This window comes from Lygodium microphyllum, chromosome 29 (assembly GCF_053477565.2).
Source record: "Lygodium microphyllum isolate KBCC chromosome 29, Lygodium_microphyllum_v1.1.10, whole genome shotgun sequence".
NCBI lineage: Eukaryota > Viridiplantae > Streptophyta > Polypodiopsida > Schizaeales > Lygodiaceae > Lygodium > Lygodium microphyllum.
In genome coordinates, this window is record NC_141163.1 from 69,967,339 (window position 1) to 70,111,517 (window position 144,179).

General features: G+C 41.7%; 1 protein-coding gene and 1 pseudogene across 3 annotated transcripts; both read right to left on the bottom strand.

Annotated features, from left to right (window-relative positions):
• Positions 1-29,773: 29,773 nt before the first annotated feature.
• Positions 29,774-118,515, bottom strand: LOC148010763 (beta-glucosidase 4-like). Of its 3 annotated transcripts, none has more exons than XM_087672239.1 (15): positions 118,435-118,515; positions 118,010-118,311; positions 95,788-95,854; positions 95,553-95,611; positions 95,404-95,479; positions 95,230-95,304; positions 95,040-95,127; positions 94,664-94,901; positions 90,342-90,457; positions 48,611-48,765; positions 48,274-48,432; positions 48,133-48,164; positions 47,434-47,536; positions 47,215-47,323; positions 29,774-30,111 (listed from the first exon to the last, which is right to left on the bottom strand). In XM_087672239.1, exons 2-15 carry the CDS (start codon positions 118,085-118,087, stop codon positions 29,913-29,915), a joined length of 1,554 nt encoding a protein of 517 aa, XP_087528365.1. In that variant the 5' UTR covers positions 118,088-118,311; positions 118,435-118,515; the 3' UTR covers positions 29,774-29,912. The 3 variants fall into 3 exon arrangements, with proteins under 3 accessions (XP_087528365.1, XP_087528366.1, XP_087528367.1); XM_087672240.1 differs by lacking the exon at positions 118,435-118,515 and having other exon boundaries at positions 118,010-118,149; positions 118,255-118,428; XM_087672241.1 differs by lacking the exons at positions 29,774-30,111; positions 47,215-47,323; positions 47,434-47,536; positions 118,435-118,515 and adding an exon at positions 47,558-48,007 and having other exon boundaries at positions 118,010-118,428.
• On the bottom strand, positions 63,181-65,222 carry LOC148010764 (uncharacterized; annotated as a pseudogene).
• Positions 118,516-144,179: the final 25,664 nt, after the last annotated feature.

Consider the following 144,179-nt stretch of genomic DNA (forward strand, 5'->3'; position numbering starts at 1 on the left):
GGTTGTGTCAAAACTTCTCCAAGGCAAACACCATTGCTAGGCACTCAAGCTTTGTCATTGCATAGTTTCATTCTCTCTCAGTTACTTTTAAGCTGTCAAAATAGATAGGTTGATCTAACTTCAAGGAGCCTTTTTGGCATAGGACTGCACCTAGGTCTTCAACTGACGCATTACTATGCACATGAAACTCCTTTGTCCAATATCATAAGGCTGTAGGATGGGTGCTTCAATCAGACACAGCTTTAGGGTGTTAAAGGCATTGTCACACTCAATAGTCCACATAAACTCTATATATTTCCTCAGGAGCTTATGCAAGGGGGATGCCTTTGTCCCAAAGTGTGCAATGAACCTTCTGTAATAGCCCACATGGCTAAGGAATCCCCTCAATTGTTTAAGGTTGATTGGCATTGTTAGAGCTATAATCTTCTCAATCTTGGCAGGGTCTATTGCTATCCCCTGTGTGGAGATAATATGGCCCAACAGAACTCTTGAAGAGACTTTGAAGACACATTTCTTGGGGTTGAAAGAGATCTCATACTCTCGACAAGCACTACTCCAGGTGTCCTCAATGCTCGCGGATTAGGCTATTGACACAAAAGTCATCTAGGTATACCTTAACAAAATCATGAAAATGGTTTGGGAATGTGACCATCATCACTCATTAGAAAGTAGCAAGAGTATTATAGAGCCCAAACGGTATCACTTTGTAAGCATAGGTTCCCCATTCTATTGTGAAGGTTTCTTTGGATTGATCTTCTTTAGCAATCTGGACTTGGTTATATCCACTAAATTCATCCAAGAGGGAATAGAGTTTATGTCATGCCACTGTGTCCAACAGTTGGTCTGCGAAAGGAATAAGGAAATGATCCTTCTTAGTCTTGGATTTTAGCTTTTGAAAGTCCACACATAATTGCAGCTTCCATTATTCTTAGGTACTACCATGATGGAAAAAACCCATTCACTATTGGCCACTGGATAGATAAAATCGATTTCAAGGAGCTTCAACAATTCAGCTTTCATGAGGGTGGAGTAATTTGGATTCATATGTCTATGTATTTGCCTCACAGGCTTGGCATCACGTTCTAGGCCAATGTGATGTTGGCACACCGTGCGATCAATCCCCTTTAGATCTTTGTATGACCATGCAAACATGTCCAAGTTATCCTTCAATAGGTCATGCAGGATGACCAACAACTCCTCTTCCAAAAAACTAATTCCCACCTTCAAGTGACATTCAGTGCCATCAGCATCCACAAACGTTAATTTCTTTTCACCTTCCACTTCGCGGATGAAAGTCCCACGGACTGCTTTTGGGTATAGATTTCACTCCTTCAAGGGAGTGGTCTCCTCTTCTTATACTCCACTGGAACCATCTTCCTCTATCAATGAGGGCTAAGATTGCTCCTTGGGATACTGAAAGGGTATTAGGGGGGTTGTTTTGGGTTTGGTTTGGGAATTAGTTATGTCTTGGCTCGAGGGCTCGTCTTACGAGGATGCCTCTAGGAATGTCACACAATAGGAATCTTCAAAGGTCTGTTTGGGCTAACGTACTAGTGGTTGTTGGCAAGGTGCTGTGTCATCATCCTCTCTTGAGAAGGGTAGATTCAAGTGACAAGAGCCACTACTAAAAGAGGGCTTATCCTACTTAATCCATTTCTTATGGATCTTTTTCATATGATGTGACTCATTAGCCAGTCCAAATGATACCATCGTCACCAATAGCATGGGATCTTCTGCTTCTATAGCCTTTGGAACTCCTCATTTGTGCCTTCTATGAGTAGAATATATTCTTCCAGGTCACTTTCATAATCTTCATCTTCACTATCATCTTCGTCCTCTTCAAACTCTATCTCTACCTCTGTAAGTGCTCTGTAAGAGAAGAAAAATACTCTGTGGTATCCTTTGCCTCTACTTTTGCATCTGTCTCTGCTCCTGTCTCTGGCCCTATCTCTGTCTCTAGCTCTAGTTTTGCTTTTGTCTTTGTTATGGCCATATAATAGGGAGAAGAGTATATCCATGCCTCTATCTCACTATTAGAAGTGATTGCAAAAGTCATTTCGGGTTCAAGACAGAAGGTATTTACCCATTTACAAAGACTTTTCTTCTTTCGGGAGTTGGCTTACAATGCCCATTGTTAGGGACTGTGCCTTTATTTTCTTAGGAAACATCTGTTTAATAGCTTCTTCTTCTCCTGATGTGCCATCTGTAACTTCATTGGAGGAGTCTATTATGACTTCAATGGAAATGGATCCATTACCTTTTTGCAATCCATACAGCTTCAGTATCACTTTGTTGGGTCCTCTACCAGGGGTTAGGGTTTCTTTAAACCAACCCATTTGTGCCCTTACTTTCAAAAGCCATGGTCTTCCTAATAGAGCAAAGGGTATGAGGTCCCGTAGAAATTTGATTTTACCACCAAATAGGTCAACCAATAATCTCTTCTTGCAAGGGTTGTCTTTAAGTATGGGAAATTTTCCAAAGGCTTAATTCTGCTTTGGTCTGCCACTCTAATAAGCCACTACATAGGCTACATACCTTGTAAGCCTCTGATCCTTCATTGTCACATCTATCATTATGTTAACTAAGGAACCTCTATCAATCAATGCGTTGTTGGAGCACTTGGGGTCGAAAGTCTACCACGGGGGTAAGAGGTAGCATGGTGAAGGGAGATTTAGAGAGATGTAGAAGAATACTCATAGAAAAAAATAATAGATGTAGAAGAATACTCACAGAGGTAAGGCTGTCAACTTGTTACTGCATTATGAGAAGATAAATCTCTTGCATAAAATAATACCTTCATCTATGCTACTCAGATCGCCAATCTGATGCTTCCACTGGCTCCAAAAGGGGGTAAAATACCAAACACTTGGCCAAAACTCTGCCAAATCACTCCTTCATCTCCTAGTTTGGAGTGTTGTTCACTGCTTGAAAACTACGATCGTGCATTGCGCGATTTCGCCAATCCTTCTTTTTACATAAAATCCTCCTGGCTGAAAGCTACATGCTTTCTTTTATATGTCATCCTATTCCAGAAGTTTTCTACAATTTTCGGATTTTTTTACAAGAGATAATATTTAAAGTATCAAAAATTGGCTAAACTTATCCAAAAATCTAATATTTTAAAACCATCCAAACTACAAACACTAACATTAATGAGTAATATGGCATTGGCTCTCTAGATCAATAAGAAAGCCACACTCTAGAGTTTTTCACATTGTGTGCGCATAGCAACACGACATCCACCCCCTCCTAACCTACACATCCTCCGGCATGTGCCAAAGTCTTACGAATCTGCAGTGTCAGAAGAAGTATCTTCTGTCATGTCAATGTCTTCATCTGCTACCTCTTCTTCTTCCATATTCTCATATTTATGCTCAACAAACTCTTGAATGGCTTCATACATCTCTAAAGGGTCAACATAAATAACCTCTTTTTCTACCTTGTTTTCAGCATTAATTGCTACAAAAAATTCAGTCATTGTATCAACATCAACCAACCTTTAAAAAATCCCTGAAATACCTTCATTTGTAGCCATCAAACCATATGTCTTCAACTCTTTTTCAGCCCATCCTACATATTTCTTTTTAGCCCTGCACATGGCTAAAATATTCTTCAAACTACCAAGACTACATGATGTCCATTCCTACAATCCAAACACAAACACTGTTTTCCCCTTTCATGGAGGCATAATTATCTTCCTAGATACATTGCCATAGCCTTTACTTACAGCAGTGCTGTCTAAAAACACTTAAACCCTCGTGAATTAGGTGGCATAGGATTATCCCGCAGTCTATCTCGATTGCGGGGATGATTCACACAAATAGTGAGAAACTGTACTGCCTTTGTATTGTCTTTACTCTGAATCTGAGCATATGAAGAACCATCATCCAAGGCTTTTGTTTCCATCCTTGATTCTGAAATATAGGGCTGCCCCAAAATCACCAGATAACTACATGAATCTTGCACAAAAAAATGATATTCATCCCTAACATCTCCAATAGTCATGGGTACATTCAAACAAGCTACATCAAGATCCTGTGATGAATTGTTTGCTACCAGCATGCACCATCCCGGATCCACATCAATCGGCCAACCTCCATTCTCATACAAGCCGCATGCCATAACATTGATTTCGGAACCATGATCCAAGAGAGCTATGCAAGGCATCTCTCTTTCTCCCACTTTAACAATTGTCTCTGTTGTAGCATGAGCCTAATGCGTTCATGGAATAAAATGAGCATCTTCTTCTTCATGTGCTTGTTGATGGACATTCCTATTATACATAGCCTTCTCTCTATGCTTAGTGTTGCACATAATACCATTTTCAGTCACAAGCTTGCTGTCTACACTTCCATTTAACCCATTTTCAGCATCAGTCTACTCCAAAACAACATTACGTTCATCATCATATTCCCTCTAAAGATGTTTCTCTATGTTTTTGTCAACCTGCATCAATGCTTGTAAAACTTCACCATCAAACTGTCTTTTTCGTTTCAGCATATCAATGATTGTATCATGAAATTCACGCTTTGCGATTCCAAGAACTTCGCTAAGTGTGAATTCCACTCTATTGCCAAGTATGCGATCTTCCAAGATTTTTTAAAGGTTCGTGGTAGTCTCAAGATCTGATTGTAACCTGTAACTTGGGGCTACTTGCCCCTTTTCTTCCCTTCTTGTTTCTTCTCTTCGGATGTATCCTCCATAATATGCTCAGGTATGCCTTTTCATCCTCTTTCTGCTGCTCCATTTTACTTCGTGTTATGCATTTAGATGGGCCTGAAGAGAAAGGACCAGCAATGTCCTCATCTCTTCTTCTCTTTTCTCCCACAAGAGGTTCTTGATTATGAACCTCAGCCAAATAAGCATAGGCTGAAAATGAATCCACTAGTGCACTCCATCATGTTCTCCCTTGTATACTTTGACTTGCATTAGCCAATTCAAACTTTGTTGTTTTTCCCTTTTCCAAGCAATCTAATGCTTACATCCAAATGCAAGATTTTGCTTCAGCCATGCCTCCTTTACAATCTTCATCAACCCTTTTAATTCTCAATCCATATGCGGCTGCATCTATGGCAACAAATGTTGTCCTTGCAGCCATATCTTCCAACCACTTCTGGCTCTATTGGAAGACCACTTTCTATTGCATGTATTTTTCCATCTTTCCAAAAGACTAATCTTTTTGTTTCTGCTTCACTGTAGGCTGTATAGTCTCACTTTTCATGCTGTAAACTATCACACTGAATGCATCTCCTCTTGTATCCTTCTCTATATAGACTTTGGGCTATTGTTACCCGAGCCTTCTCTTCTACCTTAGCATCCAACTTTTTGAATTTTGCATAGAGTTCTATCAAATTCAGCCTCAAATCATGCATGCCTTTGATTAATTCATCCATAACACCATCTTTAAGAGTTGGATCAACAAGTATAGCCGGTTGTTCCACCATAGCTATAGGCACCTCGGCTACAATTTCAGCCCCCTTCTAAGCACTAGCAAGTGTGGTGCTTGTACCCCATCTTAATTTCATCCACTCTCTCTTTACCAACATGTGCACTGCTTCAGTTACATTATCCCAATCTGATTTTAGTCCCATTTCAGAAGATGCATCTTCTAAACTATCAGTTAGCTTCTCCTGCAAAACAAGATTTGTAGCCTTCAGAAACAAATCAATTTTTTGATGCTCCAATGATTGCTACTCATCGGCATCCAACTACGCATACCGACTTTCAAATTCATGGAGCAAAGTTGTAGAAACCCTTTATTGGGATTTTCAATCCAAACTATAAATGTATTTTTAGTTACGAATCCTGCATCTTCCAAGAAAAGCTCTTCTCTCAAAGCTTTCTTGAAAGCTACCCAATCAGCATCTCTTCTACGTAACTCATCAATCCAATCATGCAATGCATGCATAGCCAAACATGAGAAATATCAACTCCATGCATACTACAGTACCCCATGAAACAACATCTTGACCCTTATGCTACAATTCTTGTCCCACTGCCTACAATGCATTCATAGCTAAGGAATCAATTATTTCTACTTCATATCGAGTTTGCATCCACTATTATAGCAACAACTGTTGATATTGTTGTTGCTGCAATAAAACAATCATCTGTTGGTAAAGCATCACCACCACTTGAACTTGCAGAACTCCCCATCTTTACACACATGGTGCAAAATACCAGCACACCTAGCTAGAACTCTACCAGATCACTCCTTCTTTATCTCCCATGGCTAAAAGCTACATGCTTTCTTTTACATGTCATCCTACTCTAGAAACTATCTACAGTTTTTGGATTTTTTAAAACAAGAGATAATATCTAAAATATCAACATTTGGCTAAACTTGTCCAAAAATCTAATATTTTTGAACCATCCAAACTACAAACACTAACATTAACGACTAATATGGCATTGGCTCTCTAGATCAATAAGAAAGCCACACTCTAGAGTTTTTCACAATGTGTGCGCGTAGCGGCACAATAGCATCTACAAAAAAGTAACCTTCAATCCACATGCCAATCTCTAAGGTACTAGGATCCAAGAAAGCGTAAGCTACATCTACTTCTTTCACTGGCTATGGGGCTTTGTTGGACTAGGTTGCTATTGAGGGAGCAATTCTTAGGCTGCATCTTCTTGTAAGTATGCTTTTAAATTACTTTTGACAGCTAGGAGACAACATCAGCAAAATGTTGAAATGTTAGGTTTGGTTAAAGGTGTCTAGGTCTTTGACTGAGTCATATTCTTTGATAGGATCCACAAGCTTCTCCAATCGTCTAGGAAATAGAGTAACCCCCACTTTTATCTTCCCTCTTTCTTCTAAAAGAAAAAACATCTACATTTCTTCCACTACTGGAAGTACTTCTATATCCTCCATCTCTTGGACCTCTGGACTTATCTCTATTACTCTCTCTGTACTGCTGGATGGCTCTCTATTGAACTGTCTTTGGGAAGATTAAACTTCACCATTTTGATAGAGGGAATGTTCTCTTTTGGAACTATGGGTTCTCTAACTTTGAATTCCATCAAGTTGGAGGTAGGTTCTTGGGTCTTCTATTGGGTATTAGGGGTAGCTTTCACAACAGCTAGACTAGAATAGTCTTTTGCATTGTGGTCTTCCTTTGCATCTACTGCATAAGGATTTGTAGTCCATAAATCCTCTCCAGTTTGGGCAGTTTGGTGAGATATGTCTCTTTTCTCCACATCTGACACTTGACTTCTAATCTTTGACCACTCCCGTCGTCTCCTCGGTAACTTTAAGAGGGAAACTTCATTGGGCTGAAATTAGGACCAAACTCTCTAGGCTTTGGTCTAATATCCTAGGTAGTCATCGTAGATTCCAATAAGTTGAATCTTGCTTCTTCGTCTTTATTCCTTCTTTCATGCATCTCTCCCAAAGAGAAAATATCCTCTTTATGATTCTTTCTTAAACAATATAAATATAAGGCTCCAGGAATAGTTGGTTTTCATGTGCATTCAATGGCTAAATGTCATGCTTGATGGAACTTTCCACACCATGTATTAGATCGCATCACATCTCTTCCACCTCCCATATGATTGGATATGTTGGCGATATTCACCTTTAGTGTCTGCAGCTATTCTGTAATTACATCCATCAACTTCTTCTTGATGCTTGCGATTGAATTGAACAAGTAGTCCTTCAAATTTTCTCCTCCTAGAGTACTTGCAGTAGGGTTTTGGGAAGCCTTTGTAATCACTGCATATTTCAAAGCTCCTATTGAGAATGATGGTTGTTGGTTCCAATTGGTAGGGTTCCACTATTGTTATTGAGTCGCCATTGGGGGAATTGTTTGAGGCCACTGTTGTTGTGGTTGAACCATCATTACTTCTATGGTAGTCGATTTAAAATTCAAAGTGATCATAGGGTCCTAAAGTATTTCCTTACTCAATCAAATCTCACTACTAACTAGTGTAGGTGGGTAGCCACTTTGCAAAATCATGATTTTGACATCACTCATACGAGGGAAAAAGAGAATGTGGTATAGCTTATTCTTTTTCTTGAATGTGGATATGTAAAGTTTCAGCTATGATTGAGCTACATAGTATTGAGATGACAAGCTCAACACATGCAGACATTAATGATGGACCGCCTGGTTAGATGGGTCCACACATCTACACTTAGCACGTCGGTGGTCATTATGACTCTCACATGGCCACTGACTCATTACTTATTATATTCAGGTTGTTACACCTATTTACAGCTAGCATAGTTATAGCGCCAGTTGACTAATGTAGTCGGTTATGCATTGTTTGACTTAGTAGGCCACTTTCCTTTATGTTTTATCTTATCTATACTTTGTGTACATTGGAAAGTATATGGAAGAAGAAGAAGAAATCAACAAGAAAACGTTTTGGCCTCCATCTCTCTTCTTGTCTCTTGAGTGAGCTTCTCCTTGTGCATTCTATATGTGTTCGGCAGCATCTTGAGCAAATCCCCCCACCACGTGATTCGTGACATGGTATCAGAGCTGCACCACTGATTGAGGCTGGTTTTGAAGGCTAAAGCAAAGGAGAGGAGCCAAGGATTCGAGCAAGCAAGCAACGGGTAAGAAGCTCTTCCATTCTCTACTTCTTCTCTAGACAGTGCTTGTGGAGGCACCGGAAGTAGGGCAGAGCAAAAATCTTAGATTGCAGTGAGATTTGTGTGCGCAAAGAGCACTATGTATTCTGTAGATATGCCCTTTAGGACTAGCCTACTGCTGTTTTGGCCATCCGAGGTCATTTCAGGCTCTGTTTTAGGCTCGCAAGGTTGCGGACAGCAGTTCGAGGTATCTTGCAATTTCAACTGTGTCTACCGTATATAGGTTCACAGGTTACAGATTTCAGATCTGTAAGTTCAAAGGTGTTTATCAACGAATAAACACAAGGTTTATCTACAAACTGGTGCAGATTGCATATATTGTTGAGCAGACAGTGAAAAACGTTGTCTGATGTATTGCTGTGCACTACTACAAGTCAAGGGTTGCAAAAGATTTGCTTGTTGTTTGGTATTAGTTTTGTGATAATGGCAGAGAACAGTGGAAATCCCATCATTGAGAAGCTCGACAAGAACAACTACCCTTCATGGAAGTTCCGTTTCATGAATTTCCTTATTGGAAAAGGCCTCTACGAGTTTGTTTCAGTTGAAGAAAAGGAGCCGGAGGTGAGTGATCCTCCAACTCCAGAAGAGAAAAAGGCATGGAAGGAATGGAATGCAAAAGACAAAAAGGTCATGTATTGGCTGTCTGCAATAATTGACAATAATATATTGGGACATATTAGAAATGCAGAGAATTCATATGTAGCTTGGATCGTACTTGAAAGTATGTTTTCCATAAATACAAAGGCATAAAAGATTCAACTCAAGCAAGAGTTGAATACATTGAAGAAAGGGAAGATGTCTATCAATGAGTATGCACTGAAGGTAAGGAGCATTGTAGATGCCTTGGCAGCGATTGATGCAATGCCTGATGATGATGATTTGGTGTCGTCTACCTTAGGTGGACTTAACAATGAAAAGGCTTGGAAGTCTTTTGTAACTTCCGTATATGTCAGAAAGCCATTTCCAGATTTCAATGAGTTGGTCTCCCTTATGAGCATTGAAGAGATCAACATGCAGAGTGAGACATTTGAAAAAAGTGGTGAACAGGTCCAAGCTTTCTACTCTAGTTCAGGAAGGGGACGTGGTAGGTCCTCTTCAAGAGGCCGTGGTACAGGACGTGGTAGTGACAACCAGCAAAACAGATTGAATCAACAATTTGGCGATATACAAGTTTCAGGAGATCGTGGTAACTTTAGAGGCAAGGGAAGCTTTAGAGGAAGAGGTGGATGGCAGAACAGAGGTTCTAACAACTCTGGTATTGTGTGTCACTACTGTGGCACAACAGGTCATATTGCAGCCCAATGTTATGCTAAGAAAGATGATATTCGCAGTGGTAAGTTGCAGCAAGGAAACTATGCATCGTCTTCATAACAGAATGAAGACAAAAATGAATGTATGTTTGTTATGCAGCATATGCTGAATGCTGTTACAGGAAAGGGAACACATGATGATGTTTGGTATGTTGATTCAGGTGCATCCAATCATATGACCAGCCATGCAAAATGGTTTGGAGAGATGCAGGATTTGCAAAATACGGGTTATGTGCAGACAGGTGATGATTCATGCCACCCAATTTCACACATTGAAAAAGTTCCCTTGTCCTTGCATGATGGTAAGACAAAGATTCTTTAAAATGTATTACATGTGTCATCTATTACAAAGAACTTGGTGTCAGTCGGTCAGATGGTAGAGCAAGAACTGCAAGTCAGATTTAATGCAAAGGACTACTTTTTAGAAGACTTCAATGATAAGTGCAGGTTGGTTGCAAAGGGAAGTAGAGTTGGACGTATGTTTACTCTGGATGCTGGAATTCCTACTATGAATGCTGCTATGTATGCTAAAGGAAAAGGTGTTGTTGCAAATATTGAAATTTGGTACAAATGCATTGCACATGCAAATGTACAAAGGCTGAAATTAATGCAGTCCAAAGGGTTGGTTACAGGTTTGCCTACATTTAGAATTGCAGAATTTCATAAGGTATGCGAAGCATGTCAGTTTGATAAGCAGGCAAGACAACCCTTTTCACATGACAGAGATGTAAGCAGAAATATCCTTGATATTGTGCATACAAATATTTGGGGGCCTACACAAAATGTATCTCTTGGAGGCAGTTCATACTTTGTCACATTCATTGATGATTGTTCTAGAAAGCTATGGGTATATTTTATGAAGGAAAAGAGTGAAGCGTTTGAGCACTTTAGAACTTTCAAGGCTGCAGTTGAAAGAGAAACAGGCTTGAAAGTAAAGTGCTTGAGGCAAGATGGAGGGGGAGAGTACCTCTCAAATAAGTTCAGTGATTTTCTGAGGTCTCATGGGATAAAGAGACAGTTCACATGCAGGTATATCCCACAGCAAAATGGGGTTGCAGAAAGGAAAAACAGGCATATTGCAGAAGTTTCACGTGCCTTGATGACTGAAAAGCATATGCCTAAGCATTTTTGGTCTGAGGCTGTTCATACTGTTGTTTATATTATGAACAGAACTCCCACAACTGTAGTTCATGGTATGACCCCCGAAGAATGTTTTACAGGTAAGAAGTCTGATGTCTCACACTTGAAAGTGTTTGGTTGTATTGCATATGTTCATGTGCCAGATGAGTTGCGGAAGAAACTGGATCCAAAGACTGAAAAGTGTGTCTTTGTTGGATACTCTTCAGAGCAAAAAGGGTATCGTTGTTATAACCCTGTCACATGTAAGTTCAGAGTGAGCAGAGATGTCATCTTTGATAAAATGAGCAGCTAGTATGCATCTAGTGGTGATGCATTAGATAATGATGATGATCATGACACTCATGTGCAAGCTGAAAAGCAAGAATCACGGACTCTTAGTGGACCAGAGATATCATCTAGTAGTCCTTGGTCTGAAAAGCAAGAATCACAGACTCTTAATGGACCAGAGATATCATCTAGTAGTCCTTGGTCTGGGAGACTAATGAGTAGCTCTTTATCTTCAGGTGCATCTAGTATCACTACATGTAAAGACAAAGGAAAGAATAAAGTGTCAGATGGCATTGATCAGTTCTTGATGGAGACTCCAGTGGCTCAGAGAGCTTGGATGATGAGCTTGGCATTCCTTTAGTGAAGACTCCAGGTGTGCAGAGAGCACGCATCAATGCAAAGACTCCATTGAGTGATCCAGTGGTACGTAGGTCTAGCAAGGTGAGATACCCTGTTAACAAATTTGGTTTTGAAGGTTATGCAACTCACTATTATGCTTATATGGTGAAAGTGATTGAGGATATTGAGCCCACATGTTTTGAGGAGGCTGTTGGTCATGCTCATTGGGATGCAGTAATGGATGAGGAGATGGCTGCATTAGAGGCCAATAAGACTTGGGATCTAGTATCATTGCCGAAGGGCAAGAAAGCTATTGGATGTAAGTGGGTTTATAAGATTAAGCACAATGCAGATGGTTCTATTAGTAGGTACAAAGCTAGGCTGGTTGCAAAAGGCTATGCCCAGACATATGGCATAGATTATGAAGAAACCTTCAGTCCAGTTGCTAGGATGGCAACTGTCAGATATGTGATTGCTTTGGCAGTAGCCAAAGGTTGGAGGTTGCAGCAAATGGATGTGAAGAATGCCTTTCTGTATGGTGATTTTTAGGAAGAAGTGTATATGGATCAGCCAGCAGGTTATGAAGATTTAGAGCATCCCACGTATGTGTGCAGGTTGAAGAAGGCGCTCTATGGGCTGAAGCAAGCACCTAGAGCATGGTCTAACAAGATCAGAGAGTATATTGTCAATATTGGCTTTTATGTTTCTGATGTTGATCACTCACTTTATATGAGAAAGGGAGATGCAGGTTTGATCATCCTAGTCATCTATGTGGATGATTTGATTACTACAGGTGATAGTGATAGTGGGATTGCTGAAGTCAAGGACTTTTTGAAGAAGAAGTTTGAGATGAAGGATTTAGGTGAGCTAAGGTACTTCCTTGGCATTGAGGTGATCAAATGTGATGATGGTATATGGCTGTCCCAAAGACAGTATGGCTTGGATATGTTGTCCAAGTATGGTATGACAGCATGCAAACCACTTTCAGTCCCGTTGGAGCAGAATGTAAAGTTGAGTGGTGATGTTGGGGATGAGATAGAAGACCCTACTATGTTCAGGAGGATAGTGGGGAGTTTGATCTACATGACCATTACAAGGCCAGACTTGAGCTACGTTGTTAGTCTTGTGAGTCAGTTTATGCAAGTACCTAGAAAGCCACATTTGGATGCAATCAGACGCATATTGAGATATGTGAAGTCCACATTACATTATGGACTTTTCTATGAGGCAGGTACAGATGTACAGGTGTTTGGATACATAGATGCAGATTGGGCTGGTAGTATGTCTAATAGAAGATCTACCAGTGGATACATGTTCTCTCTTGGTAGTGCAGCAATTATTTGGAGCAGCAAAAAGCAATCACAGTTGCTTTGTCGAGTACAGAGGCTGAGTATAAAGGTGCTGTTGTTGCAGCATGTGAGGTAGTATGGCTGCAAAAGTTATTGGCTGATTTAGATGCGTAGGTGGAAGGTCCAGTTGTCATTTATTGTGACAACATGAGCAGTATACAATTGGCTAGGAACCATGTGTTCCATGCCAGGACAAAACATATTGAGGTACACTACCACTTTGTGAGAGAGAAGGTACTAGCAGGTGAGATTGATTTGGTGTATGTTAGCACACAGGATCAGATAGCTGACATCTTCATGAAGGCATTGGGTACAGAGAAGCTTCAAAAGTTTCGAAGCTTACTTGGAGTTGCAGAGATGCAGTTGAGCTTGAGGGGGAGTGTTGAGATGACAAGCTCAACACATGCTGACATTAATGATGGACCGCCTGGTTAGATGGGTCAGCCCCACCCTGCGATTCGTGACACATAGTGATTGGATTGAAATTTTACAAGAAGTATATCTTTTGGATGAAGAGCTCAGCCATGTTTTTCAAAAATTACAATAAGGTCTCACGAAGGAAAGCTCACATTATCAGCTTAAAAATGGTCTAATCTAGCTTAATGGCAAGATTATTATTTCCTCTACTTCTTCTTTTAGATAGAAAATTATAGAGGAGTTGCATTCTTCGCCTTCAGCAGAGCTTGACATTTTGGGGTTTTTAAAACCTATGATAAGATTAGCAAAAGCTTTTATTGGAAAGAACTGTGGAGTGATGTTAAGGATTTTGTTATGAAGTGTATGCCTTGTCACAACAAAATAAGGACAACACCCATAAACCATGTGGTTTCCTGTAGCCACTACCTATTCTTGAGGGCAAGTGGAAAAACATTACCATGGACTTTATTATTGGTTTATCTACTACCAAAAAGAAGTGGAATACTATCTATGTGGTAGTGGATAGACTCACTAAGGAAGCCCATTTATTTTATTCCTACCAGGACACAGTTCATTGCTTCTTCACAGGTGGCTAATCAATTTATGGAGCAGATCTTTAAATTACATGGATTACTACTGCAAGTGATTGTACATAACAGGGATTCAAAGTTCATGAGTAACTTTTGGCAGGTGCTATTTAGCTCCATGGATACTAAATTGGCTCCTTCTACAGCCTATCATCCACAAAAAACTGATGGGGCCAAATGAGAATTACCTTCCCTATTTCTATCATGATGTGTAGCATGCGTACAATTCTTGGTTGCATTTGACTGAGTTTGCCTATAATAACTCCACTCATGCTAGTATTGGAATTTCACCCTTTGAGGCTATGTATAGTTATAAGGTGCCTTTATCCATAGTCATTTTCAATGAGAAAATCAATCCTCATAAGAAAGAAGAATTGGAAAGAATCCTAATCCTTCTTTAGCAGTGTAAGATGAATCTTAGGAAGGCCCACGTTCAAATGAAGATATATATAGATGAGAAGAGGTGATCTTTAGAGTTCCAAGAAGGAGAAGTAGTTTTTTTTAAGTTCCCAAGTCCCATTACTCTACCTTGAAGGATGGATCTAGTAACAAGATTTCTCATAGGTTTTATGGACCCTACAAGATCCTAAAGTGCATTAAAGGCTTGGCATATAAATTGGAACTACCCTCTTCTAATAAGATTCATAATCTATTCCATGTTATTCAACTAAAGCCCTTCCATGGTACTCTTATGGATACAATTGATGAGATGCCACCTATAGATGAAGAAGGTCTTATTCAATACAACCCCAGGACAAATATAAGAAGAAGCTTCTTGTTCTATCTTTATTGAATTTTTTATTAGATGGAGAGGTTTGCCACCCGAAGAATCTTCTTGGAGGCTTGAATCTATGTTAGATGAGTTTCCTTATCTACAAGATGCATTGGTGTGGCTAAAGCATAACTATAGTGGAGCCAATTATGAAGCATACAACGTCCTGATAATAGTCTATTTTGGAATAGTTTTATTCTACCAAATTTTTAAAAATATTTCATCTACATAGTGTCAAAGTACTCTTCAAAAGTTATGTTTTGACATGTGGCATGCTTTATTTAGACACTTCTACAAAAAGTTATGGAAGATTTTGATCAACACAACCTGTTTCTACAACAAGCTATCCTCTCATTTCTTGAGCTTATTTCTTGAAGACTTAAAGGCTCCAAACTCTTTTGAAGACATCAAGATCATGTATACATATAAGGCTTACCTTAACATCTTCATTTCAATCAATATATCTTCAATCTTTTATTCGTTTTCCACACTTTGTATAGTTGAAATCAATGTAATACTCTGTTTCATCCATCCTTTCCAGTCATTGTAAGTTTATTTTTGTGGGAAAAAATCTTTGGGAAGGGATGGATTACAAGAAGCTAGGAAGAAGATATATTTTATTGTGGAATTATTAATAATACCTTGCCACACTGACATAGGTGCAAAAGGGGTGAGACATGTAAATTTTCATATTTTTAACATTAATTTGTCTCTTATCTCACCTCCTTGTTCACAGCTTCTCTCTCTTCTTTCCTAACTTTCTAGTATTTCTCTCTCCTCGTGACTCCTTTCTCTCTCCTCTACTCTTATTTCTCTCAACTCTCAGTTCTCTCCTTTTGATAGAGGGCTAGTAGCTCATGTATCTATCATTGTCATCTCAAATATGCCCTTGAGAGGCTATCCTCTATTAGCTCCCCTATCATTATCATCATCTACACCTAATTTTATCTGATCTAACATCTTCACACTAATATAGGTGTGCTAATATAGGTGTGGCTATCTGTGAGATGAAACTCATGACATCCCTCTATACGAGATTGTGCAAGTAATGAAGAGAGAAGATAATGTGCAATACTTATATACTGGGAAGATCTCAAAGGGATAGTGCAAGTAATGAAGAGAGATGATAATGTGCAATACTTATGGATTAGGATACATGCATGAAGACCACAGGACATATTCATTGTGCAATATGCTACTTTCCTCTTGCAAAACTCTACCTATGTCACATGGGATGGATCTCCCTTTGATGTACTTTACGAGGATATCATGAGATATGCTAGCATTGGGGACATATTATTAGTAGGAGATTTCAATGCACGCACTGGAGATAGACAGAGTGACTTTTATATGCATGATAATGTCATGTTCAAAGAGATCAACATAGATGAAATAGGCCTATGCACAAGAGAGCCCAGGATAAAGAAGTGAGTACCTATGGGACACACATATTGGCTTTGGAAAGTGCACGAAGACTAGCCATCTTTAATGGTCTACCACAATGGCTAGGATCTAACAATTTGACATGTTGGAATCACAAAGGAGGGGCAAGTACTGTGGAATACTTGATGGGCTCACCAGCATTGATACCAAACATCCAAAGCTTTAAGGTAACTAAGAGACTAATGAGCGTAGCAATGATCATGGTATTTTGACATTCATGCTCTCTTGTGGACATATAAAACATGAAACACCATGTCTCCCTAAACATCCCAAATACTACTTTATAAAAGACACCTCACACATCTATAGTGGTTCTCTACAGACTTGTTTACATACATTGGACTTTAGCAGATCGTTGGAAGAATGTACTAGGGATTTAGCAGAGGCCATACATGTATCTCATGAGACACCTTACATGACACACCATGGCGTCCGTCACATTGGATAGAGCCATTTTCCTTCATCAAGCATGATGACCCCATCTACTAAGACCATGTTCGAGGACGTTGCACCACAGTCAAATCAAAGCCATTATCATGAGACATTGAAGACTCACCACTAGGCATATCAATGAAGTAGTTAGGGACCACATCATAGCTAAGATCATGTGTAGATCTTGAGATCAGCTACAACCTATAGTCTCCACCACATTATTGTACATGGTTCTATTAGTTCTGGTCCTCCTTTTCTTTTCTTTTCTTTTCTACCACAATGGGACAACACTACACATGGTTCAACCCTAGTATAGTCCCATCGTATAGTTATTCTTAGCATGGTTCCATAGGCCACCCACTTATTTTTAATGTTATCTTTATCCTACTGATGAGATGATATTTGACATGGTTGTACTCTGGATTTTGTCTCATAGGCCACACAGTGGCCTTATGTAGACGTTAATATATATATATATCTACATGTGTGTGTGTGTGTGTGTGTGTGCGTGCGCATGCGCGTGCGCACGTGTGCTTGCACACACACATTGACACACACACCCTATAAATTATGCCCTGCAATGGACTTCTTTACACATACATTTAGAAATTGAACCTAGAGTGTTGGTTAACTTTCATCATGAACTTCTATGCCCTTCAAAATACATCATTCTTGTAAAGAATGGCTTCTTTAATGCCATTGCAAAGCTCTTATACTCAATATCTTTTGAGAATGAACACATTTATAGCTTAATGAATGTTGTGCTAGATTACACATATATTATTGCATAATGTAAATCATTTTGCTTCACAACTTTTAGGACAAACCCTTGTCAAAATTTTCACCAAGTTGAGCCTTTCTGCAATCACATCACCATTCCCTCCTTGTCCAACATTGAAAATTTTCCTACAACTCCTTTTTTATCAAGCAAGTGGCCCTCACTTGAGCTGCAACATAGCCAAGCCTTATATATATAAAGTGACAAGTCAAACTTTTGACGGTGCTCTATAGATACCCTAACTAATACATAGGCCGGGTTGCATCCAAATTTTGAACACACATAAACAATTTGCACTAGGACCACATGCCAAAACATTAGCACAATATATTACATTAAAAAATTTTGTTATTTTACAAAAAGAGAAAATTAACAGAATGCTCCTAAATTTTAGTGACATTTTCAAATGCACCTAAAATTGGAAAAAAAAGTAAAATGCCCTTGCATCTCTTTTAGTTGAATTGCTTTGAAATGTTTCTAGATTCTTTCTATAACTAGGGTCTATTCTTAAATCAAAATCAACACAAAAAAACTCAACAAGCATGATATGGTCTCTATGAATCATAAGATATTTCAACTCATAAGGGCATAATACCAATAAAAAAGCCTCACTCTATCATCCTATTTTGCAAAACATGATGCGATATTTATTAACATACTTCTATGAAATTCATTTAGCGCTACATTGGAAACTTTGGTAAAGTTTGAGGTGCATTTTTAGAATTCCAATCAACTTAAAGCAACATTATTGGGAATCATGACCAAACAAAAGAGTTATTTTAGTATATTCTAAAATCCAAGGTCTTTTAATAATTTCCAAAAAAGGTAGAGGTATCCAAAAAATTTCTCAAAACTATGTAAAGTGCACATATACCCATTATGCCTTACTCTATTTTTTGCACTTCACAATTCACTAGCTTTGTAGTAATGGGTTACTTATACATTTGTAGATTTTGTGCCTAATTTATGATAAAGAACTTCTTTTTCATAATGTTAACATTGTTACTTGACATTTAAGGAAACTTTCCTTTGCTTCTAGAGAGTCATGTAGATAAAGCAAACATTAAGCTATCAGCTTACCTTTTAGATAGATAGAGAGATATCATTGGGCTAAAGCAATCTCAATATCAAGCACATGCCTTAAATTCTTATGATATTAAAGAGGGAAACAAGTCAAAGCTATTGTTACAAGCTACAACCCTCGATCTCTCTCTATCTCTCTCCTTCCTCATATTACTATATGACTATAAATATAGACCTAAGACTTACACTTGCAATCTTCTAGTCATTGCGTGTTCAACCTACTAATAACTAAGAGCCATGCCACACCCAAGTATATATGATCTCAGGACTTGGAGTACACATGGCACATGCAAATCCAAGTTGTAGAGAGAGAATACAAAAAGAGATAGTAACCTTGTAGATAACTAGTGACAAAACAAGTGAAACAACTAGAAGGATTATCTCAAGTTTATTACATGCGAGAGAAGGCCTTGTGTAGTTGCTACTTCTGGATGCACAGATTCTTCTACCCATTTCTTTAGAGCTTGCTAGAGCATCAAGCTCTACTTCAATAACTTTCCTAGTGAGGGAGACCAAGGTATACCATTCATCATTATGTCTCCCATGCTCTTGATTTGGTTGATTTGAAGTGATTGTGCTACATGGATCAAGAGATGGAATTTATGGGGTCTAAACATCCTATTAGTAGATGAGTTTAGAGTGAGGAGGGATGTCTTCTTTTTTTAGATGAGCAATTGGCATGCATCTAGTGCTAATGCATTGGATGATGATGATGATCATGTTAGTTAAAAGATACGCTTGTGCCTCACTTACCTTACTTCTAACCTTGTGGATCTCTGTGTTCACTATGACCAAATGCTTAGAATCAAGATATTCTCCAATTTTTATGCTTTCTTTCTCCTTCATCTTTGGAGCATATATTTTTGCTTCCACATTAAACACTTGTTTTCCCTTCACCAGATTTGTAGTGCTTCTAGTCTTGAGTGAAAGTTTTGCATCAGCTCTTTTCTTTTCTTCTTTTGATTCTTTTTACCTATGGATGATGTGTTAAGTATTGAAATTCCATCTTGTTTCTCTTAGGCTCTATGTTGAGAGTATAGGCATATGGACCCTCCTTATGTAGGACTGGATAAGGGCAGGCAGGTGTGAATGGCAGTAAGGGGAAGGGGAAACCCTAACCCTAGCCAGTTGGGGCTATATAAACAACCAGGGTCTACATCAACTTTTGAGTGAGAGTGACCCAAGTTGTACTTTCATGAGCAACTGAATAAGCAAGACTTGTTCTTGTACTTGTGAGCTTCTCTCTCCCTCTTGTGCACACTTCAATCATTGCTTCCACTCTGATTTTCCACATGGTATCATATCCATCCCTAATCCTTCAGCTTCTCTCAGCCTCTCTACACACCTAAGTGCACAAGAAGAAATCTTGTACTCTTATTTACCTTCATTTCCACCATAGCCAGCTTGACCCACCTCTGTTGGAGGACTTGGGGAGAGCAAAGGAGAGCATTTCAGCTCCTAATTTCTTTTGGAGATATTCTCTTCAGCTCAAGATGATTCGGTGTGGCACATCAGAGGCTGACCTTAGGCGACGTGGAGGGCAGCATTACAGCAAACGTAGAAAACAATGCAAATCTGCAAGTGACATGTTCCAGAGCTCCGCGCTTGTTGATGATGGCACAATCTTGGTAGCTATCATAGGGCTTTGTTAGTCCCCCCAATCTTGGTAGCTATCATAGGGCTTTGTTAGTCCCCCCTAATGGACCATCTCCCTCTAAGAGGGTTTGAAGAAATTCCTCCTCTACTGGCTATTGTGAGCAAAACCCTAGCAGTGGGTTTCTGGCAACCATAGCCAAGAAGCTTCAAGATTCCTATTTTTTCAATTTCTTCAATCTGTAATCAATAACAGTGATTCTAATCACTAAAGCATATGCTCTAAAGTGTGTTCCTGATTTGTGAGTAGCTCCAACACTCGAGGGACATCATAAGTTCACTGAGAAGCGTGCCTTCAACACCGGTAATGAGTCAAGTGTCTCACCAGGCTTGACAAGGTAAATACCTAAACATCTCAATATTGAGATGAGTGCTTCTAAGTGCTGAAAAGACATTTAGTGACATCAGTACTACTACCCTATGTCAGAACATGAATATTGATGTGATTGAAATCTCCTCAGTCTCTTTACCAAGTGTCGAAGTCATTAATCAACCTTGCTCAACTAAATGCTGGTACACTAAACCACAAGGTGGGGAGGAGCCGGAAGTCCAGCCAAAGTTCACCTCATTGAAACCTAGAAAGATAGTAAAACTTAAATCAAGGGTTGTTCAAAGAACAGGACCACCAAAATCTTACCTTGAGATATTACATATGTATAATTTCCAACCTTTTTCATATTTACAGCTTCAAAGTTGGTTATCATTTGTAGGGCTATCAATTCTACTATTTGGTTTGTACTTGGCCACTTGTAAAGGAATAAACACTGCCATTGCCTAAGGCAATAGGTAAGACCTTCCTATAATGGCCATGGCCTATGCAGATATAAGGCCTTAAATTTGCAAGTTCAATGGAAAAGACTTTCATCCTTGGCAAGTCCTGGTAAAATATAAAATGATGTAACGAAGCTACTGGCCCTTCACAAAAGGGACCAAAGTTATTGACCCATTAAATCCCCTTGATGTAGAAGACGATGAAAGAGCTCAAGCCATCATTATGCTTCATTTGGATGAATCTTTAATTCATCATATTGACCAACTCTCCACTGCCAAGGAGAAGTGGGATGAGCATGAAAGGCTCTATGGTGCTACAGGGAAGAAATCCAAGATCTTTCTAAAGATTGAGTTTTTTAGCTTGGAGTATAAACAGGGAGAAGATCTAAGTAAGTTTATTTCACATATGAAGGGGCTTATGGCATAGCTGGCCTTCGTTCAAGCACCAATTCATGATGAAGATGCCATTGCCATCCTTCTGAAATCTGTAAAGAAGGTCTTTCCAACCCTTGTCAGCAGACTTACTAATATCCCAAACCCAACTTTGGTGAGTACCATTCATTCGTGCCTAGATGAAGAGAACACAAACCATAATGAAGCCTCTTTAGTGTTTACTTCCCGTGAGCAAGTGTTAGTCCATACAGCTTCTACAAAGTGCTCCTTCTGTCATAAAAAATGCCATATTGTAAGTAATTGATGGAAGAAGTATCCCGAAAAAATGAAGTGCAATAAATGCAAAAAGACTGGGCATGTCACTAGTATGTGTCCTAGTATTCCAAAAGTTCCTAAGGAATTGGAGGCCAATTTTGCCTCCCAATTCATAGATGATTGACTCTTTTGAGTCTTGTATCCCTTCTGCCTATAACCATCCTTGTAAGCCTATTCTATAAAGGCATCCAATTTGGGTTAAAGGGGGGCATTCTCTTATGCTTTGTATTCCAATGCCACATGGCATGGGGGGGGGGGGGGGGGGGGGGTGTTGAGAGTATAGGCATATGAATTCTCCTTATGCAAGAGTGGATAAGGGCAGGCAGGTGTGAATGGCCTTGAGGGGAAGGGAAAACCCTAACCCTAGCCAGTTGGGGCTATATAAACAACCTAGGGGTCTACATCAACTTTTGAGTGAGAGTGACCCAAGTTGAACACTCATGAGCAATTGAATAATCAAGACTTGTTCTTGTACTTGTGAGCTCCTCTCTCCCTCTTGTGCACATGTCAATCCTTGCTTCCACTCTGATTTTCCACACTCTAGTCATCACGTTCAAGAAATTTGGAATAGCATCATCATCAGGTGTCACGACACTAAAAAGTCCAAGTGGTACTGATGGGACGATTATTGTGATAGTGGAAGGTTTTTGTCTAGGGAAATTTGCATATAAGTGTGTGACTCTACACTTTAAACAATAAAAAGGGAAAATGTGAGTCTTTGAAAAGTTATACATGACTGTGTGTGTGTGTGTGTGTGTGTGTGTGTGTGTGTGTGTGTGTGTGTGTGTGTGTGTGTGTGTGTGTGTGTGTGTGTGTGTGTGTGCACAGAGAGAGAGAGAGAGAGAGAGAGAGAGAGCCACAAATAAAATTTTCAAAGGCTCACATGTCCTCTTTTTATCACATCATATCACCCTTTAAAGGAAAACCCCTCTTCATTTCTTATAGGGGTTTTCTTTTAAAGGGTGATATGATGTGATAAAAAGAGGACATGTGAGCCTTTGAAAAGTTTATTTGTCTCTCTCTCTCTCTCTCTCTCTCTCTCTCTCTCTCTCTCTCTCTCTCTCTCTCTCTCTCTCTCTCTCTCTCTCTCTCTCTCTCTCTCTCTCTCTCTCTCTCTCTCTCTCTCTCCGGATATGAATTTATTTTAACAATTGAACATGTTCATGCAATGCATGCATACTCTAAAAACACCCACATGAATTTTCATGATGTTAATATTTTAATTATTAAACATGTACATGTCATGTGTGCATATTCTAACACCACCCACAAATTTATGTATACTATAAAAGCATGCACACAACATATACACACGCACATATGTATGCATGCACACATATGTGTAAACATGTATACTCATATATGCACATATGTCCATATAATTGTAAACATATGAGCAAGAGAGAATGGAGAGAGGGAGGGGGAAAGGGATTGAAAAAATCAATGAGAAAGAGAGAGATAACTATGAAAAGGAGGAGAGAAAATGGATACTAACTTAAAAAACATTCACATATATACATGCATACATCCACGCATAAACACATCCTTACACACATATAAGAGATGAGAGACAAGGGACTCAAAAAAAAAAGGAGTTGAGAGAAAAATGATGAGAGGGAGAGGGAGGACACATGCACATATGAGACCACATAAATGGAAACACGTGTATTAAAAACACACATACATATATCTACATACATACACACATGCATACATACATGTGTGTACACATGCAACACAATATGCATACGCATGAGGTGAAAAAAGATGAGAGACGCGGGACTCTCCAGAGAAAAAAAATGAAAAACAATGAGAGAGAGAGAGAGAGAGAGAGAGGAAGCATACACTTATGAGACCACAAAAATTGGAAACACAAGTATTAGACATACATATACATATACACATACGTGTGCATATATAGAGACACACATACATAAATGTGTGTGTGTGTGTGTGTGTGTGTGTGCATGCGTGCGTGCGTGGAGAGAGAGAGAGAGAGAGAGAGAGAGAGAGAGAGAGAGAAAGAAGAAGAAGAAGAGGGACAAGAGAGTGAAAAAGAAAGGAGAGACAAGACAGAGAAAAGAAGAAGAGGAGAGAAAAATGATGAGCTTATGAGACTAGATGAATGGACACATGCATATAGATCACAAACATACATTTACACACATTTCTCTTTTTTATGACTTAACTATCCATGAACCTTCTGCATTAGGATGTGGAGCAACTATTGGGCCAATAAAGTGACGTTTGAGCTTGAAGGGTGGGCACCCCTTTGTTTGCCTTGGCTACAACAAGAAGGCAAGTGAATTTCATGAGAATGGGAGGTGGGCTCAGGGGGTTCACGACATGTATATCCTCTATATCAAGTGCATTCAACGCCTATTTATAAATACCTGTATATGTGAATTTTCTCTAAACAAAGCACAACCCTTTTCTATTCAATTTTTAAACAACCCCTTCACATAGCACCCTTTTGTACATAAAAAATTGGCAAAAATAGTATTTTAACAATTGCTTATGCTAAACCTATGTAATATACACATATATTTATGAGTGATCCTTTAAGGAGGTTGCTAGGAATAGTAACACTAGGGATATCGTTGGCAATTAGAATTTCAATAGTACAACAAAACAGTTGATGCGATGAATGTAACACTTATCCCGCACTTGACCTTGAGCCATCTCATTATATGATGTCAGACTTATGTATTTTACATGACCAAGGATTGGATTGTGTGCCAATTTCTTAAGCACTTATTTAGATCCATCCAAATCCTTTCCATTATACTTTCCCTTCTTCTCTTTTGCCAATCCACATTCTTTACATGGCACATTCCTCTTATCATGATGCATATCTCTGATGATCCTCTTGCCTTCATCTTAGAAGAGATAGATCCCTACTTGAGCCCCTCTTTTGTCATTCTTTAAAAGGTCTAGCAATTTGTTGGTATGCCACAAGCTCATTCAATGGCTTATGATTTCTCTTCCTACAACTTTAGCATCCTTTTCCTATTTCCATGCATGCATAACTGCATAGGAGAAAGGGCAAAATATGGCTTCAGAAACTACTCCTATTAAGGTCTTGGAATTCATCATTATCATCTCTTATTCAATAGTTTGAAGGCTGATAAAATATTGTTGAACCTTTAGTAGGAAACTTGGGTACCAATAAGACTATTTCTAGGCATAGGTTCATAGGTTATACATCGAATAAGTTTTTCCAAAGGAGATATGCCTCAATGTGGCACTTACATAGCAACCATAGTTATGTGAATATGTATGCAAATGTTTATATAGAGAAAGTAAACAAATATGTATGTGTGTGTGCATATGTAGGTAAAAAGAATGCATGTAAGTTTGTATTCTCAAAGCAATGCAAAGTTGCACTATGTGTGAATGCATATGTTGAGCTAGACTAAGTAAGCATCTATGTTTGCATGTGATTCGAGATTGCAAGGCTTTCTCAAAAGTCACTTCGTCCACCCGACAAAATGAAAGTTCCACTATCTTTCTTAGGGTTTATAGGGAATATGGAAATATATAGGACTCTCCTAAGCACATCAATTGTAGCCGCAAATAGGTGTGTTGCCTTGGAATGATACCCAAACCAAGCATTCTTGCAAAAACAACCATGTTAGCAAAACATCTAATAGACCATGGAACTTGTGCACCAAGTTTACTTGGGACCCAACATAGGAGCTAAGGTTCTAACGACAAACCCACCAAGACCTAAAATATCCCTTTTCTAGAAATCCTAAGATGATTAGGTTTTAATGGGGCTAAAATATTGCTCCAAAACACTTTTAGAATTAGTCCTCTACCAAGTAGACATTTGATGAAGCACATAGATGCGTGTAGCAGCAAAATTCTAATACCTTGCCTAGAGAGTCAAATTGAATAGAAAGAAACTTGGTGAACTACTCCAACACAACTAGAACACCCTCCCTTCAAGAAGCATTGAGTGACTACATGTGAGCAATGTAAGAGCATGCACTACACCCTAGAAGTTGATCTAGTTAGCTTTAACATGAGTTGCACAAATGTCTAAGTCCAAAGAGGCATTTGTTATATTTCTAGAGCATGTGTCAAAGGAGTGTTTCCCAAGCATGCATGCTTAGCATGCAACACAAAAGGCCTAATGACACAATCAAGCAACAAATGTTCCCACTAAGGCCAATTTCAAAATTGTGCACCCCCATCATCATTAATGTATGAAACCCCAAAATTAATCATAGAAAGATGTGAAACTCTCTTCCCTATTTAAAATTATTGTCTCATTATGACAATTTTTATGTACACTTTTTTAACTTTGTATTTTATAGAGCAATAAGACCTAGTTAGATAGTTCATTGGTGCGAGCACTCGTGTATTGAGTTGATTTTCAATGCGGTTAATATGAATTGGTCCCAAGTTGCCTTGGGACCACTAGAGATTGTGCCTTGTTCATATGTCATCTATGAACTTGTGCACCAAGTTGCCTTGGGACCGCTTGAGATTGTGCCTTGTTCGTATGTCATCTATGGATTTGATTCCAAGTTCTTGATCATCTCTGAGTTCTCTATGTTTATGTTCGATGATCTCTCTTTTGTTTTTTGTTGAGTACTCTAACATGATATCAAACATCTAGAATCCTAGGTTTTCGTGTCGTTTTATTTGTGTTTTGTCTTGTAGTAAGTTTCATATAAGTACTGTAGAAAATTTTGGAGACAAGTAGATATTTTATTATGCCTTAGGGGATTTAGGGTGGAGGGTTTGAACTCATGTGCATGGCATATGAGTGAAGCCACTGGCACCATGCCATGATTGGCTAGTGTAGAAAATTTTGAAGAGAAAGACAACTTTGAAGTTTTTCCTTCCACAGCCTACTACTCTCTATGTGGGCGACTTGCTGGTATGAGTGGAACAATAGCATGTCATATTTCCTTCTCTGTCTCTACTACGTGTTTGTCGGTTGAGCTAATGTACCAAGGTTCTCTCATGTCGTCTAGTGGTGGGCAGCCTGACTTGTAGCTAGGCGGACTATTCCCCAGGCTAGCCACATGTTTCATCCTCTCGACCTGCTACCCACATCCAGGTTTTGGCTATTGCACTACAGTTTTCGGCTAAATGGCGCTCATGATCACCGCTCCCTCCTCTCCTACACCCTGTTTATGGCGCCTTCGGGTACTAACTGCAATAACAAGCTCCATGGGGGGTGCTGTCATGAAGACTTGGGTTGCACAGAAAAGACTTTGTTGTGTCCCCAACCTCAATGACCTTCTTCCACTACCTGCTAGTTGGGCGAAGACATCTTTGAAGAATCAGTCAATGATGATGGGGACCCAGGTGAGGCTACAACATATGCAATGCTTCTCTGTTGCATCTCCTCTGGGCGGTTACCTCCTCCTGTGAGATAGCTCTAACTGTGTGGATCATACTCCCAGCCTTTCCTTATGGCATATGATTCATTTCAAGGCAATCCTTTAATTCCAATGGGTGAACCGATGGATAAGAAGTGGGGGAAGTGCTACTTGTATGGAAGAAAGAGGCCTCTCCACAAAGACGAAGAAACTATCAACAACAAATAAGAGGAGGCCAAGGTTAAGGATGGTTTCACCTTTTCATCCGACTCTGACTTTGATTTTGGCCAAGTAACTATGGTTTCTACGACCACAAAGTTTGTATTCTATCCCTAGTAAGACTATCACTCCTCATGAGTTCGCATGCTAGAGAGGACTATGAGGGTAGTGCTAGTAGGGTATTGTGCCCTTAATCATATTGTTCATGTGATGGACCCTTGATTTATGATTTTCTACGCGCATCGGCTCATTTGAAAGTTTTAAAATCTTTAAGCTACTGTGCCTTCAAGACCATATTGTTCATGTGATGATTTATGATTTTCTACATGCATCGGTTCATTTGAAAGTTTTGAAATCTTTAAGCTATTGTGCCTTCAAGACCATGATGTGAGTTCAACAATGAGGTGACTTTGCTTCTAGTTGGTTCTTACATGGGAGACTCCTTTTGGTAGAATGATTGAAGGCCATGAACCCACGATCATGGCTTCTAAATGGTTTTTTATGATTACCATATAATTATCATAGAGATTACACTACATGGTTTTTATTGACTACCATACAACTATCATAGAGATTACACTAGTTTTACTTTCTATGATCTAGATTTGAGTATGATCAATGTCAACATTAGCTTATTCTTCTTCAAGGCACCTTGGCATTGGCTTGACAACCTTAGACTTGGACATCCATGGCTCCAAAGTTATTATTATTATAAGTAGTATGATGTTACATAATTCTTGCTCACTTATTGCTATGGTATCAAACATGGCAGTGGTTCTTAAAGACTTAGAATGTTATCATCATTGTATATTTCGTTGCACTACTCACCCAAAATCTAGGAGAGGGTATTAACACTTATTTTGTTGTACATCTCATGGGTTGGGTATGTCTTTTAGTGGTGGGCATATTTGCTCAGTAGGTGACATTTCTCTATTTGGGCAACTGCATTCTACTTGGACAACCTAATTTTAGGTTTCTTTAAATGCCAACACTATTTGTAGCTACTTATATATAGCCCCCACCTCCTCCATGTGATCTTGGCATCATATTGTAGAGTGGAGGGAGAGACTAGACATATGGTAAGGGGACCAATTGTGAAACAAGTGTCAAAAGCTCAACACCTTGGAGCTAGTGATGTGACAAAAAATAAGGAATGTATCAACAATCTTTCTTTAGGCTTCACTCCTTGATTTCCTAAAAGGAATATGATGAGAATCTTGCTTTAGGCATCACTCATTGAAAAGTGTTACATTACTAATTGTCAAGTGTACCATTATCTCCCAAAATTGTAATTTTAAATTTACATATACTACTACAAAAATAAAAATTTCAATATTGAACTCATTCAATTCTTCTTAATATCCCCTACATGCTCATATATTCAAATCTCAAAAAGACAATATGCAATTTCACTTAAGTGATTGTAAGCTTAGGTATCTTCTCTTGATAGATAAGTTTTGGTTTTTTTTTAGTCTTCACAATTGTCTTGGTTCTTGACCCACATCAATATTTGGGTCTTTCTTTTTCTCTTTGATTTTGCTAATACTTGGATTATGACCAGTGGAGGTAGTTGTGTGGGCATTTTAGGCATCCAAATCTCTCAATTTCTTGTATAATACCCTTTAATATACAACAATGTTTTCTTAAATTGAAGATACCTCTAGGACGAAGCACATCCATATTTAAGATTCAATTTGCTAGGGTGTAAAGCTTATCAATAAGTATTATATGCCTACAAGATGAAGAAGCGCATCCATATTTAAGGTTGAATTTGCTCGGCTATAAAACTTGTCAATAGGAATAATACGAAACAATAAATCATCTCATTCCATGAGTCTACAAGCCATGCATTTTTCTATGTTACAAGAGGATTGGTATGAAATATAATAATCGTATATTATTAATCAACCATGGGTCATGCTATGCCTCTTAGGTGTAGGAGGAATAGAACTAACATCCATACACAAAGCCAATTGTGTACCACTTCTACTCTCTATGTTTTTGTTCAAAGCCAATTGCATACCACTTGTATTCCCTATTTTTAACTTTTCCAATATTATGGTGGCTACCTCTTTTGTGGTTCATGATGTTTGTGCAAATATAAGATAGATTGAAGAGGTTCTTCAACCTAATCTAGTCATGTTAATTGAAAAGAGAGTAAAATTTGAGGGAAGACCCTGTCTCCAACCTCCTAAGCTTGAACAAAGATATGCCTAATCTTCTTACATTAAGAAAAGATATGGTTGGCAATACTCTATCCAATTTACCTTTCTATTTAATGGGTCTAACTCCAAGCAAAGATGGGTTTGCAAAATGAAGTGAAAGCTTCTCTTCATTACTAAATCCCTCCATCACTTGCTTCTAGCATCATATTTATAGCTTTTATCCTATTGTGAAATGTTAATATTTAAATTTTAAAGACTATAATTCATTTATTCCAATATTTTTGAGGTGGAAATGATGATGACATTGAATATTCTTTACCTTCATTCAATAAGAACTTTAAAATGCATCTCATTTCACTAAAACTACAATTGCAACTAAGGAGAATTCAAACACCCAAAAAAACAAACCAATTTGGTCTTCCCTTTTGCAAATGAACAATTAAATTTAAACAAGAATGTGCAACTTAAAGTACGAGCTCTCCCTCCCTCTCTCTCTCTCTCAAACCTTTGTGGACTATCCGAGTACAAGGTTTAGCATATCTCAAATAGACGCATCTAATGAATGATTTACACCATCCTTCAAAAATTGTTGGAACCACACTGCTGAGTCTTTGGGATAGCGTTTCAGTCCATCTTCGAAGTCCACAAACACTATGCCAAAGCGGCTAGTGTATCCAAAGGCCCATTCAAAGTTGTCCAAGTAAGACCAAGCAAAGTATCCCCGCACATCTGCCCCCTCCCTATTTACAACACACAAGTTCCAACAAAAGCCCACCAGATATTCAGCATAGGAACACAGCACTTTGATGTACAAAAACGGTATTGAATGTATTATTTAGATAGATACATATGTTATTTGTTCAAATAGCACATATGGAAGTCATGTAGCTTTGATGACCTAATTTTGTTAGCATTGCCTTAATGTATGGTGCACTTCAAGGTTGGGATTGTGCATTATCAGGATTAGTACCGTTAACTCCTGTTTTTTGGTAATATTTATATCAAAACATGAGCTGTAAGAGGCGCTCCCAGCCAAACACTTTTGGCAGATTGCGAATCCTCTCTCTCTCTCTCAGCATGTGCATACACATTTTGTGGGAGGACAACCATTTTACCTAGCAGTTAACCTGCATGTAGCCTCATGCTTTCAGGAGACGATCATCCACGCGCATATATGTGCTCCTAGTGCTCGTTACCATTTCTACCAAGGAACCTCCACAGCTTGAACAGGTTTTTACAGGTGTTACTGTAACGCATAAGTTGTGTTTCTTCAACCTTTCCTCGACCTCCCATGATTGCCATGTCAAAGACTGCTTCAATTTTAGCCTTTCACCCTCTAGCTCTTTAGAACGCACAGGCGAAATATACTCCCCATAGAGCCTTTATTGAAGCATAAACTGTTTTTAGGACGCTCTTAAATCCTCGCACTATTCCGATTCTTAGGATGTAACATTGCAGTTGTACCGTAGGAGGTGTTCCAGTCTCTGGAATTCGCCAGCGCTGGGGGGGGGGGGGGGGGGGCGCGGGGGCGCGCGCCAGATACAGGTATAAGACAGGGCAAGTTCGGGTCAGAGTACGTCTTGGCAGAAAATAGCAATCAGTTCGACGAGCAGAGTTTCCAAGTGGAACAGAGAACCTCACCCTGCCATAAGGGTCCGAAGATCTTCAAAATTTTCAGTCTCGTGGCACCATGTAATGGCAAACAAACAGCATCTGTCAAGTCGGGTTTTCAGCCCTTCACCAAAACTGAAGACTTCTGCGTCCACTCCTAGAGACAAGTCTTCAAGAATTCAAGTTTCAAGAACGCCACAGGCTTTTCGTGAAGTTAAGAATTCCACTCAGCTACGGCAAGCAGATAAGTCAAAGATTACGATGCCTAAAGACTATGTGAACAAGTTTTGGCTCAGTATCTTGCAGTGATGCTCCTGTGATGCATGCCAGGATTCGGTTTCTCTGAACAGAGGAAGGATGTGCTCTGACATCAGGTTTTTATCAGGATGATGAAGTGTCCAGCCATTGCAATGCTGGACGCTTTAAACATAGGTGAAAATTGCCATCATATATTGACATCACATAAGATGGCCAAGGAGGTGGGGTGGCAGACCAGCAGGAGGTGGGTGAAGCCCACGTTGGGGTGGTGGGCTTGCAGGGCCACTATGCTCTCCAACAGACTGGCCAGCACCTTGGCTGTCTTGTGGTCCGCAACTGTATGCATTTTAGGTAGCCTATGCAACAGCATGCCTTCTCAGTTGTGCTTCTATGGCGGGGTGGATCAAACCTCAATTGGATCACCTGCAGTCCAGCTGTATCAGGGAACCATCAGTGCTATTTGGGTTCTTCCCATTAATACTGTGCACACCAGAAAGTTTCAGCTCTTGTATGGAGCTACCATGTGTAGGGAAGTTTTATGGCCTTATATGAGGCATCCAAAGCTTTCTCACACCCAAGTTTTGCAAGTAAGATTTGCCACTGTAAGGTTCTTTAAACACAAGTTTACTACTTGTACATGTTGGATCAATGCTCAGCTGCATTCACACGCACCTCCCCGCCCCCTGAGTCCCATGGACAATGAACCCTTCTCTAGCTAGAAGATCATATCCACTAATGGCACAATGATAAAAATAAGTGGGTTTTCACACAAGAGAGAACCCTTCTCTAGCTAGAAGGTAAAAAGTGCATGTGGATAGGGGAGCATTCACATTAGAACAACGGAGGAACATGGTAAGTGTAACAAGCCTGTTGGAGTGAATGATATGGATGCATACAAGAAATGTGATATCAATCCCCAAATGGTAGCAAGCCTAAAGCTTTGCAGAAGGCTTCAGACTTGTCTCTCAAAAGAGCCTTTGTGAATACATCTGCCAACTTGTCCTATGCAAGGATGTAAACCAAGTCAATCTCCCCCGCATGGAGCCTTGCTCAGGCCCAATGACTGAGTGCCTTTGAGACATGAAAAGACACATTTAACTTGCCAATGCTTAGTGCCAAGGTTGTGCATGAAGTCTGCCACCAAATGTATTGCACAAGTACAAAAGACAACCAACTGCCTGCTGCTGATAGAGATAGGTAGTATAAACATGTGGCCTGTCTCTCAAGTGGACTAGAGATAAGTCTTGTATCTAAAAATGCTCAAGGAGCTGTCGGATGAACTTAAGATTGTCTCAAAACAATGCCCCCCTTGCAGGGAACTGTATGCCAAGATAGTAGTGCAAATGGCCAAGATCTATAGCATCGAATGAATGCTGTAATTCAGGCTGCAATATGCAGCTCATGGGACCTACTCAATAGAATATGGTCCACATGAAAAATGAGGATCAACACATCTCCATTCCTATGGACATATAATGTGATCTCCATGTGTGAGTTACTGAAACCAAGAGCAATCGAGTGACCATGTGTTTTCTTGTACATGCCCTAGGTGCTTGTTTCAAACCACACAAGGGCTTAATGTAACCGGCACACCTTGCCCTCTTAACCCTTTTTGTACAAAGCTAGGAGGTCAACTAGCATAGACCTCATGTAGATCACCATTCAGAAAGGTAGTCTTTACATCTGACTCATGCAAATGCCACAATCAAAGTGAATAGCCAACATTCGGCTGTCCCAAAAGAGAATTCAGTATCTTCAGATTTTTAGAGTAAAATCTTTATAGGAGCACTTTAGTCTCAAGATCCTAGATATGTCTTTTCTTCTTGAATCCAATATCATTTGGACCTTGCTTTTGCAAGTAATAACAAAGCTCAATTTTGATTTAAAGCTAATATGTTTCCAAAGCTGGAGAGCATGAATAGAAAGTTAAAAGGCTTAAACAAGGGATTTAGAATATTATTTGAATGTATTGAGCATAAGAGGCTGCTTGATCCAGCAAGGTGCTAAATCTACCATCTTTTTGCTAGTCAAAGCTGCCCAAAGCCCCATTTCATCAGATGAGTTGCTTAGCAGCCATCCTCACTCTTGAAATAATTATACTCATCATCACTCCTAAAATAAAATTCTACACTATTCTCTCTCTTACGTTCAGTAAGGGCTCTCAGCTAGATTATCTTCTAGTGATATCATTAGGTGAGGCTCTCATTCTTTCATGTTCATCGATTGAAGCTCGTTCTTGACTAGCTGCTTCGTTTGTGCCAAGCAAGGCTGTTCAGAGTTGTTCCACACATTTTCATTATTCCTTTCAAAAGCTTAGTTTCAAAACTAGTCTTCTAGAGCCATGCTGACCAGCCTATTAGAATCTAGGGTCTTAGATCATCTATTAGGGAGGGCATTCTGTTTGAAGCAAAGTTTACCAATGGAGGCCCTCTTGAGTAGAATCTCTTGCTTTGCATTTTATTCATTGCTAAGAATTTTGGCAGGGTCTTGGAGACTAGTTTCTTTTAGCCATCACCCAGCCATTGTTAAAGATGAAGTCATGGCAGCAACTTAACCGTTCAAGATTCGAGTCCAGGCACACCACATGGCAAAGAAACCACCCTTTTGTGAGGGAAATTTCCCTCTGCTGATTGCTGCTGTAACAGGGGAGTGGTCTGTTTTTCTAGACCTACCAAAGGACACATAGAGATGGATGCTGCATGAAACCAGCCTTCCTTCTTGGAAACGGTGGTGATAACCTGACTTGACTCAAATTACAGCAAGAATTAAATACACAAATCTGAAAATGCACACTTTACCACTTAATCTTGGACAGCCAATACCCAATTGGCCCCAACAATTACTGCCCCTTGCAGTGTTTCTTTATCTTCTTGTATTGGTATAAGGTTGAAGTAAACTGATATATAGGCTGATCTTCTTCAATCTTCAATGCAAATGGCTGTCATAAATGACCATTCTAGATCAGGTCAATGGCCCAAAATCCACCACAGCTCTCCATACTAAAACCCCCATACCTACTAGTGTTAATTGTCACTTGGTGTTGGATATTCTTCTCATCACTAACTCTCGTAGCCCATGAACCTCAATAGAGATTAACGAGTATACAATTAAGAGAGCTATAGTGGATGGCAGCCCAGGAGCCAACATAATGCCTAAGACCACACACTATACCCGCTTCTTTTTCCATTCACATAGTAGATATCTGGGAAGTGTAACCAATGAAATTGGTTGAAGGGGTTCTGGTACATGTACAAGATGTTCGATTCATTATGCCCTTCCTCTTAGTAGATATTCTTGCCATGGAAGGATCCTACCCATTGCTCATTGGTCGTCCGTGGTTGCACATAGCTATGGAATGTCAAGATTGGGGCACGGACGTGAAGCATGCGAATGGGCTAACACCACTACAATTAGAGAAGGGGTCAAACTCCTCTTCTATTATGGTACCTATTGTGGAAGTTGCCATGCCTACTCAACCAACCAGCCCCCTGTCAGATGATGATTCCACCCTCTTAGATTGGCAAGGGGCATTCTCAAATATGGTACAAATAAGCGACCTCCCCCTTGCCACTCTACCTAAAAAAGCAACCATCTCAAAATCTGAAAAACTCAACCAGGATAGAGTCTTTGTTGCAAAACACCAAAGTCCTCAAATCCAATTTTTGTAGATGTCTCTAGCAACCTAGAGCTCGATACAACAAACGTAGAAAATCAAACAAGGCAAACAATCACTCAAAGTAAAGGATTCAAAGCCTCAGATTTAATTGTCTTAATTAGTTTAAATAAAACAAGCCTTTATGATTAGCATTGTTGTTCATCTCCAAAGGGGGAGTCTTATAAGCCCCTTTGTCTTTATCAACCAAACCAAGCCTTTCTAATGCTCTAGCAACCAAGCTTATATTAAAAGCCATAAAGGCTTAATCTGGACAGCAGAGGGCTACCCTTTGAGCCTCTAAGGCTTTGGGCAATGCTTACCTTTAAGCTTTACTAACTTAAGTATGCATCAAATTCCAAGTAGTTTTTTCTCTTCTTGATGCAACCTGAATGCATCAGCCTCCTCAAGGCTTAAAACAGAGCCTATATTTTGGCCACTCTCAAAACCTTCTGAGTGGCTATTCATGCAAGGAAGAACAAAATCAACAACGATCCACAACTCAAAGTCACAATGTTGCTCTCTATAGTTAAGTCTAGAGTCTTCCTATAGAGCTGCTTTCCAAGTACTATAACTTAAGGATTGTATAAACACAAAAGTTTTAGCCTTTGATAAGATCTTAAACTCTTATTTGACACACTTACTGCAAATTTTGTTAGTGAGTTATTTCAGTCCTAAGGTGACACTAAATCCATATTTCACAATAGTAGAAAAAATTTATATTTGGGCTCTGTTTAAATAATCTTATCTTTAAAATTAGCAATCCATCATTACGAAATGATTTATAGAACTTTTCAATATCTATAACTCTCTAGTTGTCATCTTAAATTGATTCTACACACTTAGAAAGTTATTTGTTTCTAATGTACGTCTCCCAACAATTGCCGCAAAGTCAAATTTTCAAGTTTAAATCAATATAGACTCAGTATAGACACCTGGCTTTCTAACAAAGTAACTTTCATTCCATTCAAAACTTGAATATACTATAAAAATCAAAGGTTTAGCATATACAAAGTTCTACAACTTGTACTCCAAATAGTTTGGGTCAAATATGCATAGTTTTGAAGTTAGTTGTAGTCAAAGTTAGCATCTTAGTCCGATTCTGTAATTTTGTGCAAAAATATGCTCTCGTCATTTTTAAGTACTAATTTGGTTATTGTTACTTGTATTTAGAGCAACTTAATTGAGTATGTTTTGTAGATCATTATGAGATCTGGAAATTTCATTTGATGTATATTTTTCCACTTGTTAGTGATTCTTGAGATATTTTAACCCCCAAGATGCCCATAGACTCAAATTTTACTTTAGTAATCTACATATTACGATTTGATCATCTTCACGCTCCAAATTAAATGCACTTATGCCAGAATTAGCTGTCCTTTAATAGAACACTCCACAATGCCCTAGCAACAATCCATAGTTGGCACATACTTACAACTCTTTAGTTATAATCTTTGTCTAATTCTACACCATACAGAAGTTATATATATTCATAATAACACGACTCCCGACCGACACGCCATTGCTCCCGCCCCTGCCATTGCAACCCGTCGAACCCCCCTGCTAACACAACACGTCCCCCATCTCTCTTGCTTGTTGGCCACCATTGCGTTCTTTGGGCCGCCGACAGCTCCCGCCATCGCAGCGACAGTTCCCCCCCCCCCGCCCCCCGTAGCGCAGCAGCGTGTTAGGTAGGTTCTCGGCAAGGACGCGCAATGGAAACCTCTGGTGAGACGCCGGCGCATTTTGCGAGTGCCCCCCCAGTTAAACACCTTGCGCATCATCCTCTCTGAGGAACATCTCTCAGCCGTCCGTGCCACAGAGCTGGAGTTGAAAGAAACAGCATTCTTCGGTCAGGTCGTTGGACACTCCCCATTGAGGGCTCAGCTGCCGGATTGGCTCCACTCCACGCTGCGCATTGGCACAGCGCAGATCATGGAGGCAGTCCTCATGGGCCAAGGGATTTTCATGGTTCGACTCACCTCTACGGATGCAGCTCATGAGTTAGTGGAGAGCTTGCCCTATGCTTCCACGAAAGGTGTCATCAACATGGTTCCTTGGTATAGTGGGCTTTACGATGGAGACATTCGCGCTCCACAACAGATTTCGTAAATACCCAGTCACTCTACTTTTCCCCGAACTAGCGGTAGAGTACCGCCAGTTAGTGGAGGACTTTGGACAGCTCTTCGGCACAGTTCTTCCTGCTTCCTTCGCAGATGCAGTGACAGTTGTAAGAGTCCCGAAGGTACGAGTGGCCGTGAGAGACACAAAGAGTATACCTAGATTCTTGGAGATTGAGGCAGGAGGTCACTCCTTTAAGCAATAGGTCATTGTGATTGGGCAACCAGGGCAGTGCCAGCGCTGCCACGACTTTGGACACCAGGCAATAGATTGAACACGTTTCGGAGCCAAGGCAGCTCCGTCGAGAGGCCCACAGGTGGACACTGACGGCTTTACACAGGTCCAGAGACGACAGAGAGGGAGACAACAGGGGGGGGCCGCAGCCAAAGCCGCAGTCGCAGCCTCGATAGCAGGGTACAGGAGGGCGAGCGACGCCCCCTCGGCAAATCACTCCACAGCCCCCCCTGCCCGTCCTACCCGACAGGACCGAAGTCCCCCACAGCCACCACCCGTGCCACAGACTACCCCACTTGAGATCCCACAACCCCTACACCCACCCTCCCCCACCTCCCAGGTCCCCCCCACTGACCCTGGCCCACAATCCCCCCCTTCCAGGGCCACCAGCCCCTCCCCCACACCCGCCACATACCTTCGACCATCCCTCGATCCTCTTCCCCCCCACCATCTCCCCTGTCGAGCACCCCCCTTGATCCGCACCCGTGTCAGGTGATCCCCCCCAGTCCCGCTTCCGCTCCTCCCATAGGAGGTGATGACCCACACATGCCTATATTCTCCTCGCACAAACAGTCTTCCCCCTCCCACACAGCCACCAACTCATCTACCCCTGCTACCCGTCACACCTTTCCAAGACAAGCACAATTGTTGCCGCAGGAGTTCTTCCGCAGTGGCCCATGGTTCTACTTGAGAGTTGCGGAGCGCGGAGTGTTCCCACTACCTCTAGAGGTGGGGATCTTCGTGGTTCGCAAGTCAAGGAGGGGCAAGGTCCATCTACTAGCACCACCGGATGGACCAAACTACTCCTTTTTCTTTCAGTCCTCACTCAGGGGATTGGACGACGACACAAGCAGAGGAGGAGTTGAAGAGTCAGGTGGCGGACCACATCTCCCAATGGATGGGAGAAGGACTAGCACTGATTCCACAGCAGTGGCCTGGTTGCATGATGGACATTAACTCGTGGGCTGGGGCCGAGGTCCCACACTTGAGCATTATCTTTTGAGCCCCTCCACAATGGAGGGCTCCGAGGGATGTGATTGAGTGGCCCTTGGCACACACGGCCCGTTTCTACCAGTGTATGGAGTCACAAGTCTCAGTATGGCTTATAGATGTATTGATAGTACCACCTGGAGCATCTATCAACCCTATGGTCCTGGCTGAGGGCCCCGATGGGGAACTAGAGTTCGCCGTCCAGACCTGCAGCAAAGCGTACTTGCATGCCCCTTAGTTTCTCATCCTCATCAGCCGCCTCCACACCGAACAGATGTCTGTTCGGTTAGTCGCAGGTTTCCCCATGAGCTTACACCTTGCATCCTGGAATGTGAAGTCTCCACTACAGTGGGGCACGTGGTTCCAGGAAGTTGATAGTTCGGCAAGAGCTGCAACCTACCCTTGCCAGACGGATAGACATTTTACTTTACAGGAGCACAAGCTCACTCCCTCCTATGCCCAACAGGTAGGGAAGGTACTCTCGGGCAGCTTGCACACTTACTGGGAGCACGCCATAGGTGCCCACGGCAAGAGTGGAGACGTATGCACCTCTATTGGCATGAGTCTCACCACCTGTGTACGAGACCACGGGACGATAGTGGCAGGGAGGGTTCTATGGATTAGATTGGATATTGGGAACTCGTGCCTTGGAATCCTCAATGTCTATGCCCCTACGGAGATTACGCAACAGGTTCTGGGTGGAGATCACGGATGGATTCCCAGAGATGAACTCCGAGATCGTTGGAAGAGACTTCAACAACTTGGAGGCTTTAGAGGACCAGCAAGGCAGAGGTAAAAACTATCAGGGCATGGCCGAGGAGGCACAGGAGGCATGGGAGGTATCTCTATTGGCAGTAAGTGCACGTGATGCCTGGAGAGACCATGCCTTCCACAGGAGGGAGAGGTCCCTGGACTTCTCTTGGGGATACATGCGGCTAGGTGGAGTCCTGCTGGAGCGGTTGGACAGGTTTTATGTGGGAAAGTGGGGAGGCTCTTGTGGAGGACAAATTGGACAGTTGATAGGGGGCACCACGTCGTCCGATCATTGCCTGATTCTCCTGACACTAGATTCCCCAACATCTGCCCTAGACATTCGATCCTGTAGGATCCCTGACTCGATCTATAGGAGAGAGCAGGTGACGAGACAGATAGATCAACTCTAGACTAGGGAGTGGGGCAAGAGGGACCACATCGCAGAGGAGGTTGCAGAGGTCCTAGCCGAGTCGAGCAGAATCTGCCAAGAGGCAGCCATACAGGCTAGGGAGCAGAGCTGGGAGGAGGAGAGAGCGCTCCGGCGGGACCTTGCAGCCACCCAGAGATTAATACAGGAGGCACCAAGGGATCCCACCCTCCACGCACAGGAGGTGCAAGCGCGAACAACCATTGCTGGCCTAGAGGACAGGCGCTTTGAGTTTTATTTCCGCACCTCAACAGCTTTTGGGAGCGGAAGAGGGACATGATGTGTAGGGAGTTTTTCCAGGTGCACCAGCCTCGCACCTCACGAGAGCAGATACACAGTCTTCGAGATCAGTATGGGAGGACTCGTTCTAGCCTAGACGAGGTGATGGAGATTGCCATTGATTACTACAGACGCCTTTTCCAACAGGAGACAGCCTCATCTAGAGGACAGCGATGTAGGCAACAGGTCTGGGATCACATCCCGTCCCTTGTCATAGAGGAGATTGGATGCTCCCTTCTAGCCCCCTTCACAGAGAAGGAACTAGAGGAGGCTTTCCATACACATGATGGGCAGAAATGCCCAGGAGAGGATGGCCTCTCTAAGGCATTCTTTACTACCTACTGGGAAGTGGTGAAGGACCCCCTACTAATGGCCTTCCAGGAGATTTTCACTTCAGGACAGATGCTAGGGAGCCTTTCGGCAGGCCTTATCAGTCTTCTCCCCAAAGGGGGAGACCAATTGGAGCTTTCCGAGTGGAGACCGATCACCTTATTGTCAGTGGCCTATAAGGCATTGGCAAAGATGATTGGTAGGCGACTACACCCCGTGTTGCTAGACATCATCCATGACACACAGACACGCTTTGTCCAGGATAGGAGTATCCTAGACAATGTATTCACCTTCTTTGAGGCGACAGAGTAGGCTTAGCACAGTGGGTAGAGACTAGTCGTACTACTCTTGAATTTCGAGAAAGCTTATGACAATGGATTCGGATTTCCTAGAGGACACCATGGTGAGGTTGGGTTTCCCCCAGGCATGGATTCGCAGGGTTGTCACACTTTACAAATCGGCCACCAGCAGGGTTCTCATAGGTGGTAGGCGAGGGGAGGAGTTTCGGCTGGAGAGATCGGTCCGGCATGGCTGCCCCCTGGCCTCGTACCTGTTCCTACTCTTTATAGAGACGATGTCTCACTTCCTCAGGTCCCGTGTGAGTGGATTAGGTGGCCTCCAACTTCCCGTGAGAGAGGAGACTAAGTTGCTAGACTCAGAGTATGCAAATGATACAACACTCTACATAGAGGACGATGAGTTGATGCTGGAGAGAGTGAGACTGGCTCTTGAGGTGTTCTTGTTTGCAGCGGGAGCGAAAATCAACTGGCAAATGTCGGTTGGTTTCCTCACAGACCTAGACTCTAACACGGAGTGGGGCGTCCACCTAGGATTTAGATGGGTGAGCAGAGAGCAGACCGTCCGGTACCTAGGGTTCCAGGTGGGACTCAACATCTCCTACCCAGCAGTTTCTTCCTGTCCTCGATTCTATTCGGAGGAAGCTGACCTACTGAAGCACGGCTCGCCTCTCACTAGCCGGCCGAGCGCTGATGGTTAACCAGGTCCTTCTAGCGACGGCTTCATACATTGCCTTGTGTCGGTGCTTCTCCTCATCCTACGTAGTGTAGCTTCGCCGCCTAGTGCGGAATTTCCTTTGGTCCGAGTCAATAGACGGCTCCAAGGATTCCCGGACCAAGGTGGCATGGGTAACCATCACACAGCATCGGTCAAAGGGACGGCTTGGGATCATAGATCCAGAGTTTCAGAGTATGGCCCTCTTGGGAAAGCTAGTTGTCCAAGGCCTCACATCAGGAGGGCAGACCTGGAAGGTCCTATTGCAGAAGGGTCTTCAGGATTATAGACCGAGACTTGGCAGTGAGTGGAGGCTGTCCCTAAGATGGATCTTCACGTCAGCCCAGATCACCTTTCCTACGCAGCTTACTCCGCATGTGGCACGGCCTCCGTAAGGCCCTAATCCAAAGCCCCCCACGCTGCCAGGAGAAGGTAGACCGTTAGACAGTGATCTGGAACCCCCACGTCAAAGATCGTGAAGGGACATAGATTGGCCAGCACCCCCACATCCAGTGGGCTGGTTGGAAGGCCGGCCCGGCTCGTACCATCAGGACAACGGCGGGAGGTGTACAGGACGGCGGACGAGGAGGTGTTGCAGCAAGAATCAAGCTGCCAAAGAGAAGTGGAGTTGAGGCGAAGGGAGATAGACGCAGCTATACCTCCGGAGTGGCTTGCTCCCCCCATAAGAGTGCCGATAGTGCCTGGGTAGGTATAGGCCACCAAGTTTTCACCAGCAAGCATCCCCCTACAGATAGTAGGTAGAGTGGGCGGCACCCCGCAAGGGACTTTCTTCACCGTTCAGGAGGGGGGGGCATCAGGCCTTTGACAGAGGGCAGCAGGATGAGGGGATAGCTGCCCTTTCGTGGAGGAGAATTCGGGTGGTGGGCCTTCAGGGGAAGACATGGCGACTGGACCCATATGTTTTCTAGAAGGAACTAAAGGAGTGGCGCCTTTGGATCTGGGAGAGTAAACCACTTGATGAGCTGAAGTGGGATCCAGGAGAGTGGCTATGGCCGACCACTGCAGTCGCCAAGAAGCCACCGAGGTTCCTGGAGTACACTGCCAGGATTGGCAGACATGTACTGATACAGGAGGATATGGATTGGGCACCGTCACATAGCAGGCACTAGGCGGAGCACAACATCACGGAGCCGTTCCGACGGACCTTCTGGTGCCGCCTATGGGATAGCTGGAGGCCGAGGAGGGTATCGTATTTCTTATGGATGGTGGCACATGGAGGCTTAGCGGTGGGAAGTTGGCTTGCCCAAATGCAGGAGGGAGGTTGTAAGCGTTGCCCATAGCAGCCTTTGGAAACCCAAAGCACTGCCTTTGGTCATATGAGGAGGCGCATCTCGTGTGGAGAGGAGCATGCAACATCCTTTGCCGTACAACACCTAGCCTTGGATGTATCTCATGGGGAGCTTTTTGCTGCCAGGTGGTCAACCAGGGCCATCACCTGCTGTATGAGGTTGGGATGCAGGACACGATATTCATCATTGAGACAAGGTCGTGCGCAGTGGTTGGTTTGGAGGTTCTACCCATCCACCAGGTACTAGAGCCCACAGCAAACCGCTCTGAGGTATGGGAGATCATGGGGAGTCTTACTGGATAGCATATCTGGAAGGCACAGTGTCAAGAGACTTTCAGTGGAGAGAGACTTTCAGAACAGGCGACCTTAGCAGAGCTTTGGACCTCCATCATTCACTCCCTCCGCGGCCGTTGGGATCAGGTGCAGGGTGAGTCCAAGGCTCGTCAGGAGCTCCGTTGTCATTTCATGCATACCTGGGGCGGCCAGGATCTGTTTTTCATGATGCAGGCAGCTAACCCCAAATGGCGATACACCCCCCCTCCATGGCTTCTTGTCCCCCATCCCCCCCAGACCGCCTTGAGAGGCTTGTATACATGATGTATTTGTGTTTCTGCATCAGCTCCAGCTAGTCTGTTGAGCATGAGCACTCCATTGTAATCAATTTCTTTTGAGTAATATAATCAGCCACATTTTATTTGCTATATATATATATATATATATATTCATAATATACCTTTTACCTCAATTCAAACTTAGCTAACCATACCCCTAGTTTTTTTTCTTTTTCTTTGAGTGTGTATATAGTATGTGACTAGTTACCAACTAATGAATCTAATACAATGAATTAAATCAAGCTTAATAAATCATACAATATTAAGTATATTTATTGTCTTTATTGATCGAAAAAGTTATAACTATAGAATCTATTTTAACTAATTGGTTGTCAAAAATAACTTACTAATATAGCTTTAGCTTCCAATATATATCATATCTTTAAATATATTTCTTTAAAATTAGATCTAGGGCAACCATAAATTCTAAAGCTTAGTTAGATTACTCAACATTATATATATCATATAATGCATGTTAGGAATTACTTTAGATTGGTTTCATACCATCATTTTTAGCATATTTTATCTTTTTAGTCATGATTAGACACCATTTTCTTTATCTTTAAAGCTATAGTAATACATTGTAACACCTCATTTATAGTTGATCACTAATGAATATATATTCTTAATTGCATTTAAAAACTATAAGATTATTTCTTACATTGTTGAATGTTAGGTTAGTAAGCTTGAAACATCATTATCTTACATATGCTTCTAATCATGCATAGATATATCTATGTATTTATATATATAAACATAGACCTTTCAAAATCACTAAGAAGATGATAATGCATTTAGACTTATTTAAACGTAACCTACCTTTACATTGGAGTATTCACAACATATTTCACACCAATCTTCCTAGATCTTCTAATAGAGAAACTCTATTGGTTCACCCAATTTATGATTAGGCTCGTTGTTAGAAGAATACCCTAAAATTTTAGATTCCAAAACTATCATTGACACTCACTAAATAACCACTAGGGCTGGAAACACATTCTAGATATTTAGTCAAATTCAACAATTGCCATGTTGAGGAATTTCAATGGATGACAACCCACGCTTTGTGCTCTTATGCCACTTTATTTCTACACATCCTATCATGGGCAATAGAGGACAGTTGCTTCTCCTACCCCGCGAGTATTTTGCCATGAGGCACTAGCTATAGCCTCAAATGGTTCTCCTCTATCCATTGGGGCACATTCTCAAGGGCATAATGGCCTTAGATGGTTCTTCCTTGCATGGAAAGTTGACAGAGACTTCTATCCTTTTCAAGTATGAAACTCACTCCCGAGACATGGACATAAACTCATCCATCTAATCTGCTCTCATTGTCCTGACCCTGTGAGTAGATTGTCTCTCTATCTCTCCACCATACTCTAATCAGAGAAATGCTGAGATGCCTTCAAAAGAAACTCCAAATATATCAAGAAAAACCATCAACAATCAACATGAGATTTATGGCCTTGCCCAAAGTTGCAATGCACACAGGGGCTACACATAATCCATGCTGACAACCTGAAGATTCACCCTGCTGATTGGCTCATATGCATCTAAGACAAGGTGCCCTTGGGGGGTAACCCCTCAACCAAATGCATACATTGGCTTATGGTCACAAGTACTAATAGTCAGCGTGGGTATAATGGACATACCAAAGAAGGCTGTCTCTGAGAACATCATCGCTGCAAGGACCATGAGCCTATAAAGCCCACCCCCTATATACCAACCCAAAAAAGCTCTCTTGTAGCCTCATCCTCCACCCAAATGACTTGGGAAGTGAAGATAACAAAAGTCTCTAGCTGTGCAATAGCATAAACAGAAAGGACATTAAACCCCGAATCTGGCACATTAAGGACCTCGAAAGCTGAGATGTGGCCCCTATGGTCTTGTGATAGAACTATGATGCCCACACCATGAACTAGCACTGCAAACTTGTCACCAATGGTGACCAATCCCCTCTATCATGATCCCTATGCAGAGACATGTGAGTACTCGCTCCACAATCCACCAACCATGACTTTGCTTCTGAACTTCCCAAAGCAACCTATTCCGCATCATAAAGAGTAAAAAATAATAACTTGCTGGCTGGTGTCACTGCGGAGGAAGCATCCTTTCTGTAGTCTCAGACCCCTTCGATGGATGAGGGTGAGAGTACTTGTGTCAACATTGATCCTATGCATGAGTGCTTTTTTTTGCAATAAGACATTTCTTGCCATCCTTCTTCTTTTCCTTCCCTCCTCTTCCTTAACCTTCCCTTTTTGCTTCCCTCCCCCTCTAGAACCAGCTGTAAAGGTCTTGATCATCATCGCAGATCCACCAAAAAAATCTGAATGCAAGTCCCCCTGCTCTAAAACCATAGGGGCCAACTTCCTCCATGTCAGAGTCTCACAATCCCATGAGGTAGTCAGCAAACTGGAATAGAAGACAGCGTACCTAGGGGAGGGAAGGTGTTTAAGCAAAGGTCACTCCCATATTTTCTGAAAATATAACCTTCCCCAGGTAGCCAATTGATTCCAAAGCTGCTCCATCTTACTGGTCTGATCACTCATGGTAAGAGGATTGGAAGGGGATAGCTGCACAACTATATCTCCAATGGTGAGCCGATGAAAGAATGTTTGAACCTCAAAGAGGATTTGGAAGCTGGTCAAACCTAGCTAGCAATACAATGATCCTTTGCATGAACCAACACATTTCAGAACAATTTAGAACGAAAGCCAACATTCACTCCATTGTCTAAGAGAAGATGGTAGATGATCTGACTTGTTGTCAATGTCTTTTCTATTTCGAACAAAGCAATGTCAAATGTATGAAGAGGATGCTAGAGCAATCAAAATAGTATGTTGTACCCAATATGGGTAATGTTATATACAAACTGGGCTTTCCTTGATCTAGCTGCAAGATGCACTGATTTGAATGATACGACACAGTGCAAACTGCATACATAAAAGCTTGTTCCGTCCTTCTGAACCCATAAGCAAAGCCAACAACAAAGAGAATCGGCCACAAAAGCTGATGGTAAGCCTTGCTTTTCCTTGCATTGTTGATAATGATGACAATTGTTTTATCCTAGTTCACTCTACCAATCATAATGGTGCTGTCACAATGTCCAAAGGTTGTACTTGTCCTAGGGGGGGCAGGCCGTCAATAAAGATGGCTGGCCATGGGATGGAGTGGTGGTTATGCTGCTGGTCGTGGACTGAGGTGATGGCACAGGTTGTGCGTAAACTTAATTAGTGCATATGGCTTTGGTGGGGGGCATGCAGACCATTGATGGTTGCTTCAAAGCAGTCTAGACACCACCCATAGCTTCTCTCTCATACTAGCTAAAAAACCACAAAAAACACAACCCCGAGGATGCATCAGAGTGCCACGAACTCCACAAGACCTGAGATGTTGTCAAAAGCAACATTATTAAGCCCAACAAGATTTTGCAAGCTCCCAAGTTGCCCCAGTCTTGCAACTGCATTAATGCCAGTGTGACACTGTCGTGAGCAATCATTGGTTCTCCACCCATAAATTCTTTTTACAATCTACCATACTAATGCTTCAATTCCACTTTGCAAAATAGCCCACATGTAGTCACACAAAGCATATCCAAAAGCCCATCCCACTGAGGCACCCTTCAACCTCAACCCATGCCTACAAGTGTCCATCCCCTGGTCTAATTCCGACATGGACCACCATGCTTACTCAGCCTCCTCCACTATGGTTCACATCACGTATGTTATGCCACATCATATATAACATTTTCACCTCTTAACTTTCTTCTTTAGATTCTCAAATAGAGAGAAAAAATGACAGCTATTCACAATAAGTTTGAGAATCAGGTATTCTGTCACTTGCATGTCGCTAAGCTGCAAAGAAACTCCCTTGCTATCAATGGGTCATAGAGCCAATTTCCTAAAACTCTATCAAATTTCTCATTGAAGACCTTTCAATATTGAATATACTGAAATGAAAGATTTTAGCAACCTATTTGGATAGATGATTTTCCCTTAGCATTTTATCTCCCAATGATTGTTTGAAAGAGTCGAAACAATATCACAAACCAAATTGTGAATCTCCTGCTTATGATATGCAGTAAACTGGAAATTACAGTGTTCAGTTTTGCTCATATTTTAGATTGTATCTTCTCAAAGGATCAAGCATTGTTTCATCCCAGTGCAAAACAAACCAGACATTCTAAAGTTTTGCAAACTTGAATACAAGCACCAGAGCCACTTCATCCCTTTAAATTTAAATGATGAAAATGAATACCTTATTGACTGGGCAACATAGAAGAGATAATCTTGAATGTATGCCACTCGTTTAGTGTCATGTAGAAAGTCGATCTTTGAAACTGCTGGGTCATTGTCATCATCTATACCTGGACAATGAATTGAATCTCTCTCATGCACTACAGCTTGGTTAATTGAACAATAGATAAATCTCATTAGTAATTTTGATAGTGTCTGTTTTGCTAAGCTGAGAACTTACCATTTTCAGTTACAAAAATGGGTGGCCTCTTGTACCGTTCAGTAATCCATTTTAGTAGTTTCCCAAATCCCCAAGGAACAATGTACATCCACGGTGAAGCACCCTTTGAACACATTGAATGGAAAGTCACTGCTTTTGATCACAAGAATGAACTACATATTTCTAGATTGCAATCTGATCTATAGAGTGATTTAAAAATTTTCTATGAAGCAATCAAGTCATTCATCTTCCAGATAGGCCATGAAATTCGTGCCTTTCACCCACTTTTTGGTTGAATCTTCATCTACAAATAGAATGTGCACTAGGTCACTTGCATCCATTGTCACCCCAGTCCATTCTGCTAGAGAATCTCCTTTAATGGTGCTCCTAAAGTGGTCCTCGGGAACAGATCTTTTTCAATCCTCCTTCCAGAGCTTTACCCCACCTTTCTCAGGTAGAGGATCCTTCCAGGTCTCAATGCCACCTTTTACAGGTTGAGGATGGTATAATTAAGGCTTTCCCCTTGCAAACTACTGCCCTATGATCAGCACAATCATGTGGTGGGATATTTCCCTCACACAAGCAAAACAGCAATCTGCAGCATTAAAAGTCTCTACATGAGGAACGAGACCTACCCAAATTTCGACTACGCTTCCCAAGAAACATTTTCAATCTTAATCAAGATTTCATGGCGCAAAGGAAAGAAATTTGGGTAATTACCTTGTCTCCAATCAGTTTCCCATCTCTTTCAACTGTACAAGCCCCAAACAAGTCATTAACAAGGAGAAAATTTCACATGAACGCAAAAGAAAATAAAAAATATTGCAAAAGCTAGTGCAACAAAGATCTTCAACAACATACATGATATTCTGGTGTTGACATCACTAAACCATCCTCTAACATCACCAGAAGCTTTACCAAGTTTGGCATGGTTGTGACTTTGTAATAGGGCATCACTGAGAGGGCCAGCTGCAGAGGCATCTTTTGAGTCCGGAGACATGCTTTCCTGACAATTCTTAGCTGCATCAAAAATTACATGTTTGAGTTGCATGAAACATATTACTTCATCCAATAGCTGATTACATCAGTTGGTCATATAAAACAAGCTATAAGTTAGGACTGTTTATGATATCCCAAAGTTAAATGCACATTATGCCATGTTCTAGATGTGTCATTTGACATTTCCTGTACGGCATACCTGTCACATACCCTGAGAAGTAATGATTGATCCCAACAAAATCTGTTGATCCTTGAACCATTCTTGCTTGCTCTTCAGTAAACCGGGGAAGCCGATCCCCCGCATTTTCACACATTGACTTGGGATACTTCCCAAAAAAAATCGGATCCAAAAACCTGCATATTCATGTCCTTATCAGCCACACAGAAAACAAACACCTTTGGAAAGAAGTGCACTGCTCTATCAAAGACATTATTAATCCTTAGTGTCTGTGGTCTCTCTGGTACCTACCTCACTCTAAACCAGATCTCTGTTATTCAATTAGTGCAAACATCTAAAATCCAGGAACACTGCTGGGCCTTTGCTGCGCTGCCAATGTCTCTAAAACAACATCTTCAAAGAAGTCTCCTAGCACTGCAAAGGGGTTGGGCCTCAGATGCTCAAGCTCACGAGGAGGAAGGCCCATCTGTAAGGTGGGCAACAGAACTTGGATACTGGCGATCCCATGGCGTGATGACACAACCAGTTGCATCAAAAGCCAGCTGAGCTGGAGGATCGCGTGCACAATGTGGCTGCTGCTGGTTGGGGGTTGGTAGGCCCTTGGTGGCAGTAGGAACTCAAACAGTAGGTGCCTCAGAGGACTTGTCTCAGTGACGTGAATAAGTGTGAAGGGGATCCTGCAAAGAAGAAGGATCAACAGGTACTACAGGCATAGTAGCCTCCTTCGCTTTGCCTTTGTTCTATCGCGCTTCTATCCATCCTGGTGTCTCCACGACAGGTAGAGGGGCGGGTTGCTTGATCTTAGATTGGCTAAGTGAAACAATCTGCTGTTCTACAAGACGGGGTGGCGCACTTTGATCCTTATCCATGGGCTGATCCACCAAAGTACTTTTCCGGTCTGGACATTCTGCCATGTAATGGCCTTGTTTACCACAGGAGAAGCTGTGGCCAGGGAAAGTACCCCAGTTAAGCTGAAACCAAAGAGGCCTCATACCACTGCAACTGAGGTGCAACCATTTAGGTGTCTTTCTGGCTGTGAACCCAAAGCATACACAGCCGATTTCTGTTGGTTGCATTCAGACTGGGGGTCACAAACAGTTGACCCATTGCAGCCATGGCATCCTTGAGAAGGGCCCAATAAACCGCCAAGCAATGTTGGACTTCCACCCACACCGGACAAGCCCACTTAGGAAGGCACTGGAAATCCACCATGGGATGCCACGAAAAAATGTGCACCAATTTTTTATCACAAAAAAGGAGCTGCTATGCAAGAAGAAAGTCTCATGCTAAGGGAAAATGGAGCACAACCTCGTAGAAACCATGCAGGCCAGCAAAAATCTCCTCCACATAATCAGCCTGAAGAAGAGATATCAACCACTGATAGATCCTGGTGAGGATACGTAGCTTGCTAGTGAAGAAGAGGATGATAGCTCTAATGACGAAAAAAATGCCATTGGTCATGACGAAGAAGGTATCTGGGGTTTTGAAGACACCAAAGAACTACAAGAGGTGGTCTCTCGAACCTAACTAGTGGATGGTGGGTTGGGAAAGGTGAAGCTCACGGAGAGCTAAGGAACCTAGGGTGTTGAAGATGTCAAAGAACTCCAAGAGGTAGTCTCTCGAACCTAAGTAGTTGAGGGTTGGGAAAGGTAAAGCTCGTACAGAGCCAAGGGTGAGCAACAGTCAGTGTCTCTCAATGGAGTGGACTTCGGAGCCAAGGTAATGGAAGGTGTCGAACAGCCACTGTCTTGCGAAGAAGCGAACTACTAAGGGAACAGTATCCAACAATCACTATCTCTGGATGGAGCGGACTGCAAAGCCACGGGTTGTCGAGGTGGCATTCCTGAAACTCTAGAAGAAGTAAAGCAATCTTCGTAGCACCTTGCGGTGGTCGCAAAGAGGCCATGGCACCTAACGATCCTCCTTTTGCTCGAGAGGACTTAGGGCGCATTGGATGCCCCTTATTGCCTTGAGTATAAAAAGCTGAAAGCCAATGCAAAATAAACAGTGTGGCCTAAAAGGGAGAGGTGGCACAATGAGTGCTTGCGGGTAGACACATATACTCCAGCAATGTAGGGAGTAAAGGTCCACGTTGGCAAGCATTGGTGGGAGGTTAAGTGATGCCAAAAGAGGAGCACCCAATGGTCTGTCCATTTTGCTGTGGAGAAGTCATAGCACCAATGTCAACTTGCAAAAGGGAGGGTGGGTGGGAGAGAAAGAGAAGAGTATCTTTGTCTCTTGGTGATGCAGCAAAAGGGGGGAAATCAGTAGATGATGCCAAATCTGCAACTTGTCTTTGCCTTCTCTAATACAGAGGATCTTCATGGCTTACTAAGCGCCTCTGGCTCTGATACCATATCAAAAAATGGCTAAGAGAAGAAGGCTCTTATACCTGTCAAAAAAAAGATTGAGAGACCTGCGATACTGTAGGATTTTCCTTCTCTGATATAGAGGATCTTCGTGGCTTACTGAGCGCCTTTGGCTCGGATACCATATCAAAAAATGACTAAGAGAAGAAGGCTCTGATACCATGTCAAAAAAAAGACTAAGAGACTAAAGAGACAGTAGGGTTTGCAAGGAGAAACACAAAGTGTGTACGAAAAATATTGAGAGAGGAGAGAAACTCAGAAACACATGAACACGGTGATAATGCATTGAATCATGCGTCCTATCTGAATCAAGTGGTAGAACCTATGGGAATCTATACAATGAAGGGAGCAAAACACAGTCCTCCGAGCAGTGGGCTATCGAAGTAATCACTGGAAGGTGAAGAATAGTTGTCAAGGGAGTGAATCGCAGTCCATAGTTGCATTCTATACTATGTATAGACTCGTTCGTTCCGTACGATTCCATACCAATTGTACCAAAAAACAAGTTATTTTTGGTCTATGAAGACTAGACCACACAATATCTTCCAACTCCTAAGCCTTATGTTTATTATCATAATTTCAAGTCTCTCTCACACACTCTCTCCCAACTTTCAAAATGAATATGCAATTCCAAGAGCATCCCCCCCCCCCCCCCTCTCTCTCACACACATACAGAAAAGAATGAACAGCCTCTTTCTCCATCCACCCTACACTTTGCTTTGTTGTATGATGTATTACGCATACACTCCCATCTGTCTTCTAGTAGCGCGTTGGGCATGTTGTGCATGAGTTTTTACCTTGTTACAATCATGTATTCATTCTATCAACTCAAGTGACATTGCTAATTTAACTCTAAACAAGTGTTCAATTATCTATAATCCAAAATAACCAAGTTTTTTTTTCGTACTAGTATCATACCGTACCTTATAAAATCATAAGGTACCAATTAGTACCGTATTTCATCGTACCATATTGTATTGTACCTTTCGTACCCTGACAACCCTACCGCACTCCTTTGGTGCCATTGAAGATGGGGAAGATGATCACACCAGCTGTTGAGGGAGCGAACTGTAGTCCTCAAACGTTGGGGAGATGGCCTAAGCACCAAAATACGAATCCCAGAGTGTGTCACAAGTGTCAAACATAAGGAGAGCAGGCTAGATGCTGACCCCAGGTGGAGTATGATGACCCCAGAGGTAGAGATCTCCCAAGCTGCAAAACGCATATAACTAGATGATGATGAGCTGACCCCAAGAGAGAAAGCTAATGCTTGATGATGAGGATGTTGCCGCTAGGTGGAGAACAATGATGCCAAGTGAAGAAGCCCCAAATGGAGACCATTTGATGGTTGCCAGGTGGGAGAGAATGTTGCCAACTGTGTAGGACTGACGCTAAGATGTGGGGAAGCTCCAAAACGCGAAACCTAATGATGGAACAAAGCACCTAAAGCAAAGAGTGAAGATGGAATACTCAGCCACAAACCACCAACCGCAATGTCCACTGGAGTGGGTGTGAAGGCAATGAAAGGGTTGGAGAGAAGGGAAGAATGTCAAATAACGAAGGAAGAGGGGTGAAGAATGATTGAAGTGGAGTGTAGAATGAATGAAGTGACGGTCTATTTATAGGCATACGTTGTCTAGGGTGATGCACCACTAAGTGGGTGCCCACTGACGAAATGACCAAAATGAGGACACCAGCCCTTTTTGGGGCTATCACTATGAAACCCTAAATGAAGTGTGTAAACTAAAGAAGTAGTCTCAATTGACGGATCTCGAGTGCAGGAACAACCAGTCGAAGTAAAGGCTAATGAAGAAAAGTGTTAAACACACAAGAACGACCTAATGTAGATGATGGAACTTAAATCATCAGCAGTAGTAGGAGGTTGGGCAACAAATGCAGACCACGTAGCAGCAGTCGCTAGCGGAAGAGGGCTGATGTGGTTGAAACGTGCAAGACAAGGATGGGGCTGAATGGTAGGCAGCCTCTCTATTTATAGACGTAGAAGGACCCTCCCAAATTAGGGTTTTGCATGTGGCACATAGAAACTCTCTAGGACCACTCTCCGTTTAATGAAAAGAGCTAATGAATATGGAATGATTTTTTAGCTCCACACCTTGTTCCTTTACCTACCCTACCCTCACTCCGCCCGATCCTATTGTCTCGCCTTTGTAGGTCCCGCCCCCACCCTGGTTTGATCTCACCTCGACCCTACCCTGACCAGATTTCACCCTGCCCTCCTTACTTTGTAGGCCTTGTTTCTCCACCTTGCCCCTAGTCATGGACTTGCTCCTAGACTCGAAACCGCCTCACCCTACATCAATGACCCGCCCTCCTTACCTTGCGGACCCTAGTTTCCCGCCCACCCCAAAACCTAGATCCGCCCACACATTTGGGCCCACCCTATTTTTCCACACCGTCTCTAGATTTGGCTTGCCCTATGACTCAGCTTGTCTTCTTCGGGAGCAAGGGGAACCCAATGAGACCCCCTCCCCACCCAAAAGGGAAAAAAGAAAATAAAAACTCACAAATGTGTGCAAGCTTCGAACAAATGAACCACAAGAGGGAGCTATGAGAGAACCTCTCCCCCAAGTGGACACATGGGAATGACCCCCTTGCCAACCAAATTGGCCATCTACATCAATGTAGATGGGCGGGGTGCCCACAAAGGTGGTCTAAGGGTGCCCATAAAGATAGCCTCCCCCTAAGCATGCAAGGGTAGCCCTCAATTTCTAAGGTGCATAGAGGAAGCCCAACAAAGTGGGAGGCTTCTTAGTGGAGCCCTCTACTTCGAGAGAGAGCTAAAGGAGCAGAAGGAGGGAGTCCTCAGCTTGCACTATCTTGCCCTGCGATGTTTCTTATTGCCCCCAACCTCCATCCATACAAGCCCTGCATAATTGCTGAAACCATGGATCTCCCAACCTAAGGGAAGGGGAAAAAAATAGATATTAAAATTATCACAAAGAGATGGTAAGATTGGATGCAAAGCTAGACACACTGGAGAAAGCATTGAAAATGCTAATCAGCAACACCAGAAGAACCTTGGACAACAACATTAATCAAGTGCCGCATGGCCTACTAAACAAGATCACAAAACTTGAAAATGAAGCCGAAGAATGGAGAAATGAGAAAGCACCTTGTTAACGAAAATCCAACAATTAAAAGAGGAGATTTTGGCACTAAAAAGCTGTGGATGAGAGGAAGGGGAGATCCAAGAGGACACAATCACCACTATAAAGGAGGAGATCACCAAGACTATGGATGTTAAGCTTGATGCTACGCAACAAGGATGGGTAGAGGAGCCTAGAGAGTTGGGAAAGAATCGCAAAAGTAGACATTGATCCTTAGATTCCAAGATGAGATGGAGATGGCCTTCCTGAAGAAATAGGCCGTGCTACACAAACTCCCAAGGAATCTTGTCATATGGACTATGATCTTACTAGGATGCAAATGGAGCACAAGTGCGCAAGTATGCCCAAAATAATCAAGGCCAAAAAGGAGTGCAAGAAGGTAGTATATTGAGATGGCCGAGTCATCATTGATTACAAGGTAGTTGAATAGGGACGCATAGCCTATGAGACAGACACCTTAGAGATATGAATGACATTACAAAACTATAATGGCTCATAATGGACACACCTAGGGAGGATGTAGGAGATGATGGAGAACCATGAGCTGATTTTGATCAAAGAGACACCAAAGTCCTAGAGAAGACTGCCTAGAGGAGGTGGATATGTATGGAAGTCCACATATAGGAGCTCCACAAGACATTCAGACACCACCCAAGGATCAAGAGTAGTGGTGTTGATTAAATAAGAGCTACAAGATAGAGTCTCCATCATGACACGAGACCCCTAACACATGATACACGTGGCTCAATGGAGATCTCCCACAGTCGAATGCTATGAATTGCCCTTTGTTATTTTCCCCTAAGGGGATTGCAACATGCTACCAAGAAGCCCCAATAGCAAGAGAGGGAGATGGAGAAGTCCCCTTTCACACACCTATTAGATGAGCTTGTACACTACTCTAGACTCGGAGAGATCCTTTTGGCAAGAGATTTTAACACAAAGACGCAGACCAAACAACATGACACATATGATTTTGAGGATCTAGGGAGGCTATATATAATGGATATAGAGGAGTCACACACAGGTAGAGTATCAACCAATACTTGAGGAGATAGTGTTCATTACCGCCAATACCTACTAGAGCTAGGGCCACGACACCATCTACTTATTTACAACAAGATGCAACTACGTGAGAATAAGAGAGAACTCTTGCAAGTACATAACAAGCTGAATAGATTGATGTGATAGATGTTGATAAAAGTACAATGGTTAGGACCTCATTATATAGACCTAGGGGACCTAGCATGACAACTTTTGAAAAAAAATCGCTCCCGACCAACGTGCCGCTGCCCTCGCCCCCGTGCCCCGTGAACTACGCCGCCTCCTCGCTATTGCGCTGCCCCCCCTGCTCGCCATTAACGCTGCCACCCATCACGCTTCCCCCGCCTCGCCATCGCATCACGCTACCCTATGACCCCCGCCATCACACTATACTTGCGCCTCCCCCGCCCTGCGCCCCCCCCTCCCCCCACCCTGGGCTCCCCCCCCCCCCCCCCCACCTTGTGGACCCTGCCATGTGGATCCCACCCCCCCCCCCCCGGCCCGGTGCACCTTTGACCTTTCCCGTGTTCTCTCCTCTCTCTTCCATCCTGCGGCCACCTGCCTACACTACCTACACACCTCTCATGTTGTCATCCATGGCGCCCAGCGCCTCTACCGGCATACAAAAATAGAATCCAACCCCCCCCCTCCCCCCCCGGTTGCTCCCTCCATTTGCAGCAACTCCACCCCCCCCCCCCCCAGCAATACAACAGTGTCTTTGGTAGCTTCTCAATAGGGAAGCGCAATGGAAACCTCTGGTCAAACGCCGGTGCATTCTACGACTGCCCCCTAGTCAAACACCTTGCGCGTTGTCCTCTCTAAGGAACAGCTCTTGGCCGTCCATGCCACTGAGCTAGAGCTTAAAGAAATAGCGATTTTTGGCCAAGTAATAGGACACTCTCCAACCAAGGCCCAACTTCGGGACTAGCTCCACTCCATGCTGCACATTGGCACAACGCAGATCGTGGAGGCGGTCCTCATGGGCCGTGGGATCTTCATGGTTCGTCTCATCTCCGTGGACGCAGCTCGGGAGTTAGTGGAGAGCTCGCCCTATGCCTCCATGAAGGGGGTCATTCACATGGTCCCCTGGTACAACGGCTTCACAGTGGAATCATTTGAGCTCCACAACAATTTTCTCCAACAACCAATCACTTTACTTTTTCCCGGACTGGCGGTAAACTATTGCCAGTTAGTGGAGGACTTTGGTAGGCTCTTCAGCACAATTCTCCCTGTCTCCTTGGCGGATGTAGTGACAGGTGTAGGAGTCCCCAAGGTATGACTGGCCATGAAAGACACAAAGAGTATACCCAAGTTCCTGGAGATAGAGGCTAGAGGTCACTCTTTTAGGCAACAAGTCATTGTGATCGAGCAACCAGGGCACTGCCTGCGCTGCCATGACTTTGGGCATCAGGCAGTTGACTATACGTGCTTTGGAGCCAAGGCGGCTCTGTCAACAGGCCCACAGGTGGATGCTAGCAACTTCACACGGGTCCAGAGACAACAGAGAGGGAGACGGCAGGGGGGCCGCAACCAACTCCACAGTCACAGCCTCGTCAACAGGGAGCAGGAGGATGAGCGATGCCCCCTCGGCAAAGCACTCCACAGCCCGCCCCACCCGGCAGGGCCGCAGCCCCCCACGTCCACCACCCGCGCCACAGACTACCGCACCGGAGAGCCCACACCCACCGTCCCCCACCTCCCATGCCCCCCCCCTTCCAGGGCCACCAGCTCCTCCCCCCACCCGCCATGCACCTCTGACCATCCCACCATCCCTCAATCTTCTCCCTCCCCACCACCTCCCCTGTCGAGCAACCCCCCCCCCCCAATCCGCCCCCGGTTCCGGTGATCCCCCCAAGTACTACCCTCCCCCCTCCCACAAGAGGTGATGAGCCCCACACGCCTACATCCTCCTCGCACCAGCAAGTCTCCCCCTCCCATACAGCCACCAGCTCATCTGCCCCTGCTGCCCCCGTCACACTTTCTTGAGACAAGCATAGTTGTTGCCACAAGAGTTCTTCCGCAGTGGCCCATGGTCCTACCTAAGAGTTGCGGAGCGCAGAGAGTTTCCACCACCTCTAGAGGTGGGGATCTTCGTGGTTCGCAAGTCAAGTAGGGGCAAGGTCCATCTACTAGCACCACCCGATGGACCAAACTATGCCTTCTTCTTTCAGTCCTCCCACTTAGGGGTTTGGATGACAACATAGATAGAGGAGGAGTTAAAGAGTCAGGTGGAGGACCACATCTCCCAGTGGATGGGAGATGAAGGACTAGCACTATTCGCACAGCAGTGGCCTGGCTGCATGATGAATATTAATTGGTGGGCTAGTGTTGAGGTCCCGCACTTGAGCATCAATTTTTGAGCCCCTCCACAATGGAAAGCTCCGCGGGATGTGATGGAGTGGCCCTTGGCACAAGCGGCCCGTTTTTACCAATGCACAGAGTCACGACTCTCAGCATGGCTGATTGACACATTGACAGTACCACCTGGAGCATCTATTACCCCTATGGTCCCAGCCGAGGAACACCATGGGGGACTGGAGTTCTCCATCCAAACCTGTGGCAAAGCGCACTTGCATGCATCATAGTTTCTGCTCCTCATCAACAGCTTCCACACCGAATAGATGCCTATTCGGTCAGTCACAGGTTTTCCCATGAGCCTACACCTTGCATCATGCAATGTGAACAGTCTCCACTACAGTGGGGCACGTGGTTCTAGGAAGTTGATTGTTCGGCAGAAGCTGCAGGTCTGCCCTTGCCGGACGGATTGACATCCTACTTCTACAATAGTACAAGCTTACGCCCACCCAGGCCCAGCGGGTAGGAAAGGTACTCGCGGGCAGCTCCCACACTTACTGGGAGCACGCCATAGGTGCCCACGGCAGGAGTAGAGGCGTATGCACCTCTATCGGCTCGAGTCTCACTACCTATGTACGAGACCACGGGACGATAGTGGCAGGGAGGGTTTAATGGATCAGACTGGACATTGGGGACTCTGCCTGCGAGTCCTCAATGTCTATGCCCCTACGAAGGTTAGGGCACGCAGTAGGTTCTGGGTGGAGATCGCGGAGGGACTCCCAGAGGTGGACTCCTGGATCGTTGGAGGAGACTTCAACAACCTGGAGGCGTTGGAGGACCAACAGGGCAGAGGCAGAAACTACCAAGGCATGGGCGGGGACAAGCAAGAGGCATGGGAGGTATTTCTACTGGCAGTAGGTGCACACAATGCTTGGAGAGACCCCGCCTTCCACAAGAGGGAGAGGTCGATGGACTCCTCTTGGGGATACAGGCAACTAGGTGGATTCCTACTGGAGCGGTTGGACAGATTTTATGTGGGAGAGTGGAGAGGCTCTCATGGAGGCCAAATAGGGCAGTTGGTGGGCACCACGTTGTCCGATCACTGCCCGGTTCTCCTAACACTAGACCCCCCAGCATCTGCCCTACACACACGATCCTGTCAGATCCCTGACTCGATCTATAGGAGGGAGGAGGTGACGAGACAGATAGAGCAGCTTTGGACTAGGGAATGGGAAAGGAGGGATGAGATCACAAAGGAGGTTGCAGAGGTCCTAGCTAAATCGAGCAGAATTTGCCAAGAGGCAGCCATACATGCCAGGCACCAGAGCTGGGAAGAGGAGAGAGCACTCCGACAAGACCTTGTAGCCACGCAAAGATTACTACATGAGTCACCTGGGGATCCCACTCTCCACGCACCTCGGGTGACTCCTGTAGTAATCTCTGCGTGGCTAAAAAGGAGGTTGCAGAGGTCCTAGCTGAATCGAGCAGAATTTGCCAAGAGGCAGCCATACATGCCTGGCAGCAGAGCTGGGAAGAGGAGAGAGCACTCCGACAAGACCTTGTAGCCACGCAGAGATTACTGCAGGAGTCACCCGAGGATCCCGCTCTCCACGCACAAGAGGTGCGAGCGCGAGCAGCAATTGCGTGCCTAGAGAAGAGCGCTTAGAGTTCTCCTTCCGCACCTCAGCAGCTTTCTGGGCGTGGAAGGGGGATATGATGTGCAGGGATTTCTTCCAGGTGCTCTAGCCTCGCACCTCAGGAGAGCAGATACGTAGCCTCTGAAATCAATATGGGAGGACTCGCTCTAGCCCAGACGAGGTGATGGAGATTTCCACTGATTGCTATGGTCACCTTTACTAGCAGGAGACACCCTTAGCTAGAGGACAGCGATGTAGACAGCATGTCTGGGATCACATCCCATCACTCGTCACAGAGGAGATGGGACGCTCCCTCCTAGCCCCCTTCACAAAGAAGGAACTAGACGAGGCTTTCCATCATACACAAGACGAGCAGAAATGCCCGCAAGAGGATGGCCTCTCCAAGGCCTTCGTTAATACCTACTGGGAAGTGGTGAAGGACCCCCTCGTTATGGCCTTCCAGGAAGATGCCAGGGAGACTTTTGGCAAGCCTCATTAGTCTTCTCCCCAAAGGGGAAGATTGATTGGAGCTTTCCCAATGGAGACCGATCACCTTATTGTGAAGTGGCCTATAAGGCACTGGCAAAGATGATTGGTAGGCGACTACGCCCCGTGCTGCCAGACATCATCCATGACACACAGACATGCTTTGTCCAAGATAGGAGTATACTAGACAATGTATTCACCTTCTTTGAGGCGATAGAGTAGGCTCAGCACGGTGGGCAAAGACTGGCCATACTACTCTTGGATTTCGAGAAAGCTTATGACAGGGTGGACTCGGATTTCCTAGAGGGTACCATGGGGAGGTTGGGTTTGCCACAGTCTTGGATTCACAGGGTCTCTGCACTTTATAGATCGGCCACAACAGGGTTCTCATAGGTGGTAGGCATGGGGAAGAGTTTCGGCTAGAGAGATCGGTCCAACAGGGCTACCCCCTAGCCCCATACCTGTTCCTACTCTTTGCAGAGGCGATGTCTCATTTCCTCAGGTCCCATGTGAGCGGTTTACGCGGCCTCCGACTTCCAATGAGAGAGGAGACGGAGTTGCTAGAGTATGCAGACAATACAGCACTCTACATAGAGGACGATGAGTTGATGTTGGAGAGAGTGAGGCTGGATCTTGAGGTGTTCTGTTCAGCAGCAGGAGCGAAAATCAACTGGCAAACGTCAGTTGGTTTCCTCACAGACCCGGACTCTAGTACACAGTGGGGCGTCCACCTTGGATTTAGATGGATGAGCAGAGGGCAGACCGGATCCCGTACCTAGGATTCAGGTGGGACTTGACATCACTCCCGCCCAGCAGTTTCTTCCAGTCCTCGATTGTATTCGGAGAAAGCTGACCTACTGGAGCATGGCTCGTCTCTCAGTAGCCGGCCAGCCCTAGTGGTCAACCAGGTCCTCCTAGTGACGGCCTGATACATCACCTCATGTTGGTGTTTCTTCTCGTCTTGCGTAGTGTAGCTTTGCCGCCTTGTGCGGAACTTCCTTTGGTCTGGGTATGACGGCTCCAGGGATGCCCGGGCCAAGGTGGCGTGGGCGGCCATCATACGGCATCGGTCAGAGGGAGGGCTCGGGATCATAGACCCAGAGTTTCAGAGTATGGCCCTCTTAGGCAAGCTAGTTGTACGCGGCCTCACACTGTGAGGACACACTTGGAAGGTCCTATTGCAAGAGGGTCTTCAAGATTGTAGACCGAGACTTCGCTCTGAGTGAAGGCCGTCCCCGAGATGGATCTTCATGTCAGCCCAGATCACCTTTCCTACGCAACTTACTCCGCATGTGGCAGGGCCTCCGTAAGGCCCTAATCCAGAGCCCCCTAGGTTGCCAAGAGGAGATAGACCATAAGCCAGTGATCTAGAACCCCCACGTCAAAGATCTGGAAGGGGCACATATTGGCGAGCGCCCCCACATCAAGTGGGCTGGGTTGGGAGGCCGGCCCGGCTCGTACCATCACGACATGGCGAGAGATGTAAAGGATGGCGGATGAGGAGGCGTTGCAGCAAGTATCAGGCTGCCAGACGAGTGGAGTTGAGGCGAAGGGAGATAGACGCAGCTATACCTCCGAAGTGGCTTGCTCCCCCGATACGAGTGCCGATAGAGCCCGGGTAGGTATGGGCCGCCAAGTTTTCACCAGCAGGCATCCCCCTACAAGTAGTAGGTAGAGTGGGCGGCGCCCCGCAAGGGACTTTCTTCACCATTCAAGAGGGGGGGCGTCTGGCCCTTGACAGAGGGCAGCAAGATGAGGGGATAGCTGTCCTTTCGTGGAGGAGGATTCGGGTGGTGGGCCTTCAGGGGAAGACATGGCGACTAAACCCCTATGTTTTTTGGAAGGAGCTCAAGGAGTGGTGCCTTTGGATCTAGGAAGGCAAACCACTTGATGAGCTGAAGTGGGATCCAGGGGAGTGGCTATGGCCGACCAGTGCAGTCGCCAAGAAGCCACCAAGGTTCTTGGAGTACACTACCAGGATTAGCAGGCATGTACTGATACAGGACGATATGGATTGGGCGCCGTCACATACCATGCACTAGGCGGAGCATAGCATCACGAAGCCGTTCCGACGGACCTTCTGGTGCCGCCTATGGGATAGTTGGAGGCCGAGGAGGGTATCGTACTTCTTATGGTTGGTGGCACATGGAGGCTTGGCGGTGGGAAGTTGGCTTGCCCAGATGCAAGAGAGGAAGGCCATAAGCGTTGCACACAACAACCTTTGGAAACCCCCAAGCACTGCCTTTGGTCATGAGAGGAGGCGCACCTTGTGTGGCGAGGAGCATGCCACATTCTTCGCCATATAGCACCTAGCCTTGGATATATCTCATGGGGAGCTTTCTATTGGGAGGCAGTCAACCAGGACCGGCACCTTCTGTATGAGGCCAGGATGCAGGACACGATATTCATCTTCGAGGCGGAGAGAGACTTTCAGCACAGGCAACCTTAGTAGAGCTCTGGACCTCCATCGTCCACTCCCTCCGCGGCCGTTGGGATCAGCAGGTGCAGGGCGAGTCCAGGGCTCGTCAGGAACTCCGTAGTGATTTCATGCATACCTGGCGTGGCCAGGACCTGTTTTTTGTGATGCAAACAGACAGCCCCAGATAGCAATACACCCCCCGTACATGGCGTCTTGCCCCCATCCCCCCCAAACCGCCTTGAGAGGCTCGTATTCATGATGTATTTGTAACTTTGCATCAGCTCCAGCTAGTCTGTTGAGCATGAGCACTCCCTTGTAATCTGTTTTTTTGAGTAATATAATCAGCCACATTTTATTTGCAAAAAATATATATATATAGACCTAGGCTCTCCCCCAAACCTTTGACCCTTATTAAATGTTAGGAGATGTGAAAGGTGTTCACACCTTTGACACACACACAAATACACCTAGGGTGTGATCACACATGGAGCAATGTATAAAACTAAAAACCCCCCTTTGGGTCATGGATGGCTAACCCGTTGACTCAAAACACACAAAGAAATAAAAATACAAAGGTCTTAGCTCAAAGAGGCACTGTCTAGCCCTATACAATGATTCTGAAAAGGAGATGCATAAGTGAGAGAGGTGCAACGTGAGGATGATATAGTTTACCGAGAAGCTTATGGACCTGAAGGAAGACATGGTTCTGTGATGCTTGTGTATGGCTCAGAGGCTTATCAAAAGCTAGTGTGGCTTAGAGGGATTGGGCATATAGTTGATAACATACGTCTCATACTTCCATACGTGTACGGGTATAAAAGTATGATTGAAGTATGATTCAAACCCCTGGGCTAAATCATACGTTGCGCTAATTTTCTTCTTAAAAGACTAGAAAAATATAAGAATGTTAAGTTGAACCTTAATATGAATTATAGACATTTCAAAAAAGCTTACACTTTGAAAAACAAGTATAAAAGACATTTAAGTTTCACAAGGGGACTATGAAATTTGAGATTATAATCAACCCACAAAGATCACAAAATGTCATGACTCATTGACTCATAAATTATAATCAGCCCACTAAGATCACAAAATGTCATGGCTCATAATACATCATACTACTCTAGACTCTATAGAGGCCACTCAAGAGACTAAAGACACAAGGGCCAAGACTCCTAATTGTAGGCTTACTGTGGCATGTGCTACTCAAGTTGACTCATGAATCATTTTCATCTCCAACATCCTCATCCTCGTCCTCATCCTCCTCACCCTCACCCTCACCCTCATCCTCATCCTCATCCTCCTCATTCTCCACCTCATCTTGTGGCACACTAGAGGTACCAACACTTGATGTACCTACTATTACAAGATCTGAATTCTCATCATCTTCCTCTCTCATTTCCTGCAAAGCAAGCAGCCTTTCATCGTCCTTTTCCTTGTTTAGCATTTCCAAGGTCACTTCTATCTTCTCAAATCCTCTTTCTTTCAACTTGCTTATGAGATGCAAATTGGTGTGTATAAAAACAAGCTTCTCTGTATTCTTTGGCTTAAGCTTGTCCGTTTTCTTCATATGAATGAGAGCAAAAGTGCTCCAATTTCTCTAACATGGTGAAGCACAAGTGCCTCGAGGCAATATTGTAAGTGCCAAGCACTATAAATTTGGTGTCTTTGCCCCAAAAGTTTCCCACCACTTCACACCTTGATGCATCCTCTTCTCATCCTTTGCAATAGGATGTGCAAATGCATCTAACTCAGACTTATACTTATCCTGTTCATCATATAACTCCCTTTGAGCACTTACATCATAGCACGTTCAACTACATCCAAATAGGATAAAGCAAAAAAGATGCAACATGCAATGGAGAGTGCATCATGTTCCATCGGTCTACACGAAGTGCCTGGACTTGCTATAGCTTGGAAGCATCAAAAACCTCAAGATTTTCAATCTTTCCTATCATGCTATCAATGAGCTCATACGCCAACCCCATAGTGGAACCCTCTCTATCAGCAAGACACAAAATCTTTAAAATTGGAGCACATAGCTTCACAATCATCTTGGAATTGGTCCAAAATGAAGAACCCAAGACAATAGATGAAACTTGAAAAGTCTTGGTACTTCTACTCACTTTCTTTCTACAATACTCATCACTAACAACCATGCAGCGCAATCCATTGAAGACTCTCTCATCCAACATGTTTGCCAAAATGATAAACATATATGCAAACTGAGTTTGTGATGGTTTAAGCAATTCTTTTGAACTTAACTTTCTATATAAAGCAAGAATTGTATTTTTTCGTGCAACAAATGTCACAACCTAACAGCTTCTTCCAAAACAAGCCTTAGCCAAGAAAGTTCTCCAATATCCACAAACCACAAATCAAGGCAATGGCATGTGCAATGGGTGTAAAAAAGGGTTGACCACTCTTGCTCAACCAAGTGACCAGTATGAACACAATTGGCTGCATTATCCATGCACACTTTTACTACATTTTGAGGTCCCACTTCAAGAATGGCACTCTTAAGAATTTCAAAGATGTATTCTCCTGACTTCTACTCACCACTTGTATCAACAACTGATCGCAAGAATGTGGAACCAAACATGTATGAAACCATTACATTGATAATGGGTCGACGACATGCATCAGACCATCCATCACAAACAATGCTACAGCCATATCTTTTCCGTTTCTCTTTGAGATCAAGAAAATCTCTTTGCACACATTTGACCTCATCATCCAATTCTTTAGTGCACAAGTGATGCTATGAAGGGGCCTTGAAGCTTGGGCCAACATTTCCAATTGCCTTCACCGTGTCAAGAAAGTAAGGACTCCTCACCTTCCAACGAGCAATGTCCTCTACATAAAAGAACCGACAAAGGGCAATTGATGCCTCTTTCCTTGCTTGTATGTCCCAACTTTCAAACAAGGGGCCTTCCCTAGCATTAGCTTTGCACTTTTTAGGCACTCGCACCAGCACTCCTAATGCATATCCCAAATCAGAAACCTTTGCATCCAATGCATCCTATGAACTCATGGGAGCACTTACATGCAATCTACAAACTGCATCTTTTACATCTTGGGGTGCATTAGAGCATTTATCAACCCCAAATCCCTTCACCCCAGGATGTGGGCACAAATACGAGCAGGGCCACCATTCCATGTGTGGGAACAATATTAACATTCAATAATGTGGTGTCCATTCTTCAATTTCTGCAATTCAATCACAAATTGCCACTCTTTTCCTCGCTTTCGAACCATGCTGACATGGAAAACTGAGATCAGAGAGAGAGAGGATGGGGTGAGTACTCAGCAGTGATCACACTACAGTCTGCACACGCTGCCCTCTCATGAAGCTCAATTTCTGCACACACGTGTGAAGCTGAATTTCTGCACACACTGATCACTGAAGTCTGAATACTGCCGGTTGCACACATGCAAGGTGAGAGCTGACCACACAGGCTGCACACGCAGAAAAAACACAGAAAACTCGAACGAAAACTGTCGCAAACAAGGCACCAGGAAGAAATCGTCAAATTGGGGTAGTCATGGCAATTTTTTTTAAATGTGAAAGAAACATCAAGAATGAAATGGCATTTCATACATTTTCATACTAGACGTTTTCAAACGTCTAGTATGATGATTCATAAGCATCTGAATCCAACTATGTGATTGGGCACATGACCAGAGGTCAAATACATGGATATAGCTTTCGCCATTAAACTCAAAAGGTCATGCGTAAAGTGGTTGCAAACCTCCCCCAAAATAGAACTCCTAATAGAATCGTGAAAGGAAAGTACAAATCTTTTTGGATAAAAATCTAGGCGGAGTACCCCACACATTAAATAGATGTGTTTGGAAAGGTCATACTACATGCATTAGCATGGTCAGTGTCTAATTCCAAAACACATTATTTATTTGTTTATGATTTAATTCAAAACTCATATTGAGAGGGTTCATCAATGTCAAGGGACAATGATTGAAAAGATCCATTAAGAGCCTTGTCAGCACATAAGTATGAGTTGAATCTTTGTCTTCCAAATGGAGAACCCAACGCCCGAAAATTTTTCAATTGTGATGCCATATCTTGACATCCCAATGGTAGATACCATGAAGAGGGCTCAAATTGAACAAGCCCAAAATTTTGTGACAATAAAATCTTCAGAAATTTTTAAGGGAAAAGGAAATTGGGATAAGATTTGGTAAATTCAAGTGATTTGAAGTGAGATTTGATGGTGCTGTAAAAAGACCCAAATTTTATTGACAAAATTTGTGAAATTTTGACCCCAAATTTTTTTTTGAAATCCCCAAATTCATGTGAACAGCCCTTAAGAAGCACAGGTTTCAAGTAAAATTAATTAAGGTTTAATGTCAAAAACCTTAAGTGAATGTGGAAAAGTGATGAATCCTAATGTGCCAACGGCCAAGATTATGTGGCAAGTTGTGACGGTGATGGGATGAATCTGACGAGACAAGAGCTATCATCCATGTGGAGCGAAGATGTGACACAACAGGTCAACAGGTGCGGCAGATTGAGAGATCAGCGGCAAATGGCTGAGGAAGGTTAGGCACATTGCAGCCAGCAGGTTGATGTGGCAGACAGGTAAGCACAGGCCCATCGTTCGCTGATGTGACCAGTCAGAGTGACAGGTCAAATGGGCAAGAACTGTCGCAGGTGGCACGGCAGTCACATAGCAGGGCAGTCAACAGATCTTCCTCCTTTGGCTTCTTCTCGTGCTGGTCTGAGGCACATAGGGCTGCACTCAGAACAGGAAGAATTTCTTCTTCTTCTTCTTCTTCTTCAGCTCATACTTCTTCTTCTTTTGCTGAAAGTGGTCCTGCTAGGCTCGATTCTGCACACAAGCTAGAGTGTGCATGCAAGCAGTGGCAACGTGGCAAAGGATTGAGTGAAGTATCAGGGCAGCACAGATGTCTGCTACTGAAGGCAACAACCACATGTATCTTTTGTGAGGATATGCTAGGGTTTGCACCGAGGAGACACAACATGTACGACCAAGACTGAAACACAAAGACTCAAACAAGGACAAGCAAAACTCTCCTAAACACAAAACGCAAAACACAAAAACTCAAAATTGAAACACAACGACAAACACAAAGAGAAGAAATTCTTAAGTGAATGAATGTTGTAAATAAATGCAAGAGTGTATAGAATGCCCAAGGGCAAAGCAATGCACTGTCAGAGAGTGACGTCCACCAGCAATGGATCCTGAGTGCTATAACCACTAGTCAAAGATGAGAGAGTGCTAAATAATGAAGGGCAGCATATTGGTCACCAAAACACAGCAGTCCGAGGCTGAAATCTGGTAAACATAGTAGTATGCCACCAGAGAAGGCTGAAAACTGATCACTCGAGGCAGAGAACTATCAGGCGACAACAGGAAAGGTGTTTGATGATGTAGATGACTTGCTAGACAACAAAAACACAAGTATTGCAACAGTTGCCTGGTGGGAGAGACAGAAACAGCCTGTTGCCCTGGAACTAGATGCTGAAAACACAGGCTGATCAAGTGCTATAATGACACAGTAGATGGAGACCTCCAAACAACAACAAAGAAATGGCTAAAAACAGGACGGCTAGGAGAGGCTACAATCGATGATGGCTGGACAACAAATGGTAGATGGCTAATGGCTAAAATTTGCACGGTGAGAAACCTACACAAAAGATAAGGTTGAATGGTGGGCAGCTAGTCTATTTATAGATGTTGAAGGGTGTCCCAAAAAATAAGTGCTTTGGGGGACCATTGAAACTCTCTCAAATTGCTCACCAAATTTACATTTTTCATTAATTAAGTATATTTTGGAGCAAATTTAAAAATATTAATTAGTTGTAAAGCGTATTTTAGCTCAACATTCCCTCTCAGGCCCAAAAATTAGCCTAAAAGGAAATGCTTGAAATGTTTACCTCAAGACGTCCCACCCCAAAGCAACCAAGGCATCAGACAAAGGGTACACATAGACTGCCCAATGGCCTACCAAGACTACAAAGGCAATGGTTATCTTACCAAGGGAGTCCAAGTAATCACCCTCGAGAGGACACGACATCAGACAAAGGGTGCTCATTGGCTACCGAGTGGCCTACCAAGCCCTACAAAGATGGATGGAACCACATTAAACTTTTTTCTTTTTTTTCTTTTTTAGTAGAAAGTTAATTTTAGGACTGGCGTCCGATTAAGTAACAATGACCAAGAAGACGGCAATAGGGATCACATACCCAACACATCACAAAATAATACAAGCATACCCAACTACTCTAGGATATTGATGACAAGGGAAAGATGATGAGGTATCATGGAAAGAAGAATGGTCTTGTAATCCATCAGCGAAAACAACTTAGAATCCGTCCAATGATGCTCTACACAATGGGATGCATAGTATGTTGCATGTTGAAGAATGTTCATGCAGCAAGTGCCACTTAGATAGTGTTCCTCGTAGGAAATTTGTTCAATTGCCCAAGCGCCCTAGTACAAAGATGATGAAATCATGCAAAGCACGGGAAAATATACAACAGGAGGGAAAGGCCGATGTCAAAGATAAGTGCCGAAACATGTAGAATACCAAGAAGGATAGGAACCCCCTCTCAACCTAGATGTCGATGCTGAAGAAGGAAGAGGAGCCTAAGGATGTCGATCTTCGTATGGTGCTGAGAACCATGTGGATGAAAATGATGAAGCATCCCGACTAGAAGAACAAGGATAGAAGACACCTCCATGATAGCATCAAGAGAGATGCTGCACGATCCGCCGTGGGAGAGAGAGCCTCCATGCTGGTAGGAGAGCAAAACTCCAAGTAGATGGAACCATGAAAAGAACAGTGTGTATCGCCTATCTCCAGCTCAAGAATGACTAGTGCAAGCCTGTATGTTAGCCCTACACTAAAATACAAAACCTTACAAAAGAAATCAAAATTTGCAAGTACTAAGGTAAGTAGTGAGATGCTCCAAAAAACAAAATTGAAAATAAAAAAATGCAAAGCTAAGTGCAATGCAATGACTATGTAAATATGCAATGGAAGTTTGAAAAGGGAAAGGCTAAGTATGTGGCCACCATCGCATATGGTGTAGTGGAAAAGGGGTCCAAGAAGGTACAATGGATGCCCTAGGAATGGACGCATAAAATGCAATAGGTGAGCCACTAGCAAACCAATCAGCCAATCCTTCAAGAGTAGTGAAGGAGATAGGCTGCTGAGACTATCTATATGCCACATAGCCAATAGCCACTAGGGCAAATGGAGCACATAGTGCAGTAGCAGGAGATGTAGTCCCACTGGACTCGCCAGCCGGAGTGGAGGCAATCGCAGTGGTTTGCAGTGGTTTTCTAGGAGGAAGACCCTAAACCTTGATACGACATTCCTTGTCCACATGTCTTGACCTTTGGTAGTGTGTGAAAAACTTGTTTTTCTTAGGAATTTGTTGCCAAAGGGGTCGTGCTTCTTTGGTTCCGTCGGAGGAAGTAGTGTCACCCTTGTTTTGGCTTGCCTTTGCATCTTGCAAGTTTTGCCATTGGTGGTTTTTCCTCCTAAAGAAGAGACAACCAACCCTCGCACCTCTGAATGGATGTCTATGGAGAACCTATGGACTTTATCGTGCAACCTCGCATAACGCAAGAATTGGTACTTAAACTCGTAGAAGGTTAGAAATCTAGGTAGTGAGATAATATGTTGGATAAAATGGAAGTATTTGATGGGTAACTTGTTCAAAAAGAATGTGACCATCATCTGACTTCGGGGAGCTGGTAGTGGCAAACTTGAGGAGTAACCGCCGATATTCGACCAACTTGACTTTCAGATCATCCCCTTTCTTAATGGAAAACTTCTGAAGCTCAAAATCAAGATTAATACATCGAGTACGATCTTGAGCCACATATCGGTCAATAAGGTGACTCCAACACTTGATGCAAGGGAAAAATGTTGTAATTGAGAGTGAAACTCAGGAAGCAACCCCTGCATTACCTCAACATTGGCTATGGCATTGCGGGCTCTCCATTGATGGATGTGATCACGGTGAGCTAATCGAGGGTACCAACGATGAGATCCCAAAGTCCCTGAGATTCAAGCACTTGTTATATGAAGTTCGACCAAGTGGTGAAATTCGACCCATTAAAATGAGTCTTATCCATAAAGGCATTCTTGGGCAATTGCAATAAGAATAGTAGTGCTAGGAGATGAAGGTGTGTAATGGTGATAGAGTGAGCATAGTTGCACTCATACATTGTACGGTACCGATCGTACTATACTATACCGTACATTACCATACGAAAAAATTGGCCTTATTTGGCTGCCGTGTCTCCCCATGTTCTACCTGTGCGTTCCACTTACATGTGTATCTTGCGTGGCACTTTTGGAGGGGTGGGAAGCCTCAGATACCTCAGCTCACCCCCTTTTTCAGCTATGCACTCCTCCCCCATCCCCCTTTGGATTCCATCCAGATAGCAACCATGTTTGACTCTTGAACCCTCTTTGACTGTTTGACCCTTCTCTCATCTACAAAAGGTGTTTCTCTCCTCCATGCTTCCACACCAATTCAGCAAGCATTTGCCATTCTCATCTACCTCTCTTGGATCTTGAATTGATTTGTGATTCGTGAAGCTCTAGCCTCTCACTCTCTTTTCCCATCCCCTCTCTCTCACTCTTGCTCTTTCAACTTTAAAGTTTACCCCAACCCTCTCCCTCTCTTTCAAGTTTCAAGTTTCAACTTTCAAGAGTCGAGACTCAAGCTCTCTCTCTCTCTCTCTCTCTCTCTCTCTCTCTCTCTCTCTCAGAGTTAGGGTCTCATTATATAGGCCTAGGGTGTTGGGAATAAAGGGCCACTGTGCCTTTTATATGTGCACGGGTGTGAACGTACCCTTAGCACTTGTACTTTATATATCTATCTTAAAAACCTAAAAAAGGTACTCTATTGTACCCACACATCGTGCATCTCTCTCACTCTCTACTACTCTGCTGCTGCTCACATTTTTCTCCCTATCAACCATCGCCATCGCTATCGCTAACCATTGCATCCCCGTTGCGTATCACTCACTTCAAATTGATATCAGAGCTTTGGTTATCACAAGCGCACTTCCCAAAGTCTATTCGAGCTATGTCAGCTCGTCCCACACGAAGAAAACAACTTTCAAGTCACATTTTCAATTAGCGATAGCAGGCGACAACGTTTTTTAGTTAGGCGACGCCTTTTTTAGGTTAGCACAGGTCAAGTGCAGCCATTCCAAGTTAGGCGCAAGTCATGCAAGTCAGGCGACATGTAGCGAGACAAGGTTCATCCTTTAGGGAAAATTTACGGATTGTCAACGCTGCGAAGCACAGATTGAAGAATCTCAAAGATTGTGCATGTATTTACTCCCGGAATTTGGGGCTTTTGATGTATGCTCGGAGATTTTACTCGATTGAGTAAAATTTGTAAAATAACGTTCAGGTCTCAATAAGTGGGGGTTTTTCATGTATTTGTGGAAATTGCATAGTGACAAGTACAATTTCTTGAAGTTTTGGCACATTGGACCTCGTGCAATTGGGAGCTTTTGCAAAGTTTACAAAATTTGTGTCAAATTTGGTCTTAAAATGCACTTGCAGTACAATTTCTATGCAAATTGAGCACACTAAACCCCGGGCAAATTTGGGTTTGTAGAGGAATTTTGAGTGGATGCATTTGGAGCAGAAATTGCAGCTAAATTTTGGGTCTTTCACATGCAATTTGATGTATTAGCCCATGGAACAGCTGCAATTACTTGTGGTGTGCTGTAGCATACATTTTCTAACTCTGAAAATCGATTTGCAGATCTGAAATTTCTGCAATTACCTAGTTTTTCATTGTTGATCGGTACTTATTTTGTACCTTGGTCATTTGTGTGCAATTAGGCTTGTATTTGTTGACTTTTGAGTCATTTTTTGGGTTGTAAATCATGGCTGGTAGAAGTGCTAGCAACAATCTTTTGCAAATCAAGAAGCTTGAGGGTGCACACAACTTTGCTATATGGCAAAATCATTGCTATAATCTCTTGGTGCAGAAGAAACAGGGTGAAGCCCATAAAGACAAAAGCAGTAAGCTCTACTATAGAGCTTTCAATGTCAGACACTGCTATTTAACATAGAGAAATTGAATTCTGCTTATGATATGTGGCAAAGACTTGAGGAGTTATATGCTCAAAAAAGTGCAGTAAGCAAGGTTTACTGGTTGAAGAAATTGATGGGCATGCATATAAAGGAAGGTACAGCCATGTCTGTACATTTGAATGAGTTTAACTCTATCTTCAGCTAGTTGATTGCTTTGAAATTCAACATTGATGAAGAGTTCAAGGCAACATTTTTGCTATACACTTTTGCCTGAAAGTTGGGACACATTTAGGACAACAATGAGTAACTCCAATGCCATGTTATATTCAGATATGGAGAACTCTTTACTAATAGAAGAGCTAAATAGGCAAAATAATTCAACAAGCAAGTCTTCCAATGCATTGCATACTAGAGGCAGATCCCAGCAAAAGTGTAAGTCTGAAAACAAAGCACGAAGCAAGTCTCGTGGAAAAGATGTAGAGTGCCATCATTGTGGCAAGAAAGGGCACTTCAAGCAGGATTGCTTACGTGGAAGAAAGAGAAAGGCAAGGGAAAAAGCACTGACGATAGCAAAGATGAGAAAAAGAACAACCAACATGCAAAGAAGAGCAATGCAAAGATGGAGGAAGTCAATGTAGTCTGTCACACAAGTGACAGTGGTAGTGATATACTCTTTGCTTCTTCTATTAGTGCACAGTCATTTATTGCAAATTCTCATGATGACATGCACACTTGGATTCTTAATTCAGCTCCTTCATTCCATGTGACATCACAACATGAGTGGCTTTCTGATTACAATGGTGGTAGACATGGTGTTGTCCACTTGGGGGACAATTATGCATGTGATATTGCAAGGATTGGCAGTGTGTAATTGACATTTTAGCATGGTTCAGTGTTCATCTTGCATAATGTGAGGCATGTACCCTAGTTCAAGAAGAGCTTGATAAGCACAAGTCAGCTATGTGATGAAAGCTATCACACCACTTTTAGGGATGGCACATGGAAGATATCTAAGGGATCTAGGATTGATGCTAAAGGCTCTAAGAGTGACACTTTGTATCCATTGCATGCATCTAGTGTACGTGACCATGTGGTCGCCATAACCGAGCAACCGAGTGTGTCTTTGTAGCATAGCTGGTTGAGACACATGCGTCAAACTTAAGTGAAAGTGCTTTCTCATTTGGATTATCTACCGTGTTTGAGGTATGTTGATTTTGACCATTGCGATTATTGTATATTTTATGAGCATGCTCAAAGGTCACATAAAAAGTCTCTTTCATTGAAGTCTTCACCCTTAGAGTTGGTACATTCACATGTATGTGAGATGCCACAGTTGTCTCTAGGAGGAAAGAAATATTTTATTATGTTTTTCGATGATGCCACACGCAAAGTATGGGTTTATCCAATCCATTGTAAAGACAAGGCATTAGACAAGTTTAAAAATTTTCTACCACTTCATGAGAATATGACCAGCAAGATATTAAAGTGTCTTTGCTTTGACAATGGTGAGAAATATGTGTCAAAATCCTTCCAAGCCTTTCGTAACAACAAAGGGATAAAGAGAGAGCTCACTACCCCTCATAATCTACCCCAAAACGGTGTGGCAAAGCATATGAATAGGACTATTCAGGAGAAGGTATGTACCATGCTGTCTCATGTTGCATTACTCCATGGATTTTGGACGGAGGCTATTATGACAACTGAACACTAGATAAATTAGTCACCGAACAGGTCTTGGAGGCGAGAGTTCCTCAAGAAATGTGGTTAGGCAAGCCACCTTCACATGCACACTTGAGAGTGTTTGGCTACAAGGCATTTGTGCACATACGCAAGAAATAACACAGCAAATTAGACCCAAAGTCCTGTAAATGCATTTTCCTAGGATATGGTAACAAGGGTGAAATAGGGTATAGATTATGGGATCCCGAGAAAAGGAAAATTGTACGCAGCAATGACGTCATCTTCCAAGAAGATCACATGCATAAACAGCCTAAAAAGACTAAGGAAGTCCGAAGGATTGTGTTCCGAGAAGAGAAACCTGTAGAACAACAAAGAGTGCCCGCTGTACAACAGCAAATACTTTTTGTAAATGACCCTATAAATGCAGGGAATGATGCTGAAATTGATCAACAAGAAGTTGCCCAAGATATACCATAGCTTCAGCAAGAAAATGTGCCATTAGAACGGTTGGAATAGGCAGGACAGCATGCTGAACCATTTGAACAACAAGCTATTAATGCAGATTTGCAAGCTGAACAGTTAGCAAACACTGATCGTTGGGTCTATAGATCAATCAAAAATACAAAACAACCTAATAGGTTTGTTGCTAGTGCAAATTATGTTACTGATTACATCATGTTAACGAATTGTGGTGAACTATTATGCTTCAAGGAAGCAATGGACAGAAAGGGCAGCAAGAAATGGCATAAAGTTATGCTGTCAGAGATGGAATCTCTAAAGAAGAATGGCACTTGGGATTTGGTGCATTTGCCCCAAGGGCCAGAAAGTCCTATCATGCAAATGGGTTTACAAGATGAAGGTCACTTCTGTTTTTTCACCAAAGTACAAAGCACGGGTTGTTGCAAAGGGGTACAAGCAAAAACATGGGATTGATTTTGATGAGATCCTCTCCTATAGTCGAGATGACTACTTTGCGGACCATATTGGGCTTAGTTGCATGTGGGGATATAGAACTTATACAAATGGATGTAAAGATGCTTTCTTACATGGTGATCTGGATGAGAACATATATACGCAACAACCAGAAGGTTTTGTGGCAAAGAGGAAGGAAAAGATGATATGTAAACTCAACAAAAGCTTGTATGGGCTTAAACAAGCACCACGTGAATGGTATCATAAGTTTGATACATTCATGCAATCTCAAGGATTCAAAAGGAGTCAAGTGGATCACTGCTTATATACCAAGAAGGTAGCAGGTGGTATCCTTATTATGTTGGTTTTATATGTAGATGGCATGTTGATTTCTGGTAGGGATGTTCATGCTTTGGACACATTGAAGTAGAACCTACACAGCAGTTTTGGTAAGGCAAATCACATTCTTGGCATGTGTATACTCAGGGACAGATCAAAGGTCTTCTTTATCTATCACAGTAAGAGTATGTATCCAAGATTTTGCATCATTTCAATATGGAGGGGGAGGGAAGCAATTGGCGTATCATTGTCTCCATATATGAAACTCAATGCAAAGGACACCCCTATATCTGATGATAAAAAGACTAAAATGGCCAAGATTCCATATGCTTCAATTGTGGGTATCTTGATGTAAGCTATGGTTGCTACACAACTTGACATAGCATTTGTAGTGGAAGTGGTTAGCAATTGTGTGGCATATCGTAGCAAAAAGCATTGGGAAGCAGTGAAAGGTATCATGAGATATCTTAAGGGCGAAGAATTTGTGCATCTACTTTGGAAAGCAAAAGGCATGTGTCATTGGCTTTACTGATGCAAACTATGTTGGTCATGCTAACTGCAAAAAGTCTACTTTAGGGTTTGTATTCACCTTCACAAGGGGAGCAATTTCTTGAATCTCCAGACTACAAAAGTGTGTTACATTATCTACTACAGAGGTAGAGTATGTGGCTACCACTCAGGCATGCAAGGAGGCTTTATGGCTTTCACGTCTAGTGGGAGAGCTTGGCATTACTAAGATCCCTGCCCTCCATTGTGATAGTCAGAGTGCTATCATGCTAGCATGGAATCTTGTCTTTGCAAAGATGAAGCACATACAGGTGAAGTATCACTTTATCAGGGATGTAATTAACAGCAAAAGCATTGAGCTTATCAAGGTACATACCCTAGAAATCTTCTCATGAAGGATCTTCCAACATAGCACTTTGCTCATTGCCACGACACATGATGGGAATTGGATAGTATGTGTATTTCAGTTTTGTACATACTTAGACTTAGCTTATTCTTTTCCTCGACCTTAAGGCACACTACCTTTAGGTGGGAGGTTGTTGGGAATAAAGGCCCACTGTGCCTTTTATATGTGCATAGGTATGAACACACCCTTAGCACTTGTACCTTATATATTTATCTCAAAAACCTAAAAGAGATACACTCTATTGTACCACACATTGTACATCTCCCTCACTCTCTACTGCTCTACTCCTTACGTTTTTCTCTCTATCTACCATCGCCATCACTAACCATTGCATCTCCGCTACATATCATTCACTTCATAGGGTTTACCCCAAACCTTTGACCCTTACTAAATGCTAGGAGGTGTAAAATGTGTTCACACCTTTTATGCACACACTTACACACCTACGGTGTACTCCCACACGAGGGCATGTATAAAACTAACAGATCCGGACACTAACTTGCTTCTAGCCCATTGACTCCAACACAGCGGAATATGTACTAGGCTCCATTGCAACGACCGAACTGGTTAGATCATTCACCATCCCTCCTTGTCCAATCGGAGCAAATCATACCTATTTGTCCCTGACTCCCTTACCATATCCTTCTCCCCATGCCCATAGGTATTAGCCACTGCCCACATCTAGTGCACCACTTTCCATTTCACACATGAGATAGTTGGCTTATATCGTCATCATGTCTATGATGGGCTTACATAGTTTGAGCATACTACTCTCCTAGGGACACTCATCTTACTTAGCCGCTCTCTAGAGCTTCCCGCACTCCACACACTAGCGGACGTATACAACATGGGACCACGCTCCAAAAAATGTGGTATGATGCTAAGTGCAAGAAGCTATATAGGCACCTTTAGATCCAAAGAGGACTTGGATCTATTACACACACACACACACACACACACAGAGGCCCGCATGCAAATGAGGACCTTGACTCATCGTAAATAGTGGGCATATGGAGAGGCATAGTATTGGGATCCGTAGCATTTATTCATAAGCACAAATATAGCCACAGCATGGAGCATATTGCGGAAGCCATGCCACCCCACACCCAACTAGTGATCCAAAGGCATAGTACTATATGATGTACCACACCAGCCACCAATTTCTTACCCACTGAAGCCCTGCCCTACCATATCCACCTTCTTTACACATGATATGTTGAGGAGAGCGATACAGCACCTACAACATGGACAAATTCATTGCATCCACTGAGAGATTCCCCATGGCATGGGATGCCAGAGATTGATTCACATGAGAATATGGAGCATTGGCCATAATGGAGAGACAATGCCACTAGGCACACTTCCAAGAGCCTTGAACAAGAAGGTGGCTATTTGACACATTGTTCACACCAGCCATGATGTACGGTGCACCGATTTGGACCCTTGGCTTGGCTACATATCCATGGACATAGATTGAGAGACCACAAATCATCATGCTCTCATGGATGATCCGCAACAAAGCATTAGTACCACATGAGATTGTAAGAGCCAACTTTGCTGCAACCTCCATGATGATGGAGGCCCTTTTTCACACCATCAGCTTCATACACAAGGTATGTGGCATGTAGCCAAATAGACTACCTAGGAGAGCCTTCAAGGCCTCTAGGTAACTAGCTCAAGTAGGACATGAGACTTCATGGTACGCACAGGTCAAGCAATGGCTCACAAGATACGAGATCAACATGGAACACCTCCTCCCCTTTCAGTATGACCCTGATTGCCCATTCATACACCTCCCTCACGCACAGGACCTTGGTCATGCGGTAGGACCTTTACCAGCTATACATACAACATACATGGATTTCACCCCGGCAGCCCCTTCCCTCGAAGATCTCATACTACAAGGACCACTTCATGAAGACTACAGCAGATGGCTTCATTGAGAGACCTAGATACCTGGATGTATACATGCCACATGAGATGTAGGTAGCCATTACCTAGCTGAGGGTATCCTCTCATCAGCTTGAGATCAAGACTGAGAGGGCAGCCCATATTCCCAGAGCTGAACGGATCTGCAAATTATGCCAAGAGGAGGGGGAGAGCGAGAAGCACTACATCTACAGATGCAAAGTCTATAGTACAATCTGAGTTAGATACCCCACCTCCCTCAAACTAGTCATGGAATCCCTAGACCAACACCACTTGGGTCAATTCCTAGTCAAGATTCAGAGGCTCCACCAATTATTACTACAGGCTAGCACTATAAAGAGAGGGATGTCATAGCTCACCAACTTCTTCCAGACAGTGACCACATGACCACGTGACAACTACACAGAGAAGGGTGATAATTCAGAGAGCTTAGCAGATCAGAGCAGCATGCCAATCGCAGATACTGGGATGCCAAACACAAATGCTACATCAGTGATATGCTGTGAAAGAACCTAAAGTTCTGTACAGGACAAAGACTGGGTCATCTACGAATGATGTGTTAAACCTGAAAATTGTGTGTGTGTGTGTGTGTGTGTGTTTGGGGGGGGGGGGGGGGGGGGGGGGCGGGGGGGGGGGGCGGGGGGGGGGGGGGGGCGGGGGGGGGGGTGCGGGCGGGCCTTCTACTGATTTCACACACTCCAAGACTCTGAAAGTATATACTCGCAGCGAACAGTGATCTAAGGCTAGGATATCTACAATGATGCTAACCTTGAATTCTTGGGAGGACCACCACCCATCCTGATTTAGGTAGAATCTATCCAATCTCGCCACTCTCCAATGATTGCCTTGGTGGTGGTTGTGCCAAGTGTAAGCCAGTGTCTACCTTTGGTGATGTTGGCCATGTCCTACAATCTATAGGTTACCTGCAGGTCATTCCAGCCCTCCTTTTCTATGCCAATGGTGGTTGACCTCCCTCCCTGAGATCTGTCTTCATTTTCCACAATCATATTCCAATCCAGACCAAGATTGTGGGGCTAAGGTAGCGATTATTAAGCCATTCTCCCCTACCCACTTGATACAGGCTACATGGACTTCTAGCATATATGTCTATCATATCTACATGCAAAGGTTTTCCCACGAGCTCGAGTATTAACGTAATTGTACATATACTCAAGTTTGCTAATTCTTCCTTACCTACTAATTACTATCATGGGGTCACAAATTGGGCAAAATATATGCCTCCATACTTGAGCCTGAGTTGAGCCACTAGGCAAAGAGAGCGATATCAAAGCAAATCAAGAAACCAGAGTTAGGAGAGGCTTCTCTGCACTAGATCATATCCTTACATTCTGAGAGGTTATTGAGGAGGGTAATGCTCATATGAGACAGATTTATTAGTGCTTTGTGAATTCCCACAATGCTTTTGATACAATTCTAAGAGCGAGATTGATAAACACGCTATATGGCATGGGAGTGCCTAGGGAGCTCACTTGGGGGATTATGGCACCATGTGAGAATTGGCAGAGTACGGTCATTTCAGGACCTACCAGCACTTTTCATTCCACCAAAGGGTTAAACTAGAGATGTCCTCTCTCCTTGACACTATTTGGACTAAACATTGATGAGATCTCTAACCATATATCTCTCAGGGAGGTCATAGAGGACAGAAACCAAGATAACTCAACTAGTAGGTACTTCGACTACCCTTAAAAATCGCAATTATGGTGTTCAATACCACAACACACTAGTGTTGGGTAGAGAAACTTGCAAATGAAGACCAGTGTCTAAGGCAGATCGAAATCCATGGTGCTAGGGGGGGGAATTAAGGTTTGCTAAGGTTGACAACAGGATATGAGATGAAACCATGTATAATGATAATTGTCACTAGACATCAAAGTGTGGTATGCTAAATGATGACAATGACATATAGTGAAAAGAAATATAAAGTGGCATACAATGCAATGCCCATATAGGGATACAACAAGAAGAGGATGGGGTGGTGTACGGAGTGATACATGGCTAGTTGTCTGAATAAATGATGACACACTAACAACTAGCTCCATCCGATCATGATTAACGGCTGTAGCATATTACTGTCATCCCTCTCCATCATGCAGATGTAGTATCTGTGGTCACTATCTAGAAAAAATTGTTGAGTTGTGATTGTCGCCCCCTCTCTGCAAAGTGCTTGCTTGTAGTAATGATATGTTGAGCCTTTGAATCTCAAGTAGGAACTAGCCCAAGTGGTGCTGGTGTGGGCACTCCATGACTAGTCTAAGATGGGTGTCTCCTATAGATAGTATGCGGTGTCTAGGTCAAACTATAATGTAGGGCCTCCATCTACAAATGTAGTGCTCCCCACTCTCCATCTCCTCCTAGTATAGTCTACAGATCTTCTCTACTATAGGGATGTGGGCTACTCTCCCTATCTCAATCTTCAACTGATGAGAGGAAACCTTAAGTTGGTCAATGGCTACTCGCATCTCATGTGGCATGTATATGTCTAGGCATCCACGTCTCTCAATGAGACCATCTGCCGTAGTCCTCATAAAGTGGTCCTTGTAGTACAACATCTTTTTTTTTTTTTTTTTTTTTTTGGGCAGGGGGGGGGGGGGGGGGGGGGGGGGGGTGTTGGGGGGGTGTGGTTTTAAGAGGAGAGAGAGAAAGCACGGAGCAATGGCAAACCTACGCACGTGCCTTCCTACCTGCGGATGGACCTGTTTCCCCTAACCTACAACACTGTTTACCTGCTCTACGTGCCGCCTAATTTCCTGCCTCACACTAGTGCAGGGTCCCATTTCTCCCTGCCCAACACTTCAACTCCTACCTTTGCTTTTCAGAGGTTTGTCTTTTGCCCTACTCATGCTACGTCCGTCTTCAGCTTGCGCTACGTCCATCTTCTGCCCTGCTCAGGCTTTGTCCCAACACGTTTGTCTATCATCGTCGACCTGATCTGACATTTCTGTGGTGCCCTGCTCTACATCTGACTGCGAGGGTTTGATGACCTACTCTAATCCCGGGTAAGACAGAGTGTGAGTGAGAGAGACTGTAAAAGGTATGTACAAATAGTAGAGTATAGATTGGCGCAGAGGACCTGAGGTACAACATCCTACAAAAGGAGACAAATTCAGTTTTGTGCTGTGATAGACAGCTAGGGTTGGAATAAACTCTGTAATAAGCATAAACCTTGGAAATGGCGAATTTGCAGGAATCTAATGGTATTGATATGGCCTTTCTAGACCAGCATATTGGAAATGGGGAGGATAAAGATTTGGTAGAATCAGATGGCGATTCGTCAACTAAAGATTCTGGGCAATTAATGGGAGGGGATGAGATGGGTAAATGTCATAAGATGTTGGTCGAAGAACCGGACTTGTATGCCCTAAATTTGCCTCAGAAAAATGTTCATGCTTTGTGTTCTCAAACTAATGAGTCTTTTCAGTTTATGCTGCCACTACCAATCATCTGATGTCGGAATATGCTCAAGTCAATGAGGGTAAAGCGAGTTCTTTACCAAAAGAGTAACATGTGGTTGTTGTTATGGTGTTGATCTGGTTCTACAGCAGATTAATGCCTTTCATGAGAGGGCAGCCATCTTTTACTTTACTGAAAGGACTCCTTTGATCACTAGAATTTGTGCATAGTAGTCTATGCTTGTCAATGTGGAGATGTGTCAGGATGATGGTTCAGGGCAAGAGCAAGCTCCCCTTGTGGAAGAGATTTATGATGGCCCAAGGGGTTTTTTTGAGGTTCTTTTCCACTCCCCAGAAGTGCGTGCTCATATTATGCAACAATATCCCATTGTTCATGGATGGTCAGTTAGTTCATATGGTTCCATGGAGGCCTATGGCGGAGTTTCAGGAGGTACTTAGGCAAGCATGTCCAATTTGGGTCGAGGCGGTTGATTTTCCTGCACATCTTTGGCGACATCTTCCCTTGGTTTTGAGATCTCTTGGTGAGGTGTTGGTGGAGCCTCGATTGGCCTCACATAAAAGGAATAGGGCTTGTATGCTTTGGGATACAGGGAAACCTCGCCCAACCAAAGTTCGTTTTGAGGTTTCGAGGTTGCAAACTTTGGTTTATGAGCTAAAATGGGGCACATTTGCTGGACACTGTTTCAGATGTGGACAATTGGGACATTTCATTTCAGAATGTGATAGAAGCCAAGAGGTATTGCAGCAGTCTATGGATCCTGATTTGGATATGCATGACCATCTTCCCCAATAGACGGTTCAATAGCCTGAAGCTATTCAGGCGATTGTCCAGCAAGGACAAGTAGATGGAAAGAAGGTTGCTCCTCAAGCTCGTATTCAACGTTTATCGCTTTCGGTGGGTCAGAACTTGTCTCCTCAGGATAATCCTTGGGTTACGGTGGTTCTCCGTAATGCTAGACAGGAGCCTCGGTCAACTCCTATTCACCCAACTCCGCAAACTCTCACTCAGACTTTACAACGCCAAGGTAGGGGGTTCAATATGAAACCTCATCCTACAATTGGTGCGAATGAAAAAAGGGTTTCCGATACTGCTCTGCACTTTGATTCGCGAGGGAGGTTTCTACCTCCTCGAGATGTTTTCTATGCCCAGCAATAGCAACTTCCTTCTCGTAATTCGATTGCTAATTTGCAAAGGGCATATCTAGTAGATGTTATTCGAAACGAGATGGAAAGATTTCAAGCAGCCAAAGCAGTTGATGTAAAAGGGAAAGGGAAAGTGGGGGTTTAGTAGTTTCCTTTTCTATAATCCGTCATGAGAATTGCTTTATGGAATGTTAAAGGCATTTCTTCGCGCAGTAAGCAGTACCGATTGTGGAAAGTTGTGTTAGCCGGAAATTGGGATGTTTTTTGTGCTATGCGACATAAACAACATGCTTTGGCACGATCATCTTATGTATATAAGGATTATTCTATTTTTTTCAATGGTCATGTTCCACATAAAACTCGAGTAATGTTGGCCGTCAGATCTCCATTGCAACCATCTTTGATTTCTCAGGACCATCAAGACAGATTTATGATTTTGGAAATCCTATATGAGGGAGAGGTTTTATGGCTAGTGGGTGTGTATGCTCCTTCTACTACTCGTCAACGTCGTCAGCTTTGGGATGACTTGCATTGCCTTGCCATGGCTCGTCAAGGCTTTGTAATGGGTTATTTTAATGCATATACATCTTTGGATCAGACGACTTCACAGCACTCAAATATGGATGGTCTTGAGCAACAGGCTTGGGATGCTCTAGCTAGTGTGTCTTTGAAACACGACATGTGGTCTTGGATGCATCCCTCTTGGTCAGGATATACTTATCGTTGTCTTTAGCATCCAAACACATGGGCCAGACTAGATAGGACCTATATTTGTCAAAGTGATTCTTTTCTCCTTGCAATCATTGATATGTGGATAAAGCGATACCATGTTTTGTCTGTTCACTATCCTTTGATCCTGGAAATGACACACCGACCACTTCATGCCTATAAGGCTCTCCTGGCTCGTTTACCTCTTCGTTTCAATCAATCCTTTCTCCTGCAAAGAGAGAGAGAGAGATTAAGGTTTGCTGAGGTTGACAACCGCCTATGAGACAAAACCATGTACAATGATAACTGTCACTAGACATCAATGTGTGACATGCTAAATGATGATTAGTGGCATACAATGAAAAGAGATATGAGGTGATGTACAATGCAATGCAAATATAGAGATGCAACAAGAAGAGGATGGGGTGGATGTATGGGATAATATATGGCTAGTTGTATGATTGAATAATAACACATTAATGACTAGCTCCATCTGATCACAATTGATGGGCATAGTATGTCAAACATCCCTAATGAGATAGTGTGGGCGTATCTGGACTAATCCCTCATCTCGGTCAGGTACTACTTGTGTTATTGGCAAACCTCCCTCATCTCTCTTTAGTGTAGCCTGTGTGTCTCAAGATCTTGGTTTTTTAGATTCCCAAGATGAACTATCAATCTACATTGTATGTACAAATCATGTAGAGCATGGAGATGTCATTGTAGACCCTCTTGACACAAAGACTCAGACAATATTGTTAGTATAAAGCATAATAGAGACCAATGTACCTACTATGTCCACCGTTTCTCCTACTCCCCATGTGATGTAGTTCTATATCTTGTTGGTATAGAGTCCAAACATTATTTTCAAGTGGAATTGGGGGTGGGGTGGGTGGGAGGGTTCTTTGGTGCTTCGTGATAATGGCTCTAATCCAGTTGTGGTGCAGTCTCCTCGAATGTGGTCCTCGTGGACGGGGTCATCATGCTCAACGAAGTGAAATGGCTCTATCCAATGTGACTCCACGGCATGGAACGGGAGGTGTCTAGTGGGGCGGCTCTGTCTCTGCAAGGCTAGTAGTATCAATAGGGCCGGATTTGTGAAAAAAGTCTATTACTACTCTCTGTGTGGATCCCTCTGGATGAGCTAGTTAGTCTCTTGTCTCTCATTAGTGTTTTGCCGAACCTTTAGAGCTCCAAGAGGAAAAGACGTAGGCATCTCTGGTCCTTATACTCTATGATACAACAAAGAGATCCAAACCCATCACCAAAGAGGCAGCGGTATTGTCCTCGTATGTCATAGTATATTGTACATCTATATTATGTAATGCTCCTGTGTCTTACGCTCTTGACCACAAAGCTAGCAAGTCTCTCTACTAGAGTATCTATCTATCTACCTATCTCCATCTATAGCCTATGAAAGGCGGTACAAATCTGTCTGATAGCAGCTCATATGTTGTGGGAGAGATGGGTGTCCATGTATGCTGGCCAAACACTGAATCCATCATCAAAGAGACACAAGAAGTGACTCTAGAACTCCATCCTCGATCCTAGACGGAGTGGTGGGTGGATCCATTTCGTTGCTGTCTCACTCCTCAAGATATCAACTTTAATCACCTAATTCAGCTCTGATCAGCTAAGAGGAAGTGTAGGAAAGTCAACACTATAACCAAAAGGTGGAAGGTGGTCAATATCCAAAGCATGTAGGCTCATCCAGATAGTCATTTGTGAAAATCAACAAATATTCTCGCCCTCTGCTGCTAGTTGTCTAGATAAAGTTAGTGCCAATCTAGAGTATCTATGGCGCAGCAGATCCCATAATCTGTGCCAAAAGATCACTACCTTGAAGAGTGCCTCCGTAACTATAGGTGCTGCCCACAGCTCTACTCTGACAATGGGATGTGGGGTGGAGGGCTTACTCCTAATCTTATGTGCTAAAATGTGTGTGTGTGTGTGTGTGTGTGTGTGTGTGTGCACGCACATGCGCGAGCTCTTGCAAGTACACAAAACTGAATAGATAGATTGATAGGCCTAGGGATTACTCCAAACCCCAACTCTAGACCTATACACACCAAGGTGTGCACACATACCACCATGCATACTAAGATGTGTTCACACAAAAATATGGTGTAACTAACATGTTCACACACTATATGTACAATAAGGCATGTTTACAAATGGACATGGTAGATAACTAATGTGTTCACACACTAGCATGCACACTGATATATACTCATACACAGAGGTGGTAGATAACTCACAAACCCCCTTCGGATCATGGTTGATTAAACCCATGACATGAAAAATAAGAAAAAGGGAAAGATGGGAACGTCTTACTTGAACAGATTCAATGGCTAATCACTAGACACCTACAATAGATTTTGAAGAGGAGATACACAAGTGAGAGAGATGCAATGGGAGCTAGATTACAACATGGTCTACCAGCAAGGACCTGAAGTAGAACATGATTCAAAGGTGTCTATGCACGGCTCACACACTGATCAACGACCAACATGGCTTAGAGGCCATGTGCACATGATGATGGGCATGATGCAAAGTTGTATGTGCATAGATCAAATGTTAATCAAAAGCCAGTGTAGCTCAAAGACACAGTACTCGTGACTAGATGCCCAAAATTCAAATATGGCTCTAGGGCTCAATGTAGAGACCATGGAAAAGGTGGTTTAAAACCCCCTAAAACATAACTTCCGATAGAATCATAGAAAAAGAAAACACAAATCTTTTTGGATAAAAATCATCTTAGATATGTGTTGGAAAGGGTACACCTAACATATCTCAACATATGCAAACAAGCAATCCAATGTCACATTTTTTGCGCATTAAAATATTGACTAAGCAATGAAACTGAGAATGCAAGGTCTATCCTAGTGTGTATCAACCAAAGATCTTCCCTATCCCCAAAACAATACATGTGCTCATCGAAGGGCTATCCATGAGGATCCTTAGAAAGCTTTACATTAGGATCAAGAGGCATGGCCATAGGTCATGTCTGATCAGTGGTGGAATACCAATCCACTAATTGAAGACTATATTTTTTACTGAGATACAAAAGACCTCATCCCCATGTCTACCTACCTCCATGCCCGAGAAATAGGGCAACTGACCGAGGTCAACCATCCCAAATATCGAACAAAGCTTGGCCTTTATATTTGAAATGGTCGCAAAATCTAAGCCTGCGATCAAAAGATCATCTACATATGGTGCGATATAGCTAACTCCCTCTGAAGTGGTTTTGATATATAAGTTCAAGTCATAAGGGGTAGAACAAAATCCGTGAGTTCAAAGGAACTCATCCATTCTATGAAACTAGGATTGTGGTGCTTACTTCAGCCTATAAATAGCTTTTCATAAAGCAAAAGACCTTATCTTTATGGTCTAAAAGAGAAAAGCCAAGAGGCTACTCCATGTAGACTTCCTTCTCCAAATAACCATTTAGGAAGGCACTTTTCATAGTCATCTAATAGATCAGCCGACTATGGTGAGCAACTAGTGCAACCAACACACATAATAATATCAACCGCACAATCGCACAAAGGTCTCTTCATAATCAATGCCTTGCTCATTTCAAAACCCTTGTACCACAAGGCAAGCCTTCAACTTATCTAAAATTCCATTAGATCTCATTTTTTTGCGAAAATACACTTAGTCCAATGATCTTCTTGGGACACGAACAATCCGCCAAAGTCCAAATTCTATTCCAGTTAATGCTCTCAAGCTGCTCTTCTATAACTTGACACCATTGGGGATGTACAAAGCCTCACGACTCAAAGTGCGCTATATAATCTACTGTAAAGACAGATACAAATGAAATAGTAGATACAAGCCTACCAGATCTTCTAGGTCCCTTCAAGATGGAATTCGATGGAAGGATCCCAGACTCCTACATAGTCTACTAGTACCAACCAAGTAATGGATCCCTTGGAGGGGGCCCAAGAGCTAAAGCCTATGCGGGTGGGTCAAGAGCACATAGTAGCCGAGCTTAGATGGCACTATCTCAGGTAATGTAGGTGGAGAATATTGGCCTGGAAGCAAGTGCAAAGGGCTCCAAGATATCCATCTTGTCAAAGACAACATCTCTTTGTATAATGGCATGGTTTGTTTTAGGATCAAACAACTCGTATGCTTTAGCCTCGAAAGAGTAGCCTAGAAAGAATTAGTTTCCTATCTTGTCATCAAGGGTGTGCATATATACACAACTCCCAAAGACTCTAAGGTGGGAGATAACAAGCTGAGAGCCAAAGAATGCCAATCGAGCTCCAATTGAGGATGTACATCGAAGTGTTAATAGTCTCATTTCATAGGCACTCACGGAGCTCTACTACAAATGGCATAGAGCTTACTTCGGTTCCTATGCTCTACAACTCCATTCTGTGAAGGGGATTTAATAGAGGTGAGCTAGTGCTAAATGCCATACTCATAAAAGAACTCAAAAAACTTCTAAGAGAGAAACTCACCATCACTATCTCGCTTTATAATTCCTATACACACACCTCTCTAATTTTGCTTAAGGCACAACAAGTGGAGAAATATGCGAAGGCATCAAATTTATGCTTTAAAACTTAGATCCACATATATCTCGAAAAGTCGTCCACTATTAAGAAGTATGACGTACCATTAATGGTGGTGGTGGATATTGGCCTACAAAGGCCAACATGAATCAACTTAAGCAACTCTCTCACCTCAATGAGTAGACTATCAAGGAAATGGTGTGTGATGTTGTTTCCCAAACTAATAACAAGCTTTACAGTTGTCCTCCGACAATTTCAGCCCAAGTGGGAAAATATGTGAAGGCATTAGATTTATGCTTTAAAAAGTTGATCCACATATATCTCAAAAAGTCATCCACTGTAAGAATATGAAATATCATTAATGGTGGTGAAGGATACTCACACAAAGGTCAACATGAATCAACTTAAGCGACTCTCTTGTCTCTGGGAGTAGACTATTGAGGAAATGGTGTGCGGTGTTGTTTCCCAAGCTGACAAGCTTTATAGATATCCTTGGACAATCTTAGGCGTGGAAGGCCCTTAATCATCTCACAGTGTAACAACTCTTAAAGAGAATCATACCCAAGATATCTCAAGCAAAAATGCCAAAGATGCTCATCGTTCATCGGCTCCCTAGTAGTGGCTACAACATGAAGCTAATGGAACTCAGAGCCCTCAAATGTTAGTTGAGAGAGAAAATATATCATATAAAGGCAACTAGGTTATACCTCACCACGAGCAATCACTAGACCAATCTTGGTATCAAGTACCTCAACTATGGTCGTTGTAAAGAAGACTACTCCCTCTAATTCACAAAGTTGTTGGTTGGATAAGAGATTCGTCCTAAGCTAGGGAACATAATAAACATCGTCCAATGAAGCAAGATCAAGGCCTCTGTCACTATCTAACTTGACCCGACCGAGACCCTCAATCTTGGCTAAGGAGTTATTTCCACATCAGCCATTCTCAATTGCAAGGGCTCCAAAGATGAAAATGTCACTGATGGGGGTCATGTGATATGTGACTGTGGTATCCCAAAATCCAAGCAACTGCAGAGCCCTCGGCCATGTAGAGTGGGCCTCTACAATTGCTTCGTCAGGGGGCAACTCGTGTATATGGACCAAGCTCTCAACCTCACATGGCTCTACAAAGATGAGCTGAGCCTAAGGACTGAAGTCCAAACAGACCAATCAGACATGTCCTCTAGAATTGAGAATGGTACAAACTCTAATGGCTTACTGGTGACATTTTGATTCCAAGATCTCGGTTGCCTTATAGCCACTACCCTACCTCCCCTATTGAGGTACACCTTTGTTCTCTATGCCAGCACTTGCTTCACATGGCACAATATGCTTTTCAATCACAAATTCCTTATTATGGAGAAACCTAATCAAGCTTGATAATTCGTAAGAAAAAAATAATAATAACCCTTGTGAGAAAGTTTCAAAAAGCTTATGCTAAAACCAAACTTAAAAGAATATGTTTAAAATACTTCATTTAAAAGAATCCTAAATATTTTTTTTAAAAAAACCTTAGCTTTAACAAAAACCTAACTAAAATAAACATAAACATGTTTATTAAAGATCTTGTTTTTATGAGTGAATGCTGAATTAAGGAAGCAGATATGTACAATGGGCTGTGGAATGTATCCCTGCCAAAGATCTCTCTCGACCTGCAAATTACAAGTGAGAATGACCAGTGGCAGGCCTCCCATAAATAGGCAATAGAAAGTAGCAAAAAATGACCGGGTCAGCCAATAAAAAACTGGCCGGTAGAAGTAACACCCCAAGTCTTTGGATTCACTTAAGATACAGTCATTTCCAAAGAAGGCTTATCTAACTTTGGTTAAAACCTCTCATTATATTCAGGAATTTTTTTGCATGTCCTTGCACCAATATGCCTTTTTGCTTAATTCTTTTAATGTTGCGTAAGATGTCATCTACTATCTTATCTAGCCAAACTAAAAACTTTTGCTTCAAATCACCATTCTCATTATAGTGGTCAAATCTGTACCCATTGCCTTACTATTGAATGTTGTTGTAAACTATTATTTCTTCACATCACCACCATACTTGTTCTCATATCCACTTGCCACCCATCTTGTTTCCAACTGGTGCAATATGACAATCAGGGTCTTGTTTCTTTCTCCCTAAAAACTTTGCACCATTGATGGCCAAACAAAGATAGTGGCCAGCCACTGTGGTACTACACTAAGCACACTGATATTAGCTAGCTGCTCCTTGGAGTCCCGGACTCTAATCAAGTATGAACCCAAACTATACCCCTCATTCATTTTATTTGCATCAAATTTGTTATGTAAATAAGACATCAATGGTGTTTTATGTCAGCTGAAAGAAAATCATATTATGCTTTTCACTTTTAAGAGTTGTTATTCTTACAATGCACCAAACCCTTTTGTAAATCAAGCACTTTCTTGCCAATTATAGAATCCCTTCAAAGAAGAAGATGCATACGTGTCATTTTGTTAACCACATTGTTACATTCCATCTAAGACTGGATCTTTATTATTGGATCTAAGAAAGGTAATTGATATATATATATATGTGTGTGTGTGTGTGTCCACAAGGTCAAATCTGAAAAACATAAAGTGAGAAAATCCAACTTGCAGGTTACATATCCACAACCCCCCTTGTGTCTGATGAATCTAGAGTTTGAAGTTCTTCATGCTAGTAATAAGCTCGAAAATCATAATAATTTACAATAGATCTAAATCCAGAATAGACAACTGTACCAGCTTAAACTAAACTCTAGATGTCTCTGAGCAGCTTCTTTGTCCTCTGTGGAACTAGTTAGAGGTTCTGCCCACTCACTATCAACAGCTATGCCAATGATGCCACCCTGTTTATCCTGCCACAAAACAGGTAGTTTAGGCTAAACGTCAGATTCTTCTCTATGCAAAAGTGCCATAAAACTGTATCTTTTGAGAATACATAAGACTGTACCTGCAGAGCTCATCCGATTGTAAGAGCATCCTAGTTTACATCCATACACTGATAGCAAGTCTACATGTACTTACACAGCAGGAAACCCAAGGAAACAGCAGATGAATAACTCTGAAGACAGCCAATATTGGCTGTGATGATCATAAACCAAAGGAACACAAAGGGATAATCACCCTATACTAGTGACTGGTATACTCCCTTCCTGAGTACATGGACCTTGTACAGTACACACCCTCTACTAGTGAATGAAGAAGCCATAGCTTTCCAAGCTCGTGCAAACCAAGAAAATGGTCAAAAGGTGGAACTAAAAAGAACGGCCTTATATACACCATGCTCAACCCTAAAAGGCTTCCCTCAGGCATGGATCTGGGGGGTCTCCGCACTTTATAGATCGACTATCAGCAGGGTTCTCATAGATGGCAGGAGGAGGGAGGAGTTTTGGCTGGAGAGATCGGTCTAGCAAGGCTGCCCTCTAGCCCCGTATCTGTGCCTACTCTTTGCAGAGGCGATGTCTCACTTCCTCAGGTCACGCGTGAGCGGGTTACGTGGCCTCTGACTTCCAGTGAGAGAGGAGACGAAGCTATTAGACTCAGAGTATGCAGATGATACAGCACTCTACATAGAGGACGATGAGCTGACGCTGGAGAGAGTGAGACTAGAAAATCAACTGGCGAAAGTAGGTTGGTTTCCTTACGGACCCGAACTCTAGCACGAAGTGGGACATCCGCTTGGGATTCAGATGGGTGTGCAAAGATCAAACCATCCATTCCCTAGGGTTCCAAGTGGGACTCAACATCACTCCTACCCAAAACCACAGCAATTTCTTCCACTCCTCAACTCTATTCGGCAGAAGTTGACCTACTGGAGTACTGCCCGCCTCTCCCTAGCGGGCAGAGCCCTGGTGGTCAAGCACGTCCTAGCAACGGCTTGGTACATTACCTCGTGTTGGTGCTTTTCCTCATCCTGTGTAGTTCAGCTTTGCCGCCTATTGCAAAATTTTCTCTGGGTCGGGTCAGACAATTCCAGGGACTCTCGAGCCAAGGTGGTGTGGCCGACCATCATCGAGCATTGGTCAGAGGGAGGGCTTGGGATCATAGACCCAGAGTATCAGAACCTGGCCCTTTTGAACAAGCTAGTAGTCCGCGGTCTCACACCAGGAGGGCAGACCTGGAAGGTCCTACTACAGGAGGGTCTCTAGGAGTGTAGACCGAGGCTTGGCGATGACTGGAGGCCGTCCTTGAGATGGACCTTTACGACGGCCCAGATCACACCCCCCAGATTGTCCTTCCTACGCAGCCTACTTCATGTATGACAGGGCTTCCATAAGGCCCTAATTCAGAGTCCCCCCAAGTTGCCAGGAGGAGATAGATCGCCAGCCGATGATCTGGAACCCCTAGGTCAGAGATCGGGATTGGTGAGCGCCCCCACATCCAATAGGCTGGTTGGAAGGCCGGGCCTGCTCTTACCATCAAAACACCGGGAGGTGTACAAGATGGTGGACTAGGAGGTGTTGCAGTAAGCATCAGGTTATCAGAAAGGAGTTGAGCTGAGGAGAAGGGAGATTGACATAGCAATGCCTCAGGAGTGGCTTGACCCCTCGATACAAGAGCCAATAGAGCTTGGTGAGGTATGGGCCGCTAGATTTTCACCAACAGGTATCCCCCTATAGGTGGTAGGTAGAGTGGGCAGCGCCCCATACCGGACTTTCTTCACCGTGTAGAAGAGGGGGCGTCTGGTCCTTGACAGAGGGTAGCAGGATAAGGGGATCATTGTCCTTCCATGGAGGAGGATTCGTGTGGTTGGCCTTCAGGCAAAGACATGGCATTTGGACCCTTATGTGTTCTGGGAGGAGTTCCGGGAGTGGTGCCTCTGGATATCCTTGGTTTTGGCCAATCCCCGTCCCCAATCCTGCTCCCGTCCCTTGTCCCTTGTTTCTATGATCTGGATACCCTAAACTAGGTCTCTTACACCTTATATACCCCGGTCAGTGTGACTAGGTGTCTAACCTCTAGTTCGTGTATATCCTGCTCATTACAAGGTTGACCTAGATAACCTTCCACACACTAACTAAAGTCAATTTAACTAACTCTAGGGCCTAATGTCACCACATTAAAGGCCTAAGACACAAGTGTCCCTACCACACGAATTACATCAAGCAATACCTAGAATTGGCAAATTCTAACAAGAAAATGTCACGTGCTTTAGAGCATTGAGCATGTGAAAGAATTTAGAGTAGGAGAATGCTCGTGAAAGGTGTGAAGGAATAGGCAAAGATACACCACACAAAAAATGAAAGTGTCAAGTGCAATAATGATCCACATGAAAGTACACAAAAAAAGATAACTCATTATAGTGACGCACATATTCAAGAAGGTGAAAGAAGTGAACAAGCAATTGAGGGAACTGACGAGCATGAACTGCTGAACAGAAATGCCTCGGTCCACTGACACCACTCTGCCCGTCATCACATGCCACCCTACCTTCTCCCACCGGTCAGCCTTGCCGCCCTGCTTGACACTCAACCGGCTCACTCAACATCCCCCCACCACCCTACGTACAGCCACCCCGCTACCTTACTTGCCCTATCTACCACTCAGCCTGCCACCCTGCCTACCACTGCCACCCTGCTTGCCACTCGGCCCATTGCCCTGCCTACCACTTCAACCTCACCACCCTGCCAATCAATGTCACGTCCTACCACACTCAGCCACCCTGCCTACCACTATCCCCGCCACACACATCCACCGGCCTACTTGCCACCCAACCTTCTCCCGCCGGTCAGCCTTGCCGCCCTGCTTGACACTCAGCCTGCTCACTCAACATCCCCCCACCACCCTACCTACAGCCACCCGCTACCTCACTTGCCCTATCTACCACTCAGCCTGCCACCCTGCCTACCACTTCAACCTCACCACCCTGCCGATCAATGTCACGTCCTACCACACTCAGCCACCCTGCCTACCACTTCAACCTCACCACCCTGCCGATCAATGTCACGTCCTACCACACTCAGCCACCCTGCCTACCACTATCCCCGCCACACACATCCACTGGCCTACTTGCCACTCAGGCTCTCGTGATGGAGAAGGGCGAAGACCTTGGGCACTGTTTTCCATAGCTCCTCACAGAAACATGCGCTGCATCTCCAAGCAATCAAAAGCAACACTGGACATTGATTTGTACCTCATTAAAGCCACCCTAAACTTCAAAGTGCAAGAATCTGAGCCATCTCCTTCTAATAGGGATGTCATCTCCATCTTTCTTGTCAAACAAGGCATAATCCTTCATCAACTTGCCCTCTGTCTGTAACCTTGTGTTCCTTCTTCTTCATCTCTGAGAGAAAACTAGAAGGCCAGCTAAGTCAGCAACAGAGCCCCTGCCTCAACAAATGGGTTGGATTCTACATTTTGTTCTTGATCCCCAGGACCCAACAGCAAATGCAAGAAAAGGAGATGGGCATGACTTCTGAAGAGAGGAAAGAGAAACCTTACGGGAAGGGATAGCATATCATGTACCACCAGGTTAAGAAACTCCACATAAAGCTATTCATCGGATCCACTTATAATTGTCATCAATGGTTCAACTTTTCATGACAGGTGTTGATACATGAGGGAAAACTATCCATAGGATGTCCATACATAAGCCATGTCCATTACCTCATATCAAATTGGGCCTCAAGTTTCTCTTCTAAAACACTCCAACTGCTCAATGTTATAGGACATATGCCAAAAAAAAAAAAGAAGTGCTGCTGCTCTGGTTAATGCTGTTGGACAAACAGACCTACCCATAATAACTGTCAGAAAGTGCATAAAAAATAAAATATCTATCATCTTATTTGTTCCGAGGTCTAGACTCTAAACTGATTCTCATACCATCTAAATTATTGAATCCTGAACCTATTCCTCTATCACTCAATTCAATTGTTGAAGAGATCAACATTCCACCTAGAACCTAGGATCAACCATCACCTTGACTTCTAACAGAAGCACACTCGACATCAGTCAGGAAGCTTAAGGCACATTTCCTATATTCTCCTTCAAAGATAGCTTGCAAACAGGAATCTTGTACTTGTCAGGAGCTAAGAAAAAAGATAAGCCAGATTACTAGGTACCTTGAACTTCCTCTTGTAAACATCTACAGCCGCAGCATGGGCTAGCAAGGCATTATGTCCAACAACATAAGCCTCTCCATCAAGGCATGGCATGCTGCTGGATGATCTACCTGGTGCATGTACTCCAAGTTCATACCCCAATGTTGCGAACCGGAGAGGCTCATTCAGTGTTATCCAGTGTTTCACACGATCTCCAAAAGCCTGAAAGCATGTTTCTGCATAGACCGCAAAATATTTCCTGGAAAAATAGTAATAATGTTCACATTGAAATCCCTCTGTTCGGAGTATTTAATAGAAATGTAAAAGTTCCCTGATGAAAGAACACAAGCGTGGCACTTCAAAGAAAGTCAGCATGGGCTTCAAATGCTGTGCTTACGCTATTTCAGGGCGTAGCCAGCCACCTATCGTATCATGAAGTACCTGAGGAAGGTCCCAATGATATAAAGTTGCGAAAGGAGTTATCCCTGTCATAAATCCAATAACAAGGGCCACATTGCAATTTTCTAAGGCTTTGAAAGAAAGAAAAGTGCACAGCCTACAGAGGTTGTTTGGACAGGATACAGTACCTTTTTCAATAAGAAAATTTATAACATTGTTGTAAAACAGTATGCCGTCTGGATTAACCACACCTGTGAGGTCATCTGCAATATAACAGGCATTAGAACCTGGTTCCAAAAAATGACAATGCCAGCATCTGCACATAATAACCCAGAAAGATGCAAGAAATATCTCAAACCCACCAAGCATAATGCGAGACCAGGATATCGAAAACCGATAAGCATTAAATCCCAACTCAGCCATCAGGTTTATATCATCCTGTCACAAAAAGCACCAATAAAAGGGTAAATATATGCACTATAAATATACACAATAAGGGAAAAAAGAGCACCTTGTAGCGATTGTAATAGTCACAAGCAATAGCAGCATTGCTTTTATCACGAACTTTCCCTGTAAATACATCAATAGCAGTTAGAACAACACTAGAACTTTCAAAAAAAAACCAATGTGAGTTTTCAAGAAGCTGCAATAACATCACATCAAGCAGATGATACAATAAAATTGGTCCAATCTAAAGCAATAAATGACAGTATCTCCTGAAGATAGTCATTACAATTCCTACTTACCAGGTATCTCCGTAAAAGTATCCCATATTGAAAGACCCCTTTTGCCATCACATATGGCACCCTCAACCTGCCAAATACTATGGATTAGTCACTCAATTGCAATTTAAAATGAATTCTCATTATACATGTACTACATTTTTTCTTGAATTTCTATTTGCAGCAGATCAAGTTGTTTATAAACCAACTCAAACTGCAGCAGCCCGCCCAACTGCACAGCACCTGATACGTCTTCCCAATCTTGAGACTGTGTGCCAACTGAGTTGCCTACTGCCAAAGACTAACTAAGCACTCACCAGGAGATATACTATGCAGACTATATCTACTAGAAACCTCACAGGCACAGCACTCAATATCAAGAGACCTGCCCCACCCAGGCTCAAACCACCTCCGAGCCTGAAGATTTTAAATGCCAGGCATACCAGTGACAAACCAGTCGGTTGCATAAGCAACCCCTCGGAGCAAGTGCATGTATGAAAGTTGCACACCAAGTCCAAACAGGAGTTAAGAGCTCCATTGGCTCATTACTAAGCACAGATCTAAGAAATAAAGGAATGCACTAGAAAACAACTGCCTCAGCCACTCCGCACACAACAACTCACAATGAAGTAGAGATATATCTATAAGTGGAATCCCAATTGCAGCTGTGAAAATCTGTACCAAAACTACAGAAAGAGTCAAGACCTCCAACACAAGCCCCTTACAGCCCTCATGTTAAAGATCACTACTAAACAGCTGACTACTCCAGCACAAGATGCACTCACGCCAACTGATGCTGCCAACTAACAAAAGCAAATCTATGTGATAGGAATGTAGTCCAAGAAAACTCCTAACGTCATAAATAGATGTTAGCTTTCAAAATCACCTCAGCTTTCTAAAAGGGTGAGCAGAGCCAGAGAGAAGAGCACAAGCAGAAGTAGGAACAAGGGCTTTGGAGGTTTGAACTCGAGAGAGTAAGACTGGTGTGTGACAACTCCAACAGTCACAATGTGTGACCTACCTTCCCTTTATAATTCTATCATAGTAAAGAATAAAGAATAAGATGATAGTGAGTGTGGCCACAAGAAGAACGCAAGGTTTTAGTAGAGCATCGTAAAACTGGCTGTGGAGCCGATATATAACTTTCCTAGCATACAAATCCGAAAGACAATAGCCCATCTCACTTGCATCACCATATCCAAGAAAGATGCATTTAACAGACTTCAAATCTAACTTGTTGCGCTCATCTTTGGGAATATAGCAAAATACCTCACATCCAAAGACTCTCAAGTGTGTATATGAAGGAGATTTACCAAACCATACCTCCTCTACAACTCTATACCAACAGCACTACATGGAAATTTGTTAATTAAATGAATTGCATTACTAATTGCCTCAATCCAAAACGTATGGGGTAAGCCTACATGACTGAGCATACTACTGACTCTCTCCTAAATGGTCAATTCATGCGCTTGGTAATAACATTCGGAGTGGGGTATAGGGAGCAGTCAACTAACACTTAATGCCCTAATCATCAACTGCTCAAAAGCACGTGATACATATTCACCCCCATTATTTGATCTTAGACATTTTAGCCTATACCCAAACCGATTCTCAACCAAAGCAACAAAGCGCTGAAAAATAGCTAAAACCCTTGATTTTTGCTTTATGGAATAGGCTAAAGCTTTATGTGAAAAACCATCAATAAATATAACAAAATACTTAGCACCACCCAAAGACTAACAGAGCATGGCACAAATATCAAAATGAACAAGAGCCAACAAATCACCTATATGGGTAGAGCTAGACTTCTTATGAGCATTACAAGTCTGCCTAAGAGCCAAACTTCGTATGGCATTACAAGCCTGTCTACCATATAAGCAAAGATCACAAGAATCAAAACAAAAATAGCCTAAGGGCGGAAGATATTGCAAACAAGTCAAAATTTTCATTCCTTTATGTGACATATGCCCAAGGCGATGATGCCAAAGAGATACATGAGGAAGATCAGTGACGACCCATGATCAGTAGATCTGGAAACAAGCAAGGGATAGAAACTACTAACCTTTGGCACCTCTACCAAAAATGAGATTGTCACAAATAATCTTCCAAGCAGAATCACTAAAAGAGACATAATATCCAGCATTATCCAACTATCCAACAGAGATAAGGCTTTTCATCAAAGCCGAGACATGACAAACATCATGCAAAATAAAAGAAGCGCATGTAGGAAACTACAAGTGAACATCACCGATGCCAATAATGTCACATACATGATCATCTCCCAATCATACAAAACCTAAAATGGTACAGTGGGTATCAAACCAACTACGATGCAGGGTCACATGAAAGGAAGTCCCCGAATCAAATAACCAACACTGAGAGAATGAGGACTGACCATCAACCAATTGTGTGGCACCAAGTGAAGAAACAAGCAATACTCCAATGCATTAATCTCTTCAATCTTGACAGCGAATTTAGTGAAGCATTGATCATCCGATGATTTAGCATTATCTTGAATTTTCCCTTTGTCTTTATCACGCCTATCCTAGAGCACCTTATGGCACTATGGCTATATATATTCCTGCTACCTGCAATAATGACACTTTACTAATTATAAAGATCATATATCTTTTTCCATAACTGCCATGCACCACCAGTAGTCTCAATGACGATAAAATCAACTTGCTTAGACAAAGATAAAATAACCATGAACTTGCATAACTCATCAAGCTCCTCCCAAACGTCAATACAAAAGTCTCTTGGCTTTACGTCTTTGCATTTCAATGGCTTGACCTACTTCTTTTGGACCAAGAATTGCCAAACTTATATCTTTCAACAGTTAAGGTTGTTGCCATCCAACTTGTCAATGTTAAAGATAGCACTATCCCCAGAAGCACAAGAAGCACCGGCCATAATGACTACAAAGTAAAGAGAGTATGGGCTGCTGTAATTTCAGTAAAACAGCCCCAAAACTTAGCCAAAAGTGTATGCAAGAGCAGTACAAAGCAATGTACTATGTCTGCAAAATAGAAACACTAAAGTGCCTGAAACTGAAATATAATAGTACTGTCCATAAAACTGCGGTAAAAGACAACTCAACTATAGACGAATGTCCAAAATAAATTGCTCCCACTGCAAAGAAAGTCTGGATAATAACTGGACTTACAATGCAACTAGCAGTGACTCATAAGTGAACCTCAAACGGTGCATTGGCAGGCTGTCCAGAGGATACTTCGGTATTTGAGGGGGATGTCTGATTTAGGGATTCATTATCCAGCAGGCACAGGTGGTTCAGATCTTGTTCTTGCAGGTTGGAGCGACTCGGATTGGGCTGGTGATGTGGACCACAGGCGGTCTACTACAGGTTCCTGTTTTACCTTGGGTGCAAGTGTTATCTCATCGAGTAGCAAGAAGCAGCCCACGGTAGCCCTTTCATCTATTGAGGCGGAGTATCGGGCCGCGTCTTCCACCACATGTGAAGCTGTGTGGCTTCGGAGATTGTTGGAGGAGCTTGGCTGCCCCCAGACTTGTCCTACTTTGCTGCAATGCGACAATGAGAGTTGCATTGCCTTGGCACGGAATCCTGTTTTTCATGTCCGGACAAAGCACATAGAGATCTAGTACCCTTTCATCAAAGAGAAGCTTCTGGATGAGACCATCATCGTGGAGTACTGCAAGACAGAGAACAATCTTGCAGATTTGTTTACCCCAGGCTCTACTTCGTAGACATGCTAGATCCCTCAGGCTTCTGCCCCGCCCAGGCTCTGAGAGGGGGTGTTAGCAGATCAGAGACTGGCCATACAGTCATAGTCGGACTGTACAGTCAAACTGCCACGTGGCAGTCCGACCTGTACCAGTACAGTCGGCTGCATTTAATGCAGCCGACCTGCCTATTTGATGCGCCCTGATTCTGGCTACTTATAGCCGAGTTTTCAGCCTTCTGCACATATTCTTCTACTCGCAGATTACAGGCTGGAGGCTCGCGCAGATTCCGTCTCTGTTCGCAGATTTCAGACAGGAGATCGTGCAGACTGCAGCGGACTTCGAGGTGAACAGCAAGTTGCATCGTCGAGGTGGAGACACGCAGTCCAGCGCACTGCGCCTGTGTATATATCTGCATATCTTTGTATACAGCATACTTTATACAGCAGATCTTCATCTTCCACTGTCTCTTTCTCTCTCTTCTCTCTCTCTGCGTTCTCTCTCTCTCAGTCCTACGCTTCCGCACCGCTGCACTCTAACACTTCTCCCCTCACCTTTGCGTCATCTTCCCACACCTGGCACCACATCTACAGCTTGCGTTTACTAATCAATGGCATTGGCACCAGCTTTCCTCACTCTGGCGTCATCTTCCCACATGTGGTGGCACATCTACAATGTGCATTTGCTGATCAAGGGCATTGCGTTAATTTTCCTTACCAAGCATCAATCTCCATCACCTAGCATCCTCATACACCTTCCATTACTTCAGCTCCGTAATCCACTCCATTGAGAGACATTGATTGTTGCCTACCCTTGGCTCAACACGAGCCTCACCTTTTTCCACCCTCAACTACTCAAGTTCAAGAGGCTATCTTTGGGAGTTCTTCAACATCTTTGGCACCCCAAAAACCTTCTTCAACACAATTAGCGGCACTTCCTTCGTCATCAGATGATTCAGAGTCCGTGATGTACTCTCTTTGCCCTTAGAGGGGACTCCTACTTCGGCTTCAAAGAGAGTGGGATGATTGTCTTTGAGTAGTCATTTCTCCTCTTGATACCTAGGATCTCAATGTACCATCTAGATTGAGGCCTTGGAGATTTAGCCCCACTACTTGGTGATGAGGGTTCGATTCCTTCGAGCATGGAGTTACGGAGCTAATGGCTTCCCTCCCAAGGTGGAGTCAAGTTCTATAGTTCATCCCATCTACTATTCCTTACTATAGGTTAACTTTTAGGTGGAAATCTTGGATCTCTAGGATCCTCTACATCTTCTTCATATCTCTCTTCGCTCCTCTTTTTTCCTTCCTTTTTCGGCCTGAGAGAGGGTGTTGAGAAACCACTTCGTTAGTTTCTTCACTTCTGTTAGGGTTTCGCACTGACAGTCCCAAAAAGGGCTAGTGTCCTCATTTTGGACATTTCATCACTGGGCACCCACACAATGGTGCACCACCCTAGACATCTTAGGCCTATAAATAGGTCATCACTTCATTCATTCTTTACCACTTCAGTCATTCTTCACCCCTCTTCTTCCGTCACTCTAGCATTCTCCCTCTTGCCTCTCCACTGCCCTCATAACCCTTCAAGTGGATATTGTGGTTCATGGTGGGCATCCATCCTTCTCCCCTCACCCTAGCATCATCTTCCCACACCTAGCAGCACATCTACAACTTGCGCTTGCTGATCAGGGACATTGGTGTCAGTTTTTCTCACTCTGGCATCATCTTTCCACACCTGGCAGCACATCTACAACTTGCATTTGCTGATCAGGGACATTGGCACCAACTTTCCTCACTGAGCTGTCCATCTCCACCACTTGGCATCATCATACACCATTGTATTTGGCAATCAAGAGGCATCTGCATCTTGCATTTGTCATCATCTCGCATTGCCCCCACATCTAGCGACCATCCACACAAGCCTCAGTTTCCAGGCTCCTACAGTTTGCATTTTCAACATTCCACACTCTGGGATTTGTGTTTTGCTGCCCAAGCCATCTTCTTGGTATTTGAGGACTGCACTTCGCTCCCTCAATAGCTAATGATCATCTTCCTCATCTCCAACGGCACTAGAGAACCATAGTTCGCTCCCTCAACAACCGTCCTTCACCTTCCAATGATTACTTCAATAGTCCATTGCCTAGAGAACTATGTTTCGCTCCCTTCGCTATGCAAATTCCCCACAGGTGCTACCACCTAATTCAAACAAGGCAATGCAATTATCTTCTGAGCTTTGGCTCCACTCTATCAACTTTTCTTCTCATAGCATGATTCAGTGCATCATCACTGTGTTCTTCTTGTGTTTCTTGGTTTCTCTTCTCTCTCAGTGTTTGCCATACACACGCTGTGTTTCTCCCCGCAAATTCTAGTCTCTTTGCATTGCCGCATATCTTGACAAAATATAGGTGGCTTTTAACCCCCAACATTTTCATTAGAATCATAATCACCATACCATTTGAAAGTATGTGGCCCAAGTTTTCTTAATATATTGTTACATTAATAGTGATTTAGGAATTAAAATGAGACCTCAACTAGTATAGACTGAGCACTAAGACTTAAGTGGACTAAATGGAATATCCCTCATTAAGAACCCAATGCACAGTAAGGTTAGTGCCAAGTGGTACTCTAATGCAGTGGTTGGCCAATGGAAGGAAACAAAATGTAATGTGTCAAACTCAAAAGCAAAAGCAAGCTATAATGGTCTAAGGTATTAATGGGTTTTATAGCTAGGTGGAGACTAGAGCTCCTCATATCTCCTCTTTTCAAGGTTATGGTGTTGGTAGCAAAGCCGATTGGCCAACATGTCCTTGTCGTTTTTTCCAAGAACAGTGAAAGACTAGCAAAACTTCACGCTTCCAAACAGGAGCTCCATAGAGAGACCAGCAATTGCAACAGAATAGTGAAAGACCATGAAGAAAGAAATGGATCGAAATGCTTTGCCCATGTATTCAATGTCCATATAACTAGCCTACTGCACTGTACAACCTTCCAAATGTCAATTGAAGAAGAAAGGACTTGCATCTGATGAACAAAAAATGTCATCTGAGAACAAAAAACACAAACAACAAATGTATACAAACAAGACTTTGGAAGGTGTCAAACTTGATCCTACTATTGATGCAGTATCGATATGTAAAAATTACACAGCACAACAAATAGAATTTGAGCAAGAGATAGAGAAAGAGAACACACGGTAGATAAGAGAAGAACAAAAATTTATTTGACTCCAAACAAGCTGATACAAAGATGGCTCTGTCCACCTGTGCACTTCCAATGTAAGCTTAGATGGTGATCTAGACAAAAGATAGATGAAGAGTTTAAGGCTAGTTGAAATAACTCTGATTGGGTGAAAGGATAGATCATGAAAGCTGTGAAGGGGTCTACCTTTTATAGCCTGTGAAGGGGATCATGATGAATGACCTTCCATATGCACCTATGTCTATTGACCTTCCATATGCACCTATGTCTATTGACCTTCCATGTGCACATGTCTATTGCCCTTCCATGTGCACCTCCACAAGTTGGCCAGGGAATATTCCCTACCCCTAGCCAAGGGCTACTTCCGTGGCCCTCGGACCCAAAATAGGGGTCCCTCATAACTTCCTTACCCCACAATGCCTTGAGCTGCTACCAGCTTTAACTACTCTGTCTAACCCAAAGGCTAGATCCACGACGGTCACCTTTTGGCCATCCAGTCACACAAACCTCATCTGACATACAAGTCACGACCCACTAAAGGGAGCTCTGTCGCTCAACCCCCGAGACCTATGGACCACTTATTAGTCAAGCGTTTCAAGCCAAGCGGCCATGGCTACCTCTCACATAGCCGACGCACTTTCCCTACCTATGGGGTGTAGTGAGATTACCTTGATACCCGATCGAGTATCCTCCTCTCCCGTGCACACCAGTAGCTCCACGATCCTCGATGCAAGCTCGAGCAACCTCAATCCCTCTCCGTCAAGCTCCATTTTCCATAGCCGCGTGAGACAAGAGAAGAGAAGAGAAGAGAAAAAGATGAAGAGAGGAGATGGGAAGCTTCTTCTCCTCGATCCCTCACTCTCGCACACTCACTCCCTTACTCCCTCACACTCGCTCGCTCAAGCACACACAAGAAGGCAAGAAGAAGAGAATAAGAAAAAGAAGCTTTTGCCACACACCAAGAATAAGAGTTTCCATTAAAACTTTGGCTTATATACATGCCCTCTTTCCCTTGGGTGGTCATCCTCGTTTTACATGGCGGCCATGGCCTAGGCACTTTATTTTGGCTACGCCTTTATATTTAAAGGTGCACCTTCTTGCTTTTGGCTTTTTTGCAGCTTCCATGGTTGCACCTTGGACTCCTAGTGGTTGTTCTCATGCTTTAGATTTTTTCTAGGCCCGTTCTCTTGTGATGCGCCTTTTCCCTTTTTCCGCTTTGCACTCCTCCTCCTGATGCCTCTTTTTCCGCTTTCCGGACAGTAGCTTCGCGTAGTGGCATGGGCTCGTCAGGAAGCTACTGTGGCCGTGCTCGCGCTCTTTGCTAGGCTTTCTCCACAAGTTCCCATCTTCTTCTTCGGTGTATGTGTTAATTTTAAGCCTCTTAATGTTGCGACTAAAAGAGATTGCTATCCTCTTCCATTTCAAGATGAAAATTTGGATCATGTAGCTGGTCATGAACTTTATGATGTATGTGAAGGAAATTTTGGATACTTTGAGATCATAATAACAGAAGAGGATAAAAAAAAGACAACATTTATTAATCCTTGGGGAATCTGTTTCTATTACATAGTAATGCCTTTTGGTTTGCTGAATCCAATTCAAAGATGGGTCAATTTAGTGTTTGCTCGTTTCATTGGGAAATCTTCAGGAGTTTTTATGGATGATTTCAATGTTTATAGTTTTACATGGTGAAAAGTTGGATGAGGTCTTTTGCAAACTAGATCAAGATGCGGGACAATTGAATCCTGAGAAATGCAAGATAGCAAGGACTAAAGTGATACTTTTGGGTCATGAAGTATCTACTAATGGCCTTTCACCTGTACCAAGTAAAGTTGAGGCTTTGCTTCTTATGGATTCTCCAAAATCTGTAAAAGAGCTAATAAGCTTTGTTCAAAAGGTGAGGTATCTATTAAGATCTTTCCATATGCCGGATGAATATGTATATCCTTTATAGAAAGCACCTCAAAAAGATCCTTTAGTTTTGACACAGATTGGAGAGGATGCATTCCTACAAATACTTGTAGCAATAATGCGCTCGGGAAACTGGGCACCCTCTAGCTCTTTTAGGGGTAGATCAGGCAAGGGTGGACTAGGCTCTCTTCTATGGCCTCTTCCTTCTCATTCGACATGACTTCTATCTCTCTCTCTAGCCTTCCTTGCTCCTCCATTGCTAACCATAGCCTGAATACCATGGTATCCTCCTGTTCTTGGCATTGTTCTTCTGATGCCTGGTTCCTTTCCCGCTAGTTCTCCCATAGTTCTGCATTCATCTCTTCCACCCGTGCCATTCGTTGCTGGAGCTCAACATATTATTGAATGAGCAACTTGTGGCCCCACTGCTCAGCTACTAGGTCTTGGGCTTCATCCTCTAGCCTTTGCCTTAGGTGATCTTCATTCTCTTGCGCCTCCTTCTCTTTGGCATTGAGTTACTCTTTCAGGTTTCGGATTTCTTGCTAATGTTCCACGGTTTACAGTGTCATCTCTAGCCTTAGCACCGCAGAAACTTCTCTTTCGGTCTCTAGTTCTGCAGTTGCTACTGTCTTCTCTTCCTTAGCCTTCTCCAAATGGGCTAGAAGTTCAGCTACATATGCATCGTAATCCCCAGTTGGGGGCACTGTAGGTGGTGCTGTGGTGGTGGATGCTTCCAACCTTTGCCACTTTGGATCTTGCCTTGACTCGGCGTCTGCTGCAACCGGCCTTTTGGCTCTTGCCTCTGGCACTATCTCTTGTACTGTCGTGACCAAGAACTGCATCATGGACATGAGCTAAGTGATGAGCTTACCTTGATGCCCAATTGAGTACCCTCCTCTCCCGTGAACACCAGTAGCTCCACGATCCTCGATGCAAGCTCGAGCAATCCCTCTCCGTCAAGCTCCATCCTCCGTAGCCGCGCGAGACAAGAGAAGAGAAGAGAAAAGAAGAAGATGCAGAGAAGAGATGGGGAGCTTCTTCTCCTTGATCCCTCACTCTCGAACACTTACTCCCTCACTCAAGCACACACAAGAAGGCAAGAAGAAGAGAAGAAGAAGAAGCTTTTTGCCACACACCAAGAATGAGAATTTCCATTAAAACTTTGGCTTATATACATGCCCTCTTTCCCTTGGGCGGTCATCCCCTTTTTACATGGCCGGCCATGGCCTAGGCCCTTTTTCCCTTTGCCCTAACTTCCTAGCTTAGTCCTACTACCTGTCCATGGTTACAAATTGCACAGGAGGAAGCTTGGCTCTCTTTTACAAATATTTTGGCTGCGCCCTTATATTTGAAGATGAACCTTTTTTGCTTTTGGCTTTTTTGCAGCTTCCATGGTTGCGCCTTGGACTCCTGGTGGTTATTCCCATGCTTTTAGATTTTTTCCGAGCCCATTCTCTTGTGAGACACCTTTTCCCTTTTTCCGCTTTACGCTCCTCCTAATGCCTCTTTTTCCGCTTTCTCTGCCCTGCAGTAAACACCCACCAATGTCCAGACTCATACATGGCTTCTCCTCATAATGGGGGCCTTCCAACTTTGAGCACCATACATCATTGGTGGCACCTTACGAGGGTAGGGCATTGAGCATATCTAACACCCCTTCTCAATGTCCACCCGTCGTAGGTGAGCTAACTCCTTGACCCAATGCCAAGTCTCTGAAGATAAACTTGAAGCAAATCCTTCGATAGTGCTTTGGTGAAGATATTTGCTCCATTCTCCTATGTTGACACTAGACCAGCTCCACTATCTCATCCTAGATTAAATCACACACATAGTGATATTGGATCTCTATATGTTTTGTGCATGCATGAAATACTGGATTCTTGGCAATGGCGATGCAACTTTGATTGTCACATCTTAACACAATCGGGTCTTCATCCTACACTCCCATATGCCATAAGATCCTCCTTAACCATACTGCTTCACATTCACCAAAACAGTCTGCCTTGTACTCTACTTCGGTAGAAGATAATGCCATTGTTGGTCATTTCTTACTGATCCAAGAGAAAATTCCTGAACCGAAAGAAAAACAATAACCAAAAACTGACTTTCTGGAATCACTGTCTCTTGCCCAATTTGAGTCACAATACCCCACAAGAGAAGTACCAAAACTGTATGCGATACCATAGTCAAGAGTTCCCTTCAATATTTAAGCACTCACGTCCTAGCCTTCCAATGACTCTCACGGGGTTTGTTTAAGAACCTGCTTAAAACTCCAATAGCAAAACTAATATCTGGCCTAGTGTCGCACAAGTAGATCAAGCTGCTAACCAATCTCCTGTACCTCCCAATGTCCGCTAATGCTGATGTATCCTCAACAGATAACTTTGCATTGACCTCCATAAGTATAGCTATCTCCTCGCACTTAATCATACCAAATGCTTTCAAGATCTCCCATGCATACTTCTTCTGAAAGATGAAGATCTTTCCTAGCTCTTACTAGACTTCAATCCCCAAACAATAGTGCATCAAGGCCAAGTCTATCATTTCAAACTCGGAGCTCAAAGCCTTTCGAGTTTAGTTGATCATATATTCATAGTCGCCTATAGTAATAAGGTCGTCCACACATAGAATAATAACTACAGACTTTTCACCATCCTTGTAAACATACAAGTTAGCATTTGAGGCACATCTTTTGAAGTTTAAGCTTGAAAATAACTTATCTATTCGTCGATACCATGCTCTAGGGGCTTGCTTCAGCCCATATAATGCCTTCTTCAACTTACACACTTTGTTCTCAGAATGGGGGGCCTCAAACTCTGGTGGTTGAACCACGTACACCTCCTCCTTGAGGTCACCATTCAAGAACGCTAATTTAACATCCACTTGGTAAACTAGCCACTTATTGTTGGTGGCCACTCCAAGTACTATGCGAATAGTGGTCATTCTGACAGTTGGAGCAAATGAATCTTGAAAATCAAAATCTCCAGCCTGTGAAAATTCCTGTGCAAAACCAATTTGACTTTGTACTTTTTTAAGGTTCCATCACCCTTATACTTCACCTTCCAGACCCACTTGGTGCCAATAATCTTTCTCTTTGGTGGCCGATCCACTAGCTCCCAAGTGTCCTTCTTCATTATGCTATCATACTCAGGTTGCATAGCTGCCTTCCGTGCTGGATCTGCAAGTGCTTCTTCCAAGTCAGCTAGCTCCTTTACTTCTCTCATAATCTCAGCCATCAAGGCCATATTGACTATGTGAGCAAAAGCCCTTATTTGCTCCTCTATTCTCTGAGACCTCCTTGGTCCATCTGCCTTCTCCTAAACAAATATGGACATAGGATTATTTTGGTCATAGAGCTGCTTTACCCATCGCAGCAATGGCTTTTCCGATGGTGTGATGTTAGGTTGGTGAACTTTCTCTTTATCATCCGAAGATGATTCTTCCTCCTCCTTAAGGATAGGAGTAGCTCTTGGGACAGGTTCATAGTGGACTACTTCGGTTAATAATAAAGTGGAAGAACTTGCCTCCTCCTCCTCCACTGTATGCGGCTGCTCCTTAAACACCACATCACAGCTCGCTATGATCTTCTTTGCCTCTTGGTCATACAATTTGTAAGCCTTTTGCTCATCACTATAACCATAGTAACATAGAACGGGGAAAGGGAATGGAGACAAGGACAAGGGACGACTAAAAGCAAGGAACGGAGACGAGAGGTGGGACACGAGAGGAAACGGCATACATAAATAGCATTTGAAAATGTATGCATGTGATGTGGTGGGTGGATATGTTGGCATAGTAATAGGGAATGTCCATTTTGTAGCTTCCCATCCCCATGTTAGAACCCCTCTCATGGTAATAGGGGATGGCAATTCATTATTCCTGTCCCCGTCCCTATTCCCATCCCTGTTCCCAAAACCGGTCCCATGTTACTATGTGTGTGGGTGAATGTATACTACCAAAGAACATATGCATGTGCATACATGCATACATGTATTTTCCATTGTAGAAAAATTGCATGTGTAATGTGGGCTAATTTGATTTGACTTCATATAAAATATGCTGATTTTATATGTGTATGTGTTACAATAGGGGAAGTCCTTAGAAGAAGTTCCATTAAAAAACAAAATCGCCCCTTAAAAGACATCCACTCCACCACCAAAAAAAAGTCCCCTGTTAAAAATGTCCCCTAACAGGGAACCTAACAAGAGGATAGCCGGGACGGGGGGACGGTTGTTGGGGATGGGCAAGGGATATCCCTGTCACATTTCGGCTCATCCGTTTGAGACGCTGTTCCCACGTTCCAGGTCCTCAGGATGGTTGTTCCCTATTACTATGACTATAACCCAAGAAGATACATTTTCTGCTTTTTGGTTAACTTGTTTCTTTTCTCATCAGGAATATGTGCATAGCATTCACATCCAAAAGTTCTAACATATGAGATAGATGGTTGTAAGATGGACACATCAAAGCTTAGTGGAGAGTACAATTGACAGTGAAGAGAGTATGAGTGTGATAGCATGACACCCAATGCAATAATCAAAGAGTAAGATGTAAGTACAAAGTACTACCCTCAAACCTTAGGGTTGCTAGAGTGTGTTCACAACCAAAATGTGTAAAACACGATAAGTACCTAAACTGTGTGATATAGGCACATAAAATAAAAGAAAATAAATCCGGGGGAAAAAATCTCTCGTAAGGAGAGTAAAAAGTGTCCTAGTGTCCTACCGAGAATCACCCACACTCCTCTATGAGCATAGCCATTGATACAAACTGGTTCTATAAGCTGAAAAGAAATGCAAATGGATCCATTGATAAATATAAGGCCAGGCTTGTGGATAAAGGCTACGCACAGAAGAAAGGCATTGACTATGAGGAGACATTTGCTCCTACATCCTACATGACTACCATTACGTCTATGGTTGCTTTGGTAGCCCATTATGGATGGACTATGCACCAGCTTGATATAAAGACTACATTTTTACCTGGGGAACTTCAAGAAGAAGTGTATGTACAAAAGCCCATTGGTTTTGCAGTTGTGGGATCCAAACACTTGGTGTGCAAGCAAAAAAAGGCTTTATATGGTTTGAAGCAAGCTCCTCAAGCTTGATATGCAAAGATTGATGCCTTTTTACTCAGCCAAGGGCTCATAAACAGCTCATCAGAGTCTACACTTTACGTATGTAAAGAGGGGGAATCCTTGCTGGTCATACGTCTTTATGTTGATCATCCTCCTGCTTACAAGGACACATGATGATCAGATTTCAGCATTCAAACAAAATTTGCAGCAAACTTTTGAGATGTCAGATTTGGGGCCTTTGCACTCATTCAATTCATTCATGATACTAGAGGCATAGGATTGTCACAGTCTAGATACATCAGTAAACTTCTTGAGAGGTTTGGTTTACAGGATCGCAAGCCAATCTGTATACCAATGGAACCTGGACTCAAGTTGTCATGACAGTGATTTGTTTGATATCCATACATATGCTCCAACAATTGGATGTCTCATTTACTTATGCAACATTTTATGATAGAATCAAACTTAGCTTGCATTGTTACCATCCAATGCACACTATGTTGTGCATCCAACGCACATTCAGGCTCCTCATCATCAAGTGTATCTACTGCCATAACAAACTCCATGGTATATGCACCATCATGCATACGAGCTTGCCTTCTAGTATGACCAACAATAGGAGCATCCAAGTGACTATCTTTCATAGTCTACAAATACCATCTAGGCATCTGCCTAACTTCCTTACTGTGTACAAGCTCTTGCTAAATTTCAAATTCAGCATCTTGCTGAATATTCAGCTGATTTTCTGCAATACCCAATGGAGCAACTAGCTGAACATTAAGTTCACTTGTTGAAGCTCCAGCTGTATCACCAGAAGAAATGGGCAGCAATCCTTCAAAATACATCATTGGCAGCCTGATATGTATCAAAATAAGCAAGGGATATTCTGATTTTTCATCAAAAACCACATCCCTACTGACAAATACCTTCTCAGAGACAAGATCATATAATCTATATCCTTTGCTCTCACTCTTGTACCTCACAAAAATGCATTTAATAGCCTTGTTATCCAACTTCTTTCTGAGTACCTTGGGAATATGTGCATATGCAAGACACCCAAAAGCACGGAAATGTCCAACAGAAGGTTTCCGGTTGTTCCAAGCCTCAAAAGGCGTGACATTCTTTAATGCCTTGGTGGGGCACCTGTTCAAAACATGGCAAGCACGCATAATTGCTTCCATTCAAAAACTATGTGGCAAGCTCTTTTCTTTAAGCATGCATCTGGCCATCTCCACAAGTGACCGATTCTTCCTCTCTGCAACCCCATTTTGTTGTGGAGTATAAGCAGTAGTGTACTAATTGACAATGCCTTTTTGCTTTAAAAAAGAGTTCAGCATAGAAGACATGTATCCCCCCCCTCCCCACGGGTCCGAATGAAGAGTCTTAACCCTGCAACCAAATTGATTTTCAGCAAGTGCTACAAAAGCCAAAAATGCATCATACACTTCTGACTTTTTCACCAAAGAACAGACCTAGCAAAAACGAGTAAAGTCATCAATGAAAGTGATAAAACACTAATAGTCACCCAATGACTTTCTCTGCATAGGGCCACATACATCCAAGTGCACAATCAATAATCTACCAGTTGCTCTAAAAGCAAGATAACGAGGAAATGAAAAACAATGCATTTTTTCCAAAATGCACCCCTCGCAAATATGCTTAGGAGATCTCTCCACGAGAGGTAAACCATCAAGCATATGTATACGCTGCATAAGCATCAAGCTACCATAGTTTACATGCCCCATGCGAGCATGCCATAACTCTGCCTGTGACATAGCAGGAGAGAGAGTAGATGCTAGATAGACTGACTGATCGACTAAAAACACATCTAACTCATATAACCCATGACATAAAGTGCCACTCAAAACCAAAGTCATGTGTTCCATATCTCTGACCATACATCTATCATCATCAAAGGTGGCTTGCAACTACACCTTACCAAAGAAGAAATAGACAACAAGTTATTCTTTATGCCTGGCACAAATAAGGCATCCTACAAACGGAGAATAGAGCCGTCAATGGTTGTCAACAAAATCTCCCCAATGCTTCTAATAGGGTATGATGCATTGTTGGCACACTGTACAGACTTGCCAACAGGGGCTACAATAACGGAAGAAAACAAATCCCTGTGGGATGTGATATGCCTAGAAGCACCACTATCAAAAAACCATGTGCTCGCATCCTTAGTAGAGCTAAATGCTCTATCAGCCCAAGAAGAGTCATAATTGCATGTGTATAAAAAGAAAATCCACTAAAATACGACAACCAGAATAATTCAGAAGGGTCTCTTCATCTGGAAAGTGTAGCTCCCAATCTGCAACAAAAGACGTGGACTCAGTAGCAATCAAATCTACATCAGAAATAGACATCCCTGACTCCTCCTTGGCTATGCACTTTCTACATTATGTGTAGTGTCTTGGCTTCTTGCAATAGTGGCACTTGCCTTTCTTGGCTTGCGTGTCCCCCAGTTTCTTGCAACTCTGTGAAGCACCTCATGTTCTAGAGCTCTGCAGAGCATTTTTAGCTTGGCTGCCCTTGCCCTTCTGCCTTGCCATAAAAGCCTACTCAGAGGCTATAACATCCACACCACTATTCTTTCTTGTTTGCTCTTCCTCTAAAAGCAAACTAACCAACTAAAGGAAAGTAAGTGGTTGTGGGAAATCCTCACGGTGAGGTTCAAGGCCATATGAAAGACCAAATACGAGGGCAACAATAAGTTCAAAGTAATAGATATCAACTACACATCTGAGTAATACTCATCTACATTCATAAGTTGCTCACACAAGTCCTAAATTTTATTTAGATGATCCTGCATAGAATCACCCTCATCCATCTTCACAATCTCAAGCTCTTCCTTCAAGAAAGAGATGTGTATCTCATTCTTTCTAGCAAACATCTGCTCTAAGGTCAACCATGCTTCTCATGAAAAAGCTGCAAACTGAATGTGGGGGATGATAGACTGTTGAACTGCCAATGCAATCAGCAACAAAGCCTAAGCATCCCGTGTGTCCCATGTCTTTTGTATTGCTGATCTCTAGGGAAGTGGCTAAGCTAGAGCATGTTAAACAAGTTGAGCGGGCTGAGTTGCTCTTTGTCCACGTCCTCCTGGAGGAGGTATAGCAAGAGCCACAACTCCAACCCTAACTTCTTCACCACTGACATAATCCCAAAGATTCTTTGCAATCAGCACATTCTTCATCATCAAAGACCATAGAGAATAGTTGTTGCCATCTAACCTATCCTCCTTGGACACATATTTGAATACATTACCTCCCTGATTTGCCATGGTAAATGTCAATGATCAAGGAGCAAAAGAGCAATACTTCAAGCTAGACCAACCTAGAAATCTCAAAATTTCCAAAAATTACAGCAAGCACTTTGTTGTAATTAGCAAATTTAACCACACTTTGTCAAAAACTATCTGAAGTACACACTGTCCAGGGTACAAACAGTGCTCAGCAGCACTAAAAACGCAAAGCCCCAAAATTTCTTGCCCCAAAATGCACAAACTCGTCGGTCTATTTCAGACTATCACTTGTATACATTTGCCAATCTTTGAGCTAACAATAAAAGCCCCAAAATTCTGACCCAAAATTTCACAAAATCTTTGCGAGAAATGTGTCCCAGACACTTGCAAAAACAAAGAGATGTTGCCCAAGCACAAGCCCCTTCCTGAAGATGAAATCTAAATTTTTTAAAAATGATAAAAATTTTCTTTTACCCTAAATTTTGCAGCTAAAGATTGAGTTGGGCTGTCGGGCAAATCAAGCAAACTTGGCGGGCGTTGGTGGAGCATGAGCTGGAGGCGAGGGAGGAGGCGAGCAAGCTACGCACATGGCTGATAGGGCGCCTGTAGTGCTAGCAGCGTCTGGCACAAGGGGGCCGACTAGAGCAAGTTGGCGGTGCAGTCGAGCAGACCAAGAGCAGCAGGGAGTAGGCGCATGTGGAGCTGTGGTGATGGGCATTGTTGGCACACTACACACAAGACAGGCGGCACAAGGGCTAGCAAGCGCAAGTCAAGTAGTGGCGTAGGTGGCGCTGGCGGGCCTACATGTGGTGGACAAGGCAGACAGGCAACAACACTAGTGCCGCTGCTGGCGACTCTTGCTTGCGAACATAGTGGTAGTGCTAGTGGTAATGCAAACAACTGCTATAGACAGAGGCAGCAGCTCACCAAGCTAAAGCTCGAGAAGAACAATGGAATGCTACTGGTTGGGAGAGAAGACTAAGCTGAACTCAGCTCTGATACCAAATGTGAGAACAAATTGAAGCTCAGCTAAGAGTACAGTTGATAGTGAAGAGAGTGTGAGTGTGATAGCACGACCGCCAATGCAATAATCAAAGAGTGTAAGATGCAAGTACAAAGTACAACCCTTAAACCTTAGGGTTGCTAGAGTGTGTTCACACCCAAAAGACGTAAAACATAATAAGTACCTAAAATGTGTGACGTAGGCACATAAAATAAAAGGAAATAAATTTGGGGGGAAAAACCGCTTGTAAGGAGAGTAAAAAGTATCCTAGTGTCCTACCAAGGATCACCGACACTCCTCTGTGAGCGTAGGTATGAGTTAAACCCAACAATGGTTTCTTACCAGTGTAAGCCTCCTAAGGGGTTTTTCCCTTAAGAGCCTTTGTGTAGCTCCCATTGAAAATGTAGACTGCAGTATTTATAGCTTCAACCCAAAAATGGCTTCGTAATCCCTTGCCTTTTAGCATACACCTTGCCATCTCCACAATGGTGTGATTTTTGCGTTCCACAACACCATTCTGTTGAGGTGTATGAGGCATCGTCAATTTACGTTTGATCCCTTTAATCTTGCAAAAGCCTTCAAACTCCTTTGAGTTAAACTCACCACCACCATCTATTCTAAATTTCTTCACACTTTTCCCTATTTCATTCCCAACAAGTTTTAGCAATTCTTTAAACTTACCAAAAGCTTGAGTCTTATCACGAAGGAAATACACCCACATCTTCCTACTATAGTCGTCAATGATCAACATGAAATAAAAAGATCCTTCCAAGGCACTTACCGCATAAGTTAGCATGTACCAACTCTAGAGAAGCATTTGCTCTATTCTTACTTTCTTGTGAAAATGTCTTTCTTTGTTACTTGCCCATCATACAAGCTTCACATAGATCCTTCAATTCAGTAACCACAGGTAGGTGAGCAACCATACCTTGCTTATGCATCTCCTTCAAAATTGCAAATCCAATGTATCCAAATCTTTCATACCAAAGCTTACTTGTGTCCACTCCAGCGGTGGCTGTAAGAGCACTTAGCTCATACAAGTTATTCCTCCTTTCTTCTTTGCCAACAACTTTGCTAGCACTCTCAAGAATTTATACACCTGTCTTGTCGAATCTCACTTCATGACCAAGATCAGTTATGGAAGCAACTGATAACAGATTTCTCCTAATTTTTGAAACATACAACACATTTGAAAGCTTTTTGACTTCACCATTTACAACAACAAAGGAAATAGTATCTATGCCCGTAGTAGGGCATTTTGTATCGTTTCCAACCATCATAGTGATAGATTCTTGTAGAGGCTGCATAGAACTATATAGATCTTTCTTGTTGGTCATGTGACGGGATGCACCACTATCCAACATCCATGAATCAATGGTAGATTCTTCTTGTGCTTACCGAGGAATACACTTTCTTAAAAGCTTTTTGACTTCACCATTTGCAGCAACAAAGGAAATAGTATTTGTGCCCGTAGCAAGGCATTTTGCATCGTTTCCAACCGTCACAGTGATGCATTCTTGTAGAGGCTGCATAGAACTGTATAGATCTTTCTTGTTGGTCATGTAACGGGATGCGCCACTATCTAACACCCATGAATCAGTAGTAGATTCTTCTTGTGCCGAGGAACACACTTCCTCGATGGTTGCCATGAATAACTCCAGCTCTGCTTAACTGTGTTGACTATCTTCGTCCCCTTATTTTTAAGGGTACCATTTTTTTCATATGCCTTCTTGATACAACAATCTACAATTACTTGTCCTTTTTTCTTGCAGTAAAAACACTCTCCTTGAAATTTTTTCTTACCACCCTTCTTCTTTTTGTCACCATCATTTTTGGTGGGGGAGCCACCTTCACTATTTGCATTGGTAGAGAATGCAGCACCTCCATTGATGCTTCCTTCTCAGGCTTTCAGCCTCTACTTCTCCATTAATAATGCACAAAACTCCTCAAAAGTCAAAGCTTGAGGTCTCACCTGAGTATTAAGTATAGTTACCCATCCATCAAACTTTGGTGGACAAATCCGAAGACACCTCCGAGCTAGCTCCGAGCTAGTCTTTTGTATCCCAACGCCAGTCATCTGATTGTGCAAATTCTTAATCCGAGTAATAAATGCTTCAACCGTCTCTTCTTCAAAAAACTTCACCGCTACTAGTTGATTCTCCAGGTTTTAAATCCTTGTTTGATTTCGTGTTTCATACTGACTTCTCAGTATAGTCCACCCTTCTGATGCCTTGGTTGTATGCTAAAGCAAAGTCAAAACACTATCAGAACAGCTTGTAACTAAGGCGCACAATGCATCTGCATTCCTTCGTTTTCAAGCTCGTAAAAGATCTGCATTTGAAGGAAGCATCACACTCGAATTTGATGGGTCGAGGGCTAGTTGTGGTTCTAGGTCAATCCCCAATACGGTCTCCAGGAGCTCATAAGAATCAAGGATTACAGTGATTTTAAACTTCCACAAAGTATAGTTTGTACCATCTAACTTGCCTTTGCTCAAGGTTGGTGGACAAATCCTCAATGTTTGAATAGCCAGTATAGTAGCACAGCCTCCAAAAATGCTTCCTAATGCACCAAAACTACTTGCAGAAGTTGGCATTGCTCCTCATTGCTATTGAAGCCTTTGCCTCTCATGTACTCTTTGATCCTAGGAGCCCCCTGGGCTCTAATACCATGTAAAAATCAGATAGCGCAATGAATAGAACTTGAGCAAGAGATAGAAAAAGAGAATACATAGCAAATAAGATAAAAACCAAAAATTCCTTTAACTCCAAACAAGCTAATACAAAGATGGCTTTGTCCACCCATGCGCTTCCAATGTGAAGCTTAGATGGCGATCTAGACAGAAGATAAGTGAAGAGCCTAAGGCTAGTTGGAATAACTTTGATTGGGTGAAAGGATGGATCATGAAAGCTATGAAAGAGTCTACCTTTTATAGCTTGTGAAGGGGGTCATGATGGATGACCTTCCATATGCACCTATGTCTATTGACCTTCCATGTGCACATATGTTTGTTGACCTTCCATATGCACCTCCACTAGTTGGCCAGGGAATATTCCCTACCCCTAGCCAAGGGCTACTTTCACGGCCCTCGAACTCACAATAGAGATCCTTAATAACTTTCTTACCCTACAACCTTTGTGGTGTGCCTTGAGTTGCTTCCAGCTTTAACTACTCTATCTAACCCAAAAGGCTAGACCCACAATGGTCACCTTTTGGTCATCCGATCACATAGACCTCATCTGACATACAAGTCACGACCCACCAATGTCCAAGCTCACACATGGCTTCTCTTCATAATGGGGGCCTTACAACTTTGAGTACCATGGATCATTGGTGGCACCTTACGAGGGTAAAGCATTGAGCATATCTAATATGATATGCACAAAAGGTGACCTCAATTGAAGCCACTAAAAATACAAAGGTAAAGCATGATTCCTAGTTTTACAAGGGCCCAAGAGGAAAGCACAATACAATAATGTGTGTGTCATACTGACTTCACAAGTATCACAAATGTGGGACTAATCTATTAGCATGAACAATTAATATGAAAGCTATTGAATGGGGGCTATTGAACACGTTGAAATTGACTCTCCTAAGCATACGACATCAAGTCATCAGACAATGTTCCCACATCATTCAAAAAGCATGCCACTCACGGGACACTGGATACAAACACTAACAAAAGAGTTGAGAATGGAAAGCCTCGGATTAGATATCAAATCAAAGCAAAAGCACACGAGGACACAATTGAAAACCCCGAATCTTTCAGTAAAATTTCTTGCAGTTGGATTCTAACTACTGAGCACAACAATGCACTAGACGCAATGATCAGTATGACTTCGTGGAATTCCCTATCAAAACGATCCCCTTGATCTTCTCAATGTTGCAAAGCTACAAGGCCCCTTGGGCATAGAAGCACACAATTCCTGCTGGTATCATTATATACAACACAATGGACGGAGTCCAATAACCATCGCTAAAGCATTGTTACAAATGGGGTACCGCATTTCAGTATGATCCAAAGGTATGGAAGGGATATTCAGAGGGCTTATACGATGAGTTTCTACATACGGAGAACGTAAAGTAGCAAAAACTCAGGGAAGACATACTTGAAAGGCCGAAGTAGCAGTGCCGAAAATGAAATCTGAGGGGAAGTCCCGTCGCCGAAGGTCAGAATGAGAACCCATTATTGAAGCTCAATGCAGGATGCGCAAAATTGCTTCCTGGCGAGCTTGCTTTCCGATTTTGTCTGGAGCTTGATATGATGCCGGTGGATTCAGCAAGAGACACGGCGAACTGGCGATGAAGCTGCAAACTCAGGAGCGATGAGAACGGAAGAGAGGTTCGAGACGACCTGTGTGCGTATGGTCGGGAATCCGACCTCAAGGGTCGCGCTGCAGAAGAGGCTCCACTTTCGCAAGGCAGGCGAGAAAGAAACAAAGAGCATGATCAGCGGGTATCACACAGACAGAGAAAGACACACAAATAGAGAGAGAGAGAGAGAGAGATTGATCGTGTCGATGTTGTTTCTTACGTCCAATGTCTCGGCAACGTGTCTGCAGTAGAGATTCGTAGCCGTGTACTGAAACGTTGAAAAAGTGTTGCTTAAAAAAAGCAAGTTCAAAAAGTCTTTCAAAATGGATTTCGTGAACAGGAAGGGGAGAGAGAGAGAGAGAGAGAGAGAGAGAGAGAACAAGAAAAGAAAAAGAAAGTTTTTAAATAGTAGGAACAATCTCAAGAGTGTTTTTACATCATAGGCCTATCGTACAATTCCGGCATGAGACTTGCTGGTAGGGTTTTTTTTTTAGGGTTGCACAGCCCTTCTAGAGGCATTTTGATCTTCAAGAGAAGGCAAATATCTTTAAAACCTTGTTATCGATGGGCAAGTAAAAAATTTTGCCCTTCCTAGAGAAGGATATGATTTTACAAACCTTGCTATAGAAGGGTAGCTATGGCATGCGTGCTTGGTCATTGTTACAAGCACTGTTGATTGTGAGAGAGGTTTTTCCGAAATGAATCATATCAAGTCCAATTATCGCAATAGATTGTCACTCCAGAGCTTGAATCAACTCATGTTCCTTTCATACAATGGTGCTAAGGACCCTACAGATGTTGATTGGGATGCCATCTATGCAACGTGGGATAGATTAAAAGCTTATCGCAATGTTAATGTGGTAGCATCATAGTTGATATAAGAAAGTATAAGTAATTGTATGCTTTGATTGTATTGCTATTTCATTTGAGACTGTGGATGATTGTAGAGCTATCTTATTGCCTTTCTAGACTATCTTAATTGATTGAGCTTTAGCCTCAACCTGGTATTGCAATTTTATTTTTTGTGATAGCATTATAATTTTTTAAATGCTTAAATAATTACTCATATGTTGTACTAAGTTTTAAATATTCTATCATCATATCATGTTGGTATTAGATTTTTGTAAATTAATAGACACGGAAAACCAATAAGATGGCTTTAAAAAATGTCATAGTTATTTATTTTTTCCTCAAATACTATTCTATTAGCTAGAAATGCAAATTTTAGAATACATGTCTATCGAAGGTCAAAATTTTGAAAAAGTCCTTCCACAAGAAAGGCACTTGTTCAAGAGCCCTTCAATGGAAAAAACCTAGGGGACTTTCAAAAATAAACACTAAGTTGAGAGAGAGAGATGAGGTATCCTTCGATTAAGATTTGACACGTCAATAACTTCTACGAGGCACGATTCTCCCAGCACTTTGTGCCCGTGTTCTCCCGGTGCATTTTGAAAACATGTTTCATGTGGCATTAGGGTTCATGGGACATTGATATAAGAAACATAATTCAAACTTCAAAAACTTTGACAACTTAGGTTAATACAATGTTAAATGCATGAAAATGTAATAAATGGGTATGTGGCACTCACTAATGTATATAGAGTGAAGGACCAAGATTAATGGGATCAAGGCTAAACTATATATGAACATTTCTCAAAGTTTCTTCTCAAAGACAAACACATAAAATTGTAATTTCTATTCACATTGAGCCTATCATGGTATGTATACATATTATCCTCACACATTGAGCCAATAACATCACATAAATTTAGCAACCCATAAACTATATTGAGAATTACTACTACTACTTTTCTTCTTCTTCTTCTTCTTCTTCTTCTTCTTCTCTCTCTCTCTCTCTCTCTCTCTCTCTCTCTCTCTCTCTCTCTCTCTCTCTCTCTCTCTCTCTCTCTCTCTCTCTCTCTCTCTCAATTAATAACTAATAGCATGTGTACATAACTATATATGTATAATACGTTAATTGAAATACAAGTACATATCTTTTATTAATAATTAAATGATATATTGATAATTAATATACAATCAATTATATAAAATTATTAGTAATTATAGTATGTATATTATAATTACTGTTAATACAAATAATGCATAACAAACAAGTTTACATAATAATTATTAGTTAAAATAATAATATGTTAATTAATATTATATATTATAGTTATATGACACATAAAAAATAACGTCCTTGCTCACTCTAAACTCACCTATGACAAGATATTCAGATGATTCTAGATGATGAGTTTCACAAGTCTTCAAGCATGAGCATGCTTGCTTTACCCATATATGTAAGATCAAGAAGAAATCAAATCCACCCCATAAATTCCATATCATGATCCACGTAGCACAATCACTGCAAATCAACCAAATCAAGAGCATGGGAGATAGAATGATAAATTGTATACAAAAGGAGAACAAAGTGATAGCCCATTAGCTACATTGACCCCAACCTTGGTCTCCCTATCACTAGGAAAGTTATTGAAGCAAAGCTTGGTGCTCTAGCAAGCTCTAAAGAAATGGGTAGAAGAATTCGTGCAACTAGAAGCAACTACACAAGGCCTTCTCTCACATGTAATACTCTTGAGATAATCCTTCTAGTTGTCTCATTTGTTTTGTCACTAGTTATCTACGAGGGTAGGGCCACATTTTTCATTAATATCATAAGAATTTAATGCATGTGCTTGATCTTGAGATTGCTTAGGCTCAATGATATCTCTCTGTCTATCTAAAAGGTGAGTTGATAGCTTAATGTTTGCTTTGTCTACATAACTCTCTAGAAGTGAAGGAAAGTTTCCTTAAATGTCAAGAAATAATGTTAACATTATGAAAAAGTTCTTTTATATCACCTAGTTCATTATGTGGATGCATGTGCATATACGCTAAGTACCAACAAAGTGAGCAGTCAATCTCATTGAAGGATCTGTAGAATGAGAATGTTGTTGAGCAAAATGTAGTTAATTTTGATATGCTTGACTAGTCGTCGTCCACTTCCCTGGAATCAATGGCCAATTAATATGAGGTCCAGTAAGAGAATCATCTGAACTTTACCCCCATCTTCTAGGAATCTTCTGATCAAAACCTGCATATCCACTAACCGGCCTATAATGACCGGTATATACCTTGCAATGTCCTGTAAATCCCTTATTTTACAATGTTTTACTCTTGAATGTACTTGAGTCTTTGAAAGTGCTTCAATCTTCAATTCTCTACTCATTGTACCTATATGAGGGATAAAAGGGTAAAAGGCAAAATGGGTGTATGGGCACTTTACATAGTTTTAAGAAATTTTTTGGATACCTCTACTTTTTTGGAAATTATTAAAAGGCCTCAAATTTTAGAATATAGCAGAATATCTCTTGTGCTTGGTCATGATTCCCAATAATGTTGCTTTAAGTTGGTTGGAATTCTCAAAATGCTCCTCCAACTTTACCAAAGTTCCCAATGTAGTTCTAAACGAATTTCATAGATGTGTGTTACTTGTGTGCCTAAATTTGCACAAATTTGGGGGTTATCACCATTACAATTCCATATTGACATCCGAAGTGTCTCATAGACCTCGTACCATCATGAAGTCCTTTTGTTAGTAATGGTGATAACCCCCAAATTTGCACAAATTTGGGGGTTATCACCATTACAATTCCATATTGACATCCGAAGTGTCTCATAGACCTCGTACCATCATGAAGTCCTTTTGTTAGTAATGATGACTTGTCCATCCCTATAAATAGCCCATTTTCCTCTTTGGGAGCCTCCAATACCTTGGGCATGTGTTCCCTGTGATGTGCTATCTATGTTGGGATAAGGTCCTCATCCAAATAAATCTTCTCACCTTTGAGGGCTCTTCTCTTAGAGAGGAAGTCCTTGTTTCTCTCTATGTCCACAAAGTGAAGAATTAGAGCCTTGGGCTTAGAGTCCTCTTTCCCCACTCTCCAAACATCGACTATAGGTACATTTGAAGTCCAAATTTTGTCAGCAAGTGTCTAAGAATCTTCCTATGGGTTGTTCTTCTCCTCCCATCCTACTGCCCGTACATGCAAAACCCTAGCCCATCTCCTAGCCTCTTCTTCCAAAGTAGCCATGGTAGTACTTATGCGTATTTGATGTGTATAGAAGACAATATTATTACATAGGAAGCATACAAACAAAAGTGATTGTGACAAATTAAACCTAGTTAGACCTAGTTAGACTCTATACAAAACAAAAAATAGGATACTAAACCGGACTAAATATATTTCACAAAAAAACTGTTATAAAAGTATATGCATGTATATGTAGAGAAAAGTATATAAAAATTAATAGTATAACATGATGAGATCTCTAATCAAATATCTCACCCTCCCATAGTGGCTCCTCATAGAAGAGACATAATTAAACATTACATGCAAGCACATATATAACTAATTAGATCAATTGGATTAAACATCACATGCCTTCCTTGTTGCTAGAATAGCTTACTCCCAACATGGTGTAGACCATGCCACCACAATACTCTCTCTAGATCGATTGGTGAATGACCAATGAATGTCAACTTAAAAATTTTAACACATATAACTAATATCACTTAAAAGCATAAGCAAGAATTCCAAAACTAAATAATCAAACAACAATGTACTTACAAAGTTTGTGTTGAAGGTGGCATAACTACCACTCCCAAGTCGCAACATCAAGCTAGACACAACTCGCACATGCACTGCCTCCTTTTGTTGCTTCCACTTATTTGGATTTTGTTTGATTTTCTTTTTTATTTTCCACTTGTCTTTCTCAAGGAAACTAGGACAAGGTAGCCCATTATTATAGCTATCTCGTGTCTTTGAGGGAAGGTGACAGAGGTGTTTTACAATGCATATCTACACGTAATCATATAAAAATTCTATCTACCGCAACAATTCTATACAAAATCTTTCAAAGCAATGCTAGCTTATTATTTCTTTTCTTCTATTTGATTGGTATTGATTATTTTCCTATGTAAGAAACAGATGTTGGTTAACAACATTATAAGTAAACCACTTGCTAAAGAGCTTTAATATATCAATGACACAACAAATGGCTATGGAAACTTAGTATGGAGGGTTCTTATGACTTGTTTTTTAAAAAAGGCATCTTGCTCTCTCTAGTAGTGATTATACTATGTATGCATGTCAACTCAACAAGCTCATGCATCCAAGCAATTCGTCTTCTCCTTCTTATTCAAAAATCAATGTGAACATGTTAACATAGTAATCACGCACCCTAATTATAGAAAAATTTAAGTAATTATGTAAATATTCAATCCTTATTACCGACATAGCTAATGTATTATATACACATAATACTAACATAGACTAACATAGAGAGGGCATAGAAGAGTACAAACACAAACAATATTAGCATATTTAGTTTGAATATAGAAAACTAAGATAGAGCACAAAAATAGAAGAGTATTAACACAGAAAAGTCTACTAGAAAATAGTACTAATGTGAAACAACATCAACACATACAATACTAAAGTAGCCTTCTATGTTAGTACTCTTCTAGTTTAGTACACTATCTTAGTTCTTTCTAACATAGAAATCTAAGATAGAGTACTAAAGTATAAGAGTAATAACATAGAAGACTATGAGCAAATAGTGCTAACATGGAAGAGCATGAACACATATAGTACTAATAGATAATAATAACAAAGAAGACTTCTCACACAGTTCTAACATAGAATAGTACTTGAGGGGTTCACTATATGCAAACCTTCTATATCACCTATGTTCAAGGCCTATTTAAAAATACCCTTATTCGTAATTTTTTGAGAAAGAAAACATACCCCTTTTCTATTCAATCTATAAATGATCCCTTTATATGGCACCCTTTTTATATGTAAATATTGTGTAAAAATGGTATTGTAAAAATCCCTTCTTTTGAACCCGTGTGATATGCTTACATATTTGTGAATACCACCCCCCCCCCCCCCCCCCCGCGCCTTTGCCCCCAAGGGATAGTACTAGCACACAAAAGAAACCTAACATACAACTCTAACCAACAATACTAACTTATACTACTAACATAATTTTAGTTTGCGTACTAAAATAATTTTCACATAAAGGAATAGTACCATGTAGTGACATGGTACATAGGTAGTACTAACAAACATGTTTGTCACATAGTACTGGCATTGAGTAATAATATAGACTACTAATAGGGACTAACATATAATATTAATGCAATTCTGGAAGGACATTAAAAAATCATTAATATCAAGGTTGGCAACAACTACATAATCTCACCTAGCAACGAAGTAAAGTAGACTGCCTTAAATTGAGATAAAATATAAAAGAGAAATCACTTTTTTTAATTACCACCCTCCTTCCAATAGCAAATTTATATATCAATATTGTACACTAGTCACTATACCAATGCATCGGCTAGATTTTATTCTACACCTTGAATGTATACTTCTTTGCAAAGTTAACAACAAACATCACCACAACATTCAACAAATTTCTCAAGCATTATCTGAATTGAGAACTATACCAATAACTTCAAAAGTTATGGGAGATGAGCATATTCAAATGCTTCAAAAATACTAGGATAGTGCCTTTCACATGTGTCTCCTTGTAGACTTATTTTATATGTTTTCTTATTTGACCTCCTCATATGGTCTCTATGGCATCCTCAAAAGTTTTCCACTTTAGCAATTTTTGATTTGCTACATTAAGCTCACGAGGATGAAATAAAGGTTTTGATAGTACATTCTCATTCGCAAGCCTTTGCTAAATCCCTTGTACATTCTTCCAACGATCTGCTCAAGTCCAATGTATGTAAACTATTTGTAGAGAACCACTACAGATGTGTGAGGTGTCTTCTATAAAGTAGTATTTGGGATGTTTAGGGAGGCATGGTGTTTCATACTTCATATGTCCACAAGATAGCATGATTATCAAAATAGAATGATGTGCTACTATGCCAATTGGTCTCTTAGATACCTTAAAGTTTTAGATGTCAAGTGTCAATGTTGGTGAGCCGATCAAGTAGTCCATAGTCCTTGCCCCTCCTTTGTGATTCCAATATGTCAAATTGTTAGATCTTGGCTATTGTGGCTGACCATTAAAGATGGCTAGCGTATGTGCACTTCCCAAAGCCAATAGGCATGTCCCATATGTACTCACTTCTTCATGGCTCTCTTGCATAGGCCTATTTCATATATGTTGATCTCTTTGAATATGGCATTATCATGCATATAAAAGTCACTGTATTTATCTCCAGTGCGTGCATTAAAATCTCCTACTAATAATATGTCCCCAAAGCTAGCATGTCTCATGATATCCTCATAAAGTGCATCAAAGGGAGATCCATCTCATGTGGCATAAGTAGAGTTTGCAGGAGAAAAGTAGCATATTGCAATGAATATATCCCATGGTCTTCTACATGTATCCTAATCCATAAGTATCGTGCATCATCATCTCATTACTTGTAGTATCCCTTTGAGGTCTTCCCTATATAGTATGACCACACCTCCAAAACCCCCACTGCTTCCTAGTTCTCTAGTTGTTGCGCAAAATGCACTTTCCCACATGTATCCCCACATGTCAGGTAATCAGCTACCTTTACATTAGTGTGCTTCTGTGTACATTGCTATATCTATGTTTGGGAATCTATCTTCAAAGTAACCAGCATTCAAGCATATGGCTCCATTACAATTCCATGTTGACATCTAAAGTGTCTCATAGGCCTCATATAATCATGAAGTCCATTTGTCAGTGATGATGGCTTATCCATCCCTATAAACATCCCATTTTCCCTCTTTGCAAGCCTCCAATACCTTGGGCGTGTGTTCTTTGTGATGTGCTATCTGTATTGGGTTAAGGTTCTCATCCAAATAAATCTTCTCACCTTTGAGGACTCTCCTCTTAGAGAGGAAGGCCTTTTTTTCTCTATGTCCCCAAAGTGAAGAATTAGAGCCTTGGGCTTAGAGTCCTCATTCCCCACTCTCCAAGCACTGACTATAGGTACATCTGAAGTCCCAATTTTGTCGGCAAGTGTCTTAGCATCTTCCTGTGGGATATTCTTCTCCTCCCATCCTATTATGCATACATGCAAAATCCTAACCCATCTGCTAACCCCTTCTTCCAAAGTAGCATTCATTACTTCAATCTTGTTCATTGATGTTCCCTTATTCTTTTTTGCTACCTCAATCCATGGGCTAGCCTCTTTGATTTTCTTCTGCGTTGTCTTTGCCACTTTTGACCATGAGTGAACCTCCCTTTCACATGCCTTTAGTGCCTCTTTCTCTTTTTGTAGTTCTTCTTGTATGTTCATTTATTTTTTCTTGAATGTACTCAATTCTCCCCTCAGTTCTAAGATTTTAGATTTGTAGGCATGTCTGCATTTCAATTTTTAGCATATGCATTTTGAATAGCATTTGTGCTTGTAAGTCATTCTTGATCTTTTTTTGTATATCTTACATTTCTACTTTCTAATTTACTATTAGTTCAAATTTGACCTACTCTCATATTTCTTTTTTCAATTCTTGTCTCATAATTCATAGTTCAAAGTGAATCATGGGATGAATTTCTTCGTACTTCCTTTCATTCATGGTGTGGGAGGTCTTTCCATGCCTTTCAGATGCTAGGGAGATAGTCCAATCATGGACCCTATGGCCATATGTCTTGTATTGTGTGTTGTTAGAAGGGGTGTTGAACATTGCTTCCATGGATAGTTGTGTTAGTCCTTGATCAGATTCATCTCCCAGATATTCATTTTTCACGGTTTGATGCTAACATTTGTCAACAATATCCATCTCTCACACACTATGTGCAAAGCCACTCAACTTGTACTTTTACCGCTAAACCAGAGCAATGCCTATGATTCTTGCAAATTTTCATAGTTTCCCTAATCCCCTCACTAAATTCTTGCAAGCCTAGTAATCCTTTATGAGCCCAAATTCCTTCACACTGTTTACAATCCTTGTAGAGATACAAGTCGTAGCCCTAGTCACGACAATACTACATATTCTATGACATGATCAAAATCAAAGTCAATGCATCATTGCCTAGTCCACAAGTTAGTGCATTAATACATTCACCCGAGTCTACATTCATGTCATTTCGAGTACATTCATATCATATAAATCTGATTACATTTGTAATCTTAGCACATTTGCATGTGAAATCTCAGTACATTACTGAAGTTTGTATTCATGTCAATTGGCACAGCATGTTAGGCTTTTGAGCACACTCATGTGAGTATGCATAGTGCAACAATCACTCACTACAGACAACTCCTGCAAGAGAGAGAGAGAGAGAGAGAGAGAGAGAGAGAGAGAGAGAGAGAGAGAGAGAGAGAGAGAGAGAGAGAGAGAGAGAGAGAGAGAGAGATAGATTAATACTACCACTATGCTGCTAAACTCTCCTTTCTGGCTAGTATTAGCAGGGGCTCCCAATGGTTTGGTAGCCTTAACTCCTCAATGTGATCAAGTGGGAGAGGTGTTATTTTAATTTCACTATCTCCACTCCATAAAAAAAAGGAGATAAACAACATCGTACTAATAGGATACATATAAACAAAGTAAAACATCCAGCCAAGGATAAAAAACCCAAGAGGAGCACAAGTAGTTAATCAGGATAGCTACCATGGATACTTAGAATCTTTGCCTTCATCCTCAAACATAGAGATGCTATGGATGAAGCTATTGACTACTTAAGATCTTCACCTCCAATCTCATATAGAGTGATGTCATGAGTTTCATCTCATAGGTAGCTGCACCTATATTAGCACAACTATATTAGTATAAAGATGTTAAATTAGATAAAATTAGGTGCAGATGATGATAATAATTGGGGAGCTAACAAAGGATAGCCTCTTAAGGGCGTATTTGAGATGACAATGATAGATACGCAGCTGCTAGCCCTTTGTCAAGGAGAAACTTAGATGTGAGAGAAAGAAGAGCAAAGGAGAGAGAGAAAGGAGCGACGAGGAGAGAGAAATACTAGAAAGTTAGGAAAGAAGAGAGAGAAGCCATAGAACTGTGAACAAGGAGGTGAGCTAAGAGAGACAATAAATGTATTAATGTCAAAAAATGTAAAAGTTTACATGTCTCGCCCCTTTTATACACTATGTCAGTGTGAAAGATATTATTAATAATTCCACACTATAATATATCTTCTTGCTAGCTTCTTACAATCCATCCCTTCCCAAAGGTTTTTGCCCAAAAAAATGAACTTACAATGGTTGTAATGGATGGACGAAATAGAGTACTACTTTGATTTAATCTATACAAAGTATGAAAAATGAATGAAATATTGAAGATACATTAATTGAAATGAAGATGTTGAAGATAAGCCTCAGATGTATACATGATCTCAATGTCTTTAAAAGAGTTTTGAGCCTTTAAGTCTTCAAGAAATAAGCTCAAGAATGCGAGGACAGCTTGTTGTAAAAACAGACCCTACAGAACAAAATCTGCCATAACTTTTGGTAGAGGTGTCTAAATAAAGCATGCCACATGTCAAAATGTAGCTTTTGAAGAGTACTTTGATCGTATATAGATAGCATATTTATGAAAAATTGGTAGAATAAAAAATACTCTAAAATATACTACTATCAGGACCTTGTCTGCTCCATAACTAGCTCCACTATAGTTATACTTCAACCCACCAATGCATCCCACAGGTAAGGAAGCTCATATTATATAAATTCAAGCCTCCAAGAAGCTTCTTTGAGTGGTGAACCTCTCCATCTAATCAAATATTCAATTATAGAACGAGAGTGAAGTTTTTTCTCACGATGACCTATGATCGCCTCAAGGATGTACTAAATAAGACATTATTCATCTATAGGTGGCAACTCATCAACTGTATCCACAAGAGTACCATAGAAGGGCTTGAGTTGACTAATATGGAATAATTATGAATCTAAGTAGAGGGTAGTTCCAATCTCTATGCAAGTCTCCAATGCGCTTCGGGATCCTGTAGGGTCCATAAAACCTGTGAGCAAGATTGTTACTGGATCCACCCTTTAAGGTAGAGTAACAAGACTTGAGAGCTTTCAACAAAACTAATTCTACTTCTTGGAACTCTAAAGGTTGCCTCTTCTCATCTGCATACATCTTCGTTTGATATTGGGCCTTCCTAAGATTCATCTTACACTGTTGAAGAAGGGCTTGCATTCTTTCCCATTCTTCTTTTCCATGAGGACTAATTTTCTCATTGAAAATGATTGTGGTTAAAGGTAGCTTATAACCATACATAGCATCAAAGGGTGAAACTCCAATACTAGCACGAGTAGAGTTATTATGGGCAAACTCAGTCAAATGCAACTAAGAATCCCACACATGTTGTACATCATGACAGAAATGGTGAAGGTAAGTCTCCAATCACTTATTTACCCTTTCTCTCTAGCAAATAAAAGATAAGTCTATGGATGATAGGCTACAGAAGGAGAAAATTTAGTGCCCATTGAGCTAAATAGCACCTACCAAAAGTTACTCATAAACTTTGAATCCTCGTTATGTACAATCACATGCCGTAATTCATGAAATCTAAAGGTTTGCTCCATAAACTGATTAGCCATATATGAAGCAGTGAACTATGAATAAAATGAACTACATTGGTGAGTTTGTCCACTACCAACGTAGATGCTATTTCATCCCCTTTTGATAGTAGGTAAACCAGTAATGAAATCCATGTTAATGTGCATCCACTTGCCCTCAGGAATAGGTAGCAGGTTCAATAAACCACCTGGTTATGGATACTGCCCTTATTTTGCTGACAAGGCATACACTTCATAACAAAATCTTGAACATCTCTCCACAGTCCTTTCCAATAAAAGCTTATGTTGATCTTATCATATGTTTTAAAAACTCCAAAATGTCCACCTAAAGGCAAAAAATACAACTCCTCTATAAATCTTCATATAAAAGAAGAAGTAGAGTGAATAAAAATCTTGCCATTAAGCCAAATTAGGCCATTTTTAAGCTGATAATGTAAGTTTTCCTCCATGAGGCTTTGCTGTGATTTCTGAAAAACATGGCTGAGCTCTTTATAAAGATAGGCTTCCTGTAATTCTTCAATCCAATCACTATATAGCTCAGTCATAGCTGAAACTTTACATGCCCACATTTGGGAAGAAAGAGAACTAGCTACCACATTGTCTTTGCCCCTTGTATGAGCGATGTCAAAATCATGATTTTAGAGTGTAGCTACCCACTTACACCACTTAGGAGTGAGATTTGACTAAGTGAGAAAATACTTTGGGACATTGTGATCACTTTGAGTTCTAAACCAGTTGCCATACAAGTAATGGTGCCACTTCTTTCGCGCATATAAATAGCCATAATCTCTTGGTCATATACATTCATAACCATTTCCTTATCTATAAGCTTGTGACTTTCAAAGGTAATAACTCCATGCTCCTATAACAAAATTGCCCCTATGCCATGGCTGCTAGCATCACATTATATGGTAAACTTCTTCGAAAAATTCGAGTATACTAAAATAGAAGCAAAAGTAAGGAGTTACTTTAACTGGTCGAAGCTACTATCTACAAGTGCATCCCAAAAGAAAGCTTTCTTCCTCAACGTGTTAGTCAAAGGAGCTGCTATAGCCACATAATTCTTAATGAATCGATGATAAAATGATGACAAACCAAGAAACTCTCTAAGTGAAGTAGAGGTAGTAGGTGTTGGTCAATCTCTAACACATTGTGCCTTCTTAGGGTTAGCCTATAATCCTTTTTTATTGACAATATGATCCAAATACTCCACCTCAGTCTGCATGAAAGAGCACTTCTTTTCTTTAGCAAAGAGTTTGTGATGATTCAATACATTAAAAACCTTCCTCACATGTGATAAATGGTCGAGTAAAGTCTTGTTATAAATCAATATGTCATCAAAGAAAACTAGGACAAATTGGAAGAGAAAAGGCTCCAAAATCTTGTTCATCAGACTTTAGAAGGTAGTTGGAGCATTAGTAAGGCCAAATGGCATCACTAGGAAATGGTACAGCCCATGATTAGTCCTAAAGGTAGTTTTAACCTCATCACTCTCTCACATACAGACCTGATGATATCGTGACCTTAAACCAATCTTGGTAAAGAATTAGCTCCCTTGAGCTCATCAAGAAAATAATCAACTCTAGGTATTGGATTACATGTTCTTCATTGTGATCTTGCTTAGATCCTTGTAGTCAATGCACATCTTGAAGGATCCATCTTTCTTCTTTACTAACAAGACCGGAGATGCATAAGGTGAAGAACTAGGCTCAATGAACTCCATCTCTAAAAGCTCCCTCATTTGCTTGGCTACTTCTTCACATTCACATCTAGACAACTTGTAGGGTAGCTTATTGATGACTAGCTTTGAGTTTGACTCCAAATCAATAGGGTGATACATTGCTCTCCTAGGAGGTAATGAAGTAGGCACTTCAAATGAATCCTTGTACTCCTCAAGAAGAGCTTTCAAAGCTAGATGATTTGCTGAATTTTTTTGGATTGATCTTCAACCTATTTATTCAGGTATAAGACAAAAAACTATGAGCGTCTATTGTACTCCTTCTTGAGTTGTTGAATGATGATAAGTTGAAAATCAAATTTACTAGAGATTTCTTGTAAATGGATAGGCTACCCATTAAAGAAAAACTCCATATACAACTCTGAGAAATGCATACTATTCTTTCCTAAGGTCATAAACCAATCACATCCAAGTATAACATCTATGGGTTTCATTTCCAAAGTAATCAGGTTTGCCTTTGCTTCATAATTTTTAGCCAACTATAAACCCATGGACATATTTGAGTGCTAATTTCTTCTTCACCATTTGCTACTTGAACTCTTATGAGATGCTATAAAGCAGTGGAAAAATAATTCAATCTGTCTACAATTGACTTATTTACAAAACTGTGTGTACTACCATTGTCTATCAGGATAAACACATCATTTTCATGAATGATACCCTTCATACGGCGTGTATTAGGGCTCTTAGAACTTGTCTAAGCATCCATGGAGATGGAACACCTAGTGGCAACATGTGTATTATAAAAAATATATCCTAGATAAAAATGAATACTACCATCCAGATCAAAAGAAAAAGTATTAGCAGGATTATAAAACTATTCTTGCCCAACTTCCTCTTCAACATCCTCATTTTGAGTGGTAGTCATAAATGCATTTGTCTCATCATTATCATCCTCAGAGTCTTCAAAGAGTAGTATTCTATGGACCTTGGCTTTTGCATTCTTGTATACACACTTTGTTGCATGATTAGTCGTATACTTCTCTCCACATTTGAAACATAATATTTTTTCTTTCCTTTCCTTGTAAAGGTTCATAAGAATAGACTTTGGATTAACATTGATTGAAGTAGTTCTAAACTTGTTGTCCCCTTGTTTAAAATGCAACCTTAGACTATTTGCTATCCTAAAATTGCATTGAGATCTTGAAGCATAGAATGAGAAATAAGTTGGCAGTCTATAGTTCCCACTTGATGCATTATTGCTACCATGAACATTGCCAACTTGTCCCTATTTTAAAATAGTCCTTGGCAATCCAAAAGTAGGCTGAAATTAGAATTCTCTTCTATACTTCCTTCCATAACATTTCGCAAGCTCAATGACTTTGAAAAGAGTAGTGGGGTTTTGTGTCATAACATCGGCAAATAAAGAAGTAGGAACTAGCCTAATTGCATGCTAAAGGCAGCCCATGTTGACCATATATTCTTTCAATGAATTGCATGGTTATAAGGGTGATACAAAGTAGAAGGTATATGTATACAATGCAAACCAACTATCCACCATACGCTCTAGTAGCTCAATACAATAAGGAGGCAATAGTATGGCTCGAATATAAAGTTGTGCCACTCACATTGAATTCCTCTATTTATATCAAAAAGTAGTTGACAAAGTTACTCCTCATATGGTGTGATTGGCTATCGGAGTAAAGTAATGAGGAGTCAAAGATAGTTACAAGTGGTGATAAAAGAGAGATTAGGGTAGTTAGTGAATCTTCCCACAAAGATGGTAAATGATGGGATGAGGTCAAGGGGCTAGAGCAGTAGTCTTCTTCTTGTCATTGGCTCTTATATTGGGGATTTTGGGAAAGTTAACCTACCATGTTATTCTCCTTCGGTGTATTCCTTGCTGTCTTTGCACAACGAGAGTAGGGCTAGTGAGGTGGGTTCACCTTTGCAATATTGCTTGAGTAGATGAAGGCTTGCCATGAATTAGTAAAGGACTTAAAAGGCACAATAAAACCAGATAAAATTGTAGAGACATGTGATACTATGGGTATTAGCTAGAAAGGTTATCGTGCTATCTCTAGATTATAGTTTAAGAATCCTAAATGTAATAGGATAAGTGCATTTGGACTACTCAAGCCTTGTAGTATCAGTCGCAAGGATTGATATGAATCATAAGATTCCACATGTTTTTGGGGAGTACATTCATATCAAAGGATTTATGCCCTACAAGAAGCAGAAAAGAAAATATATTTTTAAATACAATATGTTTAACAATATATGGGTTGATCTAAGAAGAGTGCAGATTGCAATGGTTCACATGTATAAGCTCATGATAGAAGAATATCACGGTATTTTAAAGTTGTCTTTAAGTTAGATGAAACACAAATTCAAAAAGAATAAAAGATGGAAAGAGTCAGCATTTGCATTATGACCAAGGTATTGGACTATAACAATGGTGAGAGTCAAGCACCGGTGCATAACTTCTAGTCCAAGATGGAGATTTGGTAGGTTGGTATGGCTCAAGTACCAATGGAGAATCATCAAACATTGAAATGGTTATTCACTCATATACGTATTCCAAACATTATTAATTCTCAAAGTGAAGGAGAAATATTGGTATAGTTCATGGGGTTGGTAAATTTAATGTGAAATGGTATATGAGCATCGACTTAAAAACTATTAAATGTATGCTTGGAATATGAAATGGGACAAATGCAAAATATCCTTGTGTTTATTACATGAAAAGTGTTGGGTCTAAATATTGGAGTAGTTTGTACCCAATAAGTAAGAAGAGCCCCAACTAGAGACTCTATAGATTTGAGTAAATTTAAAAACATAGAAGACACATGGGATCCCATTCTTCCAATTTATTTTAAAAATGTTCATATTTGTACTTTATATGCAAATATTAGAATAATTGACAAGCTTCTCAGGTTGCATCTCAACTATGCATACTTGATTAAGCCTTTTTTTTAATCACATGAGTGTATTGACAAATGCAAGGTATTACTCTCAAAAATGGGTTTTCATGGAGATTAAGTTTACTTAAGAAAATTTTCAACACTTTCAAGAAAAACAAGATATGTCTTGGTGATGTCTCTAGGAGAGTCTCAAAACCCAGATGCTTTTTAGGAAACCATACAAGAAAACACATGAGCATTACTTGGGAGTATTGGAGAGAGCTGTGTGGGATCACGACAAATGTTGCAAGCACACCATAACTTGCATTTCTAAGGATGGACGTTTGAAGACTTTGATATCTTTCTAAATCTCCTCAAGCAACAAAAGACAACATACACATACCTAAAAGAGTTCAAATGTTCAATTACAAATCTTCTTTAGGCAATAAAGGAGGCATGGGGAGAAAATGCACGTTTTATTTGGTAAGGTAATGAATATTTAATGTGATTTTTCTTTGACAAAATTTTCAATCATGTAAAATGATTGTTACTCTCTTGTATTGTAGCACATCCTTCATATCCATGGGCCGTACTTTGTGGAGCAATAAGCCCCCCTAGTATCTTATAGCAGCAAGGGCATGGAAAAATCTCACTATTAAGCACGTGCAAGTTTTTTTCAAAGTAAAAGATATGGAGAAGGAGTTACAAAAAAGCAATGCTTTTGAGGAGCTATTCAATTGGTTTTTTCAATGACAACTTCAAAGAATGAATACAAAATATGAAAATGAAACCTGAGAAATCATAGTAATTTTTAAGATATAAAATTACAAAGCTAGCTTTTAGAGCTTTCACATCCTCTTCCTCCTCAGGGATCTTTCCTCTATAATGTAGAAATTTTCTTCTCTTGTAGCCAACTATGGATTTTATATCTATTCGATTTGTTGCCAAAGCATATGACAAGAGGGCCAAGAAGTATCCTACTCTAAAAGCATAGTAGCTAGGACCATAACCAAAGATTCTAATTGTTTGTCGTGTTCTTCAAAAACATTACCTTGTGGGCATTATACTGTAACCCAAAGAAACCAAATAGCCTTTAAGTACCTTAATACATAGTATAGGCCATGTTGCTTCCTTTGAGAAGGTATTATGGAATACGGAGAAAACATGAGGATCAATCCTAGTCAAGTAATGCCCAACTGCAACATCTTTCAATGAACTACTACAAACTCTCAACCCTTTGCCACATCCCAATAAGTTATCAAAATCTACAATCTCCAACTACAAAAAAGATAAATACCAAACGAAAGTACTCAACCCTAACAATGTATCTTACAAAATTAGAGATAATATTACCACTTGGTTTTCCTCATTCTCTAGTTTATTTATATTCCATAGATTAATTGACAATAATGTCTCATTTGTGTCTTGTAATTCTTTAACATACTCCAACTGTTCTCTTCCAAGATTGGAAATTCTAAGTTAGTCTTGAAGAGGATTAAACTCCTCATCAGTAATCCCCAACTCTTTCTTAGCATCTCTTGCCTTGTTGAAACAAACAGAGAGGGCATCCACTGCATCAATAAACTTGCCATTTGAAATTTATGTGTCTAGTTTAAGTAACTCTTCATTGGATTCATTCTCGATACCAACTATGCCATTTGCAGCATCAAAAGCCTCTATAATTATTGCTAAATAATAATCCTCTCTGAGATTAAGGAGCCATTGGATGTTTGATAGTAGTATGTATTCATTGTCCTTGATAAGAAAAGTTAAAAGAGAAGAAACATTATAGCAAGAAGGGGAGTTAGACACATTATCTACGTTTGTATGGCTTTCTTCAATAATCATCTCAGCTCTAAATCGAGTGACATCTAGTTTTTTAGCAATAGATGCTTTGTGCTAAGGGTCTATACATTCCTTTGTATCCTTCTCACTTGCCACCTCATCTAGAGTAGGCAAAAGCTAGAAGACTTTGCTGCCTCCAATTGTTGTTAATCTTAGATTTGCCAGTTATGCAGTCAAAGTAATCTAGTGTAGAGATTGTGTCTTCTCCTCTTGCTCAAGGCAAGGTAACAACACCTCCTATGTGGCTAATGACCAACCCTCTGATATTGATGGATAGTCCTCCCCTCCAATTGGCCAAGTTCCAACCTCCCTTAGGGCACCTGATTAGTGAGTTGATCAAGGTAGACCCTCTTCTGCTCAAGCTAGTGACCCTAGCAAGTCAACAAAGAGAAAGAAAAGGTCTAGGTTTTATGTGAATTTTTTTTTTAGTAAGGTAAGGAAGGCCCAAAGAGCCACATAGTATGTAACTCCAAATACAATTTTATTTAGAGTTGTCAAGGATATTTCTGACTGATTGTCAAGAGTGTCCCCATTGAATCTAGCCTTCATAAGAAATGACAGCATGCATCAATTCTTTGTCTTCATGAGGCAATTGAAGATTTTATTATTGACTTTATGAATATGCTTACATTGCCACTATTCATGCTCATAGGATCACCTTAATGAACAAAGATCTCAGCATGGTCAATAGAATCAAGTACATGCTCGACAAGGTATTGAGGCACTTGCCCACTACTATTGATCAAAAATCCTATGAGATCCTTAACATTTTCCCAAAATTGTCTAGGAAATTCAAAGAGCCAAAGATCGAGGATGTGACTTACCTATACTCAACAAGGGGTGCATCTCAATAGGAGTTTGTCTGGGAAGAAAAAATACAAATCCTCATAGAAATTGAGGATGAGATTTGCAAGAGAAAAATCAATTTTCTTGGCCCTATTAATTATGAGAGGATGGGTTAAGTGTATGGCCAAATTATTGTCAATGTTTTTGCACTTTTGAAAAAGACAACTACCTTAGCATATCTCCTAAGGACAAATCCATGCTAGAGAAAAAAGATATTCAATTGTCTGATTTTGAAGTTTATTATTGCACAAGGCATTTTGATTCTCAAAATTTTTAAGTATTTGTAATGATTGTGCTGTTGATTTACAAATAAATTTCATGTGTATTTGCTATCAGCTATAGGGCCTTGGTTGCTTCTCTCTTAGCCAAGATATCTCTGAAAGTATATTTGTTGTTGATCCACTACTATTTATCGATGGAATTGTTTTTGAGATTAAGCTCAAACATAGCAATGCTTTTCAAGTCTTTTGATTACATCACAAACTACCATACCTTTTTTCCTTATGTCAAAAGGCATGTACTTTTCTAGAAGATTAAGTTATACTTATTTATTGTCGTGTTTATTGCTTACCACTATTTGTTTTGTAGAGGGCATTGGAGTTTTATATATATTAGCATACTTGCTGGAGAAATCATCCTCATAAACTAAGTGGTGTTCATGGCCAAGTAAAAATGTACATTGAATGAAAAGGTGCTTGTTTTTTTGTTAATGGTTAGTTTATTTTATTTGTTTGGCTTTTTTAGTTACAAGTTTCCATTTGTAGTATTAGCAGGCTCGTGACTACCTTTTTGGATGCCACATATGAGGATATTGCTAATCCTAGGAAACCTTACAACTTTCTCTAACAAGAGTATCATTGCAAAGTGATGCATGTACTTGTGGATGGAGAGTGATTTCAAATGTCTGTAGGACAATAGATTCAAAGTTATTGAAGATAGATGGGGTAAATGTAAATCTCCTTCATATTATTCATTTTTTTAGGGAGCTTTATTAGTTCATTGACTTATTACATTTATTCCTACAGTGCCAATATTACCCCGATTCATATATGTGGTGGATAAGGGAGTGGTGCATTGAGTTGATTTTGGATAGGACAATCAAACCAGTCAATCCCAACTCCCCTCTTCCACAAAGATGTTCAATTAAGAGCAAGGGCAAATCAACCACAAAGACCACTAAGACTAACTCCAAAAAGAAAGGAATACCAATGCTTTCTCCTATGAAGTTTGATCCTTCTCCTCTTAAGCTTGAAGAGAAGAGAGTACGTGCCAAAGTCAAATTCTTCCATTAGCTAAAGAAAAGGCCCTATGAGAAGACCAAAAATCTTTGAGAAAAGTGACAAAGAAGCTATAGTGCCAAAGAATGAGAATGTGCCGGAGATAGGAGAAACATAGAAGTAAACAAAAACTTAGGAGAATGCCTTATTATTTTGCATTCTTCTATATTTGCACTTTAATTTTGTAACTCATGATGTGATGAAAAGCTTTTTATCGTATGTAAATATAACAAGTTCATTTTTATATATATTCAAAAGGCAACTTGCTTCACAATGGCTTATAAATTTGTATTGAACAATATCTTTTTAACAATGTCACTCAACAAGATGAGATCTTGTTAAGTTTTCATATTTGTGGTTCAACACTTACAATTGTGGGAGGCAAACAACTCATACAAGAGAAAGAGCATTCTGCTTTTTTCCCAATTGTTGTACCATTGACTTTGAACTTATATCAAGGGGATGTATTATCTAGCAACTCTAAGGTATCCCTTATATCCTTTAGACTCCAATATCTATCAGAATCCAAGGGAACCAAATACCCAATCTAAGTTGTATCTCCTATAATCAAAGCCTAAAGGAAGAGTTTATTGAGAGATATTATAAGATAAAGCTAAGGATTGGGAGCATACACTACACCTCATGTTATTGACCTTATGGTCGTACTCTCTAGATTTCCAAAGCCTTTCTACAATGTTGTCCAAATCCTCTTCCATAAAATTTCCACTTAGCCAATACACCTTTGTCCTTTGTAAATGTGCTATTTTGAAGCAAGTGGCAAAGATATGTAAGGGTATAAACCATGATAGATGTATTCTTCTTGAGATCCTTCCAACCATCATGGAATTTTGGATATCATGAGATATTTTGAGTTTAAAACTTTGCATCATTGCCTTGTCAAGAATCTCCCAATTTAGAGATGAAAGACTTAGCAATGGCAAATCCTTGATATGTCCATATGTACCCACTCTAGAGGAAACCACATATTGTGTATAATATATAAAACCCTACTCTCACTAAAAAAACCTAAGGTTTGATTAGAATAGATAATGTCTGCAAACACCTTATGAATCGCACGAAACGTTCCACTTAGGACTTTCCACAGGTTGCCATTCAATACTTGTTAATGAAAATATTTCTACAACTAAGAATTTATTATTAGTACACTTGCTTAAATGAAAAAGAATATTACATACATTATTCAACTAAAGACTTACAATGTATTTGCAGGGAAATACATTCATTTGGAAGCAAGTGCATATCCTTGGCCATGTAAACATGTTGCACGTTGACAAACCACCCTTCAAGCATCATTTTGAAGGCAATGATATGTTCCTTCTAGTGATGTTTTGTATTCTCTTGCTTTTTTCCTTTTCACCTTGTGATAGCCCTTGCAAAAGGGCATCATAGTAACCTAATTGTTTATGCTAAAGATTTTGGGCTCCCAAATTCCATTTTCTTCTTAGTTATAGGCGGTGCAAGGTTTTACTAAGCGACAAGGGCACCTTGTGAATGCTATGAAAAGAATGAACTTGTAGCAAAGAAAGAAGCTCAAAGAGAAAGATGAATGAACTAAAAAGGAACATCAAGAAGACTAATGAAAATATATTGGCACCAAAAATAATATTGAAAGACCTTCTCACTTTCAAAAAAGTTATTATTAACTTCATCCCATCTTTATAATGTTTTTATCAGATCTTATAAGTAAAAAAGGACTTTGGGACTACCAAAACATGTCAAACTTTGGAGATTTTGGCAAAAAAGGAGGAGAGAATCATGAAATGCCTTTACTATCTCCAAAAAAGAGGAGACAATAATACCATATTTTTATACACGTGGCAAACCCTCTTTGGCCCTTTTCTTAATCTAGTGATTAAAAAAGTACATTTTTTGAAACTTTTTTTTCCTAATGAGATATCTTGTGCCTTTAAACAAAGGTGAGAGAGGTGTTTTACAATGCATATCTACATGTAATCATATAAAAATCCAACTACTGCAAAAAATCTATACAAATCTTTCAAAGTAATGCTATTTTATTATTTTTAGCCTTCTCTATGCGATCGGTAGTGATTATTTTCCTATGTAAGAAAGGAGATGTCGGTTGACAACATTATAAGAAAATCACTTTCCAAAGAGCTTTACCATATCAATGAGACAATAGATAGCTATGGAAACTTACTATGGAGAGTTCTTATGACTTGTTTTTCTTTTAAGTGGTCCATCTCTCTCCATTTAGTTAATATACTATGTTTGCATGTAAACTCAACAAGCTCATGGATCATCCAGGCAATTCCGTCTTCCCCTTCTTATTCACGATCAGTCAACTTGTTTGATCAATGATCAAGTACAAGAAATTGAGAGTAGTCATGAGTATCCTAAGCCTATGTGGTGTAGATGCCTCAAATTAGGAGAGAAAATCACAATGGGATGGGTACTCACTAAGGGACATGCTCTTTGGGATGCTATATGGACTTGTATCATAAGCCATATGTCAATGGCTAGAGAGCAAGGATCTAGTCAAGGGTGATGGAGTAGATAAATCTAGATTGGTACGATTGGAACCCTAGAAACTACTTAGCAAAATTACCAAAACACATAAAGCTATATTCAAACCTGTAGTCGAATGGATCTTATATCTACACTTGGTTATAGTAAGGGATTCTTTGATGGCCCAATAGATCAAGGGACTAAGGTGAAAGGGATTGGTCATCCTCCCTATGAGGATGGGAAGAGGCTGCTCTACTTAGCTGAGAGCTACTACCTCTCTACTGAGATAGCATCATTGCCATTGCAAGGTCTCCAACTGGCTACTGTACATGCTACCATAGATAGACACTCCAATGATGTACAGGAGGAGGTGAACTACACTTCTGCAGAACATGCAAAAGAGGACACACTTGCCATCCTAGAAACTAACCGGGCTACTCCCCACATCACCTATGAAGCAGTCCCCTCCAACTTCGACTATAGAAGTCTTGTTGTGCTTTGCTAATATAGTTGTTTCGAAGCCAAAAGCGTAATAGAGCTACCTCCCTAATGAGATAGCATCATTGCCATTGGAAGGTCTCCAGCCACTACAACTACCACAACAAGTGACAATGCTAAGAGTGTTGACTTTGCTCGACATAAATGAGTATTTCAACTCTAGCCACAATGCCAAGTACGACAATAACTACTATGTGGCCTTGATGAACCCCTCTCTACTATTGTCATCCATGCTATATATGAATTAGAATATCTATAATATCAACTATAATCACAACTTGTAAGAATCAAGTGATGAGTATATTTAGCGTGCATACTCTCTACTTCTCTATCTCTTTAATGCTTTCTCTTCCTCTCTTCCTTAGGCTTGTCTCAATTTTGGTCAAAGTACAGTTTGATGAAGTCACCTAAATCTACATCCCATCCAAGTTAGCTCTTCAATTCATCTCAATCTCTAGAGTAGTCTTCACCTCGAATAGTCCAACACATAAATGGAAGATCCTCTCATGAGAGGGAAAACCTAAGAAGATATGTGTACACGAAGAGATGATTCTCTCACAATAGAAAAACCGTGCAATACTCAGCATCAACCATACCTCAATAGCCTCAAGTATAAGCTCATGTCACCTTCGAAAATTCTTCACCATATCTTCTCTAACATTAGGGTTGTCTCTTGGTGTACATGTATCTTGTTGGATTTTATTTTGGTCAAGCATTTTTGGGCAAGTTGGATTGACATAGTGTATTGGGTTTACTTTTTAGGCTAGGTTTGATTTTCAAAAATAGTGGTTGCAATTTTTCATGCATCTAAGGTCCAAATTCAATCATTGATTCCAACTCTAAAGGTTCTCAAAGATCCATGGGAGATAGCCCCAAAACTCTGTGTGTGTGTGTGTACTATCTATACTCTTTCTTTGTTTGCTTTCTTTCTCCTCTCCGTGCTCCACTCTCTCTGCCACCATCTCTCTTTTCTCTCTCCTCTATTCTCCCTACTCTCTCTCTCTCTCTCTCTCTCTCTCTCTCTCTCTCTCTCTCTCTCTCTCATTTTTTCTCTATTTCTCTTTACTTATATTAAAAATCTTGTATTAAATAATAATTATTTATTTACTTTATTGAATTAATAAAATTTTAAATTAAATTAAATTAAATATTTTATTATATTTTAATTTATTAAATAATTTATTTAATAGTATAATATCATCATATAAAACTAATAATTTAAAAAGTAGTTCGTTTACATACCTTACTATGCTTTAAAAAATCTTGGATGCCATGATTAGATGCTCGCTCAAAGTGCTCCTAGCTCATTAGCCACCACAATATATACTCATAAAAAAATTAAACACTCATTTCTCAGAACCCTATCTTTATCTCCCAAATTAAAGTTTCTTCACACACATAAGTATCTTTAAAGAAGTTTTTCAATTTCACTCCCTCTATGGTGCAAGAGTGGCACCTAGGGGAGGGGATCGGACTTCAATTTTTACCCTAACAATGAGATGCACTACAAGGATATGAGGGTATAACGATGGCCATTTGCGACGAGAATACTTAGATAAAAAAAACGCGGGCCAAAACCCGAGCGTGTTATTTTGCGCGCATTCACGAAAGAGAGAGCGAAAGGGAGAGCGAGAGGGAGAGCAAACATATTGCATTTGAGAGGGAGAGAAAGAGAGAAAGAGGGAGAAAGAAGGCTTCTCGCCGCCACCGCCGCCGTTTGTGAAGAAGAGGAGTAGGTGTATAGAGGGCGAAGAGGAGCCGCCAAACCCTTCTTCGAGCCTTTATGGTGAGTACATTGTCCATTCTTGCTTTGCTTTTGTGTTTTCTCTCTCTCTTTTACTTGTTTTTTGTATAATTCATGTGTATTGAGAGAGGGAGAGGATATGAGAGAGAAAGAGAGGGAGAGGGAGAGGGAGAGGGAGAGGGAGAGGGAGGAAACAGGAGAGGGAGGGAGAGGAAGATGGAGAGAGAGGGAGAGGGAGAATGAAAGAGAGGGAGAGGGAGAGGGGGAGGGGGAGGGAGAGGAAATGAGAGAGGGAGAGGGAGAGAGGGAAACATTAAACATAATAGGGAAAGAGAGAAAGAGAGGGAGAGGGAGAGGGAGGGAGAAGAAATGAGAGGGAGAGGAGAGAGAAAATGAGAGAAGGAGAGAAGAGAGAAAAAGAGAGAAAAAACATTAACCATAATAGGGAAAGAGAGAAAGAGAGGGTGAGGGTGAGGGAGGGAGAAGAAATGAGAGAGGGAGAGGAAGAGAGCAAAAGGAAATGAGAGAGGGAGAGGAGAGAGAAAAAATGAGAGAATGAGAGGAGAATAAACATAATAGGGAAAGAGAGAAAGAGAGGGAGAGGAAATGAGAGAGGGAGAGGAGAGAGAAAAGGAAATGAGAGAGAGAAAGAGAGAGAGGAGAGAGAAAAAAGATTAAACATAATAGGGAAAGAGAGAAAGAGAGAGAGAGGGTGAGGGTGAGGGAGGGAGAGGAAATGAGAGAGGGAGAGGAAGAGAGAAAAGGAAATGAGAGGGGGAGAGGAGAGAGAGAAAGAGAGAAAAAACATTAAACCTAATAGGGAAAGAGAGAAGAGAGGGAGAGGGTGAGGGAGGGAGAGGAAATGAGAGAGGGAGAGGAAAAGAGAAAAGGAAATTGTTGTTGTTTGTTATTGTTATAGTTGTAGTAGATTTTTTTCTTTTCTTGTTTATTGTTGTTTAGTTTTCTTGTTTTTTGTTATTGTAGTAGTAGTTTTTTCTTCTTTTCTTGTTTATTGTTGTAGTAGTAGTAGTTGTTGTTTTTTTTTTCTTCTTTTCTTGTTTATTATAGTGGTAGTGGTAGTGGTAGTTGTGGTTGTGGTCATGGTTGTTTTTTCTTCTTTTCTTGTTTATTATACTAGTAGTGGTAGTCGTGGT

Excerpts from the sequence above, each read along its gene's own strand:
- LOC148010763 (XM_087672239.1), bottom strand. The coding sequence starts at position 118,087 with ATGGGTTCTCATTCTGACCTTCGGCGACGGGACTTCCCCTCAGATTTC. Across the intron at positions 95,855-118,009 it reads CTGCTACTTCGGCCTTTCAA|GTTGAGGGTGCCATATGTGA; the intron begins GTATGTCTTCCC and ends AGTATTTGGCAG. Across the intron at positions 95,128-95,229 it reads AAATTTTCTTATTGAAAAAG|GGATAACTCCTTTCGCAACT; the intron begins GTACTGTATCCT and ends GATTTATGACAG.